The 137,959-nt window shown below is 38.5% G+C and overlaps 19 protein-coding genes, 3 long non-coding RNA genes and 1 other non-coding gene across 27 annotated transcripts in view; 13 read left to right on the top strand and 10 right to left on the bottom strand.

The window, feature by feature from the left end:
• Positions 1-884, top strand: part of LOC135634183 (ADP,ATP carrier protein 1, mitochondrial-like) — a 4,949-nt gene extending 4,065 nt beyond the window's left edge. Inside the window, exon 4 of the mRNA XM_065144471.1 lies at positions 329-884. Within this exon, the coding sequence (XP_065000543.1) occupies positions 329-625 (297 nt within the window). The 3' untranslated portion in view covers positions 626-884. The remainder of the gene's footprint in view (positions 1-328) is intronic.
• Positions 885-1,392: 508 nt separating this feature from the next.
• On the bottom strand, positions 1,393-3,775 carry LOC135634093 (pirin-like protein). Its single transcript, XM_065144291.1, has 6 exons — positions 3,526-3,775; positions 3,388-3,437; positions 3,259-3,297; positions 3,124-3,152; positions 2,714-2,880; positions 1,393-2,026 (listed from the first exon to the last, which is right to left on the bottom strand). Exons 1-6 carry the CDS (start codon positions 3,639-3,641, stop codon positions 1,522-1,524), a joined length of 906 nt encoding a protein of 301 aa, XP_065000363.1. The 5' UTR covers positions 3,642-3,775; the 3' UTR covers positions 1,393-1,521.
• A 7,303-nt stretch (positions 3,776-11,078) lies between these two features.
• LOC135634094 (uncharacterized) lies at positions 11,079-15,439 on the bottom strand. The gene is made up of 4 exons (XM_065144292.1): positions 15,159-15,439; positions 12,777-12,858; positions 12,157-12,315; positions 11,079-11,752 (listed from the first exon to the last, which is right to left on the bottom strand). Exons 1-4 carry the CDS (start codon positions 15,378-15,380, stop codon positions 11,685-11,687), a joined length of 531 nt encoding a protein of 176 aa, XP_065000364.1. The 5' UTR covers positions 15,381-15,439; the 3' UTR covers positions 11,079-11,684.
• Positions 15,440-16,554: 1,115 nt separating this feature from the next.
• Positions 16,555-17,185, top strand: LOC135633566 (uncharacterized). The gene is made up of 3 exons (XR_010495057.1): positions 16,555-16,832; positions 16,907-17,012; positions 17,106-17,185. It is a non-coding gene; the product is annotated as an uncharacterized LOC135633566 (long non-coding RNA).
• Positions 17,186-19,253: 2,068 nt separating this feature from the next.
• Positions 19,254-21,636, top strand: LOC103977881 (fasciclin-like arabinogalactan protein 7). Of its 2 annotated transcripts, none has more exons than XM_009393530.3 (2): positions 19,254-19,411; positions 20,529-21,636. In XM_009393530.3, the coding sequence occupies exon 2, from the start codon at positions 20,574-20,576 to the stop codon at positions 21,363-21,365; it is 792 nt and encodes a 263-aa protein (XP_009391805.1). In that variant the 5' UTR covers positions 19,254-19,411; positions 20,529-20,573; the 3' UTR covers positions 21,366-21,636. The 2 variants fall into 2 exon arrangements, with proteins under 2 accessions (XP_009391805.1, XP_018679606.1); XM_018824061.2 differs by lacking the exon at positions 19,254-19,411 and adding an exon at positions 19,480-19,594.
• Positions 21,637-25,162: 3,526 nt separating this feature from the next.
• On the bottom strand, positions 25,163-29,753 carry LOC135634046 (protein HOMOLOG OF MAMMALIAN LYST-INTERACTING PROTEIN 5-like). The gene is made up of 7 exons (XM_065144181.1): positions 29,496-29,753; positions 29,285-29,385; positions 27,565-27,674; positions 27,374-27,449; positions 27,139-27,279; positions 26,091-26,162; positions 25,163-26,008 (listed from the first exon to the last, which is right to left on the bottom strand). Exons 1-7 carry the CDS (start codon positions 29,587-29,589, stop codon positions 25,352-25,354), a joined length of 1,251 nt encoding a protein of 416 aa, XP_065000253.1. The 5' UTR covers positions 29,590-29,753; the 3' UTR covers positions 25,163-25,351.
• A 3,394-nt stretch (positions 29,754-33,147) lies between these two features.
• LOC135634422 (small nucleolar RNA snoR109) lies at positions 33,148-33,239 on the bottom strand. Its single transcript, XR_010495344.1, has one exon. It is a non-coding gene; the product is annotated as a small nucleolar RNA snoR109 (small nucleolar RNA).
• Positions 33,240-35,584: 2,345 nt separating this feature from the next.
• On the top strand, positions 35,585-39,477 carry LOC135633098 (heat shock protein 81-1-like). Its single transcript, XM_065142186.1, has 3 exons — positions 35,585-35,773; positions 35,862-36,284; positions 37,745-39,477. The coding sequence occupies exons 1-3, from the start codon at positions 35,648-35,650 to the stop codon at positions 39,293-39,295; spliced, it is 2,100 nt and encodes a 699-aa protein (XP_064998258.1). The 5' UTR covers positions 35,585-35,647; the 3' UTR covers positions 39,296-39,477.
• A 2,304-nt stretch (positions 39,478-41,781) lies between these two features.
• On the top strand, positions 41,782-48,376 carry LOC135586895 (MLO-like protein 13). The gene is made up of 13 exons (XM_065143975.1): positions 41,782-41,838; positions 43,366-43,592; positions 44,877-44,993; positions 45,092-45,152; positions 45,251-45,351; positions 45,753-45,827; positions 45,949-46,037; positions 46,122-46,171; positions 47,145-47,185; positions 47,293-47,499; positions 47,573-47,640; positions 47,767-47,827; positions 47,921-48,376. Exons 2-13 carry the CDS (start codon positions 43,458-43,460, stop codon positions 48,158-48,160), a joined length of 1,245 nt encoding a protein of 414 aa, XP_065000047.1. The 5' UTR covers positions 41,782-41,838; positions 43,366-43,457; the 3' UTR covers positions 48,161-48,376.
• Positions 48,377-50,256: 1,880 nt separating this feature from the next.
• LOC103977877 (aspartyl protease family protein At5g10770) lies at positions 50,257-52,978 on the top strand. The gene is made up of 2 exons (XM_009393526.3): positions 50,257-50,438; positions 51,565-52,978. Exons 1-2 carry the CDS (start codon positions 50,342-50,344, stop codon positions 52,833-52,835), a joined length of 1,368 nt encoding a protein of 455 aa, XP_009391801.2. The 5' UTR covers positions 50,257-50,341; the 3' UTR covers positions 52,836-52,978.
• Positions 52,979-56,656: 3,678 nt separating this feature from the next.
• On the top strand, positions 56,657-64,509 carry LOC135582982 (uncharacterized). 2 transcript variants are annotated; one of them, XM_065143366.1, is made up of 4 exons: positions 56,657-56,910; positions 57,988-58,341; positions 58,997-60,188; positions 61,417-64,509. In XM_065143366.1, the coding sequence occupies exons 2-4, from the start codon at positions 58,193-58,195 to the stop codon at positions 64,093-64,095; spliced, it is 4,020 nt and encodes a 1,339-aa protein (XP_064999438.1). In that variant the 5' UTR covers positions 56,657-56,910; positions 57,988-58,192; the 3' UTR covers positions 64,096-64,509. The 2 variants fall into 2 exon arrangements, with proteins under 2 accessions (XP_064999438.1, XP_064999439.1); XM_065143367.1 differs by having other exon boundaries at positions 56,657-57,119.
• A 3,624-nt stretch (positions 64,510-68,133) lies between these two features.
• Positions 68,134-72,443, bottom strand: LOC103977875 (uncharacterized). Its single transcript, XM_009393522.3, has 2 exons — positions 71,417-72,443; positions 68,134-71,203 (listed from the first exon to the last, which is right to left on the bottom strand). Exon 2 carries the CDS (start codon positions 71,154-71,156, stop codon positions 68,220-68,222), a length of 2,937 nt encoding a protein of 978 aa, XP_009391797.2. The 5' UTR covers positions 71,157-71,203; positions 71,417-72,443; the 3' UTR covers positions 68,134-68,219.
• A 12,099-nt stretch (positions 72,444-84,542) lies between these two features.
• Positions 84,543-88,027, top strand: LOC135633181 (probable amino acid permease 7). 2 transcript variants are annotated; one of them, XM_065142354.1, is made up of 7 exons: positions 84,543-84,795; positions 85,043-85,279; positions 85,879-85,972; positions 86,462-86,676; positions 86,954-87,087; positions 87,169-87,396; positions 87,479-88,027. In XM_065142354.1, the coding sequence occupies exons 1-7, from the start codon at positions 84,705-84,707 to the stop codon at positions 87,878-87,880; spliced, it is 1,401 nt and encodes a 466-aa protein (XP_064998426.1). In that variant the 5' UTR covers positions 84,543-84,704; the 3' UTR covers positions 87,881-88,027. The 2 variants fall into 2 exon arrangements, with proteins under 2 accessions (XP_064998426.1, XP_064998427.1); XM_065142355.1 differs by having other exon boundaries at positions 84,643-84,795; positions 84,991-85,279.
• A 224-nt stretch (positions 88,028-88,251) lies between these two features.
• LOC135633889 (probable indole-3-pyruvate monooxygenase YUCCA10) lies at positions 88,252-90,482 on the bottom strand. Its single transcript, XM_065143863.1, has 4 exons — positions 89,874-90,482; positions 89,562-89,795; positions 89,330-89,452; positions 88,252-88,443 (listed from the first exon to the last, which is right to left on the bottom strand). Exons 1-4 carry the CDS (start codon positions 90,480-90,482, stop codon positions 88,252-88,254), a joined length of 1,158 nt encoding a protein of 385 aa, XP_064999935.1.
• Positions 90,483-91,878: 1,396 nt separating this feature from the next.
• Positions 91,879-94,594, bottom strand: LOC135633888 (probable indole-3-pyruvate monooxygenase YUCCA10). Its single transcript, XM_065143862.1, has 4 exons — positions 93,986-94,594; positions 93,674-93,907; positions 93,431-93,553; positions 91,879-92,052 (listed from the first exon to the last, which is right to left on the bottom strand). The coding sequence occupies exons 1-4, from the start codon at positions 94,592-94,594 to the stop codon at positions 91,879-91,881; spliced, it is 1,140 nt and encodes a 379-aa protein (XP_064999934.1).
• Positions 94,595-97,102: 2,508 nt separating this feature from the next.
• On the bottom strand, positions 97,103-98,728 carry LOC135632926 (AAA-ATPase At3g28580-like). The gene is made up of 2 exons (XM_065141805.1): positions 98,043-98,728; positions 97,103-97,939 (listed from the first exon to the last, which is right to left on the bottom strand). Exons 1-2 carry the CDS (start codon positions 98,667-98,669, stop codon positions 97,112-97,114), a joined length of 1,455 nt encoding a protein of 484 aa, XP_064997877.1. The 5' UTR covers positions 98,670-98,728; the 3' UTR covers positions 97,103-97,111.
• Positions 98,729-102,558: 3,830 nt separating this feature from the next.
• Positions 102,559-102,897, top strand: LOC135633887 (chaperone protein dnaJ 11, chloroplastic-like). The gene has a single exon (XM_065143861.1). The coding sequence runs from the start codon at positions 102,559-102,561 to the stop codon at positions 102,895-102,897; it is 339 nt and encodes a 112-aa protein (XP_064999933.1).
• Positions 102,898-103,289: 392 nt separating this feature from the next.
• Positions 103,290-113,866, bottom strand: LOC135633091 (enhancer of mRNA-decapping protein 4-like). The gene is made up of 12 exons (XM_065142167.1): positions 112,958-113,866; positions 111,358-111,407; positions 111,121-111,277; positions 110,731-110,949; positions 109,600-109,728; positions 107,878-109,452; positions 105,215-105,562; positions 105,015-105,134; positions 104,541-104,711; positions 104,253-104,414; positions 103,957-104,082; positions 103,290-103,826 (listed from the first exon to the last, which is right to left on the bottom strand). The coding sequence occupies exons 1-12, from the start codon at positions 113,729-113,731 to the stop codon at positions 103,518-103,520; spliced, it is 4,140 nt and encodes a 1,379-aa protein (XP_064998239.1). The 5' UTR covers positions 113,732-113,866; the 3' UTR covers positions 103,290-103,517.
• A 10,190-nt stretch (positions 113,867-124,056) lies between these two features.
• On the bottom strand, positions 124,057-126,060 carry LOC103977869 (uncharacterized). 2 transcript variants are annotated; one of them, XR_001977150.2, is made up of 6 exons: positions 125,684-126,060; positions 125,251-125,309; positions 125,033-125,144; positions 124,812-124,963; positions 124,308-124,589; positions 124,057-124,173 (listed from the first exon to the last, which is right to left on the bottom strand). It is a non-coding gene; the product is annotated as an uncharacterized LOC103977869 (long non-coding RNA). The 2 variants fall into 2 exon arrangements; XR_671123.3 differs by having other exon boundaries at positions 124,070-124,206.
• Positions 124,128-125,145, top strand: LOC135633611 (uncharacterized). The gene is made up of 2 exons (XR_010495066.1): positions 124,128-124,353; positions 124,485-125,145. It is a non-coding gene; the product is annotated as an uncharacterized LOC135633611 (long non-coding RNA).
• A 335-nt stretch (positions 126,061-126,395) lies between the features above and the next one.
• Positions 126,396-131,320, top strand: LOC135633256 (uncharacterized). Its single transcript, XM_065142520.1, has 6 exons — positions 126,396-126,663; positions 126,865-126,930; positions 127,545-127,619; positions 130,167-130,296; positions 130,418-130,534; positions 130,843-131,320. Exons 1-6 carry the CDS (start codon positions 126,488-126,490, stop codon positions 130,984-130,986), a joined length of 708 nt encoding a protein of 235 aa, XP_064998592.1. The 5' UTR covers positions 126,396-126,487; the 3' UTR covers positions 130,987-131,320.
• Positions 131,321-133,527: 2,207 nt separating this feature from the next.
• Positions 133,528-134,261, top strand: LOC103977867 (heavy metal-associated isoprenylated plant protein 47). The gene is made up of 3 exons (XM_009393515.3): positions 133,528-133,619; positions 133,723-133,798; positions 133,893-134,261. Exons 1-3 carry the CDS (start codon positions 133,614-133,616, stop codon positions 134,183-134,185), a joined length of 375 nt encoding a protein of 124 aa, XP_009391790.1. The 5' UTR covers positions 133,528-133,613; the 3' UTR covers positions 134,186-134,261.
• A 1,402-nt stretch (positions 134,262-135,663) lies between these two features.
• LOC135634008 (kinesin-like protein KIN-14F) overlaps positions 135,664-137,959 on the top strand; it is a 13,636-nt gene continuing 11,340 nt past the window's right edge. The window contains exons 1-3 of the mRNA XM_065144117.1: positions 135,664-135,906; positions 137,358-137,521; positions 137,791-137,934. Coding sequence (XP_065000189.1) covers positions 135,795-135,906; positions 137,358-137,521; positions 137,791-137,934 — 420 coding nt within the window. The 5' untranslated portion in view covers positions 135,664-135,794. The remainder of the gene's footprint in view (positions 135,907-137,357; positions 137,522-137,790; positions 137,935-137,959) is intronic.

Raw genomic sequence — 137,959 nt, 5'->3', positions numbered from 1 at the left:
TGCAAATTCTATCATCTCTTCATATTTTTTTTGTCCCATTGGTGCAAATTGAATTTTAGCATTTTTAACATTTTGGTTCTCTAGCATTACGAGTGACAGTATCCAGCGAAGGAATTGGGCATGATTGCAACTTGTCTCTATATTGGCTGGATTGGATAATTTTTATTTGAATTTGAAAGTTTTAATTAAATGATGTGACCTTTTCCAGCTTGATCATGGTTTTGGGCCATTTCATGAATTCCAAATTCTAAAGTTTGTTGCTGTCCTATGTTTAAAAATTGATCTGTTGCTGACTGCTGACCCATTTACATGCCATAATGAATTGCAGGATAGTTTCTTTGCAAGCTTTGCTTTGGGTTGGTTGATCACAAATGGTGCTGGACTTGCATCATATCCTATCGATACCGTTAGGAGAAGAATGATGATGACATCCGGAGAAGCCGTCAAGTACAAGAGCTCCTTGGACGCTTTCTCCCAGATCTTGAAGAATGAGGGAGCCAAGTCACTATTCAAGGGTGCAGGTGCTAACATTCTTCGTGCTGTTGCGGGTGCAGGTGTGCTGGCTGGTTATGACAAGTTGCAGCTCATCGTCTTCGGCAAGAAGTATGGTTCGGGTGGTGCTTAAGGATACATATCATCCTTCCATGATGACGAAAATGGAAACCATTTTTCTTTTTGAGATTACAAGCTTCTCTTGATGAAGAATTATCAAATTTGAATAAATCTTTTATAGAGAGAGTTTTCCCTCCAATTTTCTTTTGCTGGAGATTTGTTCTCCATAACTTTGATTATTTTCAGATAGCGAATCCGCAAAACTATTTCTGTTGGATGACATTAATGAAGTTGTCAAGAGATGAATCAAATGGTGTTTTTCTTTGGTTTGACTGTAGTGATTGATACCAACTTGAGTTGGTTTCTTCCTAGACATAAACTTGAATTCCCGAACCATCAAAATGTGACAGTGAAAACAGAGGCATGAATTTTATTCTCAGATTGACAAAACAAGTATGTTTTTTTAAACAGAACTATTTTCCTGCAATAGTTAATGTTAGTAACCTCAATGATAAGTGTACGACCTTTGATAAAAGAACTTTCAAGTGAAAGAGCTTGACTGAGTACTTGGATTTGGCATTATCGTGACAATAAAAATAAGAAAAATAGTAAACAAAATAAGTGATAAGTTATTTATTATTATTTTATTCTCACGGATAAACTATAGCACTCACAACTAAAAGATTAGTACATCAGATGATTTTAAAATAAATGTTTTTATTTACAATTATTTAGTCCAATCGGAATTGGTAATTAACAGATTTATTCCATTTACTCAACTTGGAATTCCGATTGCTCGATTTCACGTCTTAGAATGTGTCTTATTAAACTTTAAACAAATAATCAAAAGATTATTATTATTATTTAAATCTCAAGAGATATTAAACAAACAGGATATCCTTTTTTTTTTTGTGTTTTTGGTGGCTGCTCCCCCTATGAACAAAACAAATAAACGTCAAAGGCGTCTGCTCAGCCTTCGATTCCCACCATCGCCTCGGACCTCCAGTACTTGGCCTTCTCAAACCCGTTGATGCAGTACTGGAAGTCGTCGATGGTCCGATCGATCTCCTCGTCGGTGTTCATCACGAACGGCCCCAGTTGGGCTACCGGCTCGCCCAGCGGCTCCCCGCCGACGAGCACGAACCGGAGGGGCTTCGCCGACTTGTTCCACACGTCAACCCCATCACCCTGCCCCAGCAGGAGAAGATTGTGCGGGCCGATCGGGGCGGACTTGTCGCCGCCGAATGCCCCCTCGCCTTCAAGCACGTACACGAATGCGTTCCAGGCGGATGGGATGGGTTGCCGGAGGTGCGCCCGGGGCTTCAGCGTGAAGTCCAAGTACATGGTTGGGGTGCGAGTGTAGACCGGGGATCGGACTCCCATCGATTCGCCGGCGATGACTCGAACCTCGACGCCGTTCCCGGAAGCACAAGCTATGTCCTGGCTCTGCATCTCTTGGTACCTCGGCTCGATCCTGGATGACATCGCAGGCAAAATACATGTGAGGGAAGCTTTTCTTTCTCTGTTTCATCAGTGGAAGAAATGAACATGAAGAAAGCTGGTCGAGAAACACAAGGGAAGCAATTCCAAAAGGCTTTTCTCTATCACTAGGAGTTCGAAAGAGACTGGTTGGTTGAAAGTCCAGCTCGCATGATTTAGAGAGCATGTTTGGGTCGGCATAAGCAGAATCAAATGCGGATTGCATGCCAATAGTGTCCAAACAGCATTGATGGCTCGTCTGCAAGTGTGCAAAACAGGGCTCGAAGGACAAACCGTAAGGGTGGTTGGCTGTCTTGGAAGATAAAAAATGTCACCACACGGAATCTATCATAAATTCCAGTCCGACCGATGTGAGGTGAATGGTCGAAACAGTAGATGCAGATCAATATGAGCTACAGAGTCTGCGGACCAGTTATGAAAAGGAGGTTTGAACTAGTAATCGTCTCTCAACCACCGTGACTTTTACCTACGTCTGAATCATTAGATTGAGACTTCCAAGTTACTAGTCCATTCACTTGCTGGTCCAGATTCCACAGTTCCTGTGTGCTAAGAAAAGTGCTAGCGGAAATAAAGAAAAGGAATGAATGATACATGGAGAGGAGAAGCTTCATTCCCATGTTCATCTGCTGATGGTGATGGAAAAGCTTTTGGGTAGACTCACATTTTGTTCTTGGAGGACAGATTAACCCAGAGCTGCAGGCCTTTGGATGTGCCTTTCCCTGCCGGCATCTCAGAGTGCACAATTCCCCTTCCTGCCGTCATCCATTGCAGGTCGCCCGCCTTTATTGTACCCTTGTGGCCTTCAAAGTCTTCGTGAGTCACAGCACCCTGCAATTTCCAGGAAGATGAGCTCTCAAATCAACGTACATTTTCCTATCGTGACAGAGAAGAGGCATACTTAGAAACATTATTAATGTTGTAGTTCACGAGAACTTGGTTCATTCTCTCCTAGAATCCAAGTTGATCGTTAGCATGAACCACAAACAAATTGTTCTATTGGTGACATGCTAATTGAAGGGTTCTACTTGTATGTGGTGAAAAGCTGCAAAAGAAAGAGAGATTAAATCGTACCTCTAGCATGTAGGTGACTGTCTCAAAACCTGAAATTGGGAACAAAAGAAGCAGCAGACCAAAAATTGGAAAACAGTGGGTCAGATTTAGAATGTAAAATCATAAGACGAGCAGCTTATATGAGTCCTTTGATACCTCTGTGAGGATGATCAGGAAATCCTGCAGGAGCAGTCACTGCAACACAGATGAGAGAGGAAGAAACATGTCACCAGGCTATGACTACCTCTTAATGACAATCTCTTCATACCCAACCAGAAAACTCACCTGAGAATTCATCCAGAACGAGGAAAGGATCAAAGTACCTCAGCTCAAACCTGAAAGCACAAAAAAGAAGGAAGCCAATGTGAAAGAGGAACCTTTCCAAAGCAAAACAAGGATCTCAGAGCTCATCCTGGTGATCACCTCCCAATGCTTCTCCTGACGACGGCGCCGTCTCCTTCGTGTTGCGGCTTGGCCAGAAACTTTCTGACGACATGCCGAGGCTTCTGGAGAACACAGGGGACCACTGTCTCCGCCATCTCTGTGCACCAAATTTGCCTGGGAACTATAGAAGATGATCTCAGATCTCTTTTACTTGCCCAACTCCTGTGCTATTAGGTAGAGGCAGAGAGGAGCCAGAATCCATGGCACTTATAAGGTGGAGGCCGAGCGCTGTTCCGTTGGAGGGTCAAAGTGACTACCCCGTCGGACATTACGAGACGGCGTTTGCTTTCGGTTGCAGGTCATGGAAGCTGTCACCTCCATGAGTTGTCGTCATGCTGATGCACCGCTGATTTCAGCTTCCCCGCCTGTATTTGATCATGTGGAGGCATCCACAATACGACAACACTTTTTCTTGCAAAATATATGAAATCGAATAGCGAACAGAGAAGGCAGAGTTCGCACAATCATATATATATATATATATATATATATATATATATATATATATATATATATATATATATTGGGTGTATGTTTGGGTGGGGAAACCAGTGTTGCACATGAAAGCATCTGCTAATCTCTCGAAAGAAATTGATGACACCCACATCGACGTAGCGATGATGCTGTTAATGGAAGAGTTTTGGTGAGTTCGGAGAGGCCTTCTCCTGTTGATGTCAAGACGAAGCTTCCCAAATCAAAACAACGTGCGAAGTTTTGACCAATGGAAGCTCTGCTTTTGTTTTGTCTTCGCCCTTCAGGGACGTGGTACTATAGCCATTTCCCCAGGTCTATCTACAGGTCAGCTCTCTCCCACATCTGTCTACAAAAATAGGTTAATGTGCACCTATCAACGTGGTTGGCCAAAGATTTACAACTCCATTAAAGATGGGGTTTGAGTTAAGGCGAAGATGGGAAGATACAGTTGGAGTTGCTGACTTGGGATATAGTGGGAAGATGAGAAGCTGTCATTGCGTGATGGCGACGAGTTGCTGACTCAAGACGCCTAGAATGGATGACTCAAGAGTGACGGAAGGGTGACGACATAAACATGTATAACAACACACAAATGGATTCAAGAGAACGAGTCCTATTTTAAGATCAAAGGTCTCTTATTTTAACATACCTTTTACAGATCTGCTACTTTTTGTTTAAAGAGCAGATCGATTAAGTATGTCTAAGAACAACAAGAGATGCCTAATCACTGCAGGGAGGGAGGGAGGGAGGGAGGCATGAAGTCAGGTAGTGTCACCCAAAACATCACAGCCCATTGAGTGGACGAACTATACTTATGGTCCAAGTCAAATCTCCATGGCGTGGCTTCGACTCTGCCATGTCCATGGCCTCATCCTTACACCAGTAATTGTGCCAGATATTTAGTTCCGTGTATCTCCTAAGCATCGGAGCTTCATGTTCTTGAAAGCGAAGGTTGCACTGTGAAACCCTTTGCTGTTTGTTTTCAGATTCTGTCACCCTTTGCTTCTGAATCAAGCAGTGTCTTTGCTCTTCTACCCCTTCCAAGTTAACACACATACACACACGCACACAGATAGATAGATCAATAGAGAGAGTGAGAGAGAGAGAGCAAATTCCAAGGTCATTACACTGCTTACGATTGACAGGCCTCATCTTCTTGAACTGAAAGGATTTCCGCAACAGAAGAACAAGTTGGAGAGACGATCGTAGAGGAAAAAGGACTGTTTATTATGACTGGCTCCACCTCTATGTTTCTTAGTATCGCTGTGCTGCTTCCTTTCCTCTCTCTATACTGATCATTTTGTAGATTACACACCAACATGTTATGATTTAGATCTTATCCGATTTAAGCAGCATTTTTTCGGTTTTCTGACACAAAGAGGATCAATCCTTCCCTTAGAAGATCTCACAAGTTCTAATTTAGTCCGATGTGATTGCTGGTGACTAATGAGCCATTGAAGTCCACAATAGCAAGTTTAATCCATCCGAGTCCATGACGACATCATCAAAACAAGCAGATCTACATGACAATGAATCTACTGCCCATGGCAACTTGCCGTACCATCTGTTCTTTGTTGGCTTCAATGTTTATCCACAAAAAGGGTCCAAGGTTGTTCTTCTACCTCATCCAACGATCAAAGTGATTAGCTGCAGAGCATAGAATCCCACCTTGTAATCATTGCCTTTATTGCAGACCAGACACGTTACCTCTCTCTTCCGGACCTGCTAATATTAATCAAAGGTTGCCTTTCCACAACAAAGAACCTTCGCTTCCTAGGCTTGAGGTGGTGAGCATTCAAAACCACACAAGATGATGCAGCCCACAATCGCTGCCTAGGCTGTTTCACTTTGTGGTCACTGTAAACTCCCTTCGGCCATGATATCTTTTACATGCACGGAAATCAACAGCGTAACACTTTTTACCTCAAGCCCAAGTGCAAGTTCGATGCAGAGTTGAGATGGAAAGAAATGCCATGGCATGGGACTTGCGTTCTCTGAAACAGATCATATGAAGCAACTCTATGTTTTCTTTTCAAGGGTGAAAAAGAAGTTCCAGCAATCTGCTTGGTCTCTCAGATCATGCAATCAGCAGCTACCTGAAGAGACCATTAAAGCATGGTATTATTCTTGTGATCTTTCCCAAGTGGTTGGCAAGACGAAGCCAGAAAGTGCTACAGAACCGTGTCAAGTTGTCGAATTCTAAGACTATGGCATCACCCAAATTAGTCCATTTCCATCCAAAAGACTTTGCCCACCACTGATTCTGTGGGGTAGACTTGAATTCAGGCAGGAGGAAGTCCAATCGTAATTGTGGCAAGATGAATCAGCAAGATAAATTGAGATCAAGAAATCGAAGTCTCTTTTGTCAGGTAAAAGAATTTGTATGCACATCCCTGCATCCCATTTATTTGTTCATCATCTCTACAGCAACGGTGATGGTGATAAGAGTCTAAACAACCATTCTTCTGTTCGATATACTAATGCAAACATCCATAATTTTCTATTAGGATCAGATCTGGAGACATATTCGAAGTTATCATTCCGATTGGGTTATCCAGATTTGAACAGTGATACTCTCGGAAGAGTCCCGATTCGATCCCAGCCTAACAGGGAAAGGTAACTTGATCTCAATCAGGAACTCTATTCCATATATGACAGATGTAGCTTAGGAGAATCAATCATTACATTCTGTATGATCTTAAGATCCGCACAAATGCATATTCCGCTTTTTATATATCAAATCTACAAAATGATGGTTTTCATGGAATCATATACTTTTTTGCATGTGACGTGATTCAGGTGGTAGACTGTCTCCATCACCTACCTTGGCATTTCTGAACTCCATCACCGTGTAGCCAAGTAATCCCCCCCCCCCCCCCCCCCCATGGCATTTCCGAAGAAGATGTGATGTGGTGGTCGTCTGGGAAATCAGTAAAAGCATACAGTTGATTCAACGGGGAGGATAAATTTATTTGTATGAGTGGCAATAAAGGAATGAAAAGGAGTGGCATTACGTTTTAGATTCTTGGGAACAACTGCTACGATCCACAGACGATCTCAATGGAACTCAATTCACGGGAACTTTATGAGTGAGTTACAGGAGAGTCGAGAGTACAGATGGATTTCCACCCTAAGATGAGACCTCATTAGCACATATTTTAGTCACTAAACCAACTTATCCAAGACAAAACCAGAACCAACATTCCCACTAAATACATGGGCTAAGGAAAACCAAAACCAGAACCCAGTCTCGATATACTTGAAAAGTCACTCCATCGTACTCCGCACTCCATAAGCTGGAAAACGACGACACACAGCAGCAGTTCTATTGGCCTCACCTGGAACATAAGCACATGCCAAGGCCATGATCATCTCCAAAGCTTCCGATTACACTCTCGAGCGGACTTACTCGATCATGTGCTGCTTACTTTTAGCCAAACAAGCATTTTTATTCCTGGCACTAGACACCCACAAGCAAAAAGAAGGAACGAAAAAGGAGAGCGGTCATGGCCTTCCCATCCCCGCCCCCCCCACCACCACCCTTATAATTAAAGCCCGGTAGCAGCCAAACCATTCACGCACTGCTGCTCCGATTAACCTCTGCAACATCATCATTCCATCCGACTCCCGATGCAGGAGGCCATGCTGCAACTCCTGTCGGCCATGCGGAGGAGGCTGCGGTGGCCCAAGAAGCGCCGCAGCGCACGGGTGTTCGACGAGGTGGCACTGGCACGCACCAGTACCCCGGAGGATGCAGGCGCCGCGCGACGCCCGTGGGGAGGCCTGACGATGCTGCTGGCCATCGCCCGCGCGCCGCTGGCCGCGGTGTCTTGCCTTGTGTGCCAGGCCGAGGACATGGACGCCGGGGGGCGCCTCCATGCAGCGGAGATGGGTGACTTGATGGTCGGCGAGGCCATGCGTTTCGCCATCTATCTCTAGCCATTATATATCATCTAAGAATGATATGATGTGATGTGTTAGAAAATTTTGTGACGTAAGGAAACAAGAACAGGATTTCGAATGGCTTCTTCGTTTCTTCGTGGCCCAAAACAAGATTTTGCCCTGAGACAAAAAGAAAACATCTTTCACTTGGTTTCTTGTCTTGTGTTCTTTTCTTTGGGTGTTTCTTTCTTTGTTAACATACAAGGAAAAGTCAAATCGTAGCAGTGTTTTGGGAAGTCAAAGGTCTGATCATCTCTAAGATCTGTTCTCACAAGAACAGCGTGGTTACTCTGTTTGGTCTAGAGAAATCCGGAGTTGATCCGTTTCAAGAAATGCTCACTTCCACCTCAAGAAAAAACCTGCCTCAGATCGAGGAAATAAAGGATTACCAATTGTTTGGAAATCCTTTTATTTCTCCTTCAGAACTCTCGACTCGAGTAAAAAGGTATGATGATGATGGTGATGATGATAGGAACAATATGGGAGCATTTTTCTTTTGATGTATGTGGAATAAACAGGGTTGATCAATGCGTCAAAAGATGTCTCGATCTATCATGGTACGAAGTGTGATGGTAGTGGGCAATCTCATGACTGGTGGGGATGTGCATAGCCTTTAATTGTGATAATGCAGGCAGTGGAAGACCCAAACTATCCCATTTGTGATAATGTAGCTTTTAATTTGAAAGTTACTCGTAATTTTATTCAAAGCTACGAAAGAGATAAGATTGTTTACATAGATAGCTCCAGAGAATATATTTCCTGCTTTATTCAAAGCAAAGGAAGGAACAAACAGCGAAGAATGCTGCCGGAGAAACACCACCTTCATGAAAATTTTCGTCCATTTTACTTGTAAAAGTTAATCAGTGCAATTTAATTTTTAGATGATCTAATAATAGTGCCCCCCAAGTTTGGAACTTTAGGTTAATGCTATGGTCGGAGACTGAATTAGTTGAGAATTTGAGGTAGAGAATGAAACGAGAGCTAATGTCGTGTATGTGAAAAGATCACAATATAGATAAATATAAAATGATAATTTTTTATTTTTTATTTTTATATTTTAATCATCGATCGGTTTGAGAATCAATCATAAATCTAAGTACATAATTTGAATATATTATTCAAGCACATGATTGAAGAAAATTTCTCCCTCACAACTTACATAAATATGCATTACCTTAATAAATGAAATTACCCTTTTCACAACAAATTTTTCATGGTATTCTTGCTTTAAATAAGGTTCCATCTTTCTTGCTCTCTCTTTCTCTGTCTAATTGGTGACTACTATTGTTCTACCTTACGTATCCTATTGTTGTTTTATAATTCTTCTTGCTTTCGGATTCTAATATTGTATCGAAGATGAAGATGCACGACTCCTCCATAATAATCTCCCAACGCGTCGAACGTTATTTTCCCTCACCAATCGCTCTCACACTTACATGCTAAGTTTTTTATCTACTCTAATGAAAATAACATAAGCGAAAAATACTATTGTTAATTATATGTAAAATTTAAAAGTTATTATAAATGATTTGGCTTTAATAGGTTATCCCCTGAGTGATGAAAAAATCATTATTCATATTCTTGATAGTCTAAGAGACGAATATAAGGAACTGATAGCAATAATTCGGATACATGACTCACTAATGTCATTTAAAAAATTATATGATAAGCTAATTGATCATGAAGTATGGAGGCAACTATGGAGGCAATGAAGACATTATCACCAGAGATGATAATGAAATCCCTATCACTCAAACTGAATTCACACATAAATACTATTATACTCTATGATATTTTATGTGCACATCATATAAAAAAAACTTTATTTTCGTCTCTCAATTTTAAAATAATATCTCTATTAAGTTATTTCCTGACTCGCTTCTTGTAAAGAATCTTAACACGAAGGCATTCTTGGTCCAAGGCCAGAATAAATATAACATCTACGAGTAGTCACAAAACACCCAACTAATCACTCTTGTTTCAGTTGCTACTCTAATCGATGTGTGGCATAGTCGCCTTAGTCACATGTCATTCTCCATTCAACTATGACTAATTTCTCGTTACTTTTTTTCAATTTTCAAATTAAGTTAAATTATAACTCATTGTAATGATTATTTTAATAATAAAGTCAACATTTTTCATATCCTACTCAAATCTACTCCTAGATATTATTAGTGCCACATACTTACGTGTCAACCAAGTGTTCCACTCACATAAAATACATTGACATTAACTTTTACTTTGGTAAATATCAAATTACGTCAATTACGTATTTCTCACGTCCGTATTCTAACCAACTAGTAGACTCACTCACAAAATCTCCCGTCATCAGATTATTTTAATTACATTGGTCCAAGATTAACATCTTTGATGCAAACGGAGGCATGATAGAAAATCATGATATAGGTAAATATGAAATAATAATATTTTATTTCCTATATGTTCTAATCCTTAATTAATCTGTAATTTAAGTTCAGAATTTTTTTTTAAATAATTTATATAAATATACAATATCTTTCTTTTCATACTAAAATTTTCAATATAAACATATTTTACCTTTGTCAAGACGGACTCAGCACCGGTGTTTGGTCAGTCGGTAACGAGATCGTGTTTTAATAATGGTTAAGAAAAGAGGAAATAGACATCTAATGTGATCTCACTAACATAAATGATTGAGGTAAGATTGGCTCAAGTGTTTTTTGCTTCGTGAATGTTTTGTGATGGAAATTAGGTATATTTTGAAGTATAAACTCCATTGTGTACTCCCTAAAAATAATTTTGAACTGGGGTTCATCTAAATTCTTTTATCTATTATTTTCCTTGTACAAGAGAGGATGGATAAATTTTACAAGTCTTTTCACATGTAGATATGAAATTTATATATTTCTTAATCTTCCTGCTTAGGGGTAAAATCTTTAAGGGAGATTCCACTTTGTGAAACTCTCACATCTGCTAAAGTTCAGTCTTATCAAGCCAGCACAAATAAATACTATTTACACTACCAAACTATGAAAATGGCACCACTAAAACGAAAAAAGATATCATCTATTCTGTTTCTAGAAACCATTGCGGGAAGAAACAATTCAAATGCATGGAGAATTCATCGATGATAAGACTGATGACAAGATCAAGTTGCATAAGAAGTCTATGCGAGTGGCAAATACATATAAGTTTAATGACAGACCTTTAGAGATTCATTGTCAAAGAAGAGACGCCCCATTACAAAGTGAAGGACTGCACATTTTACTGTGTGCCTGACCTCTTTACTGGAGAACTGCATGCTTGATTTTATAGCCATAACATGTACACAACAGTTTCTAAAGGAGAGGGAGGTCCCTCTCGTAGTTGAAGACCAAAGGCAGGAGATTCCTTGTACATGCAGATGACTTGGTGGAACAGATACTCGCCATTGAAATTGGAAATCAAACAGAATTATGGATAAGAACTTCTCAGAAAAGTCTCCATCTTCAGCAGGCAAGAGAACATGAGGATTCGTGAGACAAATGTTATCCTTCAATCCCACAAATTGTACGAGGAATAAGATTCAGCACAAAAAGCGTACACAGGAAGCGGAGCACCACCATATAGCCTTGTCATATGTAGTACTGTGTACTGTCACCGTAGATTATATATTTGATATATAAAAGAACAATTAGCTCAAATACGCCTTTTTCCTGTGTATTTTTACAGGGAGAGAGAAATTTGTTCCAGCATCCAGAAGTTTAGCCACTGGATGTCGCTTGTAGATAGCTCAATACATGTTGCTGTCCGGTTAAGCACTCCACCAATCCTTAAAATTGCCAAAGAGAAATTTTTGTTTAAAATATGGTCTAAATAAGTCATAAATAGCATGTGCTCCACATGAAATACCATTTATTCAAACCAAGGAATAAAGTCTACACTTAAATATACACCAATTAGAAATATGATGAACCTGTCAATAACTCTAGTAGTAATTGTGCATGTTCCAACTAAACCTTAAAAAATAGAATTGATTTAATATTTAATTTACAAATGGTTGCAGTTTCTTTGGAATATTGGAGAACTTTTCCTAGTTTTCAAAGAGAAATCTAGAACTAATCACCATGACTGAAGTATTGAAGGATTCATCTGTAAGCCTATATGTTGCATCCTTTTTAATGTGGAACTTATGTGCATTTTGGAGTTAGTAATTAAAGGAAAGTAATATGTTACCATTTGTGAAATGGCGGCAGTCATGTTTTCCAACAGTCAGATGAGTCGACCAGTCTTCACTGAATTTGTTGGCCACCTCAACACCATCATCATCAGAAAATCCAATAAACCAGCACCGACTTTTAGGTATCCTCTGCAGCTTTCTTTTTAGAACAACTCCTAAAGAAGAGGACAAAAGGGAAAGGCATATTGTTGAGAACCAAGAACATTTTATTTTTGTAAAATCAGTTTTATGGATGGTCAGGAGAAATCAACCACTCATAAAATGAGCACAATGAAGCAACTCTAGAAACTTGAAGAGTCGAGAGAAACTCAACTCCCAAGTAGCAAATTTATGACACCTATATTTGATGCTATGGCTGCTTAATTGTGGCATCAATTTCTGCAGTCCACAAAAATAAGAGAAATGGACAATAATAGCAAGGTAAAGCTAGATTTTCTGGAAGCCACTTGCTTTGCATACACACACAAATGCCAAAATAGAAATCTAATGATAACAAGTAGGCACTACAATGACTTTACAAAAAACAGTTATTGGATTATTACAATCTTGAATGGAAAAGAATGAATCCATGCAAGAAAGGATGTTACGTCCATAACATAACAAGGGATAGACCTACCAGGTATCTGTCTTTGAGATATGACAGAAAGTAACGCATAGAAGTTCTCAGGATCTTGAGGCTGAAAATCAAAGACGACCACCTGCAAGACAAATGAAATATGCATATCCTTTGTTAGAGGATACATGTGTCTAAAACTCCATAAATATAACTCTACACTTAGTGTGCCAGGCAATTTGTTATTTTCATGGCCCACATTAGGAAGTATAGAAAGCTTTTGCAACCTCCTAAATGAAGAGAAGTTTCGAAAGAAATTTTCAGTCCTACCCTAGTATCTTATTTTAGTTGTCAAGAAGTATAAAAACAACATGGGCATGTAAACATAAAAACCATGATTATATTATTGTTATACGAAAAACTTTAATATCAAAAATTGAAATCAAATAACTATATATTAGATTTACGATGTGTACCTTTTCGATGTTGCTCAGAAAGCCTTTATCTGATCTGTAGGTGCACCGTCGTCGGATCCAAAAAACTACAGTGATGTCGATTTACAGAAAAAGCTCATTTCAATGTCTCATCTCTTCTTATTCTTTATAGGACTGCTATAAGCGATGGATTATGGACAAAGGAGAGATGAGAGGAAATCTATAATCTCTCAATAACTGGTTTATGTGACTAAGAAGAGATGAGAGAATATCTAAATAATGTCATGTATCTATGTACCCACATCGAGTCCCTAGGAGATCCTGTCTATTTATAGGTAAGAGTAGAGGATCTATGATAAGTAATTAAAAGAGCTCCTCCATCAAGGTCATCTCCTAAGGAATTATACCATAATTTGACTTTTTTTCTATTGACCGATAACCGTAATCAGATTTTAATCATATTTATAATATATCTTACTTAACTAGATAAGGCTACATAATCCAACAAGGCAATGATAAAATGGCATACATAACCATAATAATCAATATATGGCTAGAAAAATCCAAAAAAAAACATTAATAATAGTGCTTCAACCACCAACCATTTATAAATTTATATTAAGAGGTAATTTGCTGTTGTAAGTTTTTTATGGCTTCATTAATGTGAATTGCACATAATCTCCTCTTCTAAGTTGAAGAGCGGATGCCTCTCGAAAAACCTACCATCATGATAATGATCGGTACGAGTTGATATGGGCAATACATACCAGTTTAATGAAATATCAGGAGCTGGACTACATATTGCTGATGGTATTCCTTGTATTAAAGTGGATCTTGGTGTAGTAGCCAACACAGATCAATATGGAAATTTGGTGTCGGTGGATATTGATCACTAAAGGTTGGTACAGGTCTATAAATTGCTTGAACTTAGCAAGTCCTAATTCTAGCTCGTCACTCAAATGGGACTTCTGATCTAATACATGTTTCATCCAACATCTAGTTTACCATGAGAATATGAGTAGAGGCCAGTATCAGGAATGTGTTAATAAATTAAAATGTTGACATTTGTGCTTATTGACCTCCTAGCTCCCACTTTATTCAAAGTGGCTTTAGGCTTATAGGTTGGGGTTTTATTGCTTATAATACTTAAAACATATTGTACTTGAAACAAATTAAGATATATATTGTAAGCATTTGGTTAATTCATTAAGTTATAATATATATATATATATATATATATATATATATATATAGAAATATTATATGAAATGTTACTATGTTCCTATATGATACATATGAGCATGGTATTTGTTATAGTGATAGTTTGTGCTACCAAGTTATACCAAATAGGATTAGGTTCTACATTAATTTTCGACATTCTGCAATTGTTATAGGAAATTTTCCACATGCAGCTATCATTGAGCTCTATTCATATCCAATACCTGATGCTATATATTTAAAAGCAATGAAGAACTCCAAAATTAACAAAACAGACATGTGGTTACTTGACTAGTTTTCTAAACAAAATAACAAATTGATGTTTCCCATCTTTTTTTTTTTCTTTTGATTTCAAGAGTGTTCCTGTCCAAGAATTGCCATCGATGTGTTTGATTTACTGTCAAGAACTTACTAATCCAGCAAATAACCCACACATGATCGCGGAGTTTATTGGGCTCTGTTCCTATGAGTTTGTAACGAATATTGACTCTGACATAGGCATCTGTTCATTGTCCGAAGACATATTTCTCCAACTGCCATAGCCTAGAGGCAAGATTATGCCAATATCCAATAGGTCTCAGCCTTACATAATACTTGTCATTGACGACAACCCTCAAGCAATTACAAGGCAGAGCAAAAGCACCAAGAAGCAACAAGCTATCGAAGTAAAATTAGGGAAGACCAGCAGAATCAAATCAGAGAAGTAACGGGAACAAAGAGTTTATTCCGAAAGATGAGCATGGTATCGAATGAATAAGAGATGGAATCATGAATCAGAGCAAAAGGGAGAGACCTGCGACCGAGACGGCTCTGGTCTGACGACGACCATGAAGTGCTGCAGGTCCCAAACCCCCAGCGAGTACGCCGCAGACATGAGCATCTGGGCAGGGCCTTTGGCGGCCCTCAGAGGCACAGCAGCCACATACACTGCAGCTCGCCCTCTCCCCTGTTCCTTCGGAGAAGGAAGCGATGCCGTGGGCAATCTCGCTGACGCAAAGAAGCTCGCGGAAGCCATTCACCCACGGGATTCATCGCATGTTATCGGAAGAGGCACTTATTGTGTGGGAAGTGGCGAAGGACACGAGAGTCAATTGCCGCAGTGAAATGACACACAGCTTCCCTTATAGCAGCACCGAATCACCAGTGGAAAATGTCAGGGGTGACGTGGACTCCCCATTTAGTACGAGCTCAAATCCATACGGTATGTAATATTTGGTTTATTAATTAATTTTCGATTTGCACAATATATATATATATATATATATATATATATATATATATATATATGAGTGATTTTAGGTACCTCATCTTTTTTTTTCAAATAGTTCCTATAATTTAAAAAATATTTAAATTATCCATTAAAATTGTTTTCACCTGTGATAATATTTTTGTCCACCACAACAAAGATCCTATAATATCTACTTAAAAACATTATAAATAAATTAAATAAAATTAAAATATATTAAAAAATTATTTCATATATCATATTATGATTCAAATAGGTATTTGTAATAGTTTAGGAATAATTTCCCCCAAACAGAAATAAAAAAAAAACTTATTACAATGTTTTGACAATCATAATAAAAATACTATAAAACTTATTAAAAATATTATAAGTGATTCAAATGAATTCCCAACCTTTGTCAAACCAACTACAAGTCTAAAAATATGATATCTTAATCATCTACAAAATTATAACAACTAAGGAGACACAATATGATCACTTATATTTTTAAATAATATTTATAGTATTTTCAGTACCTCAAATACTATAATAGTTTAATATTGGTAAAAAAAACAGACGAAAATTTTTGTTGAGAATTTTTTTTAAAGAATATTTTGGGTATTTTTTGGAAAAAAAAATTAAAAAAAAAGGGTACTGGCCTAAAATATAATTATTTTCTTGAAAAATCACCCGAAATATGAGTATTTTGTAGTGAAATCGCACACCCAAAATTGCTCTACAAGGGTTGTTCACACAGTTGGCAGCCGATCCTTTGCTTGCTACCACTGCATGGAGAATTGCTTCATAAAATATTATGCTTGGCTTCGGATTCTCACCATCGATTTCATTCTCTCAACAGAGATAAGTATGATATTAATTCAATTGTAGCTTCCATCTCCCATATAGAGAGCCACTTCATCCCCAATATCAGAAACAATGCTCGCCCACCCAAGCTTAAGCACTGCCGAGCTATGTTTAACTTCACATGCTAAAAGCTTCTTACCCTCTTTGCTGAAGAGGAACATGTCCAGCAGGAAGCCCAGTGAGTCTCCATTACTGCCTGCAAGTGCAGCCAAGTCGTCATCAGACGTGGGAGGGTACGATCCCCGGAACATCGAAAGAGCCATAAGACTACATTCAGCTATTACGAACAGAAGCTCCAAGAAATTCACGGAACTGATCGGTGATGAATGTCGATATTGTTTCGGTAGTCTTCCTCTCCATCCTTTGGCGCTATGTGAGGTAGAAACTTGACCGAACTCAGCGTTACCATGATATGTTATATTTCATGAGGAAAACCTGTTGGATCACTGTAGAAAGCTCTTCAAATGCTGCACTCTTTCATGGTGCGGAACAGCATCATGTTGGTGATGAAGCCGACGGCGGGCTATGGAGTTGACATTGGCTTTAGATGGTTCTCAAGTATGCTTGCTCAAAACCTAAGTCCTGCGGCACAAACCTTACTGATTCATAATTCTGATAGATTTGACGTGCAAGTGAATCCTGGGCTTTCAGATCTTGCGAAGGACAACTTACCCTTGAGCTTTGGTTGCACCATCTCTGCAGTTCAAGTGTACACGGGCATATTACTTCTAAGGTACTGATAGATGGATTAATGTCATTTGCTTAAGCATTGCTGTATCCAACCTGTTTATGAGTTCTGAACTTGTTGCAGGAATGCTAAAAGCATCATCGACTACTCATTGGCCCAAATGCAACTTCCGCAGGTAAGTTCTACAACACATTAATCCTTTATAATATCGAGGAAGAATCATCATTCGATGGTAGCTCACATTCTTCACTGTACCAGAAGTTGGAGGTAACTCTTCTGCACATCGTTGACAAGCTTGTACCCAATACTGTTCCTGAAGGGAAGGAAAGAGCAGTCCTACTGTATTCCTTGCTTAGTCTACTGACCATGGTCATTTCTGTCTTCATCTTAAATAACACAATGGTGTAACATGTCACTTACTACGTATATAGTAAAAGAACACAATGGTGTACGCAAGTTACTAGTTCATGAATGCAGCAAAACAAGCTCGGTGAGGTTGGTACATAGCTTCTTTATCTATGTGGGACGATGACTAATGATAGCAGGAAACACGTCCATGATCATTGTTTCACTCGGTTTTACCAAACAAGTCTCAAACTTAAGTTTGTGGGGAGTAGGAAAAGGTTTCGACGGCTTATTTGGTGGCTTATGCCAATCAAAGGTCCCCCTGTCCATCGTCCATCGATCTTTAGAGTCGGTCACTTGCTCATCAAGAACAAGCTTAATTTCCGATACATGGTAATTCAATTCTTGATGATGAAGATGTCAACATGCGCGGTTTGCTCCCATTGTTGTCTCGGACGAGGAAACTGCGTTGATTTGTTGATGTGGATGCGTTACACTAAGAAACATATATCAAATGGCATTAACCAAAGCACAGGTAGTATTCGCCATAATAACCAGCAGATATGTGGAGATGAAATCGGAAGGCCACAGATTAGGTAGTGAGTAGCCGGCTCACATGCGCGACATTTAATTAGTCATGGTAGGTGCTTTGCTGGCCATTTTAGGCTTTGCATTGGTATCATATAACATATGAGATCATATTATAAGAAGGGTTGGTTTCATAATGACAAATCCTCTTCGATCATTGAACACATTTTGTAATGATGATGAAACACGGTATGAATAGATGTTTGGTGTGGAAATTGGATGATCATCTTCCTTAATTAATGAGTGCAGTTGCAAGGCAAATGATCTATTCAGGAACAGAACACGAGTAAGTGAGGCTTGAAGAATCAACGTATGAGATGATTAGACGTGAAATGTCACTCGAAGTTGTAATTTTACATGCAACAAAACAAAAAAACAAAAAACATTAACGTGTTTTAAATCCACGTCAAATCTCTGGAAATGTAATCGGATCCGGATCCGGGTCTCAGCTTCAGATCCGAACCTGAGAAAAATCTCGCGAGATTATCGCGGCGAATGCCGCGCAAGCCGAGATGTTCTCCCGACCGACAAATAGTAGTCCAACGCTCTCGCCTAACGTGCCTCGCTGGAACACGTTTACGCGAGGGGACCGACCCGATGGTGACATCTTCCGCACGACCCTGACCGTGGAACACAATTAAAAACGGAAGACTTATCGTGATGCCAAGGACAAAATCTGCTGCGCCTGCCAAACCTGTCGATCCTTGCCGCAGAGTAAAAGTAATGCCAATGCCGATTACGATCGTTTAGGTCAAAGGCATCCGTCGGGAATACCTCTCAAGGTGTACGTACTTATTTGGTCCACGGACGTGATACCACATGATCAGCTGCAAGATCCATAGCCGCTTCCACATTTAATTTACCATTCGAAAGTATTTCTAATTCAAAATCACATATAAAAAAGTTTATGATCATCGTTATACCCATCCCACCGTCCATGAGACCAAATGTTCTCTCACGATATGACAAACTTCCAAGAAGTAGCAGTGAGAACTACGATGCATCTCATGATAAATTTGGTGTCAGGACTTGGGGTAGAGTGCAAGGTGGACATTGTTTGAGGAAGAGGAAAAGGGGTATTAGTTGGAAGGTCAGTCTGGAAATCCTACCTGACATGGGTTGTCAAGTTTCTAAGGTGTAGCATCTCTCTCTCTCTCTCTCCTGTTGGTCTTTCATATCGCCTCCACCTTAGGCCCCTTCTGGTACAGTTACCTACTCACCTCACCACCTGCCACCCTTGGTTTCACTCCACTCCACTTTATATTAGACTGCCCTCACAGCCCCACCTCCATTGAGCTGGTGCTTCTCCTGGTCACCTTGCAGTTCCTCTGGTTTGGTCAGTTCTTCAAACCATCCTCCTCGCTGCATTTAGTTTCCTCGTTATGGTTTTATATGTGCCTGTTGTAAATATATGTGGCATTATCCTTTGGCAAAGGTGATCTCCACTTGCAGTGTGTTCTTTGAGATTCTTCCTGCCTTCTGTTGTGTTAGATCTTCCGCAGGGATTCCCTTGCTTCAGGTTACTAGAATTTCTTGATTCTCACTTGCAATATGTTTTATTGTCAAAACTCTTTTGGTCAACGGATTTGTCCCCTCTTTTATTTTTTTTGGATGAAGTAAATCTAGGGTTGGAGCCTTTTAGATCTTGTTTGGGATCAATGTTGTCCCTCATTTTCCTGGTTTTCCTACCATGGGATTGGTAATGATGTAATAGTTTCGTATGAAGATTATGGTTTTAGATCCTGTTTCTTTCTTTGGTAAATCACCTCTAGATCTTTGTGTCTAATTGTCCATGATTTCCTTCTGATATGATTTCTCGTTAAATGGCTATAGATCTTTGTACCTACTAGTCTTTTTGCTTCTCCTAACATTATTATTATTATTATTGTTTCGTTAAAGATTGAACACAGTAGAAGAGATTGATGTTGCTTTCGTGTACTTGGGGTTTAGGAAACAGACAGATGCATGTTTGTGCTTTCTCATTCAATTTGATGAAGCAGTCCATTCATATTAAGACATCAACATGCATCACATTCGTTCACCTTGTGGGTTTATTTTTCTTCTCTGACTCCATATGTCATCTTGATATGCTCCCCCCTTGGGATGTGAATGATCTACAAAAATTGTGGTTCATTCCCTGCCGTTGATTTCCCAATTCGATGACTATTTTTCTGGATCTAAATTCCGAAAGGTTCAATCTTCCATGTGTTCCTCGAGCTTAACAATTTTCCACTGCAGAGACAGCTCTAGCAGTGAAGCCTTCTTGTCTGATGGTTATTTGATGATTCTCTATTGCATGGAACAAAATTCTTTCTGCTTGGTTAATATTTCAGACAAGAAATCCAAATGACAACTTTATTTTCATAAGAGATATTATTCAGTGATTTCGTATCAAACAATCAAAATGGGTTTTGTATGCATATGTTTGTTGATTCTGATCAGATTTCTTGCAGGGACTTGCAAAGTGATACTACAGGAAGAGGAGAGGATTTGGATAAATGGGGCTTACAGCAATATTTTGTGCAAGCACTCTACTAGCTCTGTTGATCTCTTCTTCTACGACTGCACAATCTCCTCCAGCCCCATTTCTACCTCCATCTCCGGCACCTGCGCCTGCTCCTGCTCCTGCACCACATCTTGTGAACCTCACTGACCTACTTTCAGTTGCTGGCCCTTTTAGCACTTTCCTCAACTACCTACTGCAAACCAAAGTCATCGATACATTTCAGAACCAGGTTAACAGCAGCAAACAAGGTATCACCATCTTTGTGCCAAAAGATTCAGCTTTCGCAGCCCTCGAGAAGTCTGACCTCGGCAATCTTACCCAAAACCAACTGAGGACCCTGATGCTCTACCATGCCTTCCCTAAGTTCTACTCACTGTCTCAATTCAAGAACCTGAGCAATTCGAACCCGGTCAGTACATTCGCTGGCGGGCAGTATGCATTGAATGTCACCGACACGTCTGGGCTCATTCGTGTTGTTTCAAACTGGGCAACCTCGAAGATATCTAGCAGCGTCTGGTCAACAGCTCCAGTGGCACTTTATCAGATCGATAAGGTTTTGCTTCCTTTAGCAATCTTCAGCACTGATCCGCCTCTAGCACCAGCTCCGGCACCGGCTCCAGAAACCAAGAAACCATCAGATCTGTCTCCAACCCAAAGCGGAATCGCTTCTGCTCCCAAATCTTCCGAGTCGTCAACCACTAATGGTTCTTCATTCGGAACCAGCATCTGCCTCTTCAACTACTTGGTTCTGGTTCTCTCTGGAGTTCTGATGCTTATTATGTGAGGGGCTCTGCTCTCTGGAGAATCCTTCAAAGCACAGAATGCAGCACATTCACTGCCTTGGCTTTCTTTTGGTTCAATTCTGGTCATTCTTCATGGTGGAGTAGATGCGATGTTTGAATGGAATTTGCTACATGTGTTGTGCTATAGCTACTATCTGTCGATATAGTTCTTTCATTTAGTGATATGGAGGACATTGGGATGTTTTACTTCATTCTATGAGATAATATGCTTTAAACTTTGCCTGAAATAAGAGATGATGATGATGATGATGATGATGATGGCATGCTGAACAAGTTCCATGCCTTTTAAAGTTTGTCTGCCTTGCAGTCAGAGGATGTTATGGCACAAAATGTTATTAGTGTCAATCTTACTGTTGAGAGAAAGTTGAGATGTGCTATGGTGACCTTTTTTTTTTTTTTATTTGGTGAATAATCAAAGCTTATGCAACACATTGAATTGCTTGTCATCATAGTGCCACCTTGAATTTGAGTAGCCATTAAGGACACACACCATGGTTCCAAAATGGGAACAATAGGTGGTGTATATTTGGAAGCAAGAGCATGTGAAACAAGAAAGAATGGAAGATTTTAGCCAGTCTTTGGACTGAGGACATGAATGATCCATGTGAAGTAGCTTTCTATTGTCAAGCCATCTAGCCATGTGAAATGTTGTTCATTTGGTCATCTTCCCACATGCGAAGTGATCCTTTAGAACAGAACTTTGGGGCAACTGATGTATTAAATTCTTTTCTTTTTTTCTTTTTTCTGACTATTCTTAATTGTTGTTACTTCGCCTCTTGTTTTAAAGATAAAAGTAATTTACCATTGTTATTCTTTTATCATCGGATTGGGTTTGAGTTAAACTAATTAGAATTAATATACATTAGATTGGACACCGATACAACTCCACAGATTAAGCCTATTAATTTGTGGATCAATCAAAATATGCCATGCTTTCGATACTTAGTAACATGAGACTCTCTCTTTAGTCCCCTCAATGCTTCCTATGTTATATATCATGAAAAGAAAAATCAAGAACAACATGGTTCTTGAAAGGAATCATTAATTAATTGACATCTTTTGTCATCTCTGGATAATTAGTGCAAAGAGATATTAGACTATGCAACTATAGAGCTGGAAAGGGAGTGCAGTCGAAGGAGAAATAATGTGATGAAAGCTGGACAGCAAGTGGCCAATTGGAACAACATAGGCATGTCTTTTTCTGCAGATACTTGTGTTTATCTCTCCATTATAGAGGGATATGTTGCAGCCAAAGATTTGTTCTTGATCTTCCACAGAGGAGCTGCTCAGAAATATTAATCTGAGATGTTACTGTTCTCATTTCTTTTTTGTTTGTGCAGCTTCCACTGTAGAGAAGAACATGAAAACAAATGCTGGAATTAATGATTCTTTCACCAAAACACACAGTCTCTCTCTCTCTCATAATTTCCCTGAGAGATAGAGCTCACTTATAAGAGCGTAAGCAATAGGGAAGAACTCTCGGATCAGCTTCTTGAGGACGACGCTGACGGATGCAAGCGAACGGGGCAGTGGCGGTGGGAGAACATTCTTGGGCCCCACATCCCTTCAAACCGGGCTTGAACCCGACCGCTGTTGTCGGGTTTGGATTCCCCAAATCTCCACCCGCGCTCTTCCACCTTCGAGACCCGTGCTTCGGAAGCAAAGCCAGCGGTCAAATCAATCGCCCATTTGACAATCCATTGGATCTTTGTATCATATATATATATATATATATGAGTGGATTTTGTCACATGGAAATAATTAATGCATGCATTCTACAAGAAACGGGGGGAAATAATTATCATGCAGGGAAGTAAGTAATGATAGTAAAATGATAATGATGTTTATCAGCTTGGAGGGAGTAGAGGCCGACAAGAAACCGCATGAAGTGGAGAAAGGGGAAAAGGAAGTCAACAAAACCCTCGTCATCTTCTTGGCAACACCCTTCCTCCCTTTTCTTATTCCTCTCTCATATCCTCTTTCTTTAAGACCCCCATCATCTTCTCCTTGGTGTTTCTTTTATCTCCGAGTAGCACCACCACCCACCATCTACTTGCGCATCTTCCTTTCTCTTCTTCTTCTCTTTTGGCCCTCTCTCGCTCTCCGTTCTTTGCTGCCCCACGACAGCATGAAGGCTGAGGCGGCGGGTGCTGCTGTATCTTGCAGGAGACTTCCCCTTGCGATACTCTACCGGCTCTTGTTCTTGCTCACGGCATTCCACGAGCCATTTCGGAAACTTTCTTCGGGTCTCAACCACAGAAGTAGGTCAAAAAACATGGGTTTTAGATGATGAACTCATTGGCGATCGATGGCATACACGGGATAGTCAGGCAATTAATTTTTTCCCCCTTAGCGTCTACTACAGCTTCTTGTCTTTTCTTGTTCTAAAGGATAATCCGATATCTAAAGTCATAATGCCGCCTTTATGAAGAATTAGATGTCGATGGAAGTAAATTCGACTGGTTTCCCTTGTATCTCCTCCCTGTTACTTCAGTTCCTTATGTACTCGTTGTGGTGCAAGTTGGCTTCTATATGTTGATCATTCCGTAACATTTTGAATCACAGACAACTTCATAAGCATGCTGTTTTATTTTCGCCATCAACGCCAAGTGTCACAGGAAACGATGCAACAATTCATGCTCATTCCAATCACTCATAATGCAGCCCTGTTCTTTTAATTTGGGATATGATGAGCACCACGGCACACGCAAAATGCAACAAGAAGAATTTATTGGATCTCATTCTCAACACAATCAAGGCTCATTTGCCAACTAGCAATCAAACTAAACAATGATCATCAACCAGGGAGCGTATGTTTTGTATGGCTGTGTTCCTGAGCTGGGGTTTGACTTTGGGAGGCTGCCAAGGGGTGGGACTATTCGATGCTTTCAGCAATGGTGTTCGCAGGGTTTGAAAGCGAGAGGCGAGTTTTCTAAGTCTCTGAGAGTGTGGTGGTGTGTGCATTACAACTACGTATGCTGTGTAATTTAATACAGTGTCTGGTAGCGTGTGCGGGGAGCTATTCTTCTGTTCCATATTTCAATCAAAGCCATGCATTGCGCCCGAGAGCGGGTTTGGACTCTTTTGACTGTGTGTGGGGAGCCTTTATAATTGCTCTCTTCATAAAATTTGTGTGTTATTCATTGTATCAAATGCGTTGCAGACGTGGAATTCTGGATCCCCGACAGCTTTTATCGGATCGGGTAAATCTTGGACCCGACTCTGCCCAACTCCTCATTTCAGGTGATGCGGCTGTGCACAGCCTGACACCCATTTACTGGCTAGCTGTTGCACGAATCTCAAGGAGGTTAATCCATCGTATATATGGTTCATTCGAGGATCAACGGAACATGATTTTGAGAGAGTGGATTTCGTATTATTGCTGGTGTGCTTCGCCCAACGGATACGCTTATGGGATTAGCAACATCCAAGCAATGAATCCACCAGCTAATGAGGTGGTCAAGCTCATAAATCTAGCACTATTTCAGATCGATCGATATTAATGCATTAGATCAATAATGGCGAGATCCAATGTGCTGTCATCCTTATTCAATATCGAAATTAATGCGTGGTTAAAATATCTTGCAAGTACTTCTTACCAAGCATGCGGCGATCAGAGAGAGGGAAATTACATGGTGGATGACCCAACGAGTGGGTTCCTCATGGGCCCCCCAAACACCAATTAGGGTTCCTCCGCTAACATGAAGGGGTGTAGAGTTGCTTTTCTCTAATAAGAAACCTGCACAAATTTGTATCTATTTCAAGTTCGCCATGCAAGTAGAGAACAAGCTTTGAGCATATATTTTTTTTTTTTACTGCATATAAGCACATGATAAAAAATTTAAGATCCACCAGTCGAGTTGATAGTGAAAATTAGCCATGGATCACACACTGCGATACAAACAATAATATCAATATAAGCAGCACTGGTTTTCGGGCGGCATAAATGACACCAACACAATCCAAACTAATGAGTTTGAGCTGAAGGATTGGTCAAAAGTTCGAGCGAGCGCTGAAGAAAATCCACCGCAACAGAGACATCATCGAACGCAAGAGCACCGACAGCAAACCTTGCTGCCTTGTGAGCCTCGGCAATTTTCTCCGCAGATGGCTGATAATTGCTGTCATACTTGTACCTCTCAGCAGATGGAGGAGCTTGTACCGCATGATTCTGGTTGACACTGCCAGAAGCGTACTGCACTGATGGTGTGTAATGTGAAACAGGAGCAGGTTGGTGAGAGTAAGCAGAATCATGGGCATGGTAGTAAGAAGGCTGATGCGAAGGGGCAGAAGGAAAGGTGCTATCATGGAAGCTTGGGTAAGACTGAAAATTAGGATAAGAAAAAGAAGGGCTAGGGTTTTCTGGAGAGTGACTATTTGGAGGCATAGGTCCATGCTCATTTGTAAAGGAATGATGCTCATATTGCTCGGAGTAAGCAGAATATTCAGGTGTGCTCGTTGGTTGATGATGGTGAATATCACTAGGATAATCAGGACCGGTATAAGATGATGATGGTGCCATAGGTGATTGACCAAAACCCTGCAAGTTAACCCCATCAGTTTGCTGGGATGATAAGTCAACAGTTTGATAGCTAGCTGCAAAATTCTCATTTCTTCCCAGGTTCTGTAGCACAAGAAAAAAAAAAGAGGGAGATATCAGCAACACCTTTCTGGGCAAACTATGGACAGAAATTAAAAAAATTGACCTTATCTACATGCTGAGGTGATGCACCACCACCTTGCTGGCTAGAGGAGAAACTATTACTTGGTTGAAGATCCTGACAAAGGATAAAACGATGATTCCAGATTTTACAAACCAATTAGGCAATTTCTTTTGTATAACAAGAATATTTATTAACAGTCTAAAGATGCATCAAGATGTTAGGAGACAAGACGATTCAAACTCCTAACCACCAGCAAATCCTATTCTAAGCATGTTAAAAGGACCTCCAATTTGTTACGTTTGGTTCATAGAAACAACTAGAAACTTTCAGGACACATCTTGACACCAAGCAACACATAACTTCTCCTATGATTTAGAAACTTTCAGGACACTCCTTGACACCAAGGAACATACGACTTCTCCTATGATTGAGGAAATTTCTCCTATGATCGAGGAAATAATATCATGGCTGAACATGGTAAAAAAAGTAGGAACATGCTGTTCAACTTTACCATTAAAGCATATGCAATATGGATGATTACTCTCACTTTAGCCGACCTCTTTGGTAAAAGTTAACCAAAATTAGAGTTTTAGGGATCTGATCAAATTTGATACAAAGTTCAAGGATTAGTGATTTAATTTATCCTTTTAAATAAATAAATCCATGACTTGGCAAAACAAAATTTTTGCCATGCTCACTGGACTACGTAATTACTACCAATGTGTTCTAAAAAGCACAAGTAAAAGCTTGTCAATTCTTAATATAAGCACATAGAACCTTCAGAAAACAGAATGCATTTGTGATAAATTATATATTCTGCCAAGCTTACTGGTGTATGTAGTTACAATAACTTTTGTGTTTAAAATCATTTTCCTCTTGGTATGCATTAAAATTTATCAATACTTGATAAAAACATACAGGACTTCAGAGTTCAGAATACTTGATAAAAATGTATAAGACTTAAGAGCACCAAAGAAAGGGAGGAAAAATAATAAGCTATCTTGCTAAACATATGGTTTTAGTTCCAAGAAAAATAAACATGCTGCATTATTTTCTCAATCAATGAGGCAACGCAAGTTAAAATGCATACATAAGTGTTGCTTGAAGGACTTGAGGAAATTGATAGATCTGCATCACCAACAGGAGGACCTGGATCCGGCTGCCGGCCTTCTTTCAAGGCTTTCCTTATATCTGCAGCTTTCCAAACCGCATATTTCTGTTTTTGCTCAATCTGGAAAGTGCATCATGACCAGCATAAGCCAACTTGCTCAAATTGAATCACAGATCAAGGCAACTTTAAGTTACCAGTGACATGAATAACTTACATCAGGCTGCAGCTCACCAAATTGACACAGAATCTCGAAGAAGATGCTGGCAGCATAAAAGGTTTTCGCAGTATTCCTGAAACATGTATATCTCATAAGATTTCTGATATTTATGATACTAAAGAACCTGCTAAATGTCTTAGGAGAATGTATAAATAATTGAAAATATAAGAACAAGTTGTAATACATACAAATCTGCACGCCCAGCACGATCTTGCTTATCTGCCTTTGCAAAAAGATTAGATGCAAAACCTTCCACATAAAGGTAGTCATCAGGCCCTAGTTTTACTGATTTCTTATCCTGTGAGAAGTTGCAGCATCTTGCATCAATAAAAAGATTCTCCATTCAAATTATAATTTCCAGATGAAACTTCTAAATGATGATTCTTAGAAAATTTTATTGTCTTTAGATATTACCAAGCCATCAATGTAAAACTAAAGTCTTAATTGCCAGCTGGAGAGTCACTAGATTAACATGAAACAATTGTGCTTAATAATGGGTGAAAGTTGAATTTAACACATGATACACGATTAAGCTTAGTGGACAAGGAACAGAGACAAGTACAATTTGCAAATATTTCAGCTTCCTCAAAATAATTTTAAATTACTTGACACACAATTAAGTTTAGTTGACACTGTTTAATTACAAATCTTTAATAATTGATCAACACAACCCATTTGCATAAGAGAAAGGCAAATTGCATGCTCAAACAATGAAATACAAAAGTGCATAAAACATTTCTAGATCTGATAGGATGACAAAGGCTGCTATTAGTATTGATGCAATAAGAATAGCAAATTGTCTCACATTATTGAGGTCAGCTATATAAATCTTACCGGAAATTTAGCTCCATTGGGGAAATATCATCATATAATACAAGTGTCACATAGCTTGTTGTATTTCTTCATGATTCTTTGATCTTATTCTATCTTTCCTGATTACTGAAATATGGAACTGATCATATCCCATTGATGCAAATAACAGTTTTGTAATCTCAACAACAATTTTGACAAATTGTTGTATTATTTAACCCTCCATGACCACAAGTTTGACAAATATGAACTTGTATTATTTTGTTTTCTCAAAGAACACGAAGCACCAATCCTAGCATCAACATTCTTGTGTCACTAAGTCTATGGATCTGGTACATTGTAGCTAGCCACAAACTAATTTGTAAAGGTCACATGACTTTCAAAGCTTACCTGTACTTTAAACGTTTTCATCTAGTTTCATAACATTTTTATATTTCCATATAAAAGGAACATAACAGGAAGCAATGATATGGATCTGTAATACATGTATGGCCATTCAGAAAAGCTATAGTGAATATATAAAAGACGGGATATTGGTACCACTGCTGAGTTTTAAACAATAAATCAAAACAACATGAAATGCAGAATAGAAGAAACTTCTAAGAATCGTAGTCCCACCAATCTTCTCATCATATTTCACATTGACAGAAAAGAAAAACCGTGACTTTCATTAAATAGAATTCTATATTCCTTATTGTTGCATGATGGGAAGCAGAAGTGTACATCTAGGAAACATGGCTCAGCGACAACTTGGAAGTCAATCCACTTTCCCTAATATCCTTAGTAATAAAAAAGTCTATCCACAAACATGAATAAACAAGAAGACAAGTTCAGATTAATCTAAAAAAAATTCGAATAGCAATAACATCATCCAAGTAAAAAAAATAGAGATGCACCTTAACAAACATGCAATTCAGCTCATATCAATCAACAAATTTTAGGGGAAAAAATATCAACTTTAGAGTGCGGAATTCTTCGCAACCCTAAATCAACAAACGATCACACGCGGAAAAGAAAAAAGATATCGAATTTTACACCACGAGGAGATGAAAAAAAAGATCAATTTAATCAATAAAAAGAAGAAAAGAGTACACCGACCTTTTCGAGTTGGTTCATGAGGGAAAGGAGGAGGGCGTTGGTGGTCTTGGTGCGATCCTTCTGCGGAATCTTAAGCCCTCGCTCCATAGCGTACAATCGACCTGCAACCAACCAATCGAATGAACGATCAAAAAGGGGGCCAAATCTAGGGTTACTAAGGGTGAGAAGTATTCCAAAAAGAATCGAATAATATGGAATTGGATGGTGGTACAGTAGTAGGCGACGAGGGGCTCGTGCTTCTGAAGCTCGTCGGCCCTCTGTAGGTAGGGCAGGAGGAGCTTCGCCGGCTCCGCCTCGCTTCCCATATTTGACACTACAGATCCTTGCTGCTGATCTCTTTCTTGGATCTTTTCTCTCTCTCGAACAGACCGCAAACACCCAAATCCCAATGAAAAGGCCTTCTGGAACAAGGAAGGAAGAAATAAGTTGGCCGCCCCCAGAAAATAGAAACCGCAAGTGGCTTTAACAAAGACGACACGGATAAATTTTAGTTGGTTATATAATTATAAATAATTATAAAATAATAAATTTTAGTTTAGAATATAATTATATTTCCATATACCCCTCGAAATCTCCAGAACATCAATTAACCAATTAAAACTTATCTACATTAGTAATTTTTTGAAACGATGCCATTAATATTAGAGGCTATTGAATATTTAATATTTTCATATCGCATTAATCGTATGATTTGGGATTAATTGGAGTGTTTCATAGCGATAGTTACTAGAGAGACTTATTACCAAACACCACGGATAGATACGTGAAATCACCTCATCACATACATTATTATTATCTCTTGCACTTGATAATTTTGACAAACAAATGTTAATGTACACAATGTTATGTTAAAATAGGAGGTGAAAGTATCGTCAACAAGGCCCTCAAGCTTAAGGGTGGAATTGCATAATATTTTATTCACCAGCCTATTTTTCTCTTTCGTTTTAAATATTTTTCCCTCCCACTTCTCGAGATAAACCAAACATAGAGCAGACTATAACATTCCGTATAAAGATGGTAGAATGGGGTATTTGTGAACTTCAAATATTTGACGAGAATGATCCTATTACTCGTGTATTTTAAAACTCAAACTTCCTTGGTATGTAGCTGCAACTTTTCTTGAAGTGAATGACATGCATGTACTTGAGTAAATTTTCCCCTCCTATTTTAACCTGGCTTCATATGCCAACGAAGAAGATTGTTCTGATGGGCATACCATGGCATGCACCACAATTTGATTGAGAGCAGATGACACCTGTGGACTAAGCAGCCAGCTAGGATTGACACGCAACAGAATAAAGATTGCTCTAAGATTGACACTCAGCAGAATAAAGATTGCTCTGTGTATATTCTCCTGCTACAGAGTGTTCTGAGGGTTCATGAAACATATGTTAACGTGCAGAACTCATGCTTATCATTCTTCTCTCACTTGAGGAGAAGAATGAGAAAAACAACCATTTATGGTGGGGCATTCATCATAAAGTATGAAGAACAACTATCAAAGCTAGAGCTTGTTGAGCAGGATTTACTATAGAAACATAATGACCACTAAAATAAACATTTGAATGGCCAGTCCACTAAAACTATTTGTTTCTCTTCCTCTAAGAAGTATGATTATATATATTCATCAAAATGTAGAACAGGAGAACTATCATAAACAATTGATAATACCTGGACTTTGTTGACCAGCATAGTGAAAGAAACTTGAATAATTATCCAGGTTAGCTATCAAACGGATCGAATTTGAATAAACTCTTTCAAGGGTGCATATCCCTTTAAACAATTAACATAAATAATCACCCGATTTCATCTAGATGGGTGTATTTGATGCATTGATGAGAAAATGTAACTGTTCCTGGAAATGAATTTTCAACACTACAGACCAAGAATTTCTGTCACATAACGAAATAAAATTACTTCATATTAACTAACTTAATTAAGTCAACATATACATGTCGGTACTATAAGGAGTTGCAGCACCAGGGACCAAAACAAAATCATTCAATAAGATGGCAACAAACACCATCAAGTAAATTCATATCCAACATAATGTTCAATGTATGGCTTTAATTACCTAATTTGTCTCAAATTTCAATATAAGTTTCCGTAAACAATCATCCAGCTTCTTGATTAGACAATGCATGATAAAGCTGAGAAAACCTCCCGAATGCCATCAAGCCAAAGGTATTTACACACATGCAAGAGGGCATCAAAGTTTATAAGAGCAGTATTCAAAGACTGTCCTCACTCGAGATCAATGAGTGCAGGTATGCCTAAATGCTGAGATGAACATGCACCTGGCAAGCTCATGTACTTGTTAAATAGAGATGAGCAAAAAACTTAACGATTCAGATCACATTTGAATGTTCCTGCAAACAATAAGATGGACCATAATGTATCTGCGTACATGTCTTCCCAACAGGTACTACTGCAAAACTGGATGATCCTCTAAACAATAGGACAGGATGAATTCTGTCATAGGGAGAGCTCCACATACTAATATCCCATACTTTTAACACCTAAATTATAAAAAAGAAGACTTAAATAACTAGAATTCCACCTTCTTTGGATTCAAGTTTCAAGTGCAATTAACTATATTTTGATTTTTGATGAATTTTTCATTTCTGTTAAAATAGTAAAATTGTGAACTCGATTTACCTCACCTTACCCTGAAACAATATAGAAAAAAATGTTGAGGGGCAATATGTTTTATATTCTTAACAATCATCTCAGCAGACATCACAATAGTTTGAGGAAATTGTTAACAATCATCTCAGCAGACATCACAAAGGGTGCACTATGAATAAATATTATAATGTTAAACCTAACGTTATTCCGATCTGAAACAAAAATATTACAGAATATTTTTAACTAAATTTAACTATAGAAAACATAAGCATTAACATTTCCATTCACCAAATCAACTTCAGAAATACTGCTCGTAACAAACCCTCCAGCAATAAATCCAGGGAAAACAAAGATTGTAGCTTCAAAGACCATTCCAGCAGACTACCATGAACTGCCCCTAAGATCATAATACAAGGGATTTGTCGAACGAATTTAACCATGGAAATATAGTATCACAAAGAGCTCAGCCATACCAGATTTTAGATGTGGTTTGCTATTCTCTTCTGAAAACAACATTGTGTTCCCGTAATTTTTTTGCAGTAATTGTAATCAGTACACAGCATAATACGGTGTTTCATTAAGAACCACAATTTAGTGCTGACAACCATTCAAATTCATCCCAATTTATGAAAGATGTTTGATCTCATCAGTGCCAAAACTCGTTATGATGCCTCACCTAAATTGCTGATAGTAGTAATAATCCCATTTTTCACTTTTTAATTTAGTGCAATTTAAGGTGATTTAACCCATTCATTTCAGATTTTTTTTTTTAAGTGAGATGTTCCCCACAAGAGGAATCACTAACTAAAGATATTCAAGAAGTAAATACATGAATCCTTCGAGCTTTGAATGCTTCGAATCCTATCAATTAGAAGAAAAAAATTCACATGATAGATATAAATCAAATCATCACTCCTCACGATTTTTGTTTCGTAATATATATATATATATAAATCAGAAAAATACATCAATCGAATAAAAAACAAAAGAATCATAAATACTATCACAAGAAAGAAAAAGATATACCAAAATATAGTCATCAAATGACGCAACCTGCAAGATCAAAGCGCAGCTTGCCCGGATGACGACCAAGCTATCATGCATGAGATCAATAGCACTTGATATATGAGAAGGGCCTCTGAGAATGGCTAATACGTACACCATTCCTCTCTTCTCCCCTTCTCATAAATCAAAATACAACCCAAAAAAGCATCCCTTTTAAACTTCGACGAGAACGATATGGGAAATTCGGTAAGCGGAATGCCTATGGAAAATTTCAAAGCAATCCGACCAGTTTTCTTCCCATTGGTTGTTGTTGCTACAGCCGAATCCGGATCAAGACCAGGACAACATCAAATGAACCCCGATCTCGGTACAATGTAGCATAAAACCAAATAACGATCAAAAGACCTGCTAGAAGGACAAGAAGAGAAAACAAAAGCCATGAATCGGACTGACGAAAGTCTAGAAATTGGGATGGTAGAGGAGGCGCGCACTTGAAACCCTAGAGAAATGAAAGGGCCGCAACTTTGCGTGGACCTTGTAGCGGTCGAGAGTCAAAAGATCGCAAGGCAATTCCAAACTTATAGAACGGGTGGACGCTTTATGTTTCGTGCCGTGCAACACGACCGTCCATCTAAAAGCGGAGTAAAACAACGGGTACGATTGGACGGGTACCTTAAATAACAAGGTAATTGATATATGGGCGATATCATAGGAAAAAAATCCATAATTTATTTCAGGATATACTTGAAGAGTCTTTTTATATTGATATCCAAATACGATTACTTCCAATATGATATATATTAATTATTAAAAATATAGTATATATTTTTAAACTTAATTATAATAATAATAATATATTAAATTCGAAATAATAACATCCGACCTACTCAACCTCATATTGAGATGTCGACACATGATGATAAAATATCGATTGTATGATACTAAGATAATACTAAGATGATAAACTTACTTCCTATATGTCGGTCACATAATACTAAGATGTCACATAACCTCATATTGTGCACGTTTAAATATGAGATATGTTTATTCCTATCTCAAAATTATAATTATTTATTTTATATTTATTTATAAAAATATAATAAGTTTTATTACTAATGCAAAAATAATATAGCTTCAAACAATATCTCATTATTTTTTTATTATTCATTTACAATAATTAATTATAAATATCATAATATTTCTTAGAATATTCATATTTAAATTTAAGACAAAGAGTAAAAAATTAAATTTTTTTAGCATTCTTTATTTTGAAATATGTCAAGATGTAAGTAATTTCCATCCATAATCATTCAAATTTCATATTAATAATTCTATATATCTCATAATCTATAAAAAAAAATTGATATTTATGGTTACTAGAAATTTTGATTAATTGAAATTTAGTTATAATAGTTTTCATTAGAGTTTCAATACCTTGATTTAATGACGAAAATAATATAAGTTCATTCAAAAATATTTTGAATGAGATTATTTTTTATTATCAACAAGGACATGTCATCCTTTATTTTGAAATATATCAAATATCCTTAGTTTTCATTCAAAATTATTTTAAAACTATTACATAAAATATTTTATGAAACCTTAATATAGGTTAGTAACTAATATTTATAAAACTTTTAATTAATTAAACTAAGTTATAGTATTTTTAATAGTATTATCGTGTTTTTTAGTTTTATAATAAAAATATTATAGTTTTAGTAAAAAAATACTATAATCTATTCAATTAAACTAAAAATATTATTTTGAATCGATTTGACTAGTTTGGTCTAGTCAACTTTCAACTCGAAACTTAAAAACCTTGGTTGTGAGAGAAAATTCCAAAATTTATTTTTTTAATTACCCAAGATGATTAATTAAAGTTATTATTTTAACATTATATAACAAAAATAATAAAATCATAAATCTCAATTATTTTATGTTGATTATATGAATTTTTTATCATTATTAAAATTATTAAAAAAACTATATATTTAATTAAGTTTGAAATATTTAAATCATTATTTATGGTTTTATTAAATCTTTTTTGGTCGCTTCTGCCTCTCCCATCAATACCATCGATGCCAATCCCAAGCCCTAATTGACATATAATTATGTCATAATGAAAAATGTTTATTCAACCTAATGTTGCTTCTATGATGACCACTAAAAATTGGAAATTTTTTAACTACATGAGGAAATTTTATCTTTCTCTGAGAGAAATCCTTTATTCTGTCGAGAAAAATCTTCTTTTCTGTATAAATAGGAGAGGGATATGTTATTGTATTCAAGCTAAAGTTAATTCAATAAAACTTCTTCATTAATATTATTTCTATCAATAACTAATTAGATTGTCAGAAAATTTAGATAAGATAAACTGAATATTATATAGGTGGATCAATTCCCTCCGGAACTAACTTTATGCAACTCTCCAAACTCAAACTCACTAAGTTTTTTGGTAAAAGAAAACAATTTTTTTCCAACTTTATTCATTAATAAATACTTTCCAAGTTGGATAGAACCCAAACTGAAGAATTCGGCCCACAAAGATGAATATAACGGTCCACCAAATATAACGTTGATGCGCTACGATCTTATTGCTTGTCGCGCCCCTTCTAGAAGGTTCTAGAACCCGGTTCCCTACATAAAAGCCATCGCCGCCCTCTCGACTGCAAAATCTCAATCGCAGGTTTCAAACCCTAGATCTTGAGATCGCTCGAGAGACGCCCTTCCATGGCGGCCGACGCGGAGACCTTCGCCTTCCAGGCTGAGATCAATCAGCTTCTCAGCCTCATCATCAACACTTTCTACTCCAACAAGGAGATCTTCCTTCGTGAACTCATTAGCAACTCCTCCGATGTTAGCATTCCTTGAACTTTTCGTTTATAGAGTCATTTTTGCCTCTATGATGGGGCTTGATTTTGTTGTTGATCTGGGTTCTTAACAGGCGTTGGACAAGATCCGGTTCGAGAGCCTCACCGACAAGACTAAGCTCGACGCGCAACCGGAGCTGTTCATCCATATTATCCCCGACAAGGCTACCAATACCTTATCTATCATCGACAGTGGCATCGGCATGACTAAATCTGACCTTGTCAACAATCTTGGTACCATCGCCAGGTCGGGCACCAAAGAGTTCATGGAAGCCCTTGCTGCTGGGGCCGATGTCAGTATGATCGGTCAGTTTGGTGTGGGGTTCTATTCGGCCTACCTCGTGGCGGAGAGGGTTGTTGTCACCACCAAGCACAACGACGATGAACAGTACGTGTGGGAGTCACAGGCCGGGGGTTCATTCACCGTAACCAGGGATGTTTCTGGTGAGAGTCTTGGTAGGGGGACAAAGATTACACTTTTCCTCAAGGAGGATCAGGTATTTGCTATGCATACATCAATTTGCTAAGAAATTTGAAGTTTCTATGATTTGATGAACTGTTTAGATAAGGCATCATGGTTGGGTAGAGATGGAAACTGCTATTGAGTCGAATTGCCGATGAAGCTGCTTTGATGGAAGGATTTCTCTTTTGTTTTTCAAATTACAAAAGATAACCGTGTTTAATTATGTTTGTTGCTCAATGAATTCCTTCTCCGTGTTCTAAGAATGATTTAATTTAACTTGTTTTAAATATTCGTTTACGTATTTACTTGTCCCAATGGATTATTTCTTCAGAGGTAGTGATGAATAGCTTAAATTTATGCTCACTGATGGGGCTGAAAATTTTTATCAATTAAGTATACTCTTGTTGTGGCTATGTTGATGGATATCATATGCTTATCTGTTGAGTTTGCACCTTCCTTTCCTTTGATGATCTTGATTTATTGAGATTCTTGTTAGACATAAGTGGTTGTAATACAAAGCTCTGATGAACCTTGACAATGATTTGGTTGTAATTAACAAGCTAGATTAATATAGAGAGTGAGCATGATAAGTTTGTTCCATGTGAACTAGGTGATTAGGATTTGGTCACTGAAACAACCTTCTTATTGTGTAGGGTTAAGGTTCTATGTCGACCCTTCCTGTATACTGCATTGTTGGATCCTCCTACAGTTTGCACCCTTCTTTTCTTCTTTCAGATTCATACTTGTATGCCTGCTATAATTTTAGAATTAACCTCTGACATGGAATGCACACTACATTTTTCAAGACAAAGCCATCTTTCTTGAATACAGAGGCTTAGTTATGTTCTTTTTTGTTCATAACTTGCATTTATTTGTGGTGCAACAATTTAAGTTTGTTACTAATGCTAAAGTAGTTACATAGGAAAATGCTTACTAAAGGTCTATCTTGGCATCTCACATCGGACTCCATGTGACCCTTACAAAAGATGGCGAAGGGTCATGTTTACATTAATTAAGCTGTGGAGTGTAACAGTAAAGTGTTGATGATAGCCCTGGCTTTGGTATTATGCTGCATTTGTAGATTGACATCATTATTTTGTGATAGCAATTAGAAGTTTTAATGCTATTTATTTTACATTTTAATTGAATATTACTGATTATTAAATTTTCAAGAACTAACTCACCTATTTTGTGACTGCTTGGTGGTTCAAATTGGTGTAGCCTGCAGTATTTAATGTCGTCAGTATTTTCAACCTATAAAGAAGGTTTCTTGACTTCTTTTTTTAAAGTTTCTGATAGTCCTGGTGCCCTCTAGCATAATCATTAACGCTTTTACTCGGGTGTTTTCAGTTTGATGTTTTTTATTTTGTAGAACTGTTTGATTATAAAGAAACAATGCTTATTGGGAAACATGGTCAATCTGGGAATGATATTCCGGCCAATTAAGCATGCCAGACTTCCATTTATTTTGTACTTTGGTTTGTTCAATTGCAGTTGGAGTATCTTGAGGAGCGCCGCCTCAAGGATCTCATCAAGAAGCATTCTGAGTTCATCAGCTACCCTATTTCCCTTTGGACTGAGAAGACCACTGAGAAGGAAATTTCTGATGATGAGGATGAGGAAGACAAGAAAGACACTGAGGAAGGCAAGGTGGAGGATGTTGATGAAGAAAAGGAAGAGAAAGAGAAGAAGAAGAAGACAATTAAGGAGGTTTCTCATGAGTGGTCTTTGGTCAATAAGCAGAAGCCCATCTGGATGAGGAAGCCTGAGGAGATCACCAAGGAAGAGTATGCGGCTTTCTATAAGAGTCTGACCAATGACTGGGAGGAGCATCTGGCTGTGAAACATTTCTCTGTTGAGGGTCAGCTTGAATTCAAGGCTGTTCTTTTTGTGCCCAAGAGGGCTCCTTTTGACCTCTTTGACACTAGGAAGAAGCTCAACAATATTAAGCTGTATGTCCGTCGTGTCTTCATCATGGACAACTGTGAAGAAATAATTCCAGAATACCTTAGTTTTGTCAAAGGTATTGTCGACTCTGAGGACCTTCCTCTCAACATCTCACGAGAGATGCTCCAGCAGAACAAGATTCTCAAGGTAATCCGCAAGAACCTAGTTAAGAAGTGTGTCGAGCTCTTTTTCGAGATCGCTGAGAATAAAGAGGACTATAACAAGTTCTATGAGGCATTCTCGAAGAATCTCAAGCTCGGTATCCATGAAGACTCCCAGAACAGGTCAAAGCTTGCTGAATTGCTAAGGTATCACTCAACAAAGAGTGGGGATGAGATGACCAGCCTCAAGGACTATGTGACAAGGATGAAGGAGGGCCAAAATGACATTTACTACATAACCGGCGAGAGCAAAAAGGCTGTGGAGAACTCCCCATTCCTCGAAAAGCTCAAGAAGAAGGGCTATGAGGTGCTTTTCATGGTTGATGCAATTGATGAATATTCTGTGGGCCAGCTGAAGGAATTTGAGGGTAAGAAGCTGGTTTCTGCAACAAAGGAGGGACTGAAGATTGATGAGAGTGAGGATGAGAAGAAGAAGAAGGAAACACTGAAGGAAAAATTTGAGGGGCTGTGCAAAGTCATAAAGGAAGTGTTGGGTGACAAGGTGGAGAAGGTCATTGTGTCTGACCGAGTTGTTGACTCCCCCTGCTGTTTGGTGACTGGCGAGTATGGATGGACTGCCAACATGGAGAGGATTATGAAGGCACAAGCTCTCAGGGACTCCAGCATGGCTGGTTACATGTCTAGCAAAAAGACTTTGGAGATCAACCCAGAAAACCCCATTATGGAGGAGTTGAGGAAGCGAGCGGATGCTGACAAAAATGACAAGTCAGTCAAGGATCTCACGCTCCTGCTGTTCGAGACTGCTCTTCTTACCTCTGGTTTCAGTCTTGACGACCCCAACACCTTTGGCAACAGGATCCACAGGATGCTGAAATTAGGCCTCAGCATTGACGAGGATGAAAAGGTGGAAGATACTGACATGCCTTCCCTCGAAGAAGCAGATGCGGAAGAGAGCAAGATGGAGGAAGTAGACTAATCCAGATCGAGGCTTGCTATCTTTCTAGTAATCCTTTCGCTTACTGCTCATTTAACATTGAACTGAGAGGTTATGTATTGTTGCTATCTTGTCTCTATGGGCTTTTGTGCAAACGCAGGCTTTGTGACTTTGCTCAATTTTTTTTTTTACGTCTGGATGTGCTTATATATATTTTTTTATTATGTTTTGAGCAATTTATGGTATATTATTGCTGCAAAATCACGCTGTGACAGTCCTACATTTGGTGCAAGCAAACTTGTAAGATTTGTTTTTGTGCCAAGCTCGGTGTGATGATAGCCTGCTCGAACCAAGTATTCTCTTGGGTCCACGTATATGCTTTCAGATTCGTTGACGTGGTCGTGGGGGGGATTCTTCCAGCTCAAGGCGTCTTTTAATTCAATTCTATATTATGGTAATTCAATTTTATATTATGTTTATAGGGAGAAAAAGGATTAATTACATATTATCTTTTTAAGGTTTTTAGTTTAAAAAAATTTATATTAGAATCATTACAGTAATAAATGTAAAATATAAAAATAATAAAATTAATTAATAAAAAAATAATTTTAATATTCTAAACATTGTTTGCTACCATCCAAATATAAAAATAATATCATCTTTTCTTGCATTATTATTGGTGTCGACGTTGACACATATATCAAGTGACCTTTGTCGACATGATACAAAGTATCGATATAATTTTAATTAAGATATTAAAATTATTATTACTTATTATTTTTTATAATTGTAGAGATCTCAATATAAATTTTTTATAAAAGTAATCTATAAATAGTCGAGGATAATATATAATTAATAAAAAAACATAATCTCCCGATCTAAAAAGCTCAACCAGTGTTTGATTGTACGGAAGCTAAAAATGCCAAATCTCCTGCTTCGGATGTTCCTCGCGCGTTTCCTGACTCACCGGAAAAGCTCCTCCAGCTCCACATGTGCCCTATCTCCGTCTTCCCTTCACTTAGCCGCGCCGCGCACTGCCTCCAGACGCAGTACCCTTTCATTCTCTGGTCAACTGTTTTGTCGCCGTTCCTGAAGACCAACTTGATATGTACCAAATGGAGGCACACAAGCGTATCTCAAAAATGACTAGGAAACGCTTTACTTTTGGCCCACTAGCAGCATCCTCTGCTTCACCACAGCTTACATTCTTCGTTATCCTCCTCTGAATCCAATTCGCCAGACATTCCCATCCCTTCTTTACTTAGAAAAGTTCTCCTTCTCTTCATCGTATCCTACTGGCTTCCATGCTGAGCTTGGTCTAGGAAGGAGGCAATGGCGCGTCCGGAGTCTAATGAGTCACTGGAGTACACGCCTACGTGGGTGGTCGCCGCCGTCTGCACCATTATCGTCGTCATCTCTCTGCTCGTCGAGCGCTTCCTACATTACCTTGGAAAGGTACGATCTTTGCTGACGCCTTTCCTACCTTTCTGACTACTAGCGTTGGAAGAAAAACTTCATCTTTTGTTCAAGCCGTGTACCTTTATTGTTAAAGTTTCCTTGTTCAAACCGATCTTGTGATTTGTTCATTCTATTAAAAAATGGAATTCTCTCTCCCAAGAAAAAAAAAAAACAAATCTTTTTTCTTCTGGTGACAATTTTCTATACAACCACTAGAGATGGTCGGGTTTTGTAAGGTATCTGAAAAGGTTGGAATGCTTGTTCTTGAAATGATAAGATTCTTGATGTGATTGTAGGTCTTTCGTTCTTTGTCGTTCCCATCGTTGGCTTATGTTTTACTCTTTGGTATGTGTTCAATGTGTTAAATTCTTCAGTGAGGAATGGTGGTGATAGTGGCCCAACTGGTACCTCCCTATGCAACTGATCATAGCCGAAGAATAAGCATCTTTGTGGTTGTGCCTTTAGGTTTCTTGTTCATTCCACCTGCTCTTTTGATGTCCACTGCCTTATTTCTGTTCACTACTCATACGTCCATGAACTGCCTAGGATTCTTGACTGCACAGTATGGTGCCAACTCAATCAATAACTTACGAGCACACACTGATATGATAAGCCGATGCCTCATTTAAATTATACCAATACACCGACTAAAAAACATTTGATCTGGATATGATATTTATCGCTCAACCACATGGTGTAAAAGGAAGCAGAGCAGCCAAAATTTGAAGAGGTTCTAAAGAAGCTTCAAGTTATTTTCACGTGCATGTAGTGGTGATTCATTGTCCTTTTCCCTTCTTGTGCTCCTTATGCCCACCAAATTTACAGAGTTAAGCATAAAGTTTTCACCGGAGAAAATGGCATGCCCTTTTGGTGCATGACTTTGGAAAGACAGCCTTGTTCTCTGTAGGTCAAAGCCTCTGAAGTTTAGTGCACAGACCAGTTCCATTCTGCAAGTCTTTTGACAATCTGAAGTCTTGCCAACACTGTTTTTCCTTGCTGTGCAATGCTTTTTTTATGCTGCTGGAGTCATAAACCGATACTTCACTTGCTTTTCTTGTTTTCCTTTCAGTTTTTGAAGCATAATCAACAGGATGCACTTTATAAGGCTTTGCAGAAGCTAAAAGAAGGTTAGTTCTATCAAAACTAGATTCCAAAATTCTGTGCAGATATCACCAGGTTTCTTGTATGAGAATATGAAAGTTTTGATATGAATATATATATCCATGAGCTACTGCCTAGTATCTTGAGAGTTTGTATAAACCTTCTGCTTATGAAGCCTGACGTGCTCAAATGCATATGCAATTTGAGATCCTTTAGGTGCATATTTTAGCAACATGCACTAAAGGAAATCTTCCAAGCAGTTAAAACATTTTCTCCTACCATGATCCGAAGATTGGAAATTTAACACCACTTTCATCAGACCATTGTTGAAACATTTTAAGATCTCTGACCACCTATGAGTGACTTCCTCTCTCTCGCTGTACACAAAATGGATTAAAATTTGCCTTAAATTGTAAGTAATCTGATTCTTATAGTTGTAATTAAAAATTCAAAATGTGGTGAGGGTTTGCAAATGTGAATTTTCAGATGACAGTTAGATTGGAAATCTGGATCTACCATGATACATAGTAGTTCGGGATAACCTGCATTGGCTTGATCATGATCAGCATATCCAAGGAAGAACATTGGTGGTAATCTGCACCAACTTCAAGAGAGAGGAAAAACCCCACATTAGACAAGAACAAAGCTGGAGGCTGGACACAATGTCATGTCTCAAGTCCCACATGAAGATGGTGGACAAGTAATTGATAAATTGGATTGGTCAGAGAGTGTAGGAACATACAAGTATCTTTCAGATTGGCTACTACCCTTCATATATAGATAATTAGGGAACAATCTTGTCTAATCAAACTCACAAATGGATTAGGACTGAATAATTCTAATTAGAAAGGGATGAATCCCTTTCTGGATTTCCCACTCAAGTATTTGAAACACATATTTTCATTGACATCTACACTCTGGGGAATGACTTCCCTGCTGTGAGTCCTCCCCCATTTTTTGTGTGTGTGGCAAATACATGCATAAATAGTAGTACAACAGCGGAATGACTATTGTTGAGGTCAACAGTAGTGTTACCCCACAGTCAGATGATCTATTAGGGCAGCCAGGAGAGCATCGCTCAGCTGTCACATTCTCATGCATTTAGCTATAGTCAGAAAATATTCAAAGTTGTTCAACTAAAGAACATTTGGCTTTGACAACCTCAAGTGATCTGTCACTCTCTATAAATGCAGCACTCCTGGTCCAAGCTAATTGATTTGTCCATCAAGTTTTTGAGCTCGACTTCCAAATCAAATCACACCCATAGGGTTCCTTTCATGGTTGTTTATGTTGATGAAGGGGTATACTTGTTTCTCTTAGACACATGAATCAACTTCCTTGGCATGTATCATTTTGAGGATGAACAAATGATCCATTTTGAGTTTGATTAGTCTGACTCATCATAATATAACATCAATGATTCATATTGCACATTTTTATTTCTTCCGAGTAGGGCTTGGGAATTACTAAAAGCTTATATTTTATCTACTTTCTATATCATTATGATACTATATTGTAAGGATGTGACAGAATTTGGCAATATCTGTATGCAGAGTTGATGCTTCTTGGCTTTATATCCCTCCTGTTAACAGTCTTTCAATGAACCATCAGCCGCATTTGTGTCTCAAAAAGGCTTTTTCACCATATGCTTCCATGCAAGGAGAATAGCTTTCCCCCCAACCAGGAGGTCCATCGTGCAAAGGGCTTAAAACTTCAACTAACATGGAATAACCGGAAGCTTTTATCTGAGGATGAAGACTCTGATTTTTGCATGAGACAGGTGAGTTTTCTTTATTATTTAAGGATAATATATATTAAGACTTGATCACGCGGATACAAAATTTGCATGAGATATCCGCCAATCTAGCATAGGAAGCAAGAGCATGTGCCTCCCTATTACACCCTCGAAACACAAAACTACACTTGGATAAGTCCACTTTGTCAAAAATCAACAAACAGTCACTAGGGATATTTCGGAGATGCCAAGGCATATCCTCAAAATTGTTGAAAATCTTCACCATGCCTGAAGAGAGTCGGATCTGATCCAAATGTTGTTAAGCTACCATTTAACGCAAAACGAAGGCCTTCCAAAATTGCTGCACATTCAGCATGAAGAACTAAGCTCATGCCTCTTGCTACAAATCTGGCAGCTATCAAGCTTCCTTGCTGATCTTTAATGATAAACCCACCTGCTACATTATTAGAACTCAAAAAAGAAGCATTGGTTTCTGCTATAAAGCTATAATTGGACAGCCTACATGTAAGATCTTGTTGAATCCAGAACTCTATCTTCCACAAATCCGTAACTCCCAAGCCAGATGAGTCACTAAGCTTATATGTCGTCAAATTTGTTCTGAACCAATTTGAATTTGACCAGTATCACCATATTGGAAATCCATGTGATAATATAGTATTTTGACTATTTATTGATGTTATTTAGGTTATCAAGCTTGTGATAAGTTGTGGTTCTAACAAAGTGGGTGATTGCAAGTTAAGTTCTCTTTTACCAGTTGATATAAGAATTTGTCTAGCTGAAGGTTCATATATGAAATAATTGATCATAGGTCTGCAAAACTCTCGAACTTAATACCGCTACCCATGCATTTTTGTACATGAACATTTAAACATTATGTACATTCATGAACAGCGCTTATTTGCATGCATATATGCATATGTATATGGTCCATAACAACCTCTCATTTACATAATTAATGATACAATGCATTTTTGTTAGACACAGAATCATTTTAATAAGCTACATTTATAAAGATTTATATTTTATAAGGGACAAAGGACCAATATTTGAGAAGTTTAATCTGTAACCACCGTCTCGGTGAGTACATATGTTATGTTCACTTCATATTTGGTTGCAATATAAGTCCACATATAAGTTATGTTTTGTGGAAGCATCTTGATAAAGGAACATACATGAAGTATGTATGTATGTATCTTTTTTTTTGAAACATGTATATTTAAGTTTTAACAACATTCAAGTTTCTAGTGTATGCAAGAAAGTCATTGTTGGCTAGTTGCATTAGTATTAATTAAGCAGTAACTTTCTCAGGGAAAAGTTCCACTTTTGTCGCTGGAAGCATTACATCAACTGCACATTTTTATATTTGTGCTAGCAGTAGTCCATGTTGTGTTCTGTGCAACGACCATGGTTCTAGGAGGAGCAAAGGTAGCCAACAAGCATTTACAGAGGAAATAATATGTAGGTGATGGAAATAGATGACATTTGGACAGAAGGAACTAAAATAAATGATTGATCTTTTGCAGATTAGAAAATGGAAGCTCTGGGAAAATGATATCAGGAAAGGGCAGCCAAAGAAAGAGACATGTAACATATTAATTTATCAGTTTCTGGCCCTCTAACTTTGCGATCATCATTTAAGAGTGAGATCTTTTTGTTATTCTGTAATACAAGATTTCCTGCAGTATCTACAGAGGAACTCTCTACACATGTTCAGCAACATAATGAGTTTGTGATGGAGCATACAGAGGGGCTTCAGCAAAGATCAGTTGTCTTATGCTGGATAGTAAGTTGATTCATCGTTTTTTTTTTATATTGCACCAATTGGCTTGTAGGAATCATATGATTGTTATTTACTTGATGAAAGAGGGCAAATTATTCTCTTCTTTGACTGTGAGTGCAAGTATTCCAGCCTGTTACTTTAGTTTTCATAGACATATTTATATTAACTAGCATTCAGATAAATTCTTAGATAACAAAAGCAGTCCAAACTCCAAACGTAGAATAGTGCAAAAGCATTACTGGCCAATTTCATACTTGTCCTTACAAAAATACATGTACACTGTATCCCTATAGATCTTGAAAACTATTGAACTATGCAGTAGCCATGGCCATTTATGCATTGTTAGTATCTTTTCATTACTTGGTGAATTACCAATTCACCCATTGCTTTGTTCTCGAATGTAGATGTCATTCCTGAAACAGTTTTATGCTTCTGTTACCAAATCAGATTACAGAGCATTGCGATCAGGGTTTATAATGGTAAGTTGCATAATTTTTAGGAAAATTATGGTGATAAATTTTTCATTTAATTTGTCTATTTGTGTACCATCCCCCTTCTTTTTTTCTGATCATTTCTTGTTATTTCTTGATATCACTCTAGAAACACTGCAGTTCGAACCCAGACTTCGATTTTCACAAATATATGTTACGAACTCTTGAGGATGATTTCAAGATTGTTGTTGGTATTAGGTGGATAATATGCAAAGGGAAGTTCCTTTATTACTTTTAATCAGTTTTGAATCCAGCTTAAATGTGTGTACTATGTCAATGCAGATGGTACTTGTGGCTTTTTGTAGTCTTATTCCTCTTGCTGAATGTGAATGGTATGTTGAAAATAAGTTATATAGCTTTGATTGCATTACCACTGATAATCAAACAAAACCTTGTTGAGGTTGCTAGTTTTGGATGAATTCAACCATTCAGATACTCGACTCTGGCTATTTTCTGAACTGGCATTAGGGTACAGAAATATACATTTTAGAATTTATATTTTAGAGATAGCTAGAAATATAAATTATCAGCAAAACTTCCTGGTCTACTATTGACTGATAATGTATAGTACACATAATAAGTAGTTCATTCTAGGTTTTCTATTTAGACATCATACCAAGAATCCCAATTAATTGTCCCCACATTAATTCTAGTTCATTCTACATTCAGATATCATAATCCCAATTAATTGTCCCCACACTTCTTTTTTCTGTTTTGGCTGATAATAAATATGGGATATAGTTTCAAGATGAAAAAAAAAACTTACCAAGATTTTATTTTTTCTCTTCGCTTGTGCATATGCTATATCTTAAATTAGATATCAAAATTCTACAGATAAAAATCCTTCTATATGGCTCCTAGACCTTTATTATTATGATAACTCGTCTCACATGACCAAGTTCCAGTGATTTATAGTTCACATCATCTCCATAAGGGTCACAAAGAGAAGAAAAAGAACCGAACCTTGTCTAGGATTATTTTGACTTCAAATGTGAAAAATCAATGAAAAGGGAACTTTGATATGGTTGTAACCTTCACTCTTTTAATATTAACAAACCATGTTTTTTTTTTCTCATCAGGAGAATTTTAATGTGGTACTAAAGTTTGTAAGTTCAGGTTAATCAATTTTAGAAGAACCAACTTTGTGCTCCTGTTTTCTGTGTTTTTTTTCCTTTTAAAGTAACTTGTGCTCATGTATCTTTACAATTTGAAAGTTATTGTTGCACATAGTATTTGATTTGCATTCTGAATTCAGGCTTGATGTTTAAAACCTATCCCAACTTTTGTTTAATTTATTCCTTGCAGGATGGCACACATTTTTTTGGCTGTCTTTCTTGCCTCTTGTTGTAAGTATATGCACCATTGTAACAGCTATATCTTTTTAGGAAATCCAGATTAAATATAATATCTCAGGGCAATTCAAGACATTATTTGTGGATTGATGAAATTTCAGCTTCTGTTAGCTGTCGGTACAAAGTTGGAGCATATTATAACATGTCTGGCTCAAGAAGCTGCTGAGAAGCCCACAGATGGTCAAGTACCAAAAGTGAAGCCATCTGATCATCATTTCTGGTTTAATCAGCCAGGAATCCTCCTTTACTTGATACATTTCATCTTATTTCAGAATGCTTTTGAGCTTGCCTATTTCTTCTGGATAATTGTAAGCATATTCATGAAAAGAACCACATCTACCCTTGATCTGCATTAATTCTGATTGATATTGGTATCCGCAGAGCACCTATGGATTTTACTCCTGCATCATGGAAAAAGTTGGTTATATTGTCCCCAGGCTTCTTGTTGGGTATTAATAAGGACAACCGCGAGTACTTTAATTAGAGATGTAGATGCTGATTCTTAAATTTCAGAAATGCTGTTAAAATCTTTAACTAATCTTCTTTGTTTTAACTGAGGAGTTTGATCTTGACAGTGTTATTATCCAAGTTCTCTGCAGCTACAGCACTCTCCCATTGTACACCATTGTCACTCAGGTTAGATCATGCAGCCATTTCTTTCCTAGCCTTTCAGAATGTTCACTGCATCTATATGCTAACTCAGCTTGTTTGACGCATCAAATTGTGAAGATGGGTGACATGTTCAAGCAAGCTATCTTTGATGAACAATTACGATCAACTTTGCATGGTTGGGCTGAGACTATTAGAAAGAGAAAGGAACCAAAAACTTTTGGTGTTTCATCCTTTATGAAGGTGATCAATTCCAAAAGCAAAACGTCTGTGTCTGGCAGCAGAATTCAGATGCAGAATACAACTTTGGAAGCTGATGGAAGGTCTGGGGTTGCTGAAAGACCAGTTGCGTTGGAATGAATTGCCTTGGAATCAAAAGAACCAGCTGTCTACTATACCAATTTGCCTTGGACTTCTGGAGTTAGCAGTCACAATCCTGGATTGATTCAAGCATTTGTGTCCATGAAGTTTTTTCCAAGTTTTGTACAGTATGGTGTCTTTATATTGTATTTAACATGACTGTCGATAATGCTACACAATGGTTGATAACTTGATACCATGAAGTTGGTTTGAACATTTGTTAAATAGGTTTCCTTTCCGTTCATTGGCTTCATCGGGCACTGATTTGGGTTAGATCGGGTTCAGCAGAACACGTATGATGACTATGAAGGCAACCCTGCATCCTCTCTAGGTACAAATCTTATGTTTTTCTTTTGCTCATTGAAAGTCTATTCTCAATTATCTATCTCATTGTTTTTAACGTCAGAATAAGAATTATGCTTTTATGTATGGAGACCACCCTTAATATTCACATCAGAAGAGGAGAATCCCACTTAATGGTGTCAGATGCCGCAAAACATGTACACTAGGAAGGATCCATTTGAGAAATAGACAATTGATACAGGAGCCCACTATCGAAATATATGAATCTGAAACTGTCAGAGTATGATTGTAGATTTGACTGCACTTCCAATTTTCATTTTTGCAACATAATTTAAAAGCTTTTGAACATTAGTACAACACAAAATCAGAAGCTTATTTCCTAGATGTAAAGGTCATGATTTTAGTATTGGCTTGCAAGTAATTTGTTTTTTGTTTTCATTGAAACTTTTCAATGTCTCCAATATCAGTGCTTAAACATCATTATCCTAACATGGACTAGCCATGAATAACTGTGTTTTGACGCAAGATAATGACAAATATTCCTCAGTGCTGTTATAGTTTGTGGATTATATTGTAAATCGTGTTTATAGGGAGGGAAACAAAATCAGTAATTGGCCACCAATATTTGTAGTCATTACTGGAAGTTCCAATAGGTCCATACTGGTTTCAGCAACCTATAGAATTGTCACCCAAAATAATACAAGACTATAAACTGCTTCTTTAGAGGATGAGAGACCTGTCTGACTATAGCTTTTGCCAGTCTTATGATTATTCTTCATAATCAGGCGGTAGTTGATTGGTTTTGGATCCTTTTGCCAGTTTTTTTTAGTCCCTCTTGGCATCGCGATTACAATTGTTTCTTGGCATCACAAAGCACTAAGCATTACAGTTACTGAATGTCAACAACAATTATGCATCAAAAGGTTTTTTCTTTAGTTTATTCTTCTGGACATTGATTTTTTATGTAATGAAATTACAAGCTTTAGATATCCTTTAGCCATTGGAAATGAAACTTATCATAGTGCTATGTTCATGCATAAGTCAAATTCTGGTGATACTTGATGAATTGAGCTAACAAGTTTGTTCGACATGTCTATATCACTGAATCAATACCGATATTGTACTAGCTGTGAGTTTCCACATAAAACTGAGGTTAAGTTGAAAAACGAGTCATTGATCATGCTTCTCAGTCACTATAGAGTAGATATTAAATTGAAATGATATCATGCACCTTTTTTTTGCCTTTTGCTTAGGACAAATTCAAGAAGCCTACCGCAAGATTTGCTTCCCGAGTGAGATGAATCTGCAAGGGGAGGAAAGGTGACAAATCAGTTGTCCGAATCATTGTGATGTGTTCTTCGACTACAATAAATAGACTTTCCGATGGAGGAGACCAGACATTAACTCTAGAACCTAATTTAGCTGTTGAATTAGGGACAGGAAATCAAGGAGTTTCATCCAGAAACTAAGAATTCTACCTACTCTTATCTTCTTTGCTATGTTTGGGTTTGATGAAGACCGTCAAAATTACTGACTCGAGTGTTTGACATCCTCGTGAAGATGACTCTCCATCCGCATGGCTCAATCAATTTGGATCATGCATCACATATAAATTTGCTAATTAGTTGAGGATGGTAAGTGGATATTTCTCCAATAAATTGACTATGAGGATAACTCTTTTAAGTGTATTTAGTGTTTCTTTTACTGATCTCTACCTTTTTGTATTCAGGCTATAATAGATGTTTCACCAACCATTGTTTCTTTCGGTGGAGTCGAAAGCTACTCCTCCCGTAGGAGTGTAGTGTAGCACATGCTCTACTGGAATCTCTATATATAGACCCCCTGAACGCCAGAGCTCCTCCACATACGAAAGAAGAGATGGGATTGCTTCTCTTGGTCACTACTTCTTTTCTGCTTACAGTAGCATCATCTCTCAGAGATGTTCCTCGTAGCTCATGTTCTTCCAAGGACAAGGGTAATCTTCTTTATTTCATGCTTCAAGTTTCCGTATTATTTCATGAATTAAGTTTAAAGAGATCACATCACCTCTGATATCCCTATCATCTGCTTTGTCATGCTCGTTCCTTAATTACTTTTATATAGTATGATGATGAAGTTTCAGGGAAATCAAGACAGAAGTATATGCAAGTTCAATTTGAACCGTAGCCGTAAAAATTTCCGGGATCATTGTTCTTCATCAATGTTTAGACGAGACTATTACGAAATGGATCTTTTCCTCCCTGGATTTCTTAGAAAAATACCTCAAGAAGTGATAACAGCACTGCAGCGCGAGTTTAGAGTTCATATTCCTTTCTCAGCGTAAGCTCTTGATTTAATTTTATGGAAGTGCAGTATTTTGGTTGAACAGAGATGAAAAATGATTCACAGAAATCCTTCTTCTGCTGTTCATCCATCAATCTCCTTCTAATGATTCCTTCGCGCATCAGCAAAGGAATTAATGGTAGCTGGTAATCTGCTTGTTAGGCAGGCACGCATGATGTGACAAAGAGATGATGCATTCATTGATGTCTTCTCTAAAGGACGAAATAGTCCTGCGAATGCTTGGGGCCACTGCCAACCACCATTTATTCTATTAGTATGAGGTCGTCGGCAGGCGTTTCTACTACTCGTAGCATAATTTGCAGCCTAACAATCTATTGAAATATTCCTTCCTCATCTATTTATTATTGTTTACAGTACTGTCTTGTTCCTTAGATTTTTCTTGTTCTGGGTGGGGTATGATCCAACCTTGCAATTTGTTATGGAATGGCCCACTTGCCATAGATTATCCAATCTAACGATAAGAAGCAGAACTTTTGTGGTCCTTCGTTGTGATGCGGTTGCACTGTCAAGTGGAATATGGATTCACTTGACGGCAGTATATGTCATTGCCAAATCTTAAAACCTGTTAATATGCCATTAACTGATGATTTAAATGATATTACAACTTTAAAACTAGTTTAGATAGGTATTTTTATTTTTTATATTATTTTAATCCAAGTCGACTGATATTAACTACGGTTAGCTATGCTTAACCCATCTTAAATCATCATATGCGATCTTGAAGCAAGCTCCTGTTGATGATGCTTTCGTCTTTGCAGTTGATGAGCTCCACCACCTCAACAGCTCCGGCATCCACTTCACGCTCCACCACCCCAGGAGCCCCTGCTCCCCTGCCCCTTTCCCCTCCCTCTCCTTCTCCGCCATCCTCTCCCACGACGATGCCCGTGTCCGCTCCCTCGCCGCCCGCCTCCGCAACACCACTCTCGCCCCGTCCCGGTCCTCCCTCATCCTCCACCCCGACGCCGCCTCCATCCCCCTCTCCTCCGGCACCTCTGTCGGCGTCGGCAACTACGTCACCCGCGTCGGCCTTGGCACCCCGGTCAAGTCCTACGTCATGGTCGTCGATACCGGCTCCTCCCTTTCCTGGCTCCAGTGCTCCCCTTGCCGCGTCTCGTGCCACTCCCAGGTCGGCGCCGTCTTCGACCCCGCCGCTTCGGCCACCTATCGCTCGGTCCCGTGCTCTGCGCCGGAGTGCCATGGCCTCCTGTCCGCCACTCTCAACCCTTCCTCATGCTCTGTCGCCAACGTCTGCATCTATCAGGCGAGCTACGGCGACACCTCTTTCTCCGTCGGCTACCTCGGCAAGGACAGCCTTTCCTTGGGCTCAAGGCGAGCTCTCGCTGACTTCGTCTACGGCTGTGGCCAGGACAACGAGGGCCTCTTCGGCAAGTCGGCCGGCCTCATTGGCCTGGCACGCAACGAGCTCTCCCTGCTGTCTCAACTCGGGCCAAGGCTCGGTCAGTCCTTCTCTTACTGCCTTCCGACCATGGTGTCCACCGGATACCTGTCGATTGGTTCATACAACCCAGCACAGTTTTCGTACACTCCCATGGTGTCGAGCTCGCTGGACGACACCCTTTACTTCGTCAGGCTGACGGGCGTCACGGTCGGCGGGAAGAACTTGCCGGTAAGAGCGTCGGCGTACACCGGGACACCGACGATCATCGACTCGGGGACAGTGATCACGCGGCTGCCGCCGGACGTGTACACCGCACTCAGCAACGCGATAGTGGCGGCTCTCAAGAGGTACAAGCGGGCGCCGGCGTACTCGATTTTGGACACGTGCTTCAGGGGGACCGTGAAGGCGTCGGCGGTGCCGGCGGTAAACATGGTGTTCGAAGGCGGCGCGACATTGAAGCTGGCGCCGAGGAACGTAATGATCAACGTGGATGATGCGACGACGACGTGCTTGGCGTTTGCGCCGTCAGGGAGGGTGGCGATCATCGGGAACAGGCAGCAGCAGACGTTTAACGTGGTTTATGACGTCGCCAAGTCGAGGATTGGATTTGCTGCAGGCGGGTGCAGCTGATACAGACAGCTGGTGGTGGTGGTGGTAACAATAGTAGTACACGAGCATTAAGTGGATAATACATTGTGCTTTGGGCTGTTAATGAAAGCTTACACGTAATAATTGGCTTTAATGATTCCCTAATGGGAACTCTTTACACTTCATTGCAGTCTAATATTTGACATACTGTCACCTCATGTAATATAGTGCTGATGACACTATTTACATTAAACTGTAGGCTTTTGGCAAAAGGTAAATCTCGCTGCAGGTGACAACATATATATATATTTCAATCCACAATTATTGATTGCTGAGTAATATTTACAATGTTGTACAAAGATGAACTATCAAAACATTTCCCTGCTCTCTTGATGAGGCCTCGGATTGGAAGACTGTACTCCGACACAAGTAATTGGTAGAACCTTTCAAGGTCCACAAACACACAAGAGTTGATGGTGAAAGGATGAGTGAGGTCCGGAAAGAACTTTGGGCAGGTTTTTGGAAACCAGCTGACGTCTTATCATGATCTTTTTTCTTCAACTATTGCCTTGAAAAAGATGACTAGTGACACTCGAGGGAGACATGATGTTATATAAGCCAGGATTTATTCTCTTGTCAACAGTCTCAACCCATCATTAACAGTGGGGATCATTGAATAATTTGGTTGGTGGTGGTCTGCATCAGGTACATATTCTTCCGGTGTGTTATATTTTAAGCTGTTCATGGGCCCTATCCATGATCATGAGGTTGGGAATATGAAAGGTTAAAGGTCTCTTTAAGTACAAAATAGTGCTTAATAAAGGAGTTTAGGTGCCTCATATATGTAGTCGGCTCTTCAATTCTTTCTTGGAGGATCATATACACTTGTTTTCTAAGTTGCCAATATATGCTACTGTCATCTGTTGGATGGATTCAATGGAGATTTTTTTGTAAGGATCCTTTGAAGCTTACTGGATTCTGTCAAAAGCCTATATGAATGACAAGGTGTAGGAGGAGTAGATAATGAAAACTGAAAGGAAACAGAGGCTGAGGAATGCTAAGATTATACCTTGATCTACCGTATAACCTACTCCGATGAGGTCTACTTTAGCATCTGATCTCTGACCAAACTCCCAAAACGCATTAGAGGAGTTCATGCCGACAAATGACAGCACTGCAATCAGACATTTTGTTCTCAGAGTCAACAATGTCAAGGAAGACGGTCATACGTTTCCTAGGACAGTGGCGAGGCCCCCTTTTTCAACACACTTTATCATGCCAAGACAATTGCGCCACAGACTCTGCTCGGCCAGAGTGATGGTGCATGCAGCATGCACCGGTCGCAGGACACAGCCCATCTTGTCACGGCTGATGAAGAGGTACAGTGTCCAGAAATCATTCAGATTTGCAAATATTGTAGGTTGGATGATATCCCCGTCTGTGTTCTCTCGTGTGCCAGTGCCAAATTATCGGATCATTCGGTGGAGTGGCTTCAAAGCTCAAGAATCAGTTCAAAGATTAAAGATTTGGCACAAGCAACAAGTCCGTCCAGTGACAGAAAGAGCTGATATGTGCACGCATGAGAGAGTGAAGATGTTTGATATGCTAACACAATCGTGTTGATTGGCCCAACAAACCAATATCCTGCTTGTTCTACACCGAGACTTATATATCTCCTTGTTTATGCTGATTTCTAGTAGCCTTTTCATCAGCTTAGAACATATCGTTATTAAATGATGTGGTTTAGTTAAGCTGGAAGTATACGCAAGCAAATTTCTTCGGATTAGCGTCCAATGATATCATTGTTATGATCTTCCTCTCTTACTTCAGACGCCACACTTGCATCTTGTCCTAAGAGATAGTCAAACTCTAATCATATTTTAGTGTAGTTCATGTTCCAAGGAACAATTGCTCCCAACCATCCGTCCTAGGAGAAGTATCTCTAATGGCGGATGCAAGTCCCACTCCATCGGTTCGATCTTATCAAGGGATCACATCCACCATATCAAGGAAACAGAAGGTGCCTTTCGCAAAGCTGCACACCCCCCCCCCCATCCTTGTCCCCATCTCCTCTTTCTACAAAAGGAGGGCCACCATGGATGTATCTGCTTTAAAATATGAAAAGTGGGGATGGGGAGTCCTGGAAATTTCGGCTCCGCATTAAAATAAAAAGGCATTATCACCATTTCCAACCCAAATATGATGATGAGTGGGGATCAGAACTCTCTCTCTCTCTCTCTCTCTCTCTTTCTTTTTATTAATAGGTAAAAGTGATGTCACAATTTGATAAGATCGCTTCACGGGGAAAAAGCATCGAAACACCACACATGCACACCACCCATCCTCATCCTACTCCTTGAAGAGATAGCTCCACTGCAGAGTCATTTCAAGGCACCATTGCAACCAAGCCGCTTCAATTTGATAGGCGATCATTCTATAAGAACTCCAGGGCTGATTTCTCTGTTGAGTCCTTGTAGCAGCTAAAACTTTACCTGTTTCATAAGCCAACTGAGATTAGCAGCAAGGTGTTCTACAGAAAAGATCAACAGCCAGGCAGCCAGCAGTGGTAGTACTTGTCCTGTTCTGAGACCGACTGGCATCAACTTCCTCTGTTTTATTCATCTACAATCATGCTGAAATATATGACTAGGTTGAGGCTGATCTGTCTTACAGGACATCATAAGATCCTCTCCCAATAAATGATATGAACAGCATCTACATCTTTGTTAGATCTTACCGTGTACTGCTACAATTAAAATCAATAAATCCCTGTCTGCAGTGATTGTCTGTCAATTAATAGAACAATAAAACTCAAGGCCCATCAATTTTGACTTAGCGAGAAGCAAACAGTGTTCTTCTACCGTTGCCTCGGTGTAAAATACCCTATCGGTAGGGATCGTAAAGGAGCATTCAAGTGGGATGGCGTGATGTGGATACGTTTTTTTTTTTTGTGTGTCTCCTTGACATGACAAATTCATGGACAACAGCAAGCCATCGACGTTGAAACTTCACAACCATGTACAGATGCACGAATTCTACTATCAATGATCACATCTTTAATCGCCTTCCTTCCTATTATTTTATTGCTTGTCAAAAATGGTAGTGCCCTGTGGCTTGATGATCATGTGGGAGAACTCACACCTCAAAGATTCAATTTAGCTTAATTTCCCAGTATATACCCTGAAGTTTTAGCAGTTCACCAAAATGATCATATTTCATCCTTATATAATGCAATAATTACCATTAAAGTGGGAAATTTTCAGTGATGTTATGTAATTATATTAGGAAATTAGAGAGCTACTACAAGCATTTACTCCGGTACACTGATTACCTACATTAACTGAGACAGCCAACAACTAAGCTACTCTGGAAAGCTGATTGATTCCCCATCACCTTCTTGCCAGAACATCAGGGTCCCACTCCTGTTCTTCTTGAGGAGGATCCACATAGATGAGGGCCCCAGTAAGAGGTCATGCGGCACTAGCTTCCATCCACAATTGATGCATAGAAAATGTATATATTTATTGCTCGTGAAACAGAGAGTTCCTTAATTTTGTTTTCTACTCCAAACCAAACAGTTATAATTAAGGATAAAACACCATGGCGATACAGGATCTAGCAAATCTTAATGTGTTGGATTAGAGAGAGAGAGAGAGAGAGAGAGAGAGAGAGAGAGAGAGAGGTAACTTAGACACCAAGTTGTTGTTCTGGGGGTATTCAACATTAGATTACTTTGTAATGGCATTTTCTTATATCTTAGGCGTGAAGTACTTGGAAGAAGAGGAGAAGCTTATGGATGAGACCCGAGACGCCCAAAGTTACACAGGGTGGTAGTAGACCGAGGAGGAGAGAGAAGAAAGGGTGCATCTTGTAGTTTTACTGCAAAGGCAGGGTCAAAGTGATCACCTCCTTAGTTCACTTAGGACGATGAGAAAAAGAAGGGTGAAGATAGCAAAGCTTGCAAGAGTCGGTGTGGGATAGGACAGCTCCCTGAAAACTCCATTTTCTTTGCCCCTCTTCTCCCTCCCCTCCTCTCTCTCTCTCTCTCTCTATCCATCTCTCTCTGGAGTTGCTGGTGCAGGCCTGCTTTTGGTGGAGAACCTGATGCCTTGGATGGGTGAGTGGGCGGTGTAATCTTATCTTTTATTTCCTCTCGTCTGCAAACTGTGTCGAGAGAGAAGAAGGAGAAGGAAAAGCTGCCTTCTTTCGCCTCATCCGTTATCCTCATCTTCTCTTCCTCTCCGATATTTGTTTTACTGCCCTCTTTCTCCTTTCCCGGTCCGAAACGAGGTTGACTTCTGTGCTTCCTTTTGCATCCGTGAGGAGGTAAGCTTTGAGGCCGTGGGTTTTCATGCGATTTTGTGTAGTTATTCTCAATCTTGGTTTTGAGCTCTCTTTTCTTCTGTCTTGCACACAGTTCTTTTCCTCTTCTTGTTTCCTATTCCTATTGGGGTCTTCAAGAATAACACAAATGGTCGTAGGATTTCTAAAGATTTTACGGTGGTGATTCCAACTCTGATTGATTTCCCTCTACTCGCTTTTATTAATTATTCTTATCCTTTCGGCTGTGATATTGGGATTTCTTGGAGTCCCAATCAACCACTAAAAGAATGTGGAAACAGCTTCTTTTTCTCAAGATTTGATTTCGGCCAAGTGTTTGTGATGAGCGCTTGCGTAAGCACCCCCTTTTCTCCATATGTTTCATCCTCGGCTTGGTTCTCTCAAGCTATGTTTGTCATATCATGACATCTTTTCTCTTCTTCTTTCTATTTTCTCCATGAGCTTCTTTGGAAGAGGGAGGTTCATCACTCCTTTGTCTATATTTTCGCCTCCTCAGTGGATCGTTCTCTTCTTCTTGCTTCTTCTCATCATTTCATGTGCTAGATTTGTAGAGGAAAAAAAAAAAGGTCTAATCTAACTTCTGTACCCTTTTGTTCTCTTCTGATCTCTTCAAACAACAGCTTCTTCGAGCATGCTTTTCTTCACATAAAATGATAAGAGGACTTGAAGTTCCTAACATCCGATGCTTGATCTCCTCTATCTCTAGTTGGGACTGAGTTGCTTCATCTCCCGAGAAGAGACCTCAGTAAAATCATTGTTAGGTCTACATGAAATAATGCTCTGGAAGCATGATCAAGTTCCCTTTCTTTTAATTGATTGTTAGTTTGATTTTCTTTTTCGTATCATGTTGCAGGCATCAAATCAGGTGAGGAGAGGAAGAAGGTTAGCTCTTCTTCTGTGGGGACTTGGTGTTCTATTTGTTTCTTTTGAGGGGTTGCTTGGGAGTTAATATCCTTTGTTATGCTGGAGGCTAAGCATAAGAGAAAGCCCAGTAGCAGCACAACGCTTGGGCTTGTACTGTTGGAAGATCTAGGGATAACTGACAAGGCCTTCCTCAGATGTTATCGATTGATAACCCTTCAGATCCTTCATGTTCCTCCAATCTTTCAGCACTGAACTCTCATGAGGGGGCTTCTGAAAAGCTTGACAGCCAGGAGGCAAAAGCAGTAGTCCTCCAAGATAATCCAACCTCCAATTTCTCTATTAGGTAGCTGCTCTCCTTTTTCCTTAGTATCTTATTGTTTGCTTGCTGAGAATGTGGTTGGGTATCCCTGGAAATGGTATATTTTCTTCATTTCTTTGGTTCTCCTGAAGATACTTTCCCATCTCAAGCAGCTAATGATGGACATCTAATTTGTTCATATATCTTCTGATGTTCCTAAAGCAGCTCTATCTCACTCTAGTACATTTTGACCCACTGATAATTTGAGGGGTTTTCACCTCAAACAGAATGTTTTGCACTGAAGATCCACCACCTATATAAGTTGATTTTTTGTCGTGCGCTTCATCTCACCTTTTAATACTTCTACTGTCATACTCTTTTCTCATATGGTGATAGTCTGTTATGCGACTTAAGTAATGATATCATTTAATTGGAAGGTTGTACTTTTCTCAGTCTGTGTAGGTTTGTTTAGACTTCACAGCATCTAAGCTATGTGAAACGTTTTGTGATAAATAGTTCCTTGATTAGGAGTTGTCTAATTTTAGCAACTAACATGTGGTATAATTTGACTATGATGGTAGAACTTTTGTCGCACATTTGAGCCTCCATATTCGGCTCGCTTATCTGGCCTTACTTTGAATACAAAGTTGCAGATTTATGTTTGCAATTCTACTTGACGGATCACATGATTTTATTTCAGAGATTATGTTCTTGCATCAAGGAACAAGGGCATCGAGTCAAGTTGGCCCTTTCCGCAGCAGTTCCTGCAACTCTGCGTGAAACATGGTTCCAAACCTATATTGCCGCCTTTCGAACCTCCTCATTTGGTGAGAACCCAGTGCGTAAGCAAGCCGGCAGAACCTCAGCCAGTTGCATGCTCAGAACCTGACAGTATCTTAGCAGATGATGTTTTGCTTGAGCCTTTATGTGTTAGTCCCTTCGGTAGGAAGCCTGCTGGTATCAGATCAAAGTTACACTTGCCACTAAAGGAGATCATTCCAAACTCTTCAGACCCAGCAGTATCATCTGAGGTTGGGAACACTACAGTGAATGAAAGAACAAAATTGGATGAACTGATCCATCTTGATGCCAAAAACACCTTGACGGTGAGAACTCATCATCCAACTGAAGAAACTACTAACAGGATTTCTGAAGATACTGTCCTGGTGGCAGAAAGTGGAAGTGCTTCTGAAATACCATCGGAATTATGTGCTCCTGAACCTAGCCAAAATTCTGACAAGTTATGCAAGCCTTTGGAAAAGAAGTGCAGGTTGAAAATTAAATTGGGTGCCATTTCGAAGACCAGCCAGCTGGACAACATAGCATCTTATATCAAAGTTTCAGATCCTATGGCTTCAAAAGTTTGCCCAGTTTGTAAGATATTTTCTTCTACTTCCAACACCACTTTGAATGCTCATATGGATCAGTGTCTCTTCATGGAGTCTAATACAAAAAATATTTTGGGTGAACTCCCAAAATTTAAAGTCAAACAAAGGAAGAAGAGGTTGATGGTAGATATTTACACGACAGCTCCCCGTTGCACTCTTGAAGACCTTGATAGGAGGAATGGTACAAACTGGGCAGTGGAACTCGCTTTGCTGGCTGCACCAACTACTGATGTTGGTAATGGGACCAAGAGAGCCAAGTTGTCAACAATGGAATCTATAGATGACGGGAATGAATCTGCAGTTTATGTTGATTCAAGTGGCATGAAAGTAAGGATTCTATCGAAGTTTCATGATGCACCATTGGAGAACAACCTTAAGTTGAGGAAGCATGCAAGAGACGCGAAGGCACTCAAAAGTGTTTTGAATGGGAAGAAAAAGAATTTCAAATCAAAATACTCCAAGAGTATGGAAGTGAAGACACAGAAAAGTAAAATGTCATTCAAGGTATGTATAGGATTCTATAGAGAAAAATATGACTATATTCGAGTACTCAGACCAGCATTCATCATCATTAAAGTTGATATTATAAACCTAAAGCAGTTTACTGAGGGCATATGTAAGAGCTTAGATGGGAAGCCAGTCAATTGTATGCTGTGAAAGAAATTTAGTTTGACCACCAGCATGCATGAGAAAGAGAAAGTCTAAAGAAAAGAAATAATTCTTTACTGGAAAAATAAAATGGTTTAAGAGTGCTTAGATGTATTAGAACCCAAAACATGAACTGTGGAATTCCTGGTAATCTAATTCAGCGAGTGGTATGGTCAGATAAAATTGAATGCATGAGCCCAACATTTGAAAAGGCCAAAAGGAAAATAAAAATTAATAAGGGGAAAGAAGAAAGGGGCAGAAGCTAGATGGAAGTCGCTGGAAAAAAAGGACAAGGATGTAGAGGGAAGTGATTGAGAATCTCGGAGAGAAATGCTCAAAGAAAATAAAGAATTCAGATGGGGCTCACATGTAAAGTGTGGTTAGCGAAATTATCAAATGAAAGGATGATAACTGTGGAGTTGACAAATTAAAAAGAGGAAGCAAAAGGAAAGAAATTATTTCACATTAGAGAACAAGGTTGTGGGGGAATGCTTACATTTTTACTTGCTGAATGATAGATGTTACATGGCTTTTGAGTTAATTGGTCTCCAAACTTCCTGCCCTCATAATGTACATAATTCTTATATAAGCTGATCGAACATCGATTCCTTTATAGCATTAATTGAATTTTTCCCTAACAAATCTGGACCTACTGAAAATATGAAGATACATCCATGATTTTGAAATTTTTTTGGCTGATCTTATCAAAATTGTTAGTAGTTTACTTTCTGTTATTTTGGAACTCCAACTGTTTTTTCAGTTTTAAATTTCAAATAATCGATGAAATTTTCTCAATCAGTATACTGATGGTTTGTCACCAGCCACGCAGCTACTATATTAAGATTCAAGTTTTGTGTTTTCTAGTTTTCCAACTTTAGCAGCATCTTGTACCCAAATTTTCAGTTCTTTTCCATTAAGTCATTTCAAGAATGGTAAAATACTTTTTTTTTTCTGTGGAAACTTGCTTTTGTACCATGCTTGTGTTCCAGTTGAATTTCTCGTCCAATGTAGTGTGTTCTTACTTTAATTTTCACGACAATTGCTGATACAATTCATAACATGAGTCCAATAATGTCATATCCAGTTTATAGCCACACCTGAAGGAGATCATAGATCAGCCGATCAACAGCATAGTGAAACTCAGACATATAAATCATACTCAGAAGACCAAGTCAAGAACACTGCTGCAACTTCAAGGCAATGGGTGCACACTATACAGCCAGATCTTGAAAAAGGTCTCATCAATAAAGGCAGGAATATCAGCTTGGAGAGGACTGTCTCTGTAAATAGGACCATACTTGCAGAGAATAGCCAATCAGATCCATGCAACTCTTCTGCTGTAGATGGTCACCGGAATAATTTCTCTAGGTCATCTGAAGTCGATACTGGTTCCCCAAAAATGAAGAGAATTGATTGCCTGTATAATGACTTCGACCGCATGAATGATGTGAAGATTAAGTCTTCAGAACCACTTGCTTCCAGTTCCAGACATTCCTCAAAAGGTACCAAAGCTCTCCTCAAATTGTCAAAGTCAGTTGATAATTGCCAATCTCTGAAAACCAAGTCAGTGGAGGATGACTCGAGCGTGCAAACTAAGTACAATAAGTTTTCTAATTTGGCAATGAGACCACTTGAATGCTCCCCTTCCATGTTGAATGAAGCTACTTTCACTTCAAAGAAGAACATTTTAGTAAAGAGATCATACTTCCATTTGGAAGGAAGGAGAGGTGAAGCAATTCAGAGACCCTCTATGTTCCTCAAGTTTCGTAAGCACAGATCCATTTTGAGAACTGGTAAGAGAGGACCATCATATTTGCCACCCATGAATGGAGTGCATGGACCTACCAGAAGTTTTGGTCTTAATATTACAAGGAAAAACAGAACATTATGCACTCGTCAGTCTGGTCTGTCAAGTAAGTTCATAAGGTCTGAATCAAAAGTCATGAACCAAGGGTCTCCAAGCCAAAGCAATATCCCAGAATATGAGAACCACGAATCCCCAGACACGTTGGAAGAGCAGAAACACAATAGATTGAATGTGCTGGCACCGAGACCTGGATGCCATGATCCTCAAATTGAAGATTCAGATATGCAAATAGAAGTTCCAGATTCTGAAGCTGCAGAAAAAGTTGTTGCTGATGACTTTGTGAACGCAGATAGCCTAACTTTCAGCACCCAATCATACTCTTGCCCATGTGCAGATGATGTACAGTCTATTTCTGGAAATGAAGTCCATGTACAACACTTTAAACAAAGATCTGATCAGCAAGAAACCGTTTGCGATGATGTATCTTGTAATGAAATTGACCACCAAGATATTCAAATAGTTGAAGCTGCAGATAGAGGTGTGGAAGACTCTTGTGCGGTTCAACCTACAGATTGTCAGGCTGAAATCACGTCCGTTCAAGATTCTAGCGGTTGTTTAAGTACTGACCGGGATGTGGAGCTTGAAGTACCTCGTAAAAGCCCATCAGTAACCTCATTCGTAGTGACAGCAGATCATGATTTGTCTGGTGACAGTGGACCATCTGGATCACCACTTTCTACTGGATCAACCATATCCCTAACATCTTCAGAAGACTCCAGACTTAAAGACTCAGCGGAAGAACCCTCACTGAGAGCCATTGCTGTTCAAGATAGATTGTGCTTAGCCTCACAAACTGCTGGAAGCATCAGAGCAGCTGAACAAAGAATGTCTAGTGGGAGGAATGAAGAGCTTAAGGAAGATCTTCCATCAAAAGCACCTGGGGTTGGACAACCTTTCTGCTGTTCATGTTGGGAGAGCATCTCAAAAGATTCACAATTATCGAGGCAAAATGGAACTTCCAGGAAATCCAAGGCAAGTCAGATCTCCAATCTGTTCATCGGACCAAGTATCTCTTCCTCTTTTGGTACATATCCAAATTGGAGAACTGTTCTTCCAGCCAACCCCGGATTGGAATCATCTGATCTGTCCATTTCCATGAACAATTCACTGGATTCTGCTGCAAAGTATCCAACCTGCATTGATTTAGGTTCTCCAAGCCCATCACCTCAGTCTCAGAACAAGTCCACTTCCAATCCTGTACTGCGGTTGATGGGTAAAAACCTAACGGTTGTGACCAGTGAGCAGCTTGTGCAACCTCAAATTACTGCTTTAGACTTTACACCGAATATGAATTCTGTGTCTCCTGGATTTTCTTCGACCAACAACCTCTTGAAGAAAGAGGGTTCTGCACAGCACTATGATCAGCTATGGTTCGGGTCTCCCACCATTGGCCAAGCTCTATCAACTGGTGATCACCAAATGCTTCCACATTTGTCTATTGTGGAAATGGGCGGTATTGCAAGGTCCCCATTTTATAGTTGGACAACAAAAACAGACCAACAGACTTGGCAGGCGAAACCTACCGAAAGGCCAAACTTCTCTCAATCTTTAATGGATGCAAGAATTGTCACTGATGACCCTCACTTCGGACAGGAGAATGAACTCAAAGGCTTGGTTGCAGGTACAGCAAACTCTTTACTGCTTGCATCTGGTCCAAGTCCTTCGCTTCAGAGATCGTTCTCTTACTTTTCATCAGAAAGCCAAACTAGGAATATCTCAGGAGGACCAGGGTCCTTGTTCCCTAATTGTTTGCACCAAAAGGATGATGCCAGTCTCTTGAATCAAAGAATCAATTCAGAAGGTCAGGGGCACCTTCTACTTGGCCCTTCTATTTTCCAGTCACCTACAGCAGGTCAAATGGCCCCAACAATGTATTATCCTCCACTCCTGCGATGATCCTGATCGTGTAAAAATGCCTGTATAACAGCTTAACATCAAGGTTCAGGTAGCAGCTACATTCATCGCCAGCTCACATTCCTGAAAGCAAACATGTTCACAGATAGCTACCAAATACACCCAGAAACAATTGAGCAACTTCATCTTTCGATATGGTTCTTTAGCGGTGGGGATGTATCTGGTTGACAATACAGGACGATGCTGGCAAAGATCCGACTGTCGAGTTTTTGCTAGGTATGTATTTAGTTTGAGACTCTGAAGGCATCATCAGCCAAGATAAAAGCTTTTGTATTCCGGGAAGTCGTAACCTTTAGCTTTGATCAAGAAATATGTATATTTGCATGATCCATGCATCTAACTATATCTTTTAACTGGCAATAATACTCCAACTATCGCGTGTTTTTTATCCTCCAACTTCCTGTCATAAATGTTATATTGCTTAGCTGCTCAATTAACGTTGTTATTGACATCAGTAGATACAGACGAAATCTAAGAACGTTGTATTAGTTCATCATTTGACGTCTCCCGTTGGCTACTTTTTGAGCTTACCAAATGGACATCACGAGATCTAGTTTTGTTATTGGAATGTCCATGAACATAAATCGATTGCACATCCACGCAAAAACTGTTAGAATTGCATCGACATTGTCGCACCAAACGATGAGTGGTTTGGAGTGTAATGTTCGTCACAAGGTCTCCTTAGACCTTGTGTTTGCATGCGTTCCCTATTTCTCTTCTTGTGATGAGGTAGACAAAGGAAAAGGGCAGCAATTCCATGAACTCATCATCTTATGTGTTCTTGCAATATCATTACCAGTGCAACGTGATGCTTCATGCACCTGATCTTGGCACGCATTTAGAGGGGGGAGGACCACTTGGAGACGGGGCCCCACAAGCGGGGTAAGGTCGAGTGGTCCTGTGACGCTGTGACGGGTTGACGGAGGAGTTTGGAGTGTGGTGGGGCGCCGAGTGGGTGGAACCTTTGCAGGCACCAACTTAATTCTGTGGGGCCCGGGCTCGTGGTCCAACACACTTCTTCCACGTAGGATGAAAGACACAGGCGGCATTTACACCGTGGGGGCAAAGGTTGCCCTCTGGTGAAAGTTCTTTTTTCTCCTCGAGTCAATTCAAAAAAAAAAAAAAGAATTAGTGAGAGAGAGAGAGAGAGAGAGAGGATTACCATTCACGATGAAGGACAAAATCGGAAGAGCGCCTTTTGTAATATCCGGAAGTAATAACCTAATTATTTTGTTCAATTTATTAATTTATATGAGATGGATAAGTAAGTTATAACGAGCTAATTACGACAAAGAATAATAGCATCTATTTTCGTAGTTCCGTGCAAATTGGGCTGCAACGCTGGGCCGCGCATGAGCCGCACGTGCAAGGCCGCATTGACCCCTCACTCGGCCGAGTCGAACTAATGCCGGCTTCTCTGAACCGGGTCGACTCTTCGTCGAGCCCGAACCAATAGATCCTGATCGGGTCGAACCAAGGTCCGGACCCCGATAGATCTAATCGAACCCAAACCTAGGTTTGACTCAGGTCAGATCCGAGTCTAATCGGTTTTGATTTCAATTTCGAATGAAAGAGATTGCTCGATGATGTCGACGGCTTGATGCTCAATAAAAGTAATAACATAAATTTGTAGTGGCGATGAAAGAGATCCGCTGCTCAATGATGTCCACGGCATGATGCTCAATGATGTTGTCGACAAAGTCAATGCCACATTCAATACATAGAAAAAGAGATGATCGACTCGATGCTAGATGATATGATGCCACTAACAAATACATTGTCATTCCCGATCGAAGAAGACATAGGGTTGTCATCGTTCGATAATATTGCTATCAAAGTTCACTACTGGGGAGGAGGAGAGGAGCGTTGATCATCATCGCTTATATTAATGATATACTTATTTGATGTAACTCTTATGTACCCTCTTTATTATTTATCTTAAACGTAACCCAATCTGCTTCACAAGATCCGACTCGAATGGATTAGACTTGAATTGAATCTTAGATTGGATTGAACTAACCATTGGATTGATAAGATTTGAATCAGACCCTATGATTTAATAAAAAGGATCGACCCAAGTTTAAAGATATCACTGATATTTAAAAAAATTAGTAAAAACTAAATATGGGGACATCATACAGTAAAATATTATTATTAAGATTTTTAGATAAATTATAAAAAAAAAATAGAAACTTATATAAGAAAATTATCCCATAAATATTTCTTATTTAATTTTTTCTTTCCACACATTTTCACACTGCATCGAAATTTTCAACCTAGTCTGCCTGGTCTACTGTCGCTAAATCAGTGAGCTAATTATATTCTCTGCCTCTGCTGCTGATGTTTTCTACTGAGATTAATGAGAACATATGTTATCAAGTTCAGAGCCGCAGCTATCAAATCAACCTCTCATATGATCAGTCAGTCCTTCCACATGAATCATTTACTTCCTGGAGCACACAAGTGAGGTTCAGAAAATAAATGCATGTAGCATTCTTAACAAGATTTATTGAAGTACCAAGAAAAATGAAGTAACAGGGAGAATAAAGACAGCAGAGGAAAAACCAATATGCTTTCTCACTTGTGAGAGCATTAGGAACATTGCAGAGGCATCTTTTAGGATCAGTGAAAGGTTTCTCTTGTGAGCAATGTGTACCTTGTAAATTCTTCTGCAGCTAGTGGTTCTGTGAACACAAGAAATATGTGGACCAGAGAATAAAAGGTGCTTGGAGTTGCCATGTATGACTTCTAAATGGCATTAGTGTTTTGGAGTTGCCAAACTGCAAGGTCAATGTGTTGGAGGAGGCAGCCTTAGATCTTAGATTTGTCTGACTAATTGTTTATGGATGCTTGCAAGTCATAGTTTTGCACATTGGTTCACATGGAAAGGAGAAAACAAAAAAAAGATATGTGGTTATAGCATGATTGTTGACCCACAACTCCATAGATCTTCCCAAAGAGAAGACAGACTGGTTTCATATCTAAAAACATTTTGGTAAAAATTTATGAGCTTGGCCTGAAGAAAACAGCAGTTAATTCCTTAAAGAAAGAAAGAAAGAAAGAAAAATCTTCCTTTTTGAAGAGAAATGAAAATTGAAGTCTGATATTTCACTAAGAAAAAGAAAATAAGCACCTGCATCTTCTGGTGCATATGGAATCAACACTGTTTTTTGAATTGCCAAGGGTATGAAGAGAATAATAAGCACATAGATCACTGGATTGGAAGTGAGGAAAGATAACTGGCAAAATGCAGCTAATTCCAAAAGCATCCCAAGGTTCACTAGAGTCCAAACCCTAAAAATCAGCTCACCCCAGACACTTGTTGCTACTTAGGCCACTGATTTTATCAGCTCAGTGCTGTTCGAGTGTCAGCAAGGTCTCAGAAAGATCATTTATGTTCATCGGTATCCTGATGCAATCCCATGTTCAGTTGTCAGCAATGTTGAAATCTGGCATCTTGAATGTTGCTCAGTACTTTGCTCCAACTTCATTGCTTTTGTCCTGCTACCACCACCTTCATTCCCTGGTTACATGACACTCAGTCTAGCAAAGAAGGAAGCCAGAGGCAAAAAACTATGAGTTGCTAATGAGTCATGGAAACATGATGAACTGGAGATTCTCAATTTAAATCCTAATGTGTCAGCAAATATACTGCAGTTGCATTTGCATGCCTCAAGTGAGAATTATCAAGAAAGCATTGCGACTGAACATGTTCAAGTTCCTCAAAAGTGGATTCATAATCGATAACGAAATGTAGTCGGAAAAGAAGAACAAAGCTAAGCAATGTTGGACTATTTTTGTACTCAAAATAGAGTATCTTCCAATCAAACCCAGAAAACAAGCTTTGAAAGGTCACTGTCTATGTTTTACTGCTTTAGATTTGCAACCCATATCAACTATATTACACATGAATACGATGCTTTGTGCGATAATTTTTACTCTGCACCACTGGTTGTATAGAACTGATCGAGTTTTGTTATTCATCACAGATCTTAAGCTAGACATTACTAACAAAGTATGTGAGAACAAAACTGAGAATGAGGTGAATGTAGAGGTCAAGTAAGCCGAAGCGATACGATACACATTTTACATGTCCATAGCTAGCTTCATATCTTACTTCTATACCTGACCAACTTGGCTAGCGTTTCTTGAGCAGCCAAAGTCTGAAGATGGTTATGGCCAAGCATCACAGTCCTAATACTAATACAAGTTCGGCATAATTCTTCCCCGTTATCAAAAAGCCCTCCTCTCAGCAGCAACTTAGCTCGAGTCTCAAGCAATGTGGCTTTGAGGAGAGTCACATCTTGCCAGACATATTCATCCACCTTCTGGTTAGAATGGAGCCGATTTTTCCAGCACAAGGAACCTCGGTGCCAGTCCTGTATCTGTGACACAAATGATTTCTCCACCTCCTCGAGCACATTCGTGCATACCTTCAGGAGCTCCAAAGCTGAATTGCACCTCGAGAAGGTCATGAATGCCCGAATTGCTAATGGAAGTGCGGTCTTTTTTATGAAGAAGACCATGTCGCCTGGTTTGAGCTGAACGAGAGGGGGTTCTGATTTGAACCCGAAGATGAGGAATGCTGAAGCCCATAGATGGTCTAAGTTCGTTGCAGCGTTACCAACCTTCATGACTCCATGGACCATGGCCTTGGCCGGTGGCAGCCCCCCTCTCATCTTGGCAAACATTTGGGTGATCGGGTGGAACTGAATCCAGCATCCCGGCTGTCTCATTGTTCCCTTTGCCAGGCCTAGTTTTACCAGCAGGAGAGCTGACTCCACTTCATTTTTTCGAGCTTGGGGTGCTAAGCAGCAATTCGAGCCACATAAGAAAGCGATCGTGAGACCTTTCCCCCATTGATGGAAGCTTCCTTTTGTGGGTAAATTATTAGAAGCAGCTGCTAATATGGTTGAAGAAACTGGGGCAGAAGCAAGCCATGCACCAGTGAGGACCATTCTCGATGCAAGGCTTCTTCCCTTAGCTCGATCCAGTGCTGCAAAGCAAAACACGAGGACTTTCATTAAGAAAGTGTTGTTCCTGCAGAAAGCATCCTCACTACCACCCAAAGAAAAAGTATTGTCGTTAAGGGAGATCCTGTCGATCGCTTCGAGTAATTCGGATGGTGAAACAGCCAGCTCAGAAAGAAGGGAACCTATTACTGACAACCCAAAGCTCAACCTCCCCAACCTCTCATCGAATTTTTTCAGCACTTCGATCTCCTGAACCGAGTACTCCTTCCTCCTGCCTCTAAGTATAAGTAGTGAATCGGCCAAGGAAAGCAGTGGAAGTTGCATTGGCTCGAAGCTCATAACCTTGGATAGCCTCGTCGTGATGATCACATGGGTAGCTCCAGTGTTCCTCGGAATCAGATCATGCAGGTCTTTCCCTTCCCACCATTCCTTCTCTGTTTCAAGATTGTCGATGACCAGCAAGTAAGGGATATCTCGGAAGAGCTCCCTCTTTACCCTTTGGAACGCATCAAACTCTTGTTCGTCGAAGCTCCTTATCCTCCCTCTTTCCTTTTCTCCCTCTGCACTGACATCCAGACCCAAGTCCATTGACAAATTCAAAATGTTCTGCCTGAAGCACCTTGCTTCACCACCAATCCACAGAACCAGCTTGTATCTCTGAGCATATCGATAGGCAAATTCCAAGGCAAGCTCTGTCTTCCCTATGCCTGAGGTTCCATTGATACAGAATACATTCGCGTTGCCATAGCCTTTGCTGGCTCCACTCCTTGATTTTTTGTGCTTTGAGCGTTGCTTTTGAAGGCTTCTTCCTTTGCTCGTTAGCTCCATCACTGGTTCTATCCAAGCTTCTAAAGTAGGTTCTTTGCACTTCCTCATTTCTAGACTAATGTACTTCCCACTTGTTCTTACGGTATCACTCTCCTCGTCAGCAAATCCATCACTTGAGCCAGCTTTCACCATGGCGTGATTTGGATGCTCTATTTCATGAACTTCACAGCATCCAAAGAAAGCAGCCTCGATTTCTGTCAGCTCCTTCTCTCTGGCGCCGAAATGTCTGTTTCGAGGAAAGGGTAATTCTTCAGAAACTCCGTTTTCCTTCACCGTGCTGCTCTTCCTACCAAGTTTTGATTTTAGAATCCCAGCAGCCTTCACGATGCAGCTTCTCCAGTTGCTATCATTTGTTTCGAGCTTGAACTCATTGCACCTGGTCAACCCTTCAAATGCTTCCCTACACTCCTTATCCTCCAACCTCCCATCAAAGAGACTCATGATCTCTGAGTGCTCAGTATCAAACAATAGTGGAATGAGATTTTTCTTCTGAGCAAAGAACCTTATCTCCTCGACACTGAGAGGGTTAAGAAAACTTGATGGTGTCACCACAATGACACCAAAGGTCGCGGAGCATATGACTCGATCAGCAATCTCATGTCTCTGAGTATCTGAATACCTTTCCCTATCAGCGACAAATGAGGCTATTCCCTGGAGCTCAAGCTCAGACTTGAGCCATTTACAGAAGCGACTGAGATTATTGTTAAGGCCATGGAATCCAATGTAAACATCACAGCTACGGAGCTTGGCATTGGAAGAAGGAGAGTCCGAGCATTTTGTAAACGAGATACGAGGGACTGGGAAAGAGAACGAGATACGAGGCGGTGCTGCATCGGAAAACTTGGGCTTCTGGTCGATTTGGTCAGCCACAAAGTCGTATCTTTCTGATGGAGGAGTGTAGGAAGTGCTTGGGATGTCATCAGAATGTGAACCAGAGTATGAAACTGGTGATGGGACGGTGGTCGTTGGTACAGTGTTGTTCTCACTCGGTGGTTCTAAGGCTCTCGGAGATATGTACGGTGACTGTAATGCTGAGACAAATGCAGAGGATGGTGGAGAAGGTGAATTCAAGTGTGGAGAAATCGATATGGAAGGTGAGATGGGGACAGATTTCTCCCCATTCTCGGATGAAGGTCCTGCTATTTTGATGGTTAATATCTTTGTATTTGGTTCAGTGGAATATGGGAAAACATCAGTGATAGGAAGGTCATGAGGAGCCTCAGCTGGAATTGGTTTATCCATCAGTAGTTGGCTACAGAACTTGATAATACTTGCAAGTGTGCTGAGTTCTACTTCCAGCAAAAGATGATTCAGATTGAAACAAAAAACAAAGCGGAATCAGTACATGCTGCATGGAAAGTAGTTCTTCCCCATTTCACATTGGAAAGTAGTTCAGGACATACTTCAGGCATGGGTTCTCATGGACTAGAAATTTTTGTTGAAGAACCAAAAAGAAGAGGAAACAGAAAAGGAGAAGAGGGAAGGTAGAAGGAACAACTTACAGAGAGGGCGTAGCTGGGTGTTCATGTATCTGGTGTCGGATGTTCATCTCGGGTACAGAAGTTTGACACATTTCTGTGAAGATGAGATCAAATGTCTCGGAGCAACAACATGTGAGGAGGAGACATCAACCTGTGACCATATTGCCTCCGCCCATACCTCCTTTTATTAGAACAGATGCAAAGATCTGAACAGTTGTCTCATCAAAAATGTATCACGAAGGAAGAAGCCAAACCTACAAGGATTAAATGGAAAGTACAGTTCCTGTCCACTATGAAGTAACAACGATTTGCAACTAAAAAGGATAGGCAAATTGATTTGTTTCAACACAAAAGAATGGCATCGAAAGGTGCAGCTCCAAAGGCACAAAGATCACACGTTTCCCGAAGTAAACGAGATCACGAGCAACCCATCAAAGGAGAACCCAAAAAGAAGCAACACCGAGGCTCAAAAAGAAACACACATTTTCCTAAAGATTGAATTCCATCTCAGGGGGGGGGGGAAACAAAAGGAGGTGAAGCAGCTTGTTGCCTCCCCATGGAAACAATAGTCACCATTACCAAAGCTTTTTAGTAGTTTGTCAATCTCAAGAGAGGTAATCTGACGCATGCATGGGGTTGATCTGTAAATGCTGTGGTGTTCATATAACATAAGTTTGAAATAATGTCGTGAAGGTATGGTTGCACAGTAGACTGGGTGGGGTGCTTTGAATGGATTACGATGACACACTGTCTTGACTTTGTTTTATGTGTTGGGAATCCTTTATTTAACTCTCTTCAAAGAACAATGTCTTCACAAGAAATAAAAGGGAGGGCTGAAGGGAGCATTGGGAGGGGAACCAAAGCTCAGATCTTGTTGGCGAGGGGGGATTCAGAGGGTCAGAAGAAGACAAGCTATAATATTGCTGGAGGGAGGCTGAACAGTGTACTCATCTGGCAGTCGGCTCGTGCTGTGGTATTTGGAGCAAAGGCTAGTCCAACTGCAACACCGAGGAAGGTAGGGGTCCCCAAGCATTCAAATTCACACTTGGATTCTCTCTCTCCCTCTCCCTCTCCCTCTCCCTTTCTCTCTGCGTAACTCTGACAATTTCTGCAGTCATGGCAGTCTAAAGCAGGCCTAAGCCAACTATTTTGGATGCTCTCTCTGCTGTGGATGCTGACTCATGTGTTGACCAAGTCATCCAATGGCCATTTAGCTGCTCTTTCACTGTCACGATGAAATCCAAGTAAGCTATTCTGGTGGATAGATGATCTCAAAACCTAGAGAAGAAGAGTGGTGGTGAAAGAGAGAGAGAGAGTAGACATGTATGTATACCACTAAAAAATAACATAAAATACAAATAGCAGAGTCCAGGCCACAGGCTCATTCAAAAGAATAAACCCAAAAGGTGTTGGCAGCCGCGAAGGGCCATGTTAGGTGGGACTGCAAGGATGAATCTGAAGTTGAAATGCCCCAAAGGGACTTTGTCTTCCAGGACAATCACAGTAAAAGGACCATAAAACAAAGCATAGAAGCATTTCAGTGGTGGGTTGTAACTTGCAGCAGTATCTTTTGCAGCAGTCTTGTACATGAATAAAAAAAGATTTATTCTGTCACAGAATATGGGAATCTATGACAAATCATGGATCACTCTGTATTTAATTTCTGAAAACATGACATGACCAACCAGTGATCAGCTGATCATTCAGTTGTTTCCATGAGGATGATGAGCTGATGAAATGTTTCTTGCAACATTGTACCAACTAGAAACAATCATATGGAGTTTCTTTCACATCTCCCTATTTTTTCACTAGAATATGTTCCCCTTGTCATGAAATAGTTTTTCCGATAAAAGGTTAAAATCTTATGGTTTGGCAACAATAATAGTAAGTATAATATATAAGGACCTAATTTAGAGATCCACATTTTGAAAGGTCAAAATGCAAAAAAAAAAGTTCTCTATAGAAATGCAGAGAAATTTAAATGAGATCTGACAGATTTGCAAAAGTAAGTCACTTAATTGTACAAGTGCTAATGCCCATGATTTTTGTAGCAAGTGGTGCCCTGGGAGATAGACAGGAAGAGTGTTAATGAGGGCAGCATGTCGAAGCATCTTATCACAAAATGATTAAAAAGAAGCTGAGTGGAAGAACTGCATTATTGTTGAGTCCTTAAGCTTCTAAATTAAGTTAAAGAACTAGATCAATATATAGAACAAATCTATCTTTAAATCATGAAGACAGATCCCACCACTAGAAGCTTGGTTCTTTTCCATCAATATTGTGCAAGAATGACAGAAAGCACATACAAGAACATTGGGATCTCTCCTCCTCATGTAAGAACTCCTTGGAAGAGCTTCCCCTCCAACCGATATCTTTGTAATTGCCCACACAAAAGTAGCAAATATTTTGGGACCTTCTTCCTGAAGTAGTCTTCTACCGATCGCTAAAGGACTTCCAAAAGCCATAGGATCGAGAATAAAGACTCCGACATTCACATTAGTCATGTGAGCCGTGTCCATCCGAACAAAAACTGTCCTCAAGATTTTAAAGATGGTGACACAATACAACATTGGCACATGACCAGAGATGTTCTATCTTGGTATAATCAGTATCATAACCTATCATGCCCACCATCACTTTTGCAGAAGAGCTCAAAGGTCTGCAAGGGCAATCGAATCATCAACCACCTCTTTTTGAAGCTCCTCCTGAAGCAGCTTTTATAACCATTTGGCAGCATCCAACATATTTACCTCAAGCATGCATGTGACCAGTGATTTTGGTGCACTGTACCGGTATCAGGTGTCTTCCTCCTGAGAGGGACACTACCTGCACTTCTCTGCCGGTGAAAGGCCAACAATGGCAAGCAAGCGACCACAGCAAAAAGAAAGATGACGACTGATAGAGCAGAAAATGCACCTCCTCCCCAAAGCAAGTGTGTTCTTCTCATAGGAAAATATAAAGTTCTTTGTTGCCCATACACATTAAATTAGGAGGGCTTTTCTACTTCTACTATATGCTCCTGATCATATTCTTGCAAATTATTTTTGCAGTTTCATGCTTCTTCCATCGAACATGCTCGTTGAGAATTAATGTCAGCTCTCAACTCAAAACCCAAACTTTTCAGGAAAGGACTTTGAGGTTCAAGTACTTGCTCTGGGTATTTAGGAAACCATGTACTTCCTTAGCCTGAAGAACAACACATGATCTGTTGATGCATCAAACCCTGAGAGAGGTGCTTCTCGCAGTCACTTTTCAACATGAAACGACAGATGATGCTGCTGAGACAATAGCTCGACTCTATAGTGCCAAAGATAAGGATGGTGACAGAACCTGACAACCTAAATCCAAAATCCAAAATTCATTGTATGAATCCAAGGATCTGTATCTGTATCTAACCCAATACCCGATCTGAATCCGTTTAAAATATGGAGTACCAAAAACCTGACTTCCATCAGGCAATCAATCAGCCAACCCTGCTGCCATCCTCAGATATATGAGAAGATTAAGAAAGAGAAAAGTAGGTAAGGTCCAAATGTGGAGCACGAAGGAGATCGAGACATGAAGGAGACACACTTTCTAGCTCTCCTGAGAAGGAGTGACATGTTTGCTAACCTTTTTGTCGAAGAGATGAGTGAAACAATGTCGAGCTACTTTATTGTCATTCCCAAATCCTTTATTCAAAAGGTTTGACTCATGCTGTCTCCCATTTCAAGTTGGAGATATCAGTTATTTATCTATCTCACTTGTGCTTCATTCATTAATTTCCATGGATCTCGAGTTCACTTGATTGAGGATTACTTATAGTTTGATGATAATGCATAACAATTAAGGTGGTGTTTGAACAGATTGATGTTAGTCCGACTGATCAAAACATGTCCATTGGTTGATACAAATGCTCCACAAAACCCATTGTGGTAGTCCAGCAGTGGCATTTGTGTGTTGGCCAAGGGGCAAAGTGAAGTGGGAGAAGCATATAATAAATACTACAAGTACCAAAATCAAACTTCAACTAATCCACAGGAACTGCTTCAATAATTTAATCAGATCGTGAGTGACTCGATCTTTGAACCACAGGCATTTGAAAGTTCTTGATTTAAGAAAGCCATCATGATTTTATCTATCTGATGGGTCGTGGTAGAGTGTAAGAAGGTTTTTTGATGAATCTTTTAGGTTGTGAAGATTTGTGTGCCTCTTCTTTTTAGGTTGTGAAGATTTGTAGGAAGTGAGACTTCTCATTTCTGTAACTCTTCACAAAGATTTTTAGTATGCTCTTGGTGAATACATATATGAATAATAACATGATTTTTTTTCTTTTTTTTTAGGAAATAACTATCATTTCTGTAGCTCTTCACATATGTTCTTGGTGAATACATATATGAATAATAACATAGAATTAGATAACTATTTTGAAAAACATGAACGATAGGCGATCATCAAAAGTTGAGTAGGAACCTCCTATATGTTCTCCAAAAAAAAAATAGCACGACAGATATAAAATAAATAAATCAAAATAAATTATAGATCATACGATCATAATTTTCGAGAACCAATTTTGATAGCATAAATAAACTAGAACAATGATCAACCTCAAATTTCATATTAAGTCATGAGGAGCACCCCTCTATTTATGATTAGGAGTATGATATGGATTTACTTCATCTTTTCCGACTGCTGTTGGTAGTGAATCCATACCAAATGACTAAACATCTTCATATACTGTTAGGAGTATATCCTATTAAGTGTTTGACCAATGCCATGTGTTATTATAGTTTATACTTCCAAAATTGATTTTCAAGAGTTTTGACCATATAATCTATGGTTTTATTTTGATTTATTTATTCTACATTCACTATGGCCAATTTTTCATATGTTTTGAGCAAACGTATAAAAAGATTCCAACTTAGCTTTTATTGATTGCTTGTTGTTTATTTTTTTTATAACAATAACTTGATTCTATTTCAAACACTAGAGGAGCATTGTCTATCACCAGAGTTACATCAAGGCACTTCAACTTTATACATTTTCAGCTTAATCATTAGAGTTTAAATTTTTTTTTTATAAAATATGGATATTTATTAAATATTTAAAAATTATTTTAATTAAAGTTATTATTAACTTTTTATATGCTTTAAGTTATGATTATGTGAAAATATGTCACCTCATGTGTATTCAAGATATAATTTTATTTTATGATAATCTCAATAACAAATGGAGAAATAATCTAGCTACCACATTGAACGGCTCTCCGACTCTCCTATAATTAATAGGGATCAGATAGGTCCTTTTATCATATCAATCATGTATCTTATGTGATTTTCAAAATTGATGGTCACATATATCAATTCATCTAAAGTCATCAAGCAACATCAATATAATGAATTATATCCTAATTAGTCCTCAATTGGCTTGGATCCTAGTTGAATCGGTTGAATCGACTTAAATCAAGCATACTTTACCTAAAACCTAATAGAAAAACTAGTTTGGAATCATTCTTAACTAGTCTAGCTTAGACTTAAGTGTAATTTAAGTTAAAGAAGCTTGAACCGATCTAAATCAATTTAAAATCATATTGAATCGATCAGAATCGGTTAAACTGATTCAGTTCATGTTTAATCTATAGGTTAATTGAGCTCAAACTCTTAAAACGGATCAAAACAGCGCTACCGGGTCAAATCAGGCCCGAATCCGCCCTAATACAGAGGCCGAAATTAGATCAGTGCCGCTTAATACTTACTGGGCCGGACGTGGATGAGCCCAGATTGCACTCAAGAGGAAGGGGGCACGGGTGGGTTGCAGGGTTCGGCCGTGATTGGGCTGACGTAGGTGGGCTACGTAATTATGGGCCGTAAGAAGATAGCAACTCAGCGGTCACCCAGCCGGACCCAAGCCGCGATTGGGTCGTTCCTGGGCCGAAAAGTAGGCCATAAGATGGGCCACGACTCTACTGCAGTCAGTGGACCAGAAAGCGCTATGCAGCGGGCTGCTCCAGCCCACTAACGAGCCGGGCCAAGCCCGCCAAGCCGTCGCCTTGATCCAGTCGATCTGCTGGACCCGAGATGAACCGGAACCCATCTTTAAGGTCGCCCCGGACCGAGCCACAGTTTGGGTAAGTTCCGCACCTGGCTCAGGCCAAGCTGGAGGCCGTGCTGGTTGGGACTTATTACGGCCGACCGCTTGGTCTGACTCAGATCCGACCAGAGTCAGATCAATTTTAATTCCGATTTTCTTTTCTTTTTTTATTTTTACATAGATAAAAAATTATATGATAAATCTAGTAATGAACAAAAAATCTCAGAAATATAGTACCTAAGTTTCAGACTAGCATATTCATTTAAATAAAATATAAACATGATTTATAAAATCATAAAACTAATTTTTATAAAATAAAATGATAAAAAAACTAATAAACGAGTTAAAAATTCGGTAAATCATGAAAAATACAGATTCGACTTTATACCATTAGCAGCAAGTTAGATAAACAGTATTATCATATTTAAAATCTCTAATTTGGTTTTAAAAAATTTCTAATCTTAGATTTCATATATTATATTTTAAAAAATTGACACAATTGATAGAAATTTTTAGAAAATATACACTAATCCTAAAAAAAATTATCTACTTTTAATACTAAAATAAAAATTATAATTTATTAAATTAGAAGAGTTGGGAGTATTTACTTTTGACCTCACTTTATTACGAAAGAGTTGGGAGTATTTATTAAATTATAATCTTATTAGCTTAGGACTCTAATAAATTTTTTTGAGATTAATATTTAATTAATATAATTTTATTAATTAACAATATACATAGTTTAAAATCAATGTTTCGCACGAACAACTTGGCTTTGATACCACTGTTGGGAAGTCTAAAGGCGACATGACAAGCGCAACAAAAAAACAGAAAACAAAAACCTCAAGTTTCCTAAAGGTGTTCGTCGTTGTACCAAGATTGATGTGTAAAAACCTATAAAACTTAAATCTACGTGTGAGATAGTGTTTATATAGGAAGATCGTATATCCCTGAATTCTTATAGATCCGTGGGATTTGATGAAGGAGTTCAAGTGTTCTCCTCTCTAACGATGATCCATATAATAAGGCTGCGACGACGCTCCTCAAATCGCTATACAAATCTCCACACCTGCTATCTAAGGAGGAAAAAGGAGATGAGAATAGGATGTGGCAACCAAGAAGCCTCAACATATTAGCCTTGGTTCCCTCCTATTTATAGAGGCCCTTAGTTAACTTAACCCTAATAGATCTTGCCATATTAGGTATTGGATCTTCATCCAATTACCCAAGCCTTTTAGACTAGTGGGTCTCTACCCAATAATATTTTATTAGCTCTTATTGAATCTCATCTATGAGATCTAATAATTCAGGGGCTTATTGGAAATCCAATAAGTTCGGGCATCGAGCCAAGAAGAGCGGATATTGTGCCAAGGAAATCGGAGTTGTGTAGGTCAACTGGCCGATTGGGTAATAGGCTGTAAGAGAGGTCGATGCGTCGAACAATCGGACGAGGCGTCGATGAACCAATGATGTACCGGACAACATCTGATTAGCTTAGTATTAATTGTCTAGATCGAAGTAGGTTTTATATGTGCAGGATTAACTACGATAACAAGGCATAAAGCAAAACGAAGTCTCGGAGTAAAGGATGTGATTTTGTTGGGAGTTCGAGAGTTCATTGGAAGTCCAGATATCCATCGAAAGTTCTGACGAAATTAACCGAAAAGTCCAGGAGCTTGCTAAAGAAGCTCGTCAGGACTCACCAAAAAGATCATCGTGAAGTCCAGGAGCTTGTCGGGAGTCCGTTGGAACATTGCCGAGAGATCGTCAGAAGCTCGCCAGAAGAAACCTAGACTTACGAACTTGTTTAACTTAGTAGATATCTTAGATTTCGTAGTTTGTACATAATTAGGATTGAAATTGAGCCAACCCAATTAGGGGCTAGTTGGGCTCATGTATGGACTATGTCCGACCCAATGAAATGCCCAAATAATGACCCAACAGGTAGCACCGTCGTGGCACAGTCTCCGAGATTATGTCAAGCGATGGTATTGCCCAGACACAGTCTTCGAGAGGCTGTCAGGCGATGGTACCGCCCAGTGTCAGTGTAAGTGTTAAACTAGCACTAGCGGTGGTACCGCCCAGATACAATCTCCGAGAGACTATCAGGCGATGGTATCGCCTAGTGTCAGTGTTAGACTAGCACTGGCGGTGGTACCGTTTATACCCGAGATGAGACATTTTTAGGCTCCAAGTTTGAATCAACTTGAAGCCTATAAATACCCTTCTCATCCCTGGTTAAAGAACACATAATTGAGAGCAAAAAAAGAAAGAAAACTTTATTTTACTTTTGTGTGAACTCCTCTCAAAGTTCTAAGTGTTAGAATAGTTTGAGAGAGGAGTAAGTAGGAGTATAAGAGTTATCTCCCAAATATGATAAAAGGAGAAAGAGCTGTAAAAGGCAGTTAGTCTTCACCTATTGAAGGAAGACCGATAGTGGATGTCGGTGGCCACGACGGAAGAGGAATCGGTGGAGTGGATGTAGGTCACGACGATCGAACCACTATAAAAATCTGGTTTGCGTTTCTTTTGTGCAATTTACCTTACTGCAAACCTCCTTACTTCCTTACTATTTTCAATACGTTTACGAACACACTTTCAAGTTTAAGCATATTTCCGGAACCGATTTTCAATGTACGAAAGAATTTTTCGAAACCGATGTTTTTATCCGATGCATTAATTCACCCCCCCCCTCCCTCTCTTAGTGCCGACTTATTCCTAATAGATCTTGCCATATTAGGTATTGGATCTTCATCCAATTACCCAAGCCTTTTAGACTAGTGGGTCTCTACCCAATAATATTTTATTAGCTCTTATTGAATCTCATCTATGAGATCTAATAATTCAAGGGCTTATTGGAAATCCAATAAGTTCGGGCATCGAGCCAAGAAGAGCGGATATTGCGCTAAGGAAATCAGAGTTGTGGAGGTCAACTGGCCGATTAGGTAATAGGCTGCAAGAGAGGTCGATGCGTCGAACAATCGGACGAGGCATCGATGAACCAATGATGTACCAGACAACATCTGATTAGCTTAGTATTAATTGTCTAGATCGAAGTAGGTTTTATATGTGCAGGATTAACTACGATAACAAGGCGTAAAGCAAAACAAAGTCTCGGAGTAAAGGATGTGATTTTGTTGGGAGTTCGAGAGTTCATTGGAAGTTCAGATATCCATCGAAAGTTCTGACGAAATTAACCAAAAAGTCAAGGAGCTTGCTAAAGAAGCTCATCGGGACTCACCAAAAAGATCATCGTGAAGTCCAGGAGCTTGTCGGGAGTCCGTTGGAACATTACCGAGAGATCGTCAGAAGCTCGCCAGAAGAAACCTAGACTTACGGACTTGTTTAGCTTAGTAGATATCTTAGATTTTGTAGTTTGTACATAATTAGGATTGAAATTGAACCAACCCAATTAGGGGCTAGTTGGGCTCATGTATGGACTATGTCCGACCCAATGAAATGCCCAAATAATGACTCAACAGGTAGCACCGTCGTGGCACAGTCTCCGAGATTATGTCAAGCGATGGTATTGCCCAGACACAGTCTTCGAGAGGCTGTCAGGCGATGGTACCGCCCAGTGTCAGTGTAAGTGTTAAACTAGCACTAGCGGTGGTACTGCCCAGATACAATCTCCGAGGGACTATCAGGCGATGGTATCACCTAGTGTCAGTGTTAGACTAGCACTGGCGGTGGTACCGTTTGTACCCGAGATGAGACATTTTTAGGCTCCAAGTTTGAATCAACTTGAAGCCTATAAATACCCTTCTCATCCCTGGTTAAAGAACACACAATTGAGAGCAAAAAAGGAAAGAAAACTTTGTTTTACTTCTGTGTGAACTCCTTTCAAAGTTCTAAGTGTTAGAATAGTTTGAGAGAGGAGTAAGTGGGAGTATAAGAGTTATCTCCCAAATATGATAAAAGGAGAAAGAGCTATAAAAGACAATTAGTCTTCACCTATTGAAGGAAGACCGATAGTGGATGTCGGTGGCCTCGACGGAAGAGGAATCGGTGGAGTGGATGTAGGTTATGACGATCGAACCACTATAAAAATATGGTTTGCGTTTCTTTTGTGCAATTTACCTTACTGCAAACCTCCTTACTTCCTTACTGTTTTCAATACGTTTACGAACACACTTTCAAGTTTAAGCATATTTCCGGAACCGATTTTCAATGTACGAAAGAATTTTTCGAAACCGTTGTTTTTATCCGATGCATTAATTCACCCCCCCTCCCTCTCTTACTGCAAACATCCGACGCTTTATTCGAACCTTTGACCCATCATCCTCTCCTTCGATGTATTACCTGATCTATCGGTATATTGACCTCTCATAATATCTGATCTTCTTGATGCAATGTTCAATTCTTCTGGCCCGATGCTTGAACTTATGGTACGAAGTCTATCTTCCAGCACGTCGACCAATCCTCCGATCGGACATTCAATCTTCTAACATAATGCTCTCCGGCCCAATGTCTGATTCTCCTTCTTCAATTAATTTATCTTTCTATGATCGAAGTTAATCCTACGTCACTCAAATGCTTATTAGATCATAACTTTATCAATTGATTTCATCATCAAAATTCGATAAGTTTATCAATTGATTTCATCATCAAAATTTAAGATTCAAAATAAATATCTTTTAAAATTTCAGAATATGAATCCAATTGTGTAAAATTATTTTCAAATAATTTTTTTTTTATATCCTTTTTGTATCTTATTGATTAATAGGCTAAATAGAAGAATGTTAGATTATGTAGATCTATTTAATTAGATAAGATATATTATGGATATGATTGAATTTTGATTATGATTATTGACCAATGAAAAGAAGGTCTAATTAAGATTCATTATGAGATGTCGTTGATGTGAGGAACTCTCATAATTACTTATCATAGACCCTTTACTCTTGCCTATAAATAGACAGGATCTCCTAGGGATACATCACGAGAACATAACAATATAAGAGTGCGTGATATAGTAGAGAGATTACGGTTCTTCTCTCCATCTCACTTTAGTCACGTGAACGGATTATAGTAGTTGTGTGAAAGGATATGAGGATAGGAGAATGTGAGTCTAGTTCTTCTCGTAGATTATATCTCAGATCTGACACGATATATTTGTAGATCAGATAAAATTTATTTTTCTCAATAATAATAAAAGATATGTATCATAATATTTTTTAGACCTATAGTTATTTCGTATTATAGATTACATAATTATATATTTTATATTAACAATAGGAACTAAATTATATAAAGAATAAAAATAATTAATTATATCCCATCGCTTTCCCATTGCCTTTGTCCTCGTAATTGCGTCTGTCTTGTAGAAGAGAATATGTGAGATCTCATCCCACGGATTCTGGCATGAGATCGGGTGAGAGCGTGTGGGACAGACAGAACGAAAGGGAGAAAAAAAAAAGAAAGTAAAAAAGATAAAGAAAAGAAAACTTCACAATACAATGTGAATGGAATTAGAAATAAGATATTATAAATGATGATTTGGAGAATGATATATATATATATAATAACTTTCGGGGTTCATAGTTAAAAGGTAAGAAAAAATTACTGAAAAAAAATATATGAATTCTTAGTTAAAATAACAAAAATCTAACGTGTATGTTAAAGAAAAGTTTATCGGTCATAAGCATACACTAAGACAATGGTATAAAGGATTTGATTTTTCTACGATAGATCATGAGTATAATAAAACTTTTTGTACCATTATGTTTATATAAAATATTTTTAAAATATAAATTTATTAATTACTTATTATATATAGATGATATGTTAATTGTTAGTCATACTATTAGAAAAGACCTGGGATCATCTAAATATATTTTTTAGTATGATAATTACAAATGACATGACAAGATAATGATAAAATTTGATTGTCGTGAGAGATATATACAAAAGCTTCTCGACAAATTAAATATGATTAAGTCAAAACCAATTTGTTATCTACTTTAGGTCATTTCAAGTCAAGCTCTAAATAATGTCATTCAAAGATAAAACAAATATGGATAGAGTATCTTATGTCAAAGCAATTGATAGTTTCATATATATATATATATATATATATATATATATATATATATATATATATATATATATATATATATATATATATATATATATATATATATATATTGTGATGTGTACAAGCAATGGATAGAGTATCTTATGTTTAGGTCATCCATTACTTGGACAGTTGATGTGGTCAATCTATTTATCTTAAATCCTGAAAATAAATAATAGACAATAGCTAAGTAGATTTTCAAGTATCTAAAAAGTATTTTTTATTTAAGTTTATGCTTTAGTATCGAAAAATATATGTTAGTTGGCTACACAAATACAAATATGAGTTTGATATTGATTCAAGAAAATCTATACTTTGTTATAAGAAAAACGTTTGAAGGATAATAATTTTTGGCAATCAAAACTATCAAAATACATTAATTTAATTTCTACTAGGGTTAAATATATTGCTGTAAAAGATATTCATAAAGAATTCTTATGGACAAAAAAAGGTACAGAAATTTATTCTATATGATAGCTGAAGTACATTAAATTTGAGATATACTAGAGATGTTTCAGTCATATTGTCATAACTTTTTGATATATCAATTTAGACATCATGCATTATAAGTTGATTGGTATTGACATTGGTAATTTCTTTTCCTATTTTTTTGATGTCTCTATTGTGGAGGTGATTTTTCTCCCTAGTTCATGTTGAAATCCATCTGAACATTTTATATTAATTGCATCCCAATGATGAACGGATAAAAACAAAAGCAGTAAGCCTATGCATGCATTCAGAAGATGGTTTTGGCTACGACTTGTCAAGATGATCAATGAATCTCGGCTTGTTACTTGGTCGCTTAGATCCTTTTCATAGCCGATATTAACATGTCGGCTGCAAAGGTCAATATGGTTAGATTCACTTTTGTGACGAGGTCAATATGGGTTGCAGTCTTGGATTCCTCACCAAGAGTTCTCTGAACTCAACCATATCTAATTAATTTATGTGCGATGTTGGTGGAGCCACCACAAACAGGTTAGGTAGCCACCGTTCTCACGAGAGAAGAGAATGGTAGTGGAACATCTCGTTTGACATTTGTGGATTGTTTATTGTGGTCTACATTTGGTCCACCTAACCGTAGCAGCAGTAGCCATTGATGACTGATCCATTGGCTCCCCGGTGGAAGATCCCCTCCATCTCCTTGGGTCTGCTTGAGGAGGCATGGCCGGAGAAGAGGAAGAAGGGAGCTCCCCTTTGCTGTTGAAGCTTCCAAAAGCATCAGAGGAGCAGGAAGAGCATGTGAACAGAAGTGGTGACATGACTTCTCTCGTCTCCTCCTTTTCTTCTTTACTTCCCAGTCTTCCGTTTAACTGTTGTTCTTGAGAGATTGGATTTCTTAGAAGGGGGCTTCGATCACCTGTAGCCATCATGCTCTGTTCGAATCGCTTCATTTTTTCCTGGGTGGCTCTTTCTACAAGTCCTTTTGATTCTACTGCTTCAAACACAGGAATCTTGATCTGTATGGTGGATTCTTGTTTCATCTCTCTGTGTTTGTGAAGGCACCATATGGACAGCCATCGCCCACATAATAACAGCTGTGATCGGCGCCGGAGTTCTCTCTCTGGCGTGGAGCATGGCTCAACTGGGTTGGATCGCTGGCCCCATAGTCATGGTGCTCTTTGCTGCAGTCACTCTGATCCAATCAACGCTGCTCGCGGATTGCTACAGAACACCCGACCCTGAGCATGGACATCTCAGGAACCGCCACTACATGGATGCTGTGAGGCTTTTCTTGGGTAAGAAATCAAAACCATTCTACGTTTCGTTCTGATGCGCAAAATGTAGTCGGACTAAGGAAATAAAATCCATCTCATTTCGCGTCGCTTCACGTCACGTCACGTCACGTCACTTATTTTATGCTTTTTTAGTTCACACGTCAAATAAATATTACATCACCATCGAACAAAAAGCACACATTGATGTCGCATCTCGCAGAGGCAAAAAAAGTTGGTGCATCTGATTTGGTGAAAAAAACAGAAGATAAAAAAGATTATTTCTTTGTACTAAAAATAGTGCAATTGATTACTTATGACGTGATTCACTTATGTATAGTACAATCGATTACTTTCCTAATCGTAAGTCTCAAGTTGGACCTCAAGTTTGGTTTAGAGAAGACAAAGCAATTCTCTTTGCAAGTCATTATCATGCTTCCCCATCCTCTTTCTTCTCTATTCACTTACCTAATCTTGACCCTGTTTTGTGCTAAACTCATCTTAGTTCGTCCTCGTCATGCAAGCACATGTAATCAATATAGAGAACTGGTCATAATTGATCTCAGTACGTGTCTTATAAACTGGGTGCAGAAAGGAAACATTGATGAAATAAGTGTATGCAGGTGAGAGAAGTGTTTGGATTTGTGGGTTCCTTCAGCAACTAAGCTTGTACGGTGCAGGGTTAGCCTACACCATCACAGCTGCCACCAGCATGAGGTACACTTTTACTCTCGACCTTGTCTGCTCATATTTTTCTGAGTAGGGAGTAGTGCTGAAGCCGAATTCCACAAGAAACTAATGCCACTTTCACTTGAGAGATTCTCTGTTGCTACTATTTCTGTGGGTGCTGTCAATAGTGCTGCACTAACGATTTCAAGGACAAAAAAGTTATGGCGGATGACTAGATCACCACTGTGTCTGCCACATTCTTTAGGTACCATAAATGCTCTAGTGTTCTGTTTCTTTCCAGTATCTCAAGGAATGAACTCCTCTGAGACTCCATGGCAAGAGTTTTGAAGTCATAAAAGCGTCGAGTACGTGTATGTGTTATGTGATAATTGAGGCTACATTACCATGCTGCAGTCTGTGTGCCTGCACGAAGGACGATGGACAATTTTTCCAGTCCTTTTTCTTTTTTCATTATTAGGCTTTATGCTATTTTTCTTCTTATGCAACTCAATCTGTTTCCATTTGGTGTCTGTGCAGGGCCATTCAGAAATCAGATTGTTATCATAGAGAAGGCCGAAATGCTGCATGCTCATATGGAGAGAGCTTTTACATGCTGCTGTTTGGAGTTGTTCAGATAGTTTTCTCCCAGATACCTGGCTTTCATGAAATGGCATGGCTCTCTATTTTTGCAGCCATCATGTCCTTCAGCTACTCTTTCATTGGATTCGCACTTGGCCTGGCCAAAGTGATTGGTATCCCTTTCTTCATTCTTTTTTCTTCTTTCATTTCTGTTTACTTCATGATCTATCGTAAAAACACACTACTTTGGGGTCATTAAAGACTAAATAACTCTCAAGAGTGTCTGTGCATAGAGGAAAATGCCATGGCAGTGTCATCATACAAAGTATTGCATGATATGAACAGTAAGATATTAATTAGATCACAGATCTAGCTTCAGCCTCATGGTGCATGCCAACCCTCGTTGAATGATTACTGACGAGTGAGTTCCTGTGTCACTCTGATCCGCAGGAGATGGAACAATAAAAGGTGGGATCGGAGGCATTCCCATGGCATCTACATCACAGAAAGTGTGGCGGGTTTCTCAAGCGCTGGGAGACATAGCATTTGCCTACCCATACTCGATTATTCTCTTTGAAATAGAGGTGACAGTCATTTCCCACCTTCATTGCTTGATTCTGTGAGTCATAAATACACGCTACTATCCGAAACATTACTGTTCCAAGGATACACTGAAATCGCCGCCGCCGGAGAACCAAACGATGAAGAAAGCATCCATGACCTCCATTTTTATCACCACATCCTTCTACCTCTGCTGCGGCTGTTTCGGCTACGCCGCCTTCGGCAATGACACTCCGGGAAACCTCTTGACAGGATTTGGCTTTTACGAACCCTACTGGCTCATCGACTTCGCCAATGCTTGCATTGTCCTCCACCTCGTGGGAGGCTATCAGGTGATCATCTCTCTTCTTCGCCGGAGCTTAGATTATTAGCGTTATCCATCTGCTGACGAAGCTTCTGCTTTGGTTTTGTTAGGTTTACTGCCAGCCAGTGTTCTGTTTCGTGGAGAGATTGGCTGCAGGGAGGTTCCCCAACAGTGGGTTCGTGAACAAGCTGTACACGATCCGGTTGCCATTGTTGCCACCGTGCAGAACGAATCTGTTCCGGCTGTGCTTTAGAACAGTGTACGTGGCGACCACAACAGGCCTCGCCATGTTCTTTCCCTACTTCAATCAGGTGTTGGGGCTGTTGGGAGCCTTCGGCTTCTGGCCCCTGGCCGTGTACTTCCCCGTGGAGATGTACCTTGTGCAGAAGAAGATAAGAGCTTGGACGAAGAAATGGGTTCTTCTTCAGATGTTCAGTGTTGTCTGCTTGCTTGTTAGCATATTTGCCTTCTTTGGATCAGTTGTTGGAGTGATCAGTGAGAAGCTAAGCTAACCTTCTTCCCGCTCCTCCAAATGATCAGATTTCCTTTGTATATACGCCTATATATTATGCCTTTCAAGTGTAACATTCATGGGAAAGGAAACTCATTTAAAATTGGTGATAAACAAACAAAAGATAGCTAAGGCTGATTTATATTCATATTTATATTTATATATTTAAGATTGTTAACATTAAAGGGGGGGTAGTCGATATGACACAAACCACCAGTCGATGTATTTGTCTCTAAACTAATGATTTGTTATTGTCTTCGCAGATAAAATCAAAAGCATAGACAGATGTAGGATCACGCGAATCCCAATAGAGCTTATGATATATCATGGTGCTCAACGAAACTACAGACCGACATTGTTTCTTATTCATCATTATCTCTGTGAAGAATAAGAAACTGTTGTTCTCTTTCTGGCGATGTCATCGGCAGCGTTTTGAGCGTCCGTCGAACAACCGGCCAACCCACTTCTACCAAAACCTACAAAGTAGAGATCATTCCTTCCCTTCCAGTGATTTGGAAACTTTTGTCTGGGAAACCCTTCTTCGCCTATGAATGAATCAGCATCCTGCAGCAATGCCAGTAACATATGTTTTCAACACTTGCAAGTACTTACTGGAATAGTATATTTAATTTTATGTTCCAGCAAAATGTTAGCTTCTACTTTTGACAATCCCAATGGAATTAACTCTTAATAAATTAAATCAGGACATAATCAATCTTATGTGTGTGTAGAAATAAGTCGAATGAAGTTTCAAATCATCGATCATTGCACCTTTAACATATTAATCTTACGTTGTAAAATACATTGGATTAGGTTTCGAATCTATAATCTTTAGTAAGTAGATTTGGTACATGAGCACCGGACCGACATCTTAGGTGTAAAGATTGAGATGTTGCTTATACTAACAAAAAACACATTATTATTGAAGTTTTAGGAAGATGAATATTCAAAAAAATAAAGGTGTTGGATACTTATGATTTTAGTTATATTAGTTTCAAAGAATCGTTTGAAGATTGATTCAAGGTAGATTGAGGTTTTCAAACTAATTGAAACATAATATAAGACCGTGAAAAGTTATTTTGGATTTTCATGACATATATTACAAAGTTATTATGTCTTTTTTTGGAGAATGTTGGATTTGTTGACTATATTAACAGAGATAACATAAAGTTGTTGGGAAATCAAATTTTGTAGTTAAATTAGATAGTTTTGAGAGTTCTAATAAAATTATGAATCCTAATTATAAATTAAGTTAAGACTTAACTTTTATAAAATGATTATTTATAAAGGTTAAAGATTATTGAGGAATGGAAATTAAGAATTTGCATTCTTTCTAATTATCACTCCTACGAATTACCGAAACTTATTAGCATTTTGGGACAAAATCTTGAACATAGAGATGAAACGAAGTCCTGCCAACTAAAAAGCTGCAGTCGGACTGCATGTTTACCTGTAGCCATTTCCCGGGATTGGTTCTGAAGCCGGTGGCAAAGACTATAGCATCGAAATGGTATGATTTGCCATCTTCGAACTCAACCTCATTTCCTCTGATGTTGGTTACCCCCTTCACCACCTTTACATCGTCAAAAACAACACATACATTTAGCTGATACACGTCATTAGACGAGGAGGAGAGAGGAGAGATGTATTCTCGTAAAGCTCATCCAAATGTTTGTGTTTACCTCGATCTCTCCCGTCTTGATCTTTTCGATGGTCCCGACGTCGATAACGGATGACCTTCCGGTGACGGCCTTGAGGCGCATCGGCCCCAAGCTTGGTCTAACAATGCCGTACGTGGACAAGTCTCCGTACTTCAACTTGGACAGAAGGACAACTAATGCATCCACCACACTTACAGGGAGATAACCCAGCATGACCATCGCCATATGTATCATCTCCTTGGTCACCACATGAAGCTGCGCATGAATTCCACATGTTATTAATGCATGCCGTCTAGATCTTTGCATATACAACAAGATGACGATGTGTGATACCGGGCTGTTGATGACTATGGAAGTCCTCGCTTCGTGTTCCGCCAGATCATAAGCTATCTCCATCCCGGAATTGCCACTTCCGACGACGAGGACTTTCTTGCTGGTGTAGGGTCTGCCCGACTTGTAGGACGACGAGTGGAGGATTTTCCCGGAGAAGGTCTGCAGGCCGGGGAGGTCCGGGATGAACCCTTCGGTGTTCTCGCCGGAAGCCACCACCAAGAACCGACTCCTGTACTCCTCGACCTGATCGGTCAGCGCGTTCCTCGCCATGACGCGCCAGGTCTTGCTGGCTTCGTCGTAGGAGGCGAGCTCGACGTGAGTGGAGTAAACGGGGTTGATGTTGAAACGTTCGACGTAAGCGTCCAAGTACTGGATGAACTGATTCTTGGGGACGAAGGTCGGGGCGTTTCTGGGGATCGGCATGTGCGGCAGCTCGCAGAACCGCTTGGCCAAATGAAGCTTCACACGATCGTAGGTCCGAAGCTTCCACAGCGACGCACTGCAGGCCTCCCTCTCGAGCACCACGTAGGGAATAGAGAGAACACTGAGGCATGCAGCGGTGGCCAAACCGGAAGGCCCGGCACCGACGATCACTACTTCAGTCTTCATTGGCCAACAGGTAGAGGAGATGGCGAAGCATGCAGTGACGAGGTCGATCGATTGCCTCGTTGATTTATATCAATTTCTTTCGCCAAGCGATTCATACTGTATTCCATTTTGACGTTCAAAAACAATGTTAAAGATACGCTCCATTAATTATTTGTTACCAAAGCAAGCTGAATTATTTACTTGAGCTCTCATTTCTTTACCTAATCGAGCCAATCTTCAATTCTCCGTCCACTATTGAAAGATTCGTAGAAAATAGTCTTACTTTCCGTTATCTTGTCACTGTATATTTGGAAGCTTAGCGTCGAGCATGTAACTAAATTCTACTTTTACCGGTTTCATGCATTTGGGAAGACAATGAAAGGGGGAGTGTTTTTAGAGGCGCCTTTAAACCGAGCATATCTAACGAATTAGCCCAACGAACAATGAGGTGAAAGCACGACTAGAAATGTAAAGAAGTAATAAAGGAATGAATTCTCGAGTGGACAAGATAGTGTGGTTTTTGGTTCAACGAACAAAAGCAATATAGGTCCATTTTTATTGTCATTCTTCCAATATATAAAAACCTTTGCCCATTTTTTGACATATAAAAATATTTGTAATTTCCATCTAAAATAATTTTAAGAAATCTAAAGACCTATAATAAACTTTACTTAAGGTTGGTGGAGATTAAACTAATTGAACCTTAACTATAATATTTTGTAACACAGTTATAATGGTTGCAATATCTTGATTCGGTAATCAAGAATAGTGTGAATCCATTTAAAACATTATAGCTGAAATTAATATAGCAAATATTTGCAACCAATTACGACATGACATTGTAAAGCCCACCCAATCAACATATAATCATTATTTTAATGGGAAAGCATTCCTTAAAACATCTTCATGAGTTTAATGAAAGAATATTCCTTAAAATATCTTCATTTTAGGGATAGGAACTTTTCAAGTATGTGAACTTCTTTGTCAAGTTATGGGTCTATCCAAAAGAACAAAATCGTGCATAAATGATGACTTATTTGTATAGATACGGGTTGGACCCAAGCGCAAGTACTACACTACATAGGTTAAGTCCCACAATTAATTTGGGTATCATGTGATTCTAAACTCATCAAACTAATGAGCCAACTCCTCATCTTTAAGATTGTTAAACTTAGCGGCACAATCCACCAATGAATACGTATCTGTATCTAAATTAATGATTTATTGGCTTTGCACATAAAATCGAAAACACAATCACATTTGAACTTCTTAGGGTCATGCGAATATCAACAAAGACTATGATATCATACGAAACAAAAGATCGACATTGTTTCTTATTCAGCAGTATCTCTGCCAAAACTAAAAAAGTGTTCTCTTGTTGGAGGTGTCTAAGAAACTGTTCTCTTTTTGGAGATGTCTAAGAAACTGTTCTCTTTTTTGCGATGTCATTGGCAGTGTTTAGAGCGTCCATTGAACATACGGGCAACCCACTTCTGGCAAAACCTACAAAATAGAGATCGTTCCTTCCCTTCCAGTGATTCGGAAACTTTTCTCTAGGATACCCTTCTTCGTTCAGGAATGAATCAGCATCCTGCAGCAATGCGAGTAACATATGTTTTCAGCACTCCCAAGTAATGGAATAGTAAATTTAATTTAATGTTCTATCAAATTGTTAGTTTCTAGTTTTGACAATCCTAATGGAACTAAGTATTAATAAATTAAATCAGCACATACTCTCTCTCTCTCTCTCTCTCTCTCTCTCACACACACACACACACACATATATTGAAATATAAGAGATCAAGAAATGTTGAGAGATTTTTCAAAATAGTATTGAAACGATTTGAAGAAAACAAGGTTGAAATTGAAATAGTTAGCAAATAGATTATATAATAACAGATAAGTTTAATTTTGTTGGAAGTATAAAAGTTTGTTTACTACTCATACGAAAAAAATACGAAGCCATATTAGTCATTAGTAGTTAAAGATTAGGATGTTTTACTAAGCAAATGAAACTAGGGAAAGCATGATTTGATCTCAAGACCTTACCATGATCCATCAAAGCTTTTGCTGACTATATTGTTCAACGCCTTCAAATATATTAGATAAGATTTTAAAGTCTTGTTTTTGATAAACAGGTTTGGTACATCGATACTAGACCAATGTCTTATGTGTAAATATAAGTCGATTGAAGTTTCAAATCATCAATCATTGCAAGTTGATATGATATACCTGTATCATACTAATCTTAAGCTATGGAATACATTGGATTAGATTTTGAATCTTCAATCAGTAGTAAGTAGATTTGGTAATATGAGCACGGGACCAATCTTAGGTGTAGAGATTAAGATGTTGGATACACTAACAAAAAAAAAAACATTATTATTGAAGTTTTAGGAAGATGAATATTCACAAAAAATAAAGGTGTTGGATACTTTTACTTTTGATTTTAGTTAGATTAGTTCCATAGAAAAATTGATTCAAGGTAGATTGAGGTTTTGTAACTAATCGAAACATATAATAAGACCATGAAGGTTTATTATGGATTTTCATGACATATATTTCAAAGCTTTTTTATTGTTTTTCTTTGGAGAATGTTGGATATGTTGACTATATTTATAGAGATAATATCAAGTTTTTTTTTCCTATTTCTATACTCTTTTCTCAAAGTTCAATTTGATAGAAAGACATTGGGAAATCAAAATTTGTAGTTAAATTAGATAGTTTTGAGAGTTCTAATAAGCATATGCTACCTAATTATAAATTAAGTTAAGGCTTAACCTTTATAAAATGATTATTTATAAAGGTTAAAGATTATTGAGGAATGGAAATAAAAAAATTTGCATTCTTTCTAATTATCATTTCTAAGAATTACCGAAACTTATTAGAATTTTGGGAGAAAAATCTTGAACATAGAGATGAAACGAAGTCCTTCCAACTAAGAAACAAGAGTTGGACTGCAAGTTTACCTGTAGCCATTTCCTGGGATTGGTTCTGAAGCCGGTGGCAAAGACTATAGCATCGTACTGGTATGAATTGCCATCTGCGAACTCGACCTCATTTGCTCTGATGTTGGTTATCCCTTTCACCACCTTTACGTCGATGATATGTCGTCAAAAACAACACATACATTTAGCTGATACACGTCATGAAACGAGGAGGGGAGAGAAGAGATGTCTTCTCGTACAGCTCATCCAAATGTCTGTGTTTACCTTGATCTCTCCAGTCTTGATCTTTTCGACGGTCCCGACGTCGATAACGGCTGACCTTCCGGTGACGGCCTTGAGCCGCATCGGCCCCATGGTTGGCCTAACGATGCCGTACCTGGACAAGTCTCCGTACTTCAACTTGGCCAGAAGGCCAACTAATGCATCCACCAAACATACAGGGAGACAACCCAGCATAACCATCGCCATGCAGATCATCTCCTTGGTCACCACATGAAGCTGCGCGTGAATTCCGCATGTTATTAATGCATGCTATCTAGATCTTTGCATATATAACAAGATGACGATGTGTGATACCGGGCTGTTGATGACTATGGAAGTCCTCGCTTCGTGTTCCGCCAGATCATAAGCTACCTCCATCCCGGAATTGCCACTTCCGACTACGAGGACGCTCTTGTTGGTGTAGGGTCTGCCCGACTTGTAGGACGACGAGTGGAGGATTTCCCCGGAGAAGCTCTGCAGCCCGGGGAGGTCCGGGATGAACCCTTCGCAGTTCTCGCCGGAAGCCACCACCAAGAACCGACTCCTGTACTCCTCAACCTCATCTGTCAGCGCGTTCCTCGCCATGACTCGCCAGGTCTTGCTGTCTTCGTCGTAGGAGGCGAGCTGGACGTCAGTGGAGTAAACAGGGTTGATGTTGAAACGTTCGACGTAAGCGTCCAAGTACTGGATGAACTGAGCCTTGGGGAGGTAGGTCGGGGCGTTTCTGGGGATCGGCATGTGCGGCAGCTCGCAGAACCGCTTGGCCAGGTGAAGCTGCAGACGATCGTAGGTCCGAAGCTTCCACATTGATGCACTACAGGTATCCTTCTCGAGCACCACGTAGGGAATTGCGAGGATATTGAGGCTTGCTGCAGTGGCCAAACCGGAAGGCCCGGCGCCGACGATCACTACTTCAGTCTGCATAGCCAACAGGTAGAGGAGATGGCAAAGCAGGTAGTGACGAGGTCGATTGATTGCCTCCTTGGTTTATATCTGGTAGCCTGGTGCTGAGCATATAACCAAATTCTAATTTTACCTGGTACATGCATTTGAGAAGTTTTTTTTTGTTTTTCTATCAAAGATAAACGACACTCGCGAGATTCGAGCTTAAGATCTTACGATAAATTATCAAAGCTTTTATCGACCAAAGTAGCTGATACATTCATTTAAGAATATACTTAAAAGGAGAGTGTATTTAGAGAAAAAGCATATCTTGAATGTAAAGAAGTAATAAGGGAATTGTTGAGTGGATAAGATAGTGTAGTGTTTGGTTCAATGAACTAGTAATATGTCACATTTGAGGCTAATCCATTCAAACAATAATGTCATTCTTCCAATATAAACCTAAAATTTGAGGCTATGTGAGGAAACGAAAAAAAAAAAAAAGAGGATTTGTCGTTCCTTATTTTTAGATGTGTAAAGACCTTTGTAATTTTCATCTAAAATAATTTTAACCCTCGAATAAATCATTTTATGATATCTAAATAATTATAATAAAGTTGATAATCAAGGTTGGTGGAGACTAAACTCATTTACCCTTAACTATAATATTTTATAATACAGTTATAATGGTTTGGAATATCTTGATTCATTAATTAAGACATGACATTGTTAAGACATGACAATATTTTCAACCAATTAAGACATGACATTGTTAAGCCCAATCAACTAGAATTGTCATATAAACATGAGAAGAATGTTCCTTAAAATATTTTCATGAGTTCAATGAAAGAATATTCATATTCCTTAAAGTATTTTCATTTTTTGACTTATTCGAGACGAGCAAATATTTTAATTCGAATTATCATAGTATACTCATCTGACCAATATAAGTCAATCATAGTCAACGCCCACTTTCGATGTTGAACTCATTGGGATGTCACGGGATCCAAAGAAAAGATAATTAAAAATAATTTTTTTATTTATATTGTTAAACACAAATTCTTATCTAACACATTTAATAATAATAATAAAATAAATCTATTATATAAAAGAAAAGTAACTAAACCAAAACTAAGTGTATTATTCTAATTTTTATATTTAAAAAAAATTATATTAGGATCTCTATAATTCTGAAAATATAATAAATAATTTTATTTTTCCTAACATCATCTATTGTATTTATGAAAAATACAACACATGACATAATGTGTTGGATCGACATAAAAATAATAGACAAAAGGATAATTTCAATATTTATTTTGTTTTTGATATCTTTATCGATAAAAATAATAATCTTGACATCTCATGTGTTCAAAATAGAAGGGACAAATAATAAACGCTAACACATATCTATAATGTAGTTGGGATACCAAAAGTATAGTTATTAAAATCGAATGTAACATGATGTTTGAGAAGCAAAAATAAAAATAAAATCGAGACTATTAATTGATCTGATTCATTTGTTGGGGATCAATTATATAAAAATATCATTATTAGGTGAAAACAATATTAGTGATAAGCTATCAATAAAAACAATATTATTATCATCTTGTCAATAATAATATTTTTCTTGACCATTTATCAATTTTCAATAATTTCAAAATCATACCAGAATTTTTAATAACCAAAAAAATCCACATCAATATTAAAGATAATAACATTCATAAAGTCCAATCAATATTAAAGTTGATACAATCACAAAATCCACATCATATCGAAAATATTAAAAACTACATTGTCTTGTGTATTTCTACGTCTTTATTGTTCATCATTCTCTACTGCATCCTGCATAAGGTCACAATTACATAAAAACAAAAAAATAGATGCACAAGAATGAAAGTGATGTATAAGCTTCATGACATGATTCTTCGATGAACAAAGTGGAACACAATTAGGTTGTGAGCTATCTGCTACGTAGTTTGTGAGTTATATATACTGTACAAAGAATTCATACAAGTAACATAATGGTTGGTTATAAAGCCGAGTTGAAACTAGAGAGATAAATGGAGTTGCAATTTTAGTGGCATAAATTGTGTTATACAAGCATATATAATGATTTCTTATGGATGGTTTTTGTGTGCGAGTGTGAGTGTGTGTGTGTGCGCCCAAAGCAACTTATATATGGATTTAATGGTCCATGGTAGTTCATTTCACAAGTACTTTGATTTCTTTTCCCAGTAGGTGCTGTTCTATATGTGTCATGTTCACCCTTGGTATGCATGCCGAAACATCCATCATATGATTATGGTGTTTCCCATTAATCAAGAGAGTTATGATGTGATTCCTATATGGTGACTCTCTTTATTGCTTGAATGGAGGTCGACATAAGGGAAAATAGGACGACAAATTTGCTACACAAATCTACCACTGTCCTACAATGGGCCACATTATATAACTCATCACAACAGAAATTAGAATTTATATTATCAAGTATTAATCAATTAACTAAAGAATATATATATATATATATATATATATATAATCCTTGAGTTCTTCCTCCTACATAGCGTCCCTCTCCCCCTTCTTTCCTCCATCTTTGATGGCATTCTCTAGTGTTTGAACCAATCCCTCCAAACACCGATTTGCCTTGTCGTCTGCAAGTAGCTTCTTTGGCATCAGCTGCTCCGCAACGTCTGCAGGTGTGATCTTCACCTTCTCCAACAATTCCTTCACCTTGTCGAACAGTGGGTGCTCCTCCACTTCCAAGTAATTTTTGGCTAATACCTTGAATGCTTCAAAACCACAGTACCCAAGCTCGATATGCACATCCATCCTCCCCCTCCTCACCAACGCTGGGTCTAGTTTCCCCACATGGTTGGTTGTGAAAACAATGAGCCTCTCGCCCCCGCATGCAGCCCACAGACCGTCGACGAAGTTCAATAACCCCGAGAGAGTCAGTTTGCTCTGCCCATTGTCTACCGTCTTCTTCTGCCCCATCTCCTCATTGACATTTTCTTCGTTGTTATGGTTGACTCCTTTAATTTCTCGGGTGCCGGAGAGATGGATGGAGCAGTCGATGTCCTCGATCACGATGATCGACTTACTTGTAGTGTTCACAATCAGACGGCGGAGCTCGGCGTTGTCCTCGATGCCGGTGAGCTCGAGGTCGAAGACATCGTAGTCGAGCAAGTTGGCCATGCAAGCGATTAGGGTGGACTTGCCCGAGCCCGGTGGACCATAGAGAAGGTAGCCGCGCTTCCAGGTCTTGCCGAGCTTGGCATAGTAGTCCCGGCTCTTGCTAAAAGTCTCTAGGTCATTCATGATCTCTTGCTTCTTCCTGGGGTCCATTGCGAGCGTTGCAAAAGTCGCCGGGTGCCTGAACACCACCTGAGTCAACGGTGATGATTTATGATTTTGGCGCAGGAATACTAGCACCGATCGTTTTAGACGTGTTTGAGATGATTCAGAGGAGGTTGTAGTAATTGCGTACCTTCGTCCAGTGCATGTGGCTGCTCATGGTGTTGGTGTAGAGATTCCGCTGCCGGTTCTTCTGCTCGATCTCCTGGCTCCTCTCCATGATGTACACAAGGTATTGGTTCAACACCACCGATCGATGTCGAGCACTGAACTTGAGCGTATAGAACTTCGTCTCCTCGTTCCCTCGTTGAGTCGTTCCCGTCTCGTCCCGGCAGTAGAAAGTCCACCTCACCTTGATTGTCCTGTCCTTCTTCTTACCATCGTCGTCAACCTTCGGCGTGAAGACGTCGACGATATGTTGAGCATCGTCCATTGTGAGCGTGAGATGATGGCTGTTGTGATTAGTGTATGCCTTCATCCGACGAGCGTCGTCGGCTGACCTGGTGCTGAGGTAAGTCTCGACGGCAGAGAAGACCTTGCTGTTGCTGTACCAATCCCGGTCTTCCTGAGAAATGGTGATCTGCATCTCGTTGGACCACCACAACTTGAAGCGGCGGCACAGAAGGTGGAGTATGGCTGGCAACTGGTTCACCATGCCAACCATGGTGAGCATGATCCAGCTGTTTAGAAAAGACATGGCCTTGCCGCCCGGACCACTGCTGAAGCGCCGTACTCCGCTTGCGTCGCTAAAGCTAAACATGATGGATGAGGAGGAAGGAAACACGTAAAAGGTGCTGCTAAAAGAGAAGAGAGAAAGAGAGAGGAAGAAGAGGGTGGTGGGATTTTGGTGTAGGACGCCAACAGAGCTCGACCACTTTCTTGCAAAAGACTCTTTTGCATGAACAACTTCTCACTCGATACAATGTTTCTCCCCTCACGTATACCCACAACAACATGAATCTGTATCCGTTTATAAGGATCTAAGAGGTATAATAAGATACCTCTTATACCTCTAAAAACAAAAAAGGGAAAAAGGAGGTATAAAATACCTCATGAAGGGTCTTGTTTAATGTCATTCACCTGGTCAAAGGTCCATGTTCATGTACCTTCTCATAATGTCCATATTTAATGCAACCCTAGGTGCCTTTTCATGGTGTCTTTCCCTACAAAGAGTATTTATATTAAGTTTATTATTTAACAGTATCTTAAACATAATTTACTATCGTAGGCTTGGAAAAAAATATTTGCAATTTGACATTCAGAATTAATGTATTCCAATCGAATATCCTTCTCCTCGATATGGCCTAATGAAATGAAAGCAAATGTGAATGTTGACCAAATGGGATCACTGACTTCTTGTTAACACAAGTTTTAGCTTAATTTTGTGCATAATGGATCTCCTTGGAAAGCTATTAAAGTCATATACCATGGCATTCACATGAAGGAAGATGCCACCAATTATTTTACCTCACATATAAAAGCCATCACAATGGATTATTTGGTATGATGCAAAATGAAAGTAGTGTCTCCCGAGTAGTAGACTAAACCAATTGTGTGTTTGTGTTTTTCTAATCTTCTACATCTCCACACTACGCTAATCACTATCCAAATAGCCAACGAGAATATTAATAGAATAAACCGAGACTTATGGTTCATTTGGCATGTTGAAGAATCATTTTAGAAGTTTTTTGATGGGTAAATGGATTATTAGTCTATCACCATATAAGTAGTGCATATCAAGTATCTCAATCTTCTTACTAAAATTTTGAAGCATGTAGGTTTAATTATCTTGCATCATCTGGTTTCGAAAGTTTATACCACACTGTACTTGTTAACAAGGTTGCAATCTTCCATCGTAAGACTTTTAAGAACTCCTTTTGTGCATGCTTAGTGGGAAATAAGTATGTCTTCATCGCTTTCGTTTACTTGAACATCAAGCAAATATGACATAAGTCTAATATCAGTCATCTTGAATACATGAACCATGATTAGGATCATAATAAGCCGTGGTGCGCGAAAACGAAAAAGAGTAGGAAATTTCTCTCCCCGTGATACTCTTGTAAAACTCCTCAGCCTTAGCACCCTGCAACAATAAAACAATAATTTACTTGAAATCTTAAAAAATGAAAGTATTATTTCATATAAAATTAAGATAGTAATGTATCTCTATTTATTTTTTACAAAGTTTAAGCGACAAAAATGAGATTGATTTCTCAAAGTGTTTACTTGTAAAGCTAACCGGCACAATTATTAATTTTTTTTGTGAAAGATAAGTGATGAAAACAAGAATATCTTCATTTTTTGTTCTTTAAACTCACGTAATGGCGTTGAACATAATATAATGCCTTTGGTGGAAATAAGCATCCATTATAGTATTTCATGCTCCAAGTGTTTGCTTTAGGTCGTATAAAACCTTTTTTTTTTTTTTAATATTTATAAACTTTTCTCTTCATGCCCTATTTTAATGTATCTCAAGGTCATTCAATATATATTTCTTTAAAAATTATTCAAAAAATAATTCTTATAGTCCATTTGATAGATTGACTAATTATTTTATATGATAATAGGTATAATTAATCTAATAATTTGTATTTGAATGATAAGAGTAAATATGTCATCCTAGTCCATATTAGTTTTCTGCCACCTAACTAGTGCTTCACTTGGCCTTGTTAGTTTTTGTTGACCATAGAAATCTACTTTACACTGAAAACTTTATAGTGAAGCTAATTCTCATGTATTAATTTTATGGATGCAGCATCCATTGTAACTTTTCATCTTTTTTTTTTATATATATATATCTTGTATGACATGTTCAAAGTGAAATGATTCACTATCTATAAAGAGAGGCAAAATAAGATGTAACTCATTTGTTACTTCATAAAGCTCATTTAGCCTTTGTGTCTTTTAAGTCCTTCAGCTATCTATCATCTGCTATAAATAATTAAGGACACTGATTGCTGTCCAATAATAAATTTTATTTACATAAAATTATTGATACAATGAATACGGATAAGATCAAAGATAATAAAATTTTATTTACATAAAATTATTTCCAATATCAATCACGTTGATGACACAAAGTGCCACATGGATGGTGGTGAGGAGGAGCTCGCCTTGATGTGACCACGTAGCAGAGTCTTTGCGAGGAATGCTGTTGCTGCTTTGGGCATTGTTTTTGTTGGATGGGGGTGCTTACTGTTAGAACCCTTGCATATTCTAAACTTGGGGTTAATCTCTTTAGGGGATCGGCCTCCTTGGAACTCTATAGGGGTTCCTCCCTCCAAGTTGCTGCTCGCAAAAAAGATTCATCTATTGCTTAAGAAAAGAGAAGGAATACATGGCTATTTATAGGACTTCTAAACCCTAACTCCTAATAGGACTCCTCCTTAAGACTCTTACTTCTAACCAACTCCTAATAGAATTCCTACTCAAGACTCCTATTCCCTTACAACTCTTAATTCTTCTCTAAGAAAAAACCTCCTACATGAATGCCCCTCACAATTAGGACTCTCCTAGCTAGAGTCCTAACATTTTTACATGAATGTCCCTCTCAATTAGGACTCTCCAAGCTAGAGTCCTAACACTTATCTACTGGTCCCAACGGGTCTCTCTTGCCTGGAAGAATTGATCTCAGAGCCGGCTTCTTCTACTTGATTAGATGAACCAAAACACAACACTAACTTGAATCTGCTTCTTCTACACATTCAACCCAAGAGCACATGTTCTTCGATAGCAAGTGCTGTTGGTAATGATACCACAACACCTAACCCATTCTTCTTTTCTGGACCATTTGGATGCATGCCTTAAGCATGCCTCCCTCCTTTTAGCTTCTTTCTCTCACTAGGATGTGATGGTTTCTAGAAGCTAGTATCCTAAGCTACAATGACAGAGGCAGGTCCACTTGGATCGGCACAGGGCAACCAGAACCAACAAGTCCTTCCATTTGGACTCTAAGGAGTGACTGACTCCTTCAAACCTCCCATTTGCTGCATGCCCCATCATTTTCAGTTGTCACTTTAATCCCCACACAATGTGAGGTAAGACTAGATTGATGGTGTTATAATCTTCTCCTCTGAAACTAGGATGGGTGGGCGCATCTTCACTCTCTTTCCACATTTATCTATCGAAAGCATTCCACGACAAAAGTTGGGTCCAGTGAGATCACCACTCACCACCACCACCACCACCGGCAGTGGTTCGGGTTGGGAGGTCCACTTCTTCTAGAAGAGCAGTAGTAGGTAATGGAGGCACTCGCGTCGGATTTGATCTGATTATCTTACGATCGGACGGCTGTGGTCGAATCAGTCAGAACCAAATCGTGCCGTACAACGCTGGCCCTTCGATTCAGAAGCCCATCGCGTCCCTTTGTTATGCAGACGGCCGTTAGATCAACGTCGGCGTCTTCCATCCTACGGCCAATCTATTCAGCGCATAAGAAAAATATGCGTATGTTTTCGTCAGGGTAGGCTACGAGCTCAGTGGGCCAGGAAAGCCCGCGGTTGACATCGCCCACATGGGTGGAGACCGTCGACCCTAACATTTATATTAAGCCTCCGTTTGGGCTCCTTCCGGATCGCTGCTCTTTTGGATCCCTCTCTCTTAATAAGATAACGAAGAAGAAGATGTCTGCAGCCCTAACCTTCGCCGGGATGTCCCTTCATGGCGCTGGCCGACACAGGACGGTGGTGGCGGAGAAATGGGCGCCGGCGGCCGCGGGGACGAGGGGGAGGAGTCCGTACGATGTGCTTAGGGTGCGGGAGACGGCGACGGCGGGAGAGATCAAGGCGGCGTACCGGTCCATGGCCAAGCGGTTCCACCCGGACGTGGCTGCTGACGGGAGAGGGGACGACTTCGTGGAGATTCACCGGGCGTACGAGGCGCTGTCGGACCCGGTGGCGAGGGCGCGGTACGACCTCTCGATGGGGAGGTGCTGGCGGGGGGCGGAGCGCCTCCGATCCAGGAGGTGGGAAACGGACCAGTGCTGGTAGCCATAGTGACGTTTCGCCTATGACCGACCTTAGTGGTGGTCGTCACAGAGTCACTATGACCCAAGGACGCAGAGACAGACCTGGTAGCCACTCGAGGCAAGTTTCGCCGATGGCCGAGAGACGCATCTCCTTCCCCACTGTTTATTGGAGGAAATTTTTCTTTGCATTTTTGTGCATAAATAAATAAACATATAGCTTCAGGGTTTTTCTAGCATGTTATGTCTCTATTCTCTCTGTAAATAAGTTAATAATTAATTGACCAGGCTTTCTTATGTAATGTAGATATGTTAACAACTTACCAGGAATTATTTTTTTCTCATTTGATGCTTGTATTATCCAATAAAAACTTCACAATAACAAGAGATAGTCGATTAAACAAAACCAAAGGAGAATGATTATCACAATAAAACCCACATAAGAATTGAACTCGAAGTACATGATCAAACATCTAGAATTACAATTGTTCAATCAAAACCTAATAAAGAAGCGGAAGAAACACAGCCATTCAGGAATCATTCCTAATTTACATAACTCTTAATGGGATTTCCAGTCTCCCTCTTGTCTCTAACATCAACTCGTTTTGTTCTATACACATGCTCTGCTGCCCAACCACGAGTCGATCACTTGCAGGTCATAAGCACAGAATTTATCACATGCATCAATAGGCGTATGTTGGTTGTTTCGGAGGCAGCGGTCGTCGGAAGCGCTCTTTGGTGGCCCAACATGCTATAGACTTGCTCAAAGATTGGCCTTACGTGCATCGTGATCATGGGGTCCGTCGGGTTGATTGCTACGGCAACATCAGTCATCCAGCCAACTTTTCTTGATGTTTCGTTATTCAAGTCGCATGCAAGTTGCTGCAGAAGTGCCAGGAGGACGCCTTGACTCAAGGGAAGCGGCACCGTAGAGCAAATTGCCCGCAGATCAACCTGCAAAATGATGCTAATTAGTATAAACAAAAAAAGGGGTAAATAAATGAAATAGCTGAGACAGAAAACACTGAAAGGTGAAACATGACCGAATTATCGCCATGGCTACTTTTCATACAGATACGGGTACCTGTGTGCACAGCCAAGACACAATGGAGACATCACTTCTTTGAAGTGCCATTGTGAATGCTTCCTCATACTTCCGCTCCAATATTAATCTTGAGAGCTCCTTTGTTGGATCTACAGGTGCCCCAACCTGCCCGACAGAAAAGACATGCTGTGAATGAGCATGAAGTAACATTGAGTCGACCATGCCTCCATGGAAACAAAATGATCCAAGGAAAACAGCAGATCCGGAAAATCCATGACAATAAAATAGGCATCTTAAGATGAGAGAATCTGAAAAGCCTGGAATTCATGATTTACAATCTCAGGAAGGCCAGGTGTCGAGCCATTTGATTGCTGCATAGCAAGAGGGCTCAGTGCCTTTGTGTTTCCTGCAGCAACAAGAGCCAAAAGCTTGCGCTGGCCATCAATTAATTCAGTGGTGAGATTTTGGGTGATTGATGAAGCAGAGTTGATTGCTTCCTGCACATAATAACAAATAATTTACTGCTAAGAAAATTGTTTTCTTTGTAGACAGGCAGATATAACAACTAAGCTGAAAATGCAACCATATCAGAAGAATAAACCTAAATATTGTAAAGTGCTTACCCTCAAAGTAAGTGCTAATGGAGTATTTGCCGCCTCAAGCTGCTGCTGAGCAGAAGCAGTATGTTCACTCATTCCTTTCTGGAATGCATTTTCCACTTGCTCAAACATCACTTTACAAGAGTTATCAAATGCTGGAACCACTGATGATTCCAAACAAGATCTCAGGGAATCCTGCACATTGAGATAGCAGGATCAAATTTTCAACCATAAATAACTTTGGATTCTGCTAATTGAAAACATTTGCAACAAATGCCTGGAGGGAGGAAAAAAATCAGAACCAAGAAAAATAACAAATAAAACAAATCCCATCAGTATAATATATTTTGTGCCGTCCGACATCAGCATACAAGAACCACATTCTTGTTATTGAAAAATACCCACTTATGAACAACTGTTTGTTCATAATAAAGGTTACTAGTCTGATGCAAATATCATATGTCAACCAGAACATCGTTTCTTGCTAAGCTTGCATACCTGAAGAACTTGCTTCCCAGTAGTTTGGAACTGTGTTTGGATTTGTCTTGCAACTGCAGTTTCAAGTTTAGAACTCATAGACTTCTCTAGCTGGTTCACTGTCTTATCACCAACTCCTCTCTGAGAATGAAGAAACAAGAGATATTGGATAAATGCATCAGATTTTAGACAAAATAATCACCATGTAGTTAAAATATAACCTGAAATGACTCTGCGATAGTTGTAGAAATAACAGGCGTAATTGCACGAGCTACAGTGGACCCTATCGCAGACAGTTCTTTCTTTAGTGCCTTTTCTAAAATGGTTGGTAAGTCCTTATTCACATAGTTGGTTATTAGATTTGTCATCTGCTGCATACGCTCCTTCTCAAACTTCTCATGTTTTGCATTTTCTTCTTGGATGCGGGCCCACAAAGCATCTGCATTGGCCTTGATGATCTTCTCCATGCTCCTACTTAACATAGTCTCCACCCTTTTACCTTCTTTTGCTACTGGTGCAGCCACCATCACACCCATCTGCTTTTGCATTTCCTTTTGCATACTCATAATCTGCAAATAATCGACAAGTTGAGACTGCAAAATATATTAAAATAACTGCATATGTGAAATATATGAATGGCAAAAACCTAATCTATAAGTCTGTCTCTTAATGGAAATGGCATATATTTTTAGATTTAAGAAAATTTGACAATTACAAATCAGTTGAAAGAGAAACTTTGTTAGTGTAACTAGTTCAACATCAGAAGCATGCATGAGATTTCAGTTAATTGTCTGAGTACACACTTCACCTACAAGATGGAACCATAGGCTTAAAGAAAGCACGGACTCTAGAATTGACCAATGAGAACCATGTAGTCAAGCACACATTGCCACTGAACTTGTATAATGATTATTAATTTTCGGGCATTTCCAACCCACAATCAGCTAAACATAATATAACAAAGGATCTCTTGAAGTACTATTAACAAGGATGCCAGGGTCATGTCTTCCTGAGCGTTTCACATCATGTGTACTTCAAGGTTCTCTGTTTCGCCCAGATCGATATGAAACAGGTAATATGGAACATTCACTGTACACAGACCACCTCCATTTTGGGTGGGCAGTCTGGCCCACTAGAAATTTTTTTAAAAAAGGAAAAAATCTTCAATCAGGGCTTGTGAATGCAAACCCTCTTCTCCATACACAGAATTATTCTCGAGCCACTTCCATCCGACGCATCTACCTCCCCGCAGCTGCTGCTCACCACCAACTATCTCCCTGCCACTGTCGTTCGCCACAGCCTCTTCTTGTTTCTTCCTCCTCTTCCTCCACCGTGCCTCTTCTTGCTTCCTCTTTCTGTTTCTTCCTCTTCTTCCTACACAGCCTCCTCTTGTTCCTTCCTCCTCCTTTCTCCTCTTTCTTCACCACCTCCTCTTCTTCCTTCCTCTTCCTCTTTTCTCCTCTTCCTCGATGCCTTCCTCTTCTTTCTTCTTCGTCTTCAAGACACAGATATGTAATGGTGTACCGTTTGTTGGTAAACTGGTACCAACAGATACGTATAGATCCAGCTAGTGCACAATACAGGTCCACTACAACCGACGTTTGTTGGTGTACTTAATTCTTCATTATCTCAACCTACTAATAAAAACATGAGCTGTAGTAGCAGTATCACATATACTGCTTACCTGATTCTCAATAGAACATTATATTAGTAAAATAAAATGTTTAACAAAGGAGAAAAACCTGCCGTAGGCATATGTTTATACAAGCACTGATTTCTTATAGCACCTTAAAAAAGGTGTTGAATTCTTAAACATGTGATGATCAGTGAAAATACCCTTAGACCAATGAAAACAGTTACCTAGCATGTGGCAATCAACCTATGTGTTATAAACACAATGCATGTTGGCAATAGATGCTAACTCATATGAAAAGGACAATACCTTTAAAATGAAAGAAGATAATACCCTATGGTTGTGCACTACCTACAAATGACAGGGACAGTAGAATGTAAAATCTCAAGACTGAGGGGCCAAGCATCATGGTGGTACCAGATACCATGCACTTGGTACTTTGCCAGTATATATATATATATATATATATATATATATATATTATGGCAAGTATATTAATCACAGGATCAGGTCACTTTCAAGGGCTGCATTGTAATTCATATTAAAAATGGAGAGGATTGGTCGGATCAGCTAACTCAAGTTGCTGGACGGGCACTTTCACTTAAACAATAGCTTAAAATTCAAAAATAAAAATAACTAAAACAGAAATCAAATGAGATTACTCCTTCCTCGATTTAATTCCTGACAGCAACATGATTTTGCAGAATTTGCTGTTGAGGATCTAGTGGGTCACAAAGGAGAGGCATGTCCAGGGAAGGCATCATCAGCATTGATACCCCAACAAATCCTCAATGAAGAGGATCAAAATGAGGATCCTTATAGGAATAGATCAATCCAAATTAAGCCAATCCCCCAGCCATGAACAGCATTGATACGCCCAACAAATCCTCAACAAAGAGGATCAAAATGAGGATCCTTGTAGGAATCAATCAATCCGAATTAAGCCAATCCAGCACAGTGAACGTCCCTTGACCTTGGATTTCCCAAATTGGCCAATACCAATCTGGTCAATTCAGGAGTGATCTTAACACTTCTAACATAACACAAACAGTAACAGACAAACAAACTATTAATGTTAAATAGCAAGCAGGCACTCCTAAATTGGCCAAAGACAATCTGTCAATTCAGGACTGCTCTTAACAATCTTGACATAACATACAGTATTAGACAGATGAATTTTTAATGATCTATAGCAACAGTAACAGACAGATTTTAATAAGAAAATATGTTGAATACAAATGAAATTTTCACCTGGTTCAGCATTTCCCGCATAGCAGGCATTTGAGGGAAAGTAGCATCAGCTGAAGGGACATTTGCACTGCTCCCTGGGTCATTCAAAGTATCAGTAGAATTGAAAGGGCTTGAGGAAGGTGATGAAGGGCTTAACATTTGGTGTTTATTTTCTTTCTGTTTCTTCCCTTTGTCAGCTGCAAGAGATTGAGATGCTGCAGTAACAGCAGATCCTGTCACCTCATCTGTTGTATTTTTTGTGTCATCAGGAACTTCCTCAACAGTACTTGGCAGATGTTTCTTTGACCCAGGAATAGCAGTGTCCTCACCTGGGTGACTTTCTTCCTCGAATGAATTTTCTGTTAAGATAGAACACTCATTGTCCACCTCAAAGTCAGCCAATGATGTCTCAGGGGATATCTCCTTGTTCTCATCAGGATAATCTGGAGGCACTTTCTGAGAATCAAGTTCCTGCTGACCTGATCTACCCTCACCCACTACTTTTACTTCCAGATCAGAACCGTCGATGTTGTCACCAGTGGTGATATTTTGAAGCTTAACATCCTCAATTATTCTTTGATTGGCTCGGCTGCCTTCTGAAGAAGGTATAGCACCCGATAAAATTTCTGCAGGAGTTATTAAATGAGTTGAGTTGCCACCAAGTTTAAACATCATCCGAGGATTAGATAACTTGGAGAGATCACTGTGTCCTGCTTTAGATTCCTCCTTTGGTGTAGTCTCTTTTGTCATAGGAACATCAAATGTGCTTGGAACAACAGAATCCACTTTTCTGTCATCGGAATACTCAGAATATGACCGATCAGTTTCACAGCCACCAAGTGATGGTGCTTCCTCAATTTTCTCAGGGCTCTTCGGGGCAGGTAATGTTCCTGTAAAGTCCACGTTTAAGGGAACAGAAGATGGTGCAACCTGCAATGCATCAGCATCTGCTTTCATAAGTGGAGGAGCACTAGGCTGAACTTCAAAACTTGAGGCAGACAATTCATTAGTCCTGGTGGCCTCAGAAGAAACTGAAGCTACAGCATGTGAAGTTGCAGATGCACCGTCGAGGCTGCTATCAGTAAGTCCACAAGATGGCTCTGGGACACCTGCTCCTTCCAAACTAGGTGTATCAAAAACACGAGATAAAGGATCCTTTACCAACCCAACATTAGTGGTTGGTGGTGGTAGACATTGAATTAAATCCAATGCATATTGTTGGATAGCCTGTGTCTGTACACAGTAGATTTGAACCACCTGTTCTCCATCAGGAAGAAAATCATGTGTTGCAGTAAGACTCAAAATAGGCATTGCAACAGTAAAGTCTGCTATATAGTCCATGTGCGTAGAAGCAGGATATGGACCATAGTCAACATGCACAGCATAAATAGCATTCTTCTTTGCATTTGCAATAACAATAAGGCTTGCTTGAGGCAAAACAACTATTTGATTGAAAAATGCCTCTTCAGTTCGATGCTCCAAAGAACTTTTTAACTCCAAGGTCTGAGTACAATGCCATGATTCAGAATCGCTAGGCAATAGCCAACCTTCTTCAGTAGCAGAAGCCCAAATTTTCACTTCTCGACTCAAAGGTCCCTGCAAGAGAAGATTACATGGTTCAAAATGCCACTAAAGGCAGCACGGCTATATAAAGAAAGGATGTTATTTCTTCATGGAGGGTGGAATATGCATGCAAAAGACTATCTGCTGTAATAAGCACCACAAGGCAATAAAGGTACATACTGCTGTAATGAGATTGATATGATCAGGGCGGTGGGGTGATGTCATAAATGCCACTGAGTTAACAGGATGACCATCATGTGGCTTGAACATGGCAAGGGGCACCATTTTACGATCATCCCAGATTCTAACCTATAACAGAATCAGAAAACCAAATCATGAAACAAACCATAACAAAAAAACAACTAAATATTATGCAAGTAATGTAACAACTCATGCTTCTCCTTGTTGTAGATACCAAAAAGAACCAGCCACTCACAAGGTTGACTACAGTCTAGAAATATGTCTCTCGTGAAGAAATAAAAAATTTTCACAATTGAGCAAATAAAAGAAAATGCTAATAAATAAGAATGTCATTTTTTTGTGTTGTTTACATCAGAACAGGAAGGAAATGTACAAAGGATTTGCTGTCCTTTTTACATCTTATGATCAGACCATGAAGCCAATGTGCTGGGTGAAGTATTTGAATCCTGATGTTTTACTGAACCTTTTTCTTTCCTCTACACAGGCATGCAGCACATACAATAGCAAAAACTATTGAAAGAGATATCATAAAAGTTACTGAGCAAAATATTTGTTAACCTCTACATTGAATCATCAATATGGAAAAACTAAAAATAGCTGGACATCCATATCCAAGAGCAACAGAAAGATGAGATACTAAAGCTCCAACAAAACTTACTGACATTGAACAAAACTAAATTATAAGCAAATGACTGCTGCAAGGACATAGTGTCTAACCGAATATATGCCATCAGTTATAAAATTCTAAAAGATTTGGCACAATTGAATATGAACACCAGAAAGAGGCTCTTCAAAATGACACACTGCAAACTCTAACTGGCTAATTCTCTTCTGAACTAAAGAGATATATTATCGCATTTATAATCTTTCTTTTTCACATGCATCTCGTGCAAGTCCGTTGCCTGTTTAGAATTAAAACAATTCATTGCAAATTTGGTAAGGATATATGTAGGTTTATCACCAGTAATACATTTTTCTGCAAAATATTTATGTAATAATAAGCAGTCATGCGACCAACACCAAGAATTTTAACTGCAGACCTTTACATTCACCCCATTAAATTGAAATAATTTTCAATCATTAAACAGTTAAACAGGGATAAGTACAAACCGTTCCATCCTTTGATCCTGACACTAGGCGAGTGACCATCCATTGAGATATAGACAAATCCGTCACTTCTCCATCATGTTTACCAATAATTTGCACTCCATCAATCAGCTTCTCAACATGACATTTAATAGGTTCCTCAGCCAAAAATTCCTTTCCTCTTCCAACTTTGTTAATGTCAATTTTCAGTACCCAATATCCAATTCCAACAAACAAAATTTCCTGGAAAGATTGAACTATAAGCTTCATAAAATATCACCAACAAACCACATTTTAGGTCTATGAGCAGCAGCAAAATATGCATCCTTATATCAATAAATTAGAGGGCAATAGAAATGAAGCTTGCAATCAGTTAGCCCAAGAGCTCATGCATACTGAAAAAGATTACTTTACTTGTTTGTGAGAGTGCCAACAAATTCGTGGATGACATGACTCCCCCTCTCCTACAATCTGAACAGCCATTACTATTTTTCCTGTTATCTGTGGTTTATTTTCTGTATCAGGCCCCTCATCAATCTTCCAGACAAATACCCTTCCATCAATGCTTGCACTGCAATGGACAAAATGAGTAGGATGTCAAAGCAAATTGATTAAAAAAATAGAAGTAAAATCAAATAGTAGCAGAAGTACCTGGCCAATAAGTGCACATCTTCAGCAAAGAAAGTCATGTCAGTGACCCTCTAGAGTATAGGCAAGTAACATCAGTCCAGAAAGCCAAAAAAATAAAATAAAAGTTGCAATATAAATAGCTTCCAAAGTGTAGCAGGAAGAAAGGAACATTTCAGCCATTACATAATTGCGAACCAAGTGGAAAGAAAAAATCTGTAGCAGTTTAACCATACATAACAAAAATAACATAGAAATTGTACTTTGACATCAGCAGATTAAAAAGTATATATTTCATACATCCTAGATCTGATTAAATAGGATGAATTGAGACAGAATTTGGTAAATAAGTAATTATCTTAAATATGTCAACCACACTTGTTTCATCAGTGGGTAAATGCCAAAAGGTTTATGCAAAAGAAAAATGAGACTTCGATATGACAACTGGAACAAAAACAAACTATTATAGTCATGAATGAGGAATCTGGTGAATCTTAATCTACATGAGCTTAGAGCCGAATATGTTTCTTTCATTTCTGTTACTGTAATATGGCCTTGTTCAAGTTTTCCACTGACAAAGTAGAATTTGCATATAGCAAAAGATGCAAAACATAGAAGACCCATGAATTAAGGAAGCTACGAAATGATCAGAAATCAATATAGCATTTGTTAAGTTCCACAAGACCAAATCCATGAGACCTCCTGGATCCTATAGTTCTATGGACCCCAACGATTAAGCATCTGCACTAACTCGAAGTTCAACTCTACCAAATCTAAGTACACCTCCAAAGGAATCAATAACATTGTCATATGTATTGTAAACTTACTCAAACCATGAGCAACACCAATTCATAAACTGAACTGTTTCTTTCTAAAGCATGTTCAACAACCAGAAATTTTTCAGGAATTCAATTGGAGTTCTTTCAATTGTTAATTGATCAATGATAGAATGTATTTTCCTAAAAAAACTCAGAAAGAGTCAATCAAGCTATCATCAAGCACAATAATAGCAACATCCATATCGATGATCATGCTCCACTAAGATGAAGATCAAAGCCCATATATATATTATTCTTTTGGCTCAAGTTTCAAGGACCAGGGTATGGTATATTGTGATAACTAGATCTATTAGTCACAGGAAAATTATAAAAGAATAACAAAAAAAGATTTTCCACTTAATGTAATGCAGAAATAAGTTTTACTTAGCAGTGAAAACAAACTTATGATATAAATCTAAAATGGTTAACAAATTAAGTTCCATGTATATCAGCAACCTTTTAGTCATTTTGAAATTACAGGTAACCAGTAGTTAAGAGTAACATTATTATCATCAGTATCAATAAAGTGCTATGCATCTTGATGCTATGTAACATCAAAAAAGTTTATAATCAGAGTATTAAACAAATAGTAAACAATAATTCACCCAATCCCATATGGCAGGAAAACCTTAAAATCCATAGGAAGGAACTCCAGTCACATAATTCACAACAATAAATCCTACAACCTGAGATTTTATCTTGATATAGTAAAAGACAAGCCAATTCATCACACTTTTGAGGTCAAACAAATTCATCAATCAAACACAGAAGATGTACAAATTGAACTTTAGTTTTCGAAGATCAACCTGAGAATGCCCCTTGAGCAATGATCTCAGAGCTGTGTTGATATTGAGCACCCTGATAGCACCAAGCTTAAGACCATAGCATATGTAGTTCCGGTTGACAGCGATCTGGCGGCCCAAAACAAGCCCTGGGTCCGAGATGTACTTGGTGATCGGCGTGACCTCAAGCTGTGGCGGCTGTGTCTCTCCTGGCAGCCTCAAATCCACATCATAGACTGTCCGTTCACCGGCACCAAGAAGCCGCCCCCTTGGCAACTTGTTGCTCGGCATCCTCACCGGAGCTGACTGGACCAGAGCTGCAGGCGGGGCCGACGGGATGGGGTGAAGCATGGCAGTGGCGGCAGTGGAAGGAGCCAGGAACTCCGATGGCGCGGATGAAGGGGGCGGCATCGAGACGGCGGATTCGAGTTGAGCGGGAGGATTCAGGAGCGCCATGAGGCGAGCGCCGGGATTGGTGTTGGGGCTAGGACTAGGGTTAGGGCTGGGATTGGGACTGGGGGGGTGGGAAGAGGCGACAGCGGGGGGGTAGATGGCCGGGGGCCGGTGGAGTTGCTCCTGCGGGTAGTGGAGGAAAGGGTGATGGTGGAATGGCGGGGTGGCCGGGGGATAGGAGAAGGCGCCGGGGAGCGGCGGCGTGGGGTACGATGACGGCGGCGCGGGGTACGCGGAAGGAGGTGAGAAAGGCGGCCGGGGGGCGGCGCCGGGGTTGGGAGGCTTGAAGAGAGCCTGTGTGTCGTAGTTCCCGGAGGTGTTGGGGCTCCCGGCGGGGGATGCCATCGTCGGCGTCGGAGGTGGGCGCTAGGGTTTCAAGGAGGGGTTTCGTCTATCGTGCGCCGATGTGGGCGAGCCGCGTAGGGTTAAAGGGGGGAGATCTCAACTAGGAGAGTACAGATTGGAGAAGACGAGGGGTCAAAAAGCAAGAAATATGTTCATGGTACTCTTTTTATTCTAAGACGAATTTTCACCAAAAAAAAAAAAAACTTATTTAATATTATTTTTTTCCCCTTGAAACATTCTTATTTTAAACATTCTTATTTTAAAAAAATGTTCAAATAGTTTTTTATGAGTTATTTTACTCATTTAACATTGAAAAGTTAAGTCTAAAATGATTTATATTAATTTAATATATATATATATATATATATTTTTTTTGGTTAAGGAAACTTGCAATTGACTGCAATAGTGTATGGAGCTACTGTCATAGTTAAAAGTATGTGAGCTTTTGTTTGCTATTTATTGTCTGCAATAATATATATATATGGAGCTACTGTCTTTTGTTTGCTATTTATTGTTAAAAGTATGTGAGCTTGTCAAGAAACCTATAAGCTAAAAACAATAAACTTGTCAAAAAACAATGCATATATCTTTGTTATTGTTTATTATTTTTTATCAAAAATAATGTACCACATATTAGTAAAAAATTGTTTGATGACCAAATTTTTACCACTAACTAGAATGTCAAATGTAAAAAAGCCATTGCATTAGTGCATGATATATTTTAGAAGAATCAGAAATATATTTAAAAATTAAACAATAGCAGCACATTGTGTAGGATCTAAATAATTCTAAAAAATATTTAAAATAAAAAACATTGACATATATCCCTCTAGATTCAATTTAAAGGTATTTTAAAGCTTTTAGGGCATTTTAAAATGTCTTGAGACGATGCATCCCATATTAGTAAAATTTATTTAATGATCAATTTTTTGTTTAGGACCTAATTAGAAGGTAAAATATAAAAAAAAATGGCATGAGTGCATAACATTTTTGAGGAATTTTAAAAAATATTTTTAAAAAAATTAGAAAAAAAAAGAAGCACACTATGTCGAGCTTCAATAATTCTAAAAAATATCAAAAAAAATTATAAAATAGAAAAACATTGGCATATGTCCATCTAAGTCCAATTCAAAGGCATCTTATAACTTTTAGGATATTTTGATAATTCCTGTACCATTTTGTGATTTTAGCCAAAAATACTGCTATCAAATATTAGTAAAACTTTTTTTATAGTCAAACTTTTACTATGTCCTACATAGTGTGACATGAGTGCATGATGTTTTTATGAAAATTTGGAAGAAAAAAAAAGGTTAGAATATTAGAAAATGACACACTCTACAAATCTAAAAAAATTAAAAAGTATAAAAAAAATTATTAAAATGGAAAAGCATTGACATATGTCCATTTGAATCAAATTCCAAGATATCTCTAATTTTTTAGGACATTTTGACAAGTATTGTTATGTGATGCACTACTTTTTAGATTTTGGCCAAAATCAATGCATCACATATAAAAAATATTTTCTGAGAGCCAAATTTTTATCAAGCATTTGGGACCTAATTAGAAGCTCAAATATTAAAAGACATTATATGAGTGCATGCCATTTTTGCTAAAAATAAAAAAAATTAAAAAAAATGACATTCTATGTTGGAATTAAAATTTTTCGAAAAATATATAAAATTTTATAAAATAGAAAAAAACGGCATATGTTCATCACATATTAGTAATGCTTTCAAGATATTTGGTAAGTCTTGGTATGCGATGCACTGTTTTTGGATTTTAGCTAAAAATAATGCTTCACATATTAGTAAATTTTTTTAATAGTCAAATTTTTATCAGTTGTTTAGTACCTAATTAGATGGTCAAATGTTAACATACTTATATGAGTGTCTAATATTTTTGTAAAATTTTAATATTTTTTTGGAAAATAAAAAATGACATGATGTGTAAGAGGTGAAAAATTCTGACAAATATTGAAAAAAAACCTCTAAAATGAAAAATCACTGGCATATACCCATCCGAAGTATTATCTAAACTTTAAAATATTTTTTAAAATCATAATATGTGATGCATTGTTTTTGGGTTTTGGCCAAGAATAGTGGGAAATATTTTACGATGGCCTGACTTTTATCATGTGTTTGTGACTTAAGAAGAATGTTACATGTCAAAAGACATTGCACGAATGCATTATGTTTTGCTAGAAATGAAAAAAAGCCAATGTGTTATTACCCATTTTAGTGTTACATTACTCCATGGATTACGAGAAACATTGTTTTCTTTCTAATCATCTCCGTATAGGGAGGTTCCTATTTCTGATGAAGTGTTTTTAGTTTTGCATGATACTGATAGGCAAATAGCTCAAGTTTTGAGACTCTTTTTAAAGACTTAAATTATCAATTTTATTATAATGAAGACGATGATAAAGAAGAGGTTGAAGGTGATAAAAATCTAATATTTATAATGCATTAGATGTTGTTGGTGAGCAGCTTACTTTAAGTGAGGATATGTGTGATAATATTAGATAAGTGCTTGTTGAATAGTGTTATAGCCAAGATAATGGTGTGTTGTTAAATACACCAATTTATTTCACTGAAGATAATAATTATTCCTACAATGATCATTTTGTTGGTTAGGTATGTTATTTGAATGATTTGATAAAGTTATTTTCTTATATTTATTTGGTATATATTATTTTATAACTCAAATGATATCTTTGTACATGTTTTTTGAGGTAAAATTCAATTTCAAAAAGTCTTGAAATACTATGTCATCCAAAAATTTTTAAGATTAAAAATATTGCAATTATAAATTATAAGATAAAAGTAAAATATAAAGTTTTTGATTGTCAATGGATGATTGTAATTGACCAAGATTGAATAGGGATTATAAGAACTGTAATAGTTCTTTCATTGCTGATCAAATCAAACATTAAGTTATGTCAAATATTAATTATAGTTTATACTTGAAAGATGATTATTGTTGATATTCAAAAAAATATATTGTTTCATATAAGAAGATTTATCTTGCACGAAAGATTACTCTTAATATGGTTTGTGGTGATTTTGATCGATCGATATAATTCTATTATTAAGGGAGTTAAAATTGCATGAGACTCATATTTAAATAGTAATTTCATTAAAAAATTATTTTTTAAAAAATTTGGATTTTCGAAGCTTGTCTTAAAAGTTTTATATTATATATGTGACCTATTTTCGATATTGTTGTTGCACATCTATTAGATAAATATCCTAATATAACTATTGATGGTTATAATAGATTATTTCCAATTGCATTTGGTGTGATAAAATTTTGAGTATAGGTATTCATGGGAGTGATTTTTTTTGCAGCAATTGAGAATATATATTTTGGGATGCAAAATTTTGATTATTTTCAGTGATCAAAATAAAAAAAAATTTATTTCAATTGTGAAAGAGATACTCGTAAGAGTCTATCATAGTTATTACATTGTTCATTTATCTTAGTATCTTAAGAGCGACTTACGAGATGAAAAAATTATAAAGTTATTTTGGGCTATTAGTATAAGTTTAATGAATGTATATAAAAGTTGATAGAAAATTATAAAAAAAATTATTTAAAAATCTAAAATTAAGAAGAAGAAAAAAATTATATTTTTTTCATAACTGTCGTTATACAATACTCGCTCCAAAATGTATTTAAAAGAATGAACTTATTACTAAGAAGGTTCATTATTTATCTCTTACCTTTATGATTGAAATGATTAGCAGAAAGGTTACTGAATGGTTCTACATCCATCATGAAATAACTAATAATTTAAAATCAATTATGACAAGTAGAGGATTAATATACCAAACCAAATGATAAGGATCAATACTACGGTATCCTTCCTTATACTAAAATACAAGTGCAGACATCCTTTAAGATAGATAGTTATCGTAGATTTGATGTTTTGATATTTAAAAAATTTTATACTCTCATGACTGTTATTGGATATAAGAATGCTAATCCATGTTTTTTTTTTGAAGAATTTTATACAACTAACACCTACAAGGAGACTTATATTAATAACTTTTTTTCTACGAGTAACAAATAATATTTTATTTGATGAGAATTTGATTATATCGTATTACCTTATGGTATAAACTAATAGAAGAAAGAAAGCAAGAATTAAATTAGCATATAGTGGCGTGGCAAAAAAAATATTCAAGGTGCCAGCAATTTGAATATAATTGTTGATAATGTAAATTCTCACCTATATCATCAGCTAGCTCGAGGGCATTGATATTTAGATAGTTTTGGTTATCTATTTTTTAGGGACTTATATAATTATAATTTAATATATTCTAACTATTTGGTTGTCTCTCTTTTAAGTAAGTTATATTATAATTATATGTTTAAGTAAATTCTCTGTTTTACAAGTTCAAACAATTCAAAGATATCCTAAACAACTTAAAAAAAAAAAAACATTGTCATATGTTTAACAAATCGAAAAATTAGATAATAACATGTTGCTAAAGAGATAAATATTTAAAACATTTTGGCAAATGCTACTATGCCATACACTGGTTTTGGATTTTGGCCAAAATATAGTATCTCATATAAGAAAATAGTTTTTGATGCCAAATTTTTATCATATGTTTGCGACCTAATTAGAAGCTTAAATATAAAAAAATATTATATGAGCACATGATTTCTTTTTATAAAAGTTTAAATAAGTTATGAGAAAAATGGCACATTATGTAGGAATTGAATAATTCAGCAAAATATCGAAGAAATTTTCTTAAATAAGCATAGAGTAAAGTATGTTGATGTGGATCTAATTTCAAAACATTTTGACGAGTGCAGTTGTGGGATGCACTATTTTTGGCTAAATTAGTGAATTGCATATAACTAAATATTTTTTTAGTGGCTAAATTTTATCAGGTGTTTATGACCTAACTAAAAGTTCAAATATCAAAAAAATTAAAGGGTGCATGATATTTTTTCAAAATAAAATTTTCCAAAAAAATGAAAGAGTGAATTGAATAATTTATAAAAATATCAAAAAATTTCCAAAATAAAAAAATATAATATATCTATGTGGATACAATGCAAATATATCATTTAAAATTTATGATATTTTTTCAAATCCTGATAAATAAAAAAATTGTGTATCGTACATTAGAAAATATTTTTTGGGGGTTAAATTTTTACACATTAGAGAAATACTCTTTATTATCTCAAAACATTGGAATAAGTACATGGTTTATACAATTTTATTTACACGATAGGAGATACATTATAAAAATGCTCTTTATATGATCAAAATTTTAATCATTTGTCTAATTTTAAAATATTAAAAATTTTCAAAGAATCATATAAAAATGATACATTACCTATTAGGAAAATTTTTCTTTAGTCTAAATTTTCTACATATATTGTGGACCTCTTTAGAAGCTCAAATATAAAAAACATTGCATGAACGAATTATAATTTATTATAAATGAAATAAATGAGGTGAAAATAACACACTATTTAAAAAAATATTTTATTTTTATAAAGAATGCTCAAAATATTAATAGTAGAACAACAAGTTTTTTAAATATTATTCAGAATAATAAATATTAATATTATACAATAAACTAAAAGTTAAGATTTTCTAGCAAAAGAGTCATACCATAAAGAATCGGAGACATACCTTAAAAACTATGAAAATTTTGTCATAAACAATGTGACGATGACAGAAAAGAAGTTCAAATGAGTCAGATGATGTTTAGAGGTTATATAGTATATCGCGACAATAATGATGGAATATAGAGTGGCAAAAGATGAAAGGTCATACAACATAAGTCGTGTCGATTAGTAAATATAAAATAAGGATCTATTGTGTATAATAAAAGCACCCATTCAAGTTAAATTAATTTTTTATCCAATGTTAATATTATTATTATTTTAAATAATAATGCTCTTGGGAAAAAGATAGAGATTTTTTTTCAAAAATTTACCCATTATTATTTAGTCCCTAAATAACTTAGTATCTAGTATTAATTCTTTCTATGATTTTCTTTGCAGATGCAATGATGCATGATGGGATTAAGGATGACCTATAGGTAATTTGATTTAAATTTAATTTTCTACATGGACATAAGTAAAAAAAAAAAAATCAAATTAAGTAAATCTTATATTGTTTTGTTTTATAGTTTATGAATTTCTCATATCTTTTTTTTTATAAAAAATAATATTAACTGCGAATGATCGAACGAGAAGATACTCTAAATGCTATTAGGTTTCTTTATAATAGATTTAGAAAAGGATAAGAGAAAGAAAAAGAAAAATGAGAGGATGTGCATAGTTTTCTAATTTTTTTTTTAATCTGTGAATTGCTTTTTTACCACTAAAAGAGTATTTATGTGAGAGGATGTGCATAGTTTAAAATTAGAGAGTATATTTAGAAAGAAAAAAAAGGGATCATAATGTTTTCTTAATGACCACAGTAGCAAGATTTATGTTTTTCTTTTAATAATAATAAAATAATAAATATGAAAATGATTGTAAAGTAAAAAATTGAAAAAAGTTATTACAGATATTTGATGGAATGAATGCATTAAAGCCCCTCTCTACTACCTCAGACATTGTCTCTCACACTCTTTCTTCCCATGTTCTAAGTATCTCCTACTTACTGAGCTTTCTGATAGCTCTATGAAGTATATGTAGGAAGATTTCATATGAGAATAAGCTTGGTAGTCGAATACCTTAGCACATTGGATCTGCATAATGAACATCATTCATAGTTCAAGAAGAAAGTAAGCTCTACTAAGGACGCAGGATCATAAGAAAAAAAAATATAGAGGCGGCAATCTTCTTTGGACAACAAAACTCCACCTTGTAGATCCGCAGGGAAGAATACTGCCATCTTTTGTTTTCTTTATGGCATCAATACAACTTACGATCATCAAGCTTGCTGGTAAACATATACTTGTGCAGAAATCTTGACACCAATTTTTGGATCTGTATATTTGATGCCAGAAACTTGCGATTCTGAGAGTGTCAGCTGCAAGAGAAAAAGATGATGGTGGATATATTATTATATTGCGAAACATAAAGGCCAAAAAAGACTTGATGTATCATTCTGCCGTTCTAACCTCTAAAACTATTTTTTTTTCTTTAACAAAATATTGTGGTTTAAAGTTAAGATAATACAAGTCAATACCTAAAAAAAGTTATCTTTTTTCGACTGAATATCACGGACTTAGTTAATTTTGCCTAAGTGTGCGACACCTTTACGTGTTCGTCTGTAAATGTTAGTCTCCTCAAAGTCTCCCATGGTCCTTTAAAACCTACAAAAGAGAAAACGGATTAGAGAAAACGTTTCACTCGGGATCCACAAACAAATATTTCCGAAAACACTTCATAAACAATGTAAATTAAAACAAACTTTACAAGCTCTGAACAATTGTACAACAAAGGGTCAAAATGGTCCACTACAGATCGAATATCTATCCACATGACACAAACTTTATTTACAAACCTAAAAAGGCCATCAAACCCAACTAAAATGGGGCCTTTAAGCCTTGGACCATCCCTGTATATACTGTGCAAAGCATGAACAAACCAAATGACACAGACATATATATAAGTATTACATCAAACATCAACTTTGTCCGTGACATGATGTCCCTTTTTATTTTATTTTTTTATTAATGTTAATATTTTCTTGCATCCCAAAAATGTCCTTGATAGATTTTTTTTAATCTTTTCATTGGATAATTAATCTATATATATCAATTACAGTATTTTTGAATAGGATTATGGTATCCTTGGTACATTAACAAAAATACCATAACTCCATTAAAAATATCATAATTGACATAGAAGTCCATTTCTTTTGTATGTTCTCCTTGATAAAAATATCTTATTTGAAACTCAATTAAGGTTGGTAAATTAAGTACTTTTATGAAGATGTCGAAAACAGTAGGGCCTCTATTAAAAAACACTATAGCTGATATTACAGTAAACGAGCCGATATAGTGCAAAGGATGGAAGTGTTTTTTGGTATATCAAAGTAGACAAACTGATCTAATACAAAGGACGAGAGTCGTTTCGACATATCAAAGTTAAGACACCAATCGAAAAAATACTTTTTCAATAAATTTGCTAATAAGAATTCAAATTTATATGCTACTTTTCTATTTTGACAAACTAAGAGGAGGATGAAGAGAGAGTCCAAATAAAACGCTTGAGATTCAAAACACTAGGGCTAATTAGCATCTAGAACGATTCGAAGTCCGCGAAATCGAGAAGACCAGCTTTAACTGCAACTTGATACATGCGAGACATAAACTCAGAATAAAAGCACATCAGACCTGTGCAGCTTAGCCAAGAGATATCCGATTTACATTTGATAGGAATACTACGACATCAGGTGTAGAGTTTTTCTATTGTTAAGGAAGTATATTGTTGATGTTTTGGTTAGTCCGATATTGTCCAAACCCGTGTATGTAGGATTATCTGAAATAGATCCGATATGACTTTAAGATAGTTCTGAGGTAAATCTTAGATGACTCCGAGATAGTTCCGAGATGGAAATATCAAGCTTCCGAGATAGAAGTATTATGCTCCTAAGGTGGCACCTGCATGAAGACCAAGGTTTGGAGAGGTTTCCCGACCCGATCTCAACAACCTCATGAGTAAAAATGTTGTAGGTTGGAGGTAAAGTATTTTTGTTGGAGCATTCGTTGAGAGGGTTAGTAGGCGGACGTTCCTGGGATAGTAGGCCCTCCTTTTAGCGATAAATTGTTAGGAAAAAAATTTATTGACATATTGGCCAACACGACATGGTTTGGATTCGTATATACATGATTATCTAAAGTGTCTTCGAGGTGACTCCGAATTGGCTCCTAGATGGCTTTGAGTTGGCTCTGAGATGACTCCGAGATAACTCCATGATAGTTCCGAGATGAATGTGTCAAGCTCTTAAGGTAGAAGTATCGTGCTCTCGATATGACACCCGTATGAAAATTCGGAGTGGGGGAGATTTCCTAACCTGATTCCTTTGACACTCAAGTTAGTAATATGAGATCTCCAAATATGAGCTCGAGTAGTTTAAGAAAGGAAAGAGTTTTTTCAGTTTTTATGTCTTAAGAAGGAGGAGAAGGAAGTTTATGATGTTCTTTGTTGTCATAAAAGAAAAGAAAAAAGTTTAGAATTGTCTTCGTTGCGGAAGAGAAGAAAGTTTATGATTGTCTTTATTGCCATAACGAATGAGAAGGAATATTGTATTTCTCTACTTTGAATCTTTATATACGGATAAAGGATAACTAGGATGACACATTACGATTACGTGTCATAAATTTTGATATTAATTATTTGATCTTACGAAAGCAACCTCTTGCACGATATGCTAGTGAAAACTGTGTGGATTGTTAAAATGCTCGGAAAGAAATTAACATGAAATAACAGCTTGCATGATCCGATTCAATGACCTCATCCTAATCCAGCTGTGAGACTATGTAATTGAAAAACCTCCTATTAACAAAGTTTACGTTAACAATTCTAAGTTGGATATACATTGATCCGTAAGAGGTGTTGGTGTCAGGTCAAATTCTTGTCAATCTCAATCTCATTACTTAGTTGAAGTGCAACACTGGTGCAGACTTGAAAACGATCTTAAAAATGTATAACAAAGACCAAAAAAAAAAAAAACCAATGATTTTCTCACCAATTCTACCAAAACTAAAAAGAACTCACTTCACATTAAAAAAAAAAAATGAAGTAAATAATTATCATATTCATGGTCCCCTATCAAAATATATGATCCAAAATAATTTTGTTCATCTTCTTACCTACCAGTTACCCGCGGCGCTACCAGGGCCTTGATCGAAGACATCACTGGGACCCATGTTTCAGAAGAGGCACCGGGACCCACGTATTCACTACCAAGTCACGTAATTACCTCGTCGGTCACTTGAGACTTCCGGACTCCGTCGGAGACCTGGTCTATGATTGGAGGAACCGGTGGTTCCAGAGTTGGGTCCCACCGATCCAGGTACGTTCTGAATCCAATGCGTCGGTACCGGCCTGTTTTTGCCACTACAGCCGTCACCGTCACCGTATCAAACTTGGAGCCCCTTCATCTGTCCCTTATATATATATATACACACACACACACACTTCTCCAAGGTCCAAAACCCCTCCTCATCCTGCGAAAGAGAGAACCTTTCTCTTTCGTGTTGGCTTTCTGTTGCCTGTTTGATAAAGATTGGCAAAGGAGAGAAGAGATCGATCATTATGTGGTGCCCGAGCCGGTGCTGCTGCCTGTGCTTCATGCTGCTGCTGGTGATCCTCCTCGTCGGGCTCGTCTTCGGCTTCGACGTCTTCTTCCACGGTTTCCACAAGATCAGCGACGCCTTGCACGACGACACGCCACAGGGAGGCGGCTTCCCCGGTGGGCGGCTCTTCTTCCCCGGCGGCGCCCCTCCTGCTTTCTGAAGAACGGATTCTTCTTATTTCTTAGATCTCTGCGTGTTTTAATTTTTTTATTTGGATCTGTGATATCTAGCTTTGATAATTTGGTTCTTTAATCGTATAAAAAAGATAGATTCATAAAGATAGCCGTTACCTGATGGATGATAGCTTGTGTATAATAATAATGATATTTCACAAAGGTAGGCTCTTCCACATCCTTTTCTTTATTCAGCATCGTCCATCGAACTACTCAACTCGAGTACAGCCACCCAATCCACACTGTTGTCAGGAAGTTTGTGGTTGATGATTGATCAAACCATTGGTTATGCAGTTATGCAGGAATCTTAGCCCATGCTAATAGAGAAGAGAAGGTGGAGAGGATGAGCCAAACAAGTGAATTCAATGGTTCCAGTGCTGGTCAACAACTGTCAGATACCTGCCAATTTCCAAAGTGTCATTAATCAAATCATGTAATTGTTTCAGGCAAAGAATTTTAACTGGTGCACCGTATATAGGTGATGTAAGAAACAATTGCTGACACAGAATATTGATGACGAGGAAACTAATAACAAATGAGGAATATTGCCAGCAGTAGGACATCTTTTACTTTATGTATTGGGAGCTTTACAATGAGCACAGAACAACCAGACAAGCTCACCTCCTCTACATCGGGTGCAATTCCTACCGAGGCTTCCATAAAGATCAAGCCAGGCTCTTTGGCAAATTGTTATCCCTCCTCAGTGCTGCAGCTTCTGTGAACATGATCGAGCATCTTCCAGCCGGCTTTCGAGATGATTGAATGTCTCCCTCCTGATAATGAACTCATGAACGAACAGTCCTAGAATCTTGAATTCATTGTATCTAATATGTAATGACTACCTGGTGATGTCATGGACAAGCAATGCACCAGAATCACCTTATATAAGATATGGTGATTGATGTGAAAGATCCTTGTCCAGTCTATAAAGCTTTGCGTCAAATGCTTGTCATTCTGGTTGAAGAGGCATATCATCAATTCACATATAGCAAGCAAAAGAACAATCGAATTTACACATTGCTTTATTGGTAAAAGCAATGATCATAACTAGAGTCCATACCATTTTGCTGGCTGGTTCATCTAATGAAGTAGTTTCTTCCCGTCAAGCAACTAAATTTTCTGCAAATTTGTTAGGTCACATCAAAGAAATTAATTTACAGAATGATATCATGAACTGAATAATCAAAGAGGAATGCAGCAAAAAGGAGTGCATCATCGTCGAACAATACTACAAACGAATATTGAAATCCGAAAATCCCAAAAAGAACTAACTTACAACAAAAACCGTCCAAATTTGCAGATGGCCAGCAGTAGGCATTGAAGCAGGAAATGCGCATTACAGATTGATGCACAAATTCTAAGACCATGATCCCAGATCAAATTGATTAATCTTGTCCTACGTATCCTACCAACAATACACTAGCAGAGATGTATCCTTGAAGAAATCCAGAATCAAGAAAGAGGGAATCATTGTTTCCGGTAGTACAACTCACCGAAAGAACTGACTCAGGAGACGACTCTCGCGTACCGAGCAGAAAACGACCTGTATCGCCGATGATGATGTACTTGAAAAGGCAATCGTATCTCCGCCATCTTTCCACGCAACGAAGCCCAGATCCGAAAACCCTGATCGACCGAGGCAATGAAACAAGAGATCAATGCGATCGAAGATAGATCGAGAGGAAGAAAGATCGATCGCTTGAGGGTGATTCGGTTTCAGGATTGCTTCGAGACGGAGTGTGATGAAAAAATTACGAGGTTTATCCGCAGTTTCCAACAAGGGCGGGCTGCGATCCTCTCCAAACCACACAGGCCGAGTTCTCTCTCCAAGTCTCTCATCCTCGCACCTTCCATCTCTCCTACCCTCACATCTCAGCCATCCGCTAGTGCGAGCCCCGTCGATGGCCTACCTATAGTTGTTCAATCACACGTCATTTGACACATGGATGGTTGAGATATGGAAAGGGAGAAATGGAAGGCTGAGATTAGATTAGAGGAGCTTTAAATATGAGCATCATGGAGAGGATCCTTCCTACACAAGATAAAGAGAACGCGGCCCTCCTAACGATACCAATGAACGCTCCCAATATCTTTCTCATCCGACGTGGTTCTCTATACGCGAGAGATCATCTCACCGTGGACCCCGCAGATAAGGCAGCGAGAGGGCCTACCTCATTACTTCCTTAGTGCGAGTCCGAATCGGAATCGTTGGTTTGGGCTCAGTACCGGTGCGTTGCTCATCCCTCAGGGTTTTAATGAGGATTTCGCAAACCCAACATGGTTAAGGCGGCGGAGAGATGCGGCGATCTGTGGCTCCGCTCCTCCTCCGATCCCGGCGGTTCGCCTCATCGACTGCCGTCAGTGGCATCAGTAACAGCAGCTCGGACAAGATTGTCGCCGCCGTGCTCTTCGAGCGGCTCCCAGTTGTGATCCCCAAGATCGAGCCCATCGTCTACGCCTTCCGAGAATTCTCGTAAGCTCTAATCCTCCATCGCTCTCGTCGGGTCCGATTCGTTCCGTTTCTGTTCGAAAGATTTTATTTTTAACGAGAATGAGATCGGGGCTACTGTTTTAGTTGCTCATGGATTCTTGTACTTGTCTTTTCTCCCTCTTTAGCCTATTGTGAATGGGAATAGACGGAGTTTATTGGATGATTGTGGAACATATTTTGCAGGTTTCGATGGAGACAGCAGTATCGTCGGAAGTACCCTGATGAGGTCTTGGGAAAGGCGGATGCAAGGTAAGGTTCATTTGTTTTTTTGTTTGTCTGTCGTCTGTACTTTGTGGATCTGATTTTATGATTAAGAAGTTATAATGATTTGGTTTTTCTCAAAGTGGCTTTCTAAATTAAAATTTATGAAATGTTTATGGGCCAACAAACAAGCTGATAGTTATGTTTTTCACCTTAGCTTATGAAACGATTATGTGACATGTTAATTATCTAAATTGTACAATGAAGCCTCAGAAGACAAATGGATACATATCAATGCTTTACAAACTCTAGCATTAGGTCCAGGTGGATAATTACAGAAAGAACTGTTTATTATACTCTGCAAAGGAAAGTTGAATGTGATTAGCACAGGTAAATATTAGTAACTAGATGTTCCTCATGGTGTTACTTTGATAGGAGGCAATGTTAGTTTATATTTATGTTTTTGTGATGAATACTGGATTTTATTTTCAATTGATTGTTAAGAAACACAGTTCTATGTTCTTTTTGAATATTTGGTATAATGCTAAGACCTGTAAACTCACTGGCACTGTAAAACATTATGTTTTCTAGTGTAATTTTCCTATTTAATTTAAAACATATACTTTGAAATCTGTCCACATTGATGCTTATTGTTTTAATAGGGGGAAAGGTGACTATCAAACTGATTATGTACCTGCTCCAAGGATCACAGAAGCTGACAAGACTAATGATAAAAGGTAAATCTGGGTTTGATTTTCACGCTGCATTTGCTTGACGTTATATTTTTATTCAAAAAAATTTCAGTTTTTGTTGGCATCTTATGATCAAAATATATGGAAGTACTACTGCATGAGAACTGCAAAACTGCCTGACGTTCTTGTCAATGATGGTGAATGTGAAGCAATGACGTCAAACATCTAGCCCCATATACCCGGATCTTATTTACGTTGTGTTTGCTTTTGCATACTTTGTTTCTACCTCTGTGGCCTATGACCAGTCTAATATACAAATGGAACCAACATGAGTTGCAGTCAACTATGTTGATAAACCATGAGAGACTGCAATTTTTTTTTTTTGAAGATCATACTGGTACTCTTTGTGGGTGGAGCTTAGTAAAATGGTAAGGTTGTTCCCTTGCAACCAGAGAGACTAGGTTCAAATTGCAAAAACAACCTCTCTTTATATTTAGAGGTAAAATTGTGGACATTGGCCCTTCCCGGACCCTGCATTGGCTGAAACCTTGTGCATTGGTACACCCCTTTATCGTATTGGAACTCTTTGCGATACATCAAGAGCTTAATAGTCTTATCGATTTGATTCTTATTAAGTGATCATAGATTTCTCTGTCATGACCAGTCATGTGGACTGAATATACTATCTCAGTTCTTATTCAAGCTTAATACACTTGATTGCCCCATTTCAACATTTTCTTATTCTCTGATATCTTTTTGGGATATTCCTTTGCAAATTCATCTTATAAGACTGTCAAACAAAATTTCACATTGTTCAGTGTCATAGAAGTTATGCTAATAGTCTCCTTCCATTTCAACGTTTTCTATTTTTGATATATTTTTGGGATATTCCATTGCAAATCCATGTTTGAAGACTGTCAGACAAAATTTGACATTGTTCAATGTCAAAGAAGTTGTGCTAATAGTCTCCTTCCCTTTTATATATACCATGAAACATTATCCTCTAATATTAAACTTGCTTTCTCTTTGGCTGTCAAAATTTTTTTTGTGTGCTTAAATGGAAGATAGCATAAACTGGAACACAACAACAAAGCATCAAGTTCCAAAAAAATTGCTGTCAACTACATTCACCTTTTGATGAAGACATTATTTTTTGATTTATCTCAAAAACTCCTGAACTCGCCAACTTCACTTTAATCATTCCGATTTTCAGGATACTTTGTTGTTAACTCCTCAACTTTTTGTAAGAATACTGACCATTACTCGAGCTGTGTTACAGAAATTACCTTTCAATTGAAAAGGCATCTGGAGAGATACTCTAAAGGCACCTACTTAAATTAACTGTGCTCCTGTTTTACAATTAACATTCTGTTAAAAGTTATAAGAAGATGCCTTATGAGATATGTTTATGAAATGATAAGGAACCATTCTGATGAGTATTGTATCTTCGATAAGTTGCTACCTTTGAACCCAATACTTTTGTCGTTGCAAATCTAGCACTGGAAAAGAAAATAGCTGAGTAAGTTCCTCTCTTTGACATGTACTACAATTTGGCACTTAAAATTATGGCCTGGATGCTGGTTCTTGGAATTGCAAGGTTTGATGCCAAATTGACCATGCTAACTTTTTTCTAATATTTTCTTTTATTATCTAATCTTATAAAGTTAGTTCTATAGTTAAAGTTCACTTTCTCGAAAATGCATGGTTTTTCAATTTTAACATAGTTTTTCCTGGCAGGTGTTCATGCTGTTAGTTTTTCCTGGCAGGTGTTCATGCTGTGCTATATTTTACATAAGTTTTTGTGTCTTTTGTTTGAAGATTTTGCTAGCATGTTGTTTTCTTCTGCAGTTAGTATCGTGGTAATAAAAGTTCCCAAACTAATTTCACCCATTTTGTTTGTGCAAAATTGCATTCTGATGCTAATGTTCGGTCATACCTTTAACAGCTTTCTCAATGAACTATCATTTTAAGGTTTGTTCTGTAGTTATTATTCATTATATTGAACATGCCTAGCTTGGCAATTTTAACATAATATTCACTGGCTAATTTTGTGCCATTCCATATTTCACACAAACATTTTCATCTGTTCCTTGCTGGATTTTGCTAGCACGTCAGTTTCTGATGCAGATTTTACCATGATAGCTGATGTATCTCAAGCTGGTTTTGCTTTGTGTGCATTAACATGATAGCAAGGATTTCGTTTTCCGTGATTAACAAGTTCGGATGGTAGGGCTCCATGCCAGTCAGCACAAGCCGAAAATTATGAAGTGGGTGTCCTGTTACACACTTGGCATGGCATAGGCTTCCATGCTGGTAGAATTTGTAACAGTGACTGTGCTTCGTGATGGCTGGTGCAAGCCACACTTTGTTGTTGCAAGTAAATATGAAGACACATAAATATTTTCTTATATAGATGTTATGCTTGAATTCATGGTTGAAACATAACTTGTGAGTTCTTTACAGCATTCTGTTTTGATATTTGAGAGGTTTTTCCTACTTGACAAACCCAACTTTATTCAAGCTCATTAATACATTTTTCACTTTGCCATCACAAACTAAATAACATAGTGGGTTTCTGTTTGATTCTTTTAGGTCACTGCAAAGGGCACTTGATAGAAGACTTTATCTTCTCCTGTATGGCAGCACATATGGAACTCCTGATAGGGAACCTGTTTGGCATTTTCCAGAAAAGGTTTATGAAAATGAAGAAACTTTGCGTCTGGTACTACCTTTTCTCACTTAAATCGATACAAAATGTGACTTTTTATTTGCGTTTTCATTTAGAACCGTGTTATTCTCAGAGTTCTATTTCATGATAGCTGATTGAAATTGTTAATCTGCAGTGTGCAGAATCAGCACTGAAATCTGTAATTGGAGGGCTCAATAATACATATTTTGTGGGCAACGCTCCAATGGCACAAATGGTTGTGGAACCAAAAGAAGACTTGCCACTTTTTAAGGTAGGTGTTTATATTTGCAGCTTTTTTTTCATGTGTTGACTATCATGAAGATGTTTTTCTTATCCTTGTTTAAGGTTAATAGCATAGCTTCCCTTTAATTATTCTTTCTCAAAATGAAGATTTGCTTATTTTGATTTCTTATACTTGCAGCCTTACTTTATTTATTCTTATGATTGATAATTTTTTTCATCAATCTTGTCTATAATTGACTTAGAAATTTATGTTTCCCTGTACATCTCAATCCAGTTCACAAGACATTTCAGAACTGTTTTCTCTTTTCTGCTTTTCTGACAATTGTCTTTTTTCAGCGGTTCTTTTTCAAATCGCAAGTAATTGGTACTAGCAAACTTCAGATTGGAGAGTGCAAAGATTTTGTCTGGGTGACCAAGGATGAGTTGATGGAGTACTTTCCAGAGCAAGCTTCCTTTTTTAACAAGATGATTATCAGCTAAGATTGCCTTGGATACGACATTAGATAAGCATGTTTTTGATCAGTTGGCTTGGAGTCCTTTGTTTAAGCTTTCAGATAGCCTGTATTTTTTCTGGCATCTACAATAGATGTATGTTCTTGGACTGAGAGTTGGTGAAATAATTTATCTGAAAAGGATCCTTCAAAATTACTCAACATGTTTTGTTTGAGGTTCAAGCGTCTGCTTCCTCTTGTGGATAAACTGCCATTTTTGGCCTCGGATAAACTCTTCCACATGGATGTGATGGTTGTCTTCTTGTCAGTGTTGCAGTTGTACACTAATTATGTTTTAGGAATAAAAACTCTATTTGGAGACACATGATTATTTCCTTTTATTTTTGTAAGCTTGGGAACTGAGAAAGATTTTGATCTGATTTAACAATAAATTTTACTTGGTCGATAATAATTACATTCACTAGTAACTCTTCTAAGTACCCAATATTTGTCAGGCTTCTTATGCTTCTTGTGTTACCTTTTTATCAATGCAAAGAATGAACAACAAGTTCATGTGGTTTATGAAAAACTTTGACCATCATCTATAAACATTCCAATCGTGATGTTTCTTCGGTGTTGTCTTGCAAATAATATGTAAGAAATCATAGTTCTTTGGCTGATCCTAGACTTATTGAGGTAGCTCCAAAGAATACATACAACAAGAGGTTTCAGATAAAGAAGAATCTCCAGCTAAGTTCTTGTCGTCTGCATCCATGTCCTTCTGACGAAGCGTCAAACGCAATTCACTTTCTCGAATGAAGTGGCATTAAAGAGTTATATGAGCAGCAGCTTGAAGGTGCTCTTCCTTGCCGTGAAGTGAAGATGAAGAGAAACACTCTCCTGCTGCTTCTAACCTGGCTCAAGTGCACAAATGGAGACCAAAGCTAACGACGTTCATCCACAAGGTAAATTTCCTGGCATTTTTATCATGCTGCCTATGAATCGATATCACTCTACTTCTCGAAGACTAGAAACAACAATAAGTTTAGGTTTGAGATTCTGTGGTCAGCAGTCCCACAGGAACTTAAGTTTCATTGATGAGTGGAGTATGCTTGTTTTACATTACTGTCAAACACATTCTGCTCTGCTTTTGCATGAGACCTCGTTCTAACAAGATGCTTTATGTTTCTGATCACTAAAGGATGCAGGTGGTGCTGGTTCATTTGGAGACCATTGATCCATTGCGGCAAAGTCTGCTGCGAGGATGGTTGCTATTGAACTGAATAATCTCATGTATCACTGAAATGGGAAGCAAGCAAGCAAGTTTTTTGTTCTGTAATTTCTTTGCTTTCATTTGTGCTGTAACTTCGGAACAAATAACACTACAACGTGCTTCAACGATAGAGATGTTTTGTGCATCAGTCTTTATCCTGTAAGACAAATCCAGAAACCGAAGGCTTTAGAATCCAGAGGAACTGCACACCAATCAAGAACAAGTTGTCGCATCGGAAGATAACTGTCTGCGCAAATACGATCACCAACACTGAATGGTTGAATCTCCGCCGTGTAACTGGTCTTCTTGATGTCAAAGCCGCCATTGGACGTGACGAGAGCCGTTACGTGACGCCCACTTGTGATGGCGGTTCTCCGTCCGACGGCACTCCATATAGCTTCCACTGGCCCAGTACCAACTCGCCGATCACTGTGTTCATTCCGGGGCAGAGCCCGTCGCAGGTGAACTTAGCCACCGGAACCTAGAAGTAGATCGTCGGGCAGAGCCATCGGGTGCGGAAGGCGAGGAGGTGAGGTTCGAGGATAATGTGGCTGAGGCTGACGTCGGACGGGGTAGTAGAAGGGGCGCCAATCGATGGAGTCGGTGAGGTTGGGGAGGTAGTCGGAGAAGTCGGTAACAGTCCAGAGAATGAAGGTCCGCCACCGTCTCCGACGGCAGGGCGGCGTTGGTGGTGAGTGGCCGTTAGAAGAAACTGAGATAGAAAGTAAAGGACGTCGAGTGTGCAGACGGTGACGATATATGCCATTAATAGACGGTGCCTATTTGTCTGCACCGCTAGCCGATCCACCCAAAACGGGTCAAAGTCAACCTTCTCCGAACTGGTTTACCCACTGGGTCAAACGAATCAGATCGGAACCAACGAGTCCCAAGTGTGGGCCAAGATGAAGAGTGCACACGGTCAATCACTACGTCAACCTCCAGTACGTGCTTTGACTTTTCTGGTCTACTTGTAATAAAATACTTCCGAATTATAATTCCACGCTACGAACCATCTTGGAAGGGATTGCAACCATTAATTTTAGTCAACACTTGGTCTTTCTTTTATGCACTCGACTGACTGAGTTCTCAAGTGGAGAATTCAGACTTCTTCACGCGGTTGTTGTGGTAGCTGTATGTGTTGAAGCTCATGCTCTGCATGTTCCTGCTTAGAGTCAACGAAGTCTGGAAGCTGATCGACGACTTTTGAATTGTCTTGACTTAAATAATATGCATTGACTTGGTTGTAATAGTGCCTTCTTGGTCTTTTTATATCGACGAACAACAGTGACGACATCGTGTATATAAATAGCTGTCTTCTCTTCTTCGCCATAGTCATCGAATTCTTCTCATTTGGATCAAACACAGACACATCAGTCTCTTCTCCGTCATCAAGAGACAGAAGCATGAAGGTATGCCCCACATCCAATAGTATGTTGTTTGGTTTTGCTTGATTCTTTTCGCAAATGAGAGAGACTATTTTCCGTACTCAAATCAATAGCCTTGTCATTGCAGCAAAAGATAGTGATCAAAGTGCAGATAAACTGCAACAAATGCCGCTCCAAAGCAATGCGGCTTGTTGCTTCAGCAGGTATATATGTTGCTGAAACTACTCAGATGAGCATATAGTACGACTTACTCGATTACGGATGGCTGAATCCAAGTTTTTTGTGATCCTATGACAGAAGGGGTTGACTCAGTCGCAGTGGAAGGGGAGGACAAGGATCAGTTGGTGCTCGTCGGAGATGGCGTCGATCCCGCTGACTTGACGTGCACCCTGAGGAAGAAAGTAGGGCATGCGTATATAGTCAAAGTAGAGGAAGTGAAAGCGAAGACTGAGCCAGAAAAGCCACCACCGGTGGTGAAGGGAGTGGAGGTTGGGTGGCCATGTTATTCCAATTACCCTCCATGTCCGCCGGTGGTGTTCTATGAACACGGCTGCAGTACTCCCAGTCCATATTCTTGTCCCATCATGTAGTTTTGTCTTGCTGGTTTATTCGTGTGTTATTGTGTGCTAAGGGTGGAATAATGTTGGACAGGCTATTTAAATTACACGTATACTTTTTGACTGCTTTCCTTTTGGTGGTCATCACTACATAATCTAATGAGTCTCACATGGTTGTCCTCGTTGCTTTCTTCTTGAAGCTTGTAAACCTTACTTATGACAATTGCCATCGATTGCCTCAAAGAATAACCTTGAGAAAGAAGGTAGCATTGTCGAGTAATAAGTTTGCTGTCAACACTCTTAAACATACTCTTATAAAGGGAATATGAGATTTTCTTATGGACTGTATAAGTATAAAGGTATTTTAATAGGTATGTCCCATCATTCATATTAAATTTGAAGCAAATGGTTCTCCTATGGCTCTACTAATGGATTGAGGAAATGTTTTTTAATTAGATTAATTTTTTGACTAGTCAAAGCCTCTTAACAGCATATCATTAACATATACATAAGGTGATAAACTTTAATTTTCCTTTTAAAGCTGAAAGGAAGTGATCAAGACTCAATCACGAGCATACTTGAAAACACTCTCCCCAATCCACAACCCTTGCTTGAGGGGTTGGGACAAATCTACCTCCATACATATATGCATGTCTTACCCTCTCACATCCGAGGGATTTATCATCAATTTTAATTTTAATTGGGCATCGACTGATAGATGTGATGACCAAAAATGACTCCCGATTCTATTATTCCACTAATATTCTCATGTTTTTGGTTAAAAATTTATTATTTCTATATTTACATGATTTAAGGAGGTTTTAAATCAAATTTAGATAAATTCACACTCTGACCCTATCTAATAATTCTTAAAGGATGAGAACACCCTTGTCTTTTTATCATCTTAGAGGTGTCTCTCTTTTTATCATCTTAGAGATGTCTGTAGTTAACATTCTCAAGTAGAATTAGTTTAAGTTAGTTAAAATCCTAACGTGGACAGGATGCCAACGGTCGATCTTTTCAAACCCACGAGCCCGCGGTGTCGTTCTCGATCCCGTGGACCCGCTTATTCTCACGGCGGTCCCACCAAACCTTCTACGTACCCATTGGTGCTTGACCGTGTCACCAACCTGCTTAGTGATTGGAGATAGCAGTTGGGGGCCGCTGGGCCCCCCCTCTAACAGTAGTGAATCGCAGGTTAACGGGTTGCAAACGGCATTTATTACACTTCAGAAAAGAATACGTACACTGCTGATCTCGGATCACGTGACATCGAAGTCACCGCACACGTGGCACATTCAGGTTGCATGGTTTTCAAAAACTGATGCCCGCGTGGGACACACGTCGAAATTTCTCGGCCTTCCGTAAGTCCGAACCGCTGTTCGCTGAGCTAGCAGCGAGAGCAGATGCGAATCGAGTTCAACAACTGCCAGATTCTCCAACACTGTGAAGCCGATTAAAGAAACCCACCGTTGAGTTTTCAAATGTGTCTCCCCCACACATAACACGAGAACTCTGCTCTCCTCCTTCGTCTTCTCCCATCCCTTTCTTCTCTGCGTTCGCGCTTGCAAACAGCGAGCTTCAGATCTCCATTGCCACCTCGCAGCAGGAGAAGGAGAGGAGGAGGAGGAGGAGGACTGCAATGGCGCTGTTAGGAAAGATTATAGGACTGCGAGGAGGACGGGGGCTGAAGGAGCTCAGAGCTGATCAGAGCATCACCGACGAGCTGGCTATTCGGAAGGCAGAAGAAGCGGGTATGCATTACTAGCCTCTCTTTCCGCATCTTGCACATATATAAAGCTGTGATCGCACAACCTGAGACATCTCTGGTCACATTGCTCTGTTGATGCTTTGCTGCACTGGGAACGAGTGTGGAAGCAAATCAGATCTCAGATAGTAGAAAGTAGAAACTACATGGCAAATGGATCTATTAAGATCAGAAGCAATGATGCTCACTGGATCAAGACCTAAAGAGCTGCTAGTGGCAACTTTAGCATCTTTGGTGGTAAATTATTTTCCGCTAGAAGGATATATATGCGATTAAAACATACTTATCACGAAAAGCAAGGATTTCGTCGGTTTGTTTTATTCTACGATCAAGAGAGTGGTGTTTAGTTACTGCTCTGCTGTTGCTTCGTAAAAATCACCCGAAGAATGGTTGTGTTTTCATATCAATAAATTTTTTTTTGTGTGTGTGTGTGTGTAGATCTGTCTTCTAGTGCTTGAAAAAGTAAAATATTATCCTTCAAATGGACCTTAATTTATTTTTTTGCATGAATGCAAGTACTTTTCTGGCTCAACACAACTGTAAAAAGTACAAAATTAATGTTCCTAAGATCCAAAGCTCAGGTGTTGTTGAGACCATCAGGAGTTGATACAAATGCTTAGAAAAAAATAAAAATGGTAGTAAATACTTTTATCGATTCTTCATTTATTGTTTTCATGCAAAAGAAACAGAGGTAGTGCCAAATGGCCCCCCCAGACTTTATTTGGTTCACATGTTATTACTGAACCTAGAAACCTACTTGCTTATCATAAAGGAAAATAAATATCATTATTATTTTTTCAACACAGATTTAGACTATACAGTCATAAGCATACAATTCTGATTAGAGACCGCATGTATTGTCAACAAAAGTCTAGTTAAAATGTTGACTGTAGTGGCTATAGTTAAACTTCATTTCTTTCTCTTTTGGATTTTCTCAAATTTTTATTTAATTCGATTACTGAATTTACACCTGTGAAGTGTGCCTTAGCTTAAATCGTTAGATTTTCGAATCCTACCTGATAAATTATATATATATATTTTAATAATTAAGAATGTGATAATTTTTTTTATGAATAAATGCCGAAGACGGAATATGATCATCGTAGAGTGATCTCGTAAGGCATCTTCAATTTTTACTTAAGATCTTAATGTCAAGGATGACGTAATAAAGCGTTTGACTTTGGGCCAACACTGAATCTTTGTGATGTAAATTTAGTAGCCATTGATGTCAGATATGTCGGATAGACATACATTGTCGGGAACGGGGCCGCTTCCCGAGTCGGGAAGACAAGACTCGGGAAACATTGTCCTCTCACAAAGCGACGCCAAGAGAGAAGCCTTGTTCTTCTTCGTCCTTTCTCTTATCCTCCGTCCTCTTTGTGCTTGTATTACTTGGAATTGATTTCTAATGCTTATTTCCTTTTTAATGAAAATTAGCTTCAAGAAGATATCAAGCAGCGAAATGGATGCGGCAAATGGACCAGGGAGCGTCGGAAACCCTGCCGGAAAAACCCACGGAGGAGGAATTCTGCCTCGCTCTGCGCAATGGCCTGATCCTCTGCAACGTCCTTAACCGAGTCAATCCCGGCGCTGTCCCAAAGGTTCGCCCAAATATTTTCTCTTCACAAACCGCTTACTTTCGGCTGCGATGCTCTCGTTCTCAATTCCGGTTCCATCCACGATCTGGTTGTGGATTGCTTAAGTACTAATTTAGATGTGCATAATGACGTCAAGTTTGTGAATAATGGGGAAAAAGGTATAGATTTTTTATCTAGTAAACTATATTCTATGGTTCTGTTTGTTTGATATTCGTTAAATGATATTTGAAATGCCTGACTCCTAAAGGGATGCTTGTTTGGTTTGGTAATAGGTTGTAGAGAATCCTGTTATTACTATTCAGTCGACTGATGCAGCAGCTCAATCTGCGATTCAATATTTTGAGAACATGTTGAACTTTCTTGTTGCTGTTGGGGACATGAAGCTGCTGACATTTGAAGCATCAGATTTAGAAAAGGTACATTTACTCGATAACTATGTTA

Source organism: Musa acuminata, chromosome BXJ3-3 (assembly GCF_036884655.1).
Source record: "Musa acuminata AAA Group cultivar baxijiao chromosome BXJ3-3, Cavendish_Baxijiao_AAA, whole genome shotgun sequence".
NCBI classification, from domain to species: domain Eukaryota; kingdom Viridiplantae; phylum Streptophyta; class Magnoliopsida; order Zingiberales; family Musaceae; genus Musa; species Musa acuminata.
This window is presented reverse-complemented; position numbering and strand designations above follow the sequence as displayed.

What these genes read in the sequence shown, in the direction of transcription:
- LOC135634093 (XM_065144291.1), bottom strand. Translation starts at nt 3,641, where the DNA reads ATGGCGGAGACAGTGGTCCCCTGTGTTCTCCAGAAGCCTCGGCATGTC. An exon ending in CGTTCTGGATGAATTCTCAG is followed by an intron (nt 3,298 to 3,387) that starts GTGAGTTTTCTG and finishes TCTGTGTTGCAG; the next exon opens with TGACTGCTCCTGCAGGATTT. An exon ending in CTGTCCTCCAAGAACAAAAT is followed by an intron (nt 2,027 to 2,713) that starts GTGAGTCTACCC and finishes GATGTCATCCAG; the next exon opens with GATCGAGCCGAGGTACCAAG.
- LOC135634094 (XM_065144292.1), bottom strand. Translation starts at nt 15,380, where the DNA reads ATGGCTTCCGCGAGCTTCTTTGCGTCAGCGAGATTGCCCACGGCATCG. An exon ending in ATCTCAAAGACAGATACCTG is followed by an intron (nt 12,316 to 12,776) that starts GTAGGTCTATCC and finishes CCTCTTCTTTAG; the next exon opens with GAGTTGTTCTAAAAAGAAAG. An exon ending in CTGCCGCCATTTCACAAATG is followed by an intron (nt 11,753 to 12,156) that starts GTAACATATTAC and finishes GGCAATTTTAAG; the next exon opens with GATTGGTGGAGTGCTTAACC.
- LOC103977881 (XM_009393530.3), top strand. Translation starts at nt 20,574, where the DNA reads ATGGGGCTTACAGCAATATTTTGTGCAAGCACTCTACTAGCTCTGTTG.
- LOC135634046 (XM_065144181.1), bottom strand. Translation starts at nt 29,589, where the DNA reads ATGGGAAGCGAGGCGGAGCCGGCGAAGCTCCTCCTGCCCTACCTACAG. An exon ending in GCCCCTCGTCGCCTACTACT is followed by an intron (nt 29,386 to 29,495) that starts GTACCACCATCC and finishes GGTTGGTTGCAG; the next exon opens with GTCGATTGTACGCTATGGAG. An exon ending in GTCCTTCAAGCAACACTTAT is followed by an intron (nt 26,163 to 27,138) that starts GTATGCATTTTA and finishes ATCCTTTGTCAG; the next exon opens with GATCTTCAACCAAGTAATAG.
- LOC135633098 (XM_065142186.1), top strand. Translation starts at nt 35,648, where the DNA reads ATGGCGGCCGACGCGGAGACCTTCGCCTTCCAGGCTGAGATCAATCAG. An exon ending in TCATTAGCAACTCCTCCGAT is followed by an intron (nt 35,774 to 35,861) that starts GTTAGCATTCCT and finishes GGTTCTTAACAG; the next exon opens with GCGTTGGACAAGATCCGGTT. An exon ending in TTTTCCTCAAGGAGGATCAG is followed by an intron (nt 36,285 to 37,744) that starts GTATTTGCTATG and finishes GTTCAATTGCAG; the next exon opens with TTGGAGTATCTTGAGGAGCG.
- LOC135586895 (XM_065143975.1), top strand. Translation starts at nt 43,458, where the DNA reads ATGCTTCCATGCAAGGAGAATAGCTTTCCCCCCAACCAGGAGGTCCAT. An exon ending in TGGTTCTAGGAGGAGCAAAG is followed by an intron (nt 44,994 to 45,091) that starts GTAGCCAACAAG and finishes GATCTTTTGCAG; the next exon opens with ATTAGAAAATGGAAGCTCTG. An exon ending in CCTCTTGCTGAATGTGAATG is followed by an intron (nt 46,172 to 47,144) that starts GTATGTTGAAAA and finishes TATTCCTTGCAG; the next exon opens with GATGGCACACATTTTTTTGG.
- LOC103977877 (XM_009393526.3), top strand. Translation starts at nt 50,342, where the DNA reads ATGGGATTGCTTCTCTTGGTCACTACTTCTTTTCTGCTTACAGTAGCA. An exon ending in ATGTTCTTCCAAGGACAAGG is followed by an intron (nt 50,439 to 51,564) that starts GTAATCTTCTTT and finishes TCGTCTTTGCAG; the next exon opens with TTGATGAGCTCCACCACCTC.
- LOC135582982 (XM_065143366.1), top strand. Translation starts at nt 58,193, where the DNA reads ATGTTATCGATTGATAACCCTTCAGATCCTTCATGTTCCTCCAATCTT. An exon ending in ACCTCCAATTTCTCTATTAG is followed by an intron (nt 58,342 to 58,996) that starts GTAGCTGCTCTC and finishes ATTTTATTTCAG; the next exon opens with AGATTATGTTCTTGCATCAA. An exon ending in AAAGTAAAATGTCATTCAAG is followed by an intron (nt 60,189 to 61,416) that starts GTATGTATAGGA and finishes TGTCATATCCAG; the next exon opens with TTTATAGCCACACCTGAAGG.
- LOC103977875 (XM_009393522.3), bottom strand. Translation starts at nt 71,156, where the DNA reads ATGGATAAACCAATTCCAGCTGAGGCTCCTCATGACCTTCCTATCACT.
- LOC135633181 (XM_065142354.1), top strand. Translation starts at nt 84,705, where the DNA reads ATGGCCGGAGAAGAGGAAGAAGGGAGCTCCCCTTTGCTGTTGAAGCTT. An exon ending in AGAGCATGTGAACAGAAGTG is followed by an intron (nt 84,796 to 85,042) that starts GTGACATGACTT and finishes GTGTTTGTGAAG; the next exon opens with GCACCATATGGACAGCCATC. An exon ending in ACAGCTGCCACCAGCATGAG is followed by an intron (nt 85,973 to 86,461) that starts GTACACTTTTAC and finishes GTGTCTGTGCAG; the next exon opens with GGCCATTCAGAAATCAGATT.
- LOC135633889 (XM_065143863.1), bottom strand. Translation starts at nt 90,482, where the DNA reads ATGAAGACTGAAGTAGTGATCGTCGGTGCCGGGCCTTCCGGTTTGGCC. An exon ending in CCATAGTCATCAACAGCCCG is followed by an intron (nt 89,796 to 89,873) that starts GTATCACACATC and finishes ATTCATGCGCAG; the next exon opens with CTTCATGTGGTGACCAAGGA. An exon ending in ATCCCGGGAAATGGCTACAG is followed by an intron (nt 88,444 to 89,329) that starts GTAAACATGCAG and finishes GCATTGCTGCAG; the next exon opens with GATGCTGATTCATTCATAGG.
- LOC135633888 (XM_065143862.1), bottom strand. Translation starts at nt 94,594, where the DNA reads ATGCAGACTGAAGTAGTGATCGTCGGCGCCGGGCCTTCCGGTTTGGCC. An exon ending in CCATAGTCATCAACAGCCCG is followed by an intron (nt 93,908 to 93,985) that starts GTATCACACATC and finishes ATTCACGCGCAG; the next exon opens with CTTCATGTGGTGACCAAGGA. An exon ending in ATCCCAGGAAATGGCTACAG is followed by an intron (nt 92,053 to 93,430) that starts GTAAACTTGCAG and finishes GCATTGCTGCAG; the next exon opens with GATGCTGATTCATTCCTGAA.
- LOC135632926 (XM_065141805.1), bottom strand. Translation starts at nt 98,669, where the DNA reads ATGTTTAGCTTTAGCGACGCAAGCGGAGTACGGCGCTTCAGCAGTGGT. An exon ending in GCCACATGCACTGGACGAAG is followed by an intron (nt 97,940 to 98,042) that starts GTACGCAATTAC and finishes CCGTTGACTCAG; the next exon opens with GTGGTGTTCAGGCACCCGGC.
- LOC135633887 (XM_065143861.1), top strand. Translation starts at nt 102,559, where the DNA reads ATGTCCCTTCATGGCGCTGGCCGACACAGGACGGTGGTGGCGGAGAAA.
- LOC135633091 (XM_065142167.1), bottom strand. Translation starts at nt 113,731, where the DNA reads ATGGCATCCCCCGCCGGGAGCCCCAACACCTCCGGGAACTACGACACA. An exon ending in CAGGATCAAAGGATGGAACG is followed by an intron (nt 109,729 to 110,730) that starts GTTTGTACTTAT and finishes ATTCTGTTATAG; the next exon opens with GTTAGAATCTGGGATGATCG. An exon ending in CTGGGAAGCAAGTTCTTCAG is followed by an intron (nt 104,712 to 105,014) that starts GTATGCAAGCTT and finishes CTCAATGTGCAG; the next exon opens with GATTCCCTGAGATCTTGTTT.
- LOC135633256 (XM_065142520.1), top strand. Translation starts at nt 126,488, where the DNA reads ATGCGGCGATCTGTGGCTCCGCTCCTCCTCCGATCCCGGCGGTTCGCC. An exon ending in TTGGGAAAGGCGGATGCAAG is followed by an intron (nt 126,931 to 127,544) that starts GTAAGGTTCATT and finishes TTGTTTTAATAG; the next exon opens with GGGGAAAGGTGACTATCAAA. An exon ending in ATGAAGAAACTTTGCGTCTG is followed by an intron (nt 130,297 to 130,417) that starts GTACTACCTTTT and finishes GTTAATCTGCAG; the next exon opens with TGTGCAGAATCAGCACTGAA.
- LOC103977867 (XM_009393515.3), top strand. An exon ending in GCGGCTTGTTGCTTCAGCAG is followed by an intron (nt 133,799 to 133,892) that starts GTATATATGTTG and finishes ATCCTATGACAG; the next exon opens with AAGGGGTTGACTCAGTCGCA.